Genomic DNA, 115301 nt, shown 5'->3' on the forward strand with positions numbered 1-115301 from the left:
TGACTCCAGACCCACAACAATGCGGTTGATGCTTAACTGCCCAATGGGCAATAAATGTTGGCTCAACCAGTGATGCCCTCATCCTGTGAACGAATGGGAAAAAAAAGACAGACTATATTGTCTTCTCTCAAGGCACTGGAAAAACCAATGTTCAGGTGCAGAATTAATATACAGTATATCAGCTGCTGATATTTCAGTCTTAAATTGCTGGTGCAGTATAAGCTTTTCAATGATCCTCCACACAATTGTGATGATTCATTTGCAATCACTATTACTTACTAAAATTGAAAAGTCTCCTGACAGAGATACAAGAGAGTTCAACAAAAGCTAAACTCACAATCTGGGTAATTTTTTAAAAAATCATTTCTTGAGAAATATCCAAGTAATCACTGAAAAAGGAAAGCAAAATAGACATGCTCTTTGCAGACCTAGAATATTTTTTGGTAATGCAGTTTGTCATGTTAACATTTTATTTTGCAAATTCAATTTTGACAAGCACTTCATTGAACTGAGATGAATACAATTGACTGTCAGGTTTCCTTTCTTGGTCTAAATCTGTAAAGATCATAATGACCTAATACTAAATCTGTCTTTATTTCTATCAACTGAAGTATTTGTTAGGATAAATGTGTTGTTTGATGCTGTTATCTTTTCCTAGGGTTTTCAGCAATTAGAGCAAGGTCCACAATTAGCAAAAATGATGTAGTTAGCAAGACAGTTAAATTTAGACAAGATCATGCTGGTTGCTGATAAAATTCATCCAAAGGGTTCTTTGGAAAAGCATTTGTGAAATAGGTTAGCACCCAAGACAAACCTTGTGTTCAAGGAGCAATCAAATATTTCTGGAAAGAGAAAATCTAGTAAACTAAATCAGTACATTCAACATTATCAAAATTCTTTCTGCTCCTTTAAATGAGTTTATTTTAAGTTTGAGTGCAATTTTCCCAACAGTTCTGCCTTTGGACTACTCAAACAATGAAAACAATAATTTAGGATTACTATTTAAAGTAATATTCTGGCCGAATACACCGATAGAGGTGACATTTTGTGTTTAATTATTCTGTGGTAATGTTGATACTAGAAAAGGTTCTATTGTCTGAAACAGCTTGTATTATGAACAGCTGATCACCTTCATACTACAATGGATAAAGTACTGCTACAAATCAACAACAAAGCCCATTTTAATAAAAATCTAATTTACTGCAATGTTATATTGTGGGATTACAGAAATATTTTACTAAAGTGCCTTGGTAATGTAGTTTTGGACTTTGAATTTAGGAATTAAATGTGTAAGAAATTCATGTTGCTGCAAACAAATAAGAGTAGGAAGGCACCTTTCCCCTAATTGTGCCGAGTAGCACTGACTGCAAGCGTGGGATTAGTACTAAATTCCAAATTGTGACCAGACAGGGGGAGTCGATACAGTGTAAAGGAAAGAGATAAAGCAAATGAGAGTATAAAATGAACAAAAATTGTGCTGAAGTGTCTTCATAAAAAATATCAGCCCTCATTCCTTTTGATTATGGCATTATCTCACCCTTGAGAATTAAAGCAATGAATAAAATGTAAATTGCAGAGCTTTAGCCAGCATATGTGTGTCTCTCGTAGCGAAGGTGGGAGAACTGGCCGCATGGGGGATTGCAGTACTAACAACAATGATAAAATGTCAGTAGCAGTCGCATTCACTTTTAACTTAAAGATTGCTGCAGATGAAAGAGGGCAGTGACTCCAAATACATGAACAGAAACTGAATTTAAAATGAAAATTCATTTTAAGTATTTGAAGAATTTTATAGATAATGTTACTAAAATGTCCCTAAGTTCATTACAATTTAGGGCTGCAAATTCTCACCAAATTTCTTGATTTTTGTTAGTTCATTAGAAGTCTTTGAGGAAAATATTAGACTGTGTCCAGTTTTTTTAAAATAAATCTTGTGGATTTTGCTGCTGACTCAGCATGCCATTTTGCCCAAATGCTTCACTGAACAGAATGCATCATATTTATCCTGCAGTTTGTGCAAAGCTAGCTGATCATAGTTAAATTACTCCAAAAATCCTGGTTCTGAAGGGGAAAAGTAGTGTGTTTCTGCTGATTCCTCTTCAATAACCTCCTGCTGGCATCACTTTAGATGGGAACAGCACGATCAAATGCTCCACTGACATTCACTGTCAAGGTCTTCGTGTGTATTATGAATGTGAGTGATTTGATGACACGCCACCATTTCATGCGTAGGAGCCTTGAAAAAGGGCCATTGGACTTGAAATGTGAACTGTTTTTCTCTCTCATCAATCTGGCTAAACCTGGTGAATTTCTCCCATAATTTCAGTCTTTGTTTCAGACTTCCAGCATCTGCGGTTCTGTTCTATTTCAGTGTGTAGGGGGTTTGTTAGCTTGGGTGGCTGGTGTGTGATGCAGAGACATACGAACAACATGGGTTCAGTTCCTGCACTGGCTGTGGTTGCCATGAAGATCCCATCTTGGCAAACTCCACCACCCCCCCCCCCCCCAAAAAAAAACCCCTCTTTGTGTCATCTGCGGTAACCTTCAGGTTAAACTAGTCATCGCTGTAATGAGACGGCAGACTTCTGGGATTTTGGCGACTTCACCTTTTGCTGATGGACCCAGACCCATGCAAAGTCAACTTGCTTACAGGAGGAGATGTGAAGAAATAAAGCTGCATTGTGAAGTAAAATCAAAGTTTTCCAGTTATTCCATCGACAAGATACATAGAGTCATACAGCATGGAAACAGACCCTTTGGTCCAACTAGTCCACACGTGACCATATTCCCAAACTAACTGAATCCCACGTGCCTGTGTTAAATGTTGTAACTGTAGCTGCGTCCACCACTTCCCCTGGCAGTTCATTCAACACTCAAACTATTCTCTGTGTAAAAAAAGTTGCCTCTCATATCCTTTTTAAAACTTTCTCCTCTTACCCTCTAGTTTTGAACTCCCCTACCCTGGCGAAAAGACCCCTGTTATTCACCTTATCTCTGCCCCTCATGTTTTATAAACCTCTATAAGGTCACCTCTCAACCTCCTACACTCCGATGAAAACTGTCCCAGCCTATCCAGCCTATTTTTATAACTCAAATCCTCCATTTCCACAAACAATATCATAAATCTTTTCTGAACCCTAATCAATTTAATAACATCCTTATACAAGAGTGACCAGAACTGTACACAGAGCTTTAGAAGAGGCCTCACCAATATCCTGTATGTCATGTCCTAACCCCTACTCTGAAGGTCTGAGCAACGAAGGCAAGAGTACTAAATGCCTTCTTAACCAGCTGTGATGCACATTTCGAAGAATTATGTACCTGAGCCCCCTAGGTCTCTGTTATTTTAGTTTTGATCCCAAATATGCTAAACAGGTGCCAACTTTATCAATGATGCTGTCTCCTAAACAGCACTGAAAGGATGCACACCCATAGTAGATTTTTAACTGAAGTGATTGTAAACTAAGGTTTGTAAATGTGTATTAAAGCTTGAATTGACAATGACTGACTAGTCCTGATACTATATCACCTGTTTCCAAACATGGCTGAAAGTCAGGTCAAAAATTCTCAAGATACCTGAGACCAGAAATCCACACCATGTTTATAATGAAAATGTCAAAACAAATTGCATTGGCTAAAAACATTGGGTGGAAAATAAAACAAAACTTATGCAGCTCCTTTAGCAAATATATCCTTATTACTGCATTAAGATACAGTGATTAGATATAAGAATGCACGTTACTTTCAACTGAAATTTTGGGTATAGTTCATTTTCAGCCACCGACACATTCCATCTAGTTCACCCAGTAATCTACTGGTGATGGGAAGAGGAGTAGGCCTTTCAGCCCCTTGAGCTGTTCCTCCATGCAATGAGATCATGGCTGATCTATGGCCTAACTTGTTATACTATCCCTGATCACAGCTACATTTCTCCATTCTCCCCCCATTCTTGAATGGCTTTCTGTACCAGAGTACTATGGACAATTTGGTCTCCCTGCCAAGAACCCCCATTCTCACCCACACAGGGAGCAAGAATCTCAAACCTGTTAGATAAGCTCAGAGCTGAGGCTCCTTCAGCACTACCTCCTGGATTCCTCTACCTGCCTCTCTCACTGTAACCCCCCACCCCTTGACCACTGACCAAATTTGAGGTAGTTAATCTAAAGGATGTTGCTGTGCTATGAAACACAGCCTCCAGGAAACTCTCCCACTTGCAGTGTTTGAAGCTCAGACTCCAGCTCTTCAACTCTGAGCCAAAGTTCCTCAAGCAGCTTGCTGCCAATGTGACCACTCTGAACCACAATGGGCATTTACCATCTCCCACATCATGCAGGTACAAAACATTTCCTGGCCTGGCATCTCTAATTACTTAGTTCTTAATTTGATTTGTAAAAGCTTCATACTGGTCTTTTAGTTTGTAGCCAGTAAAGATTTGCCATATTTACCTTTGATCTGTAAGCCGCCTGCAATGGATACTCGCACCGGTCGCTATCACCAGCTAATAAACTCACCTTTGATGTCACTCCTTTATGCTGGGCCCTCATTCTACTAGGCTTCAATTTATACTGTTTTTAAAAAAAAACTTGCAAAGAGTAAGCTAAAAATAGTAAGCAAAAATGATCTCTTCCCTTTTGCACCAAATTCCCACGTGGCCTCCCAATTCTCTGAATTTGGTGTGGAGCTGGATGAACACAGCAGGCCAGGCAGCATCAGAGGAGCAGGAAAGCTGATGTTTCTTCAGAAAATTTTATGGAGAAATGTCAGCTTTCCTGCTGCTATGATGCTGCCTGGCCTGCTGTGTTCATCTAGCTCCACACCTTGTTATCTCAGATTCTCCAGCATCCTACCATCTCCCTGAATTTGGGTTGTGTCTTACTTTTGATGTGATCTTCCTGACTGTGCAAAGCTTATTTCTTATTAATGTTTATCAATCCCTATCTCATACCAAGCAATGCTTCAAGTTATATATTGTCAAATATCTGGAATGTGCATTTGAAATAACCTGTACCATTTTAAAGAACAAACTTTTATAGTTCACAACAATAGCCACAGTGGCAGTAATTGTCATTGGTCCTGAATGAATGGTTAAGACTATGATCAGCTGCTTTATGCTTTTGTGGATGTCAAAGACTTACTTGGTGTGTCATCAGAAATTCTCAGGCTGTGAAGACCCAGCAAAAATAAGATTTTCTATTCCTCAATTTAGAAAGAGCAGAATGGGTGATGGATGAATGTGACATGGTGTGAGTTAGAAACGGGTATACGGTATCAGAGGAGCTTGAGCTCAGAATGTGTAGGGGCTGCCAGGAATCTTTTGGAATCGTTACACCAAGAGATAACAAAGGCACAGACATGGGTTTCAGCAACAGATCTACCGTGCGAGGCCTGGAATTATGTGATTACTGAGACAACAGTTGGTGGCGTTATAATGGTTTAGAAACGAGATCAATGATATCTGAGATAATGGAAACTACAGATGCTGGAGAATCCAAGATAACAAAGTGTGTAGCTGGATGAACACAGCAGGCCAAGCAGCATCTCAGGAGCACAAAAGCTGACGTTTTGGGCCTAGACCCTTCATCAGAGAGGGGGATGGGGAGAGAGTTCTGAAATAAATAGGGAGAGAGGGGAGGCGGACCGATGATGAATATAGGAGAAGATAGGTGGAGAGGACAGTATAGGTGGGGAGGGAATAGGTCAGTCCAGGGAGGACGGACAGGTCAAGGAGGCGGGATGAGCTTAGTGGGTGGGAAATGGAGGTGCGGCTTGAGGTGGGAGGAGGGCATAGGTGAGAGGAAGAACAGGTTAGGGAGGCAGAGACAGGCTGGGCTGGTTTTGTGATGCAGTGGGGGGAGGGGACGAACTGGGCTGGTTTTGGGATGCGGTGGGGGAAGGGGAGATTTTGAAGCTTGTGAAGTCCACATTGATACCATTGGGCTGCAGGGTTCCCAAACGGAATATGAGTTGCTCCTCCTGCAACCTTCGGGTGGCATCATTATGGCACTGCAGGAGGCCCATGATGGACATGTCATCTAATGAATGGGAGGGGGAGTTAAAATGGTTCGCGACTGGGAGATTTAATTGTTTATTGTGAACCGAGCAGAGGTGTTCTGCAAAGCGGCCCCCAAGCCTCCGCTTGGTTTCCCAATGTAGAGGAAGCCACAACGGATACAGTGGATACAGTATACTACATTGGCACAGTGGCTCAGTGGTTAGCACTGCAGCCTAACGGTGCCAGGGACCCGGGGTTGGAATCCAGCCTTGGGCGACTGTCTGTGTGGAGTTTGCACATTCTCCCCGTGTCTGTGTGGGTTTCCTCCGGGTTCTCCGGTTTCCTCCCACAGTCCAAAGATGTGCAGGCTAGGTGGATTGGCCATGCTAAATTTCCTCTAGTGTTCAGGGGTGTGTGGGTTATAGGGGGATGGGTCTGGGTGGGATGATCCAAAGGGCAGCGTGGACTTGTTGGGCCAAAGGGCCAGTTTCCACACTGTAGGGAATCTAATCTAATCCAGATGTGCAGGTGAACATCTGCTTAATATGGAAAGTCATCTTGGGTCTGGGATGGGGGTGAGGGAGCAGGTGTGGGGGCAAGTGTAGCACTTCCTGAAGTTGCAGGGGAAGGTGCTGGGAGTGGCGGGGTTGAAGGGGAGTGTGGAATGGACAAGGGAGTCACGGAGAGAGTGGTCTCTCCAGAAGGCAGACAAGGGTGGGGTTGGAAAAATGTCTTGGGTGGTGGGGACGGATTGTAGATGGCGGAAGTGTCGGAGGATGATGCATAGTATCCAGAGGTTGGTGGGGTGGCATGTGAGGATGAGGGGGATTCTCTTGGGGGGGTTATTGCGGGGGCGGGGTGTGAGGGATGTGTTGCAGGAAATGTGGGAGACACAGTCAAGTGAGTTCTCTACCATTGCGGGGGGGGGGGGGGGGGATGTTGCAGTCCTTGAAGAACGCAAATTCCATCCCCTATTCCCAATTCCGTTGCTTCCGCCGAATCTGCTCCCAGGATGAGGCATTACACTCCCGCACATCCCAGATGTCCGCGTTCTTCAAGGGCCGCAACTTTCCCCCCACAGTGGTCGAGAACGCCCTTGACTGTGTCTCTCGCATTTCCCGCAACACATCCCTCACACCCCGACCCCGCAATAACCGCCCTAAGAGAATCCCCCTCGTCCTCACGTACCACCCCACCAACCTCCGGATACAACACATCATCCTCCGACACTTCCACCATCTACAATCCGACCCCACTACTCCACTCCACATTCCCCTCCAATCTCACCACTCCCGGCACCTTCCCCTGCAACCGCAGGAAGTGCTACACTTGCCCCCACACCTCCTCCCTCACCCACATCCCAGGCCCCAAGATGACTTTCCATATTAAACAGATGTTCACCTGCACATCTGCCAATGTGGTATACTGTATCCTTTGTACCCGGTGTGGGTTCCCCTACATTGGGGAAACCAAGCGGAGGCTTGAGGACTGCTTTGCCGAACACCTCCGCTCGGTTCGCAATAAACAACTGCACCTCCCAGTTGCGAACCATTTTAACTCCCACTCCCATTCCTTAGACGACATGTCCATCATGGGCCTCCTTCAGTGCCACAATGATGCCACCCGAAGGTTGCAGGAACAGCAACTCATATTCCGCTTGAGAACCCTGCAGCCCAATGGCATCAACGTGGACTTCACAAGCTTCAAAATCTCCCCTTCCCCCACTGCATCCCAAAACCAGCCCAGCTCATCCCCTCCTCCCTAACCTGGTCTTCCTCTCATCTATCCCCTCCTCCCAACTCAAGCCGCACCCCCATTTCCCACCCACCAACCTCATCCCGCCTCCTTGACCTGTCCGTCCTCCCCGGACTGACCTAACCCCTCCACACCTATAATCTCCTCTCCACTTATCTTCTTTTCTCCATCTTCGGTCCGCCTCTCCCTCTCTCCCTATTTATTCCAGTTCCCTCTCCCCATCCCCTCTCTGATGAAGAACCCAGGCCCGAAACGTCAGCTTTTGTGCTCCTGAGATGCTGCTTGGCCTGCTGTGTTCATCCAGCTCCACACTTTGTTATCAACGATATCTGAGGCTGGTTCAGACAGTTATCAGGGAATGGACTGCATGGCAGGGAGAATTGTTAAACATGATTTTGCTCATTTATGTGACATGAATGTTGCGAGCTTGTCCATCCCTACTTACCCCTTGAGAAGGTGGGGGTGAGCTGCCTTCTTGAACCACAGCAGTCCATGTGCTATAGGCTCTCCCACAATGCCATTGGTGACAGGGTTCCATGATTTTGATCCAGTGACAATGAAGGAATTGAGTTTAAATCTAAAGTCAGTAGTCTTACCTCTTTAAGAGCTATAATCACCCTCACCTTGCCAGAATTCATCACAAGTAAATATTGTCAAACAGGGTTCTGTCCTAAATCCCTCCATTCATGGCTCAAAATTAGAGGTTTAATCCTCTCCCTCCTCAGGAACATCAGGCTCTATATGTCAGCAGTTTTATTTATTCACTGCCCAGCTCAGAGGAGGACTGACAATATTGTATTGGAATGTGAGGCCTGTGAAAAATATTCTAATGGTCACTGGATTTTTTTTTTCTACTTTTTGCTTTAATTCTTGTTGGGATCAGAAGCATTTATTTCAACTTTGTTGGAGGAAATTCTGCACATGCGGTGAGATTTATAATAAAATATAATCTGTTGGGGCAGGCTGGATTTGGGAGCATAATTACTTTCTCAGTCGATGCCCTTTTCTATCGTCAACATGCCTCACTTCACACTAAAGTTTTTGTGATGCCAAAGTGGTTGGAAGAACATAAAGCAACATAAGCACTTCCCGATAGGAAAGTAACCGAAAAGCGCAAAAGAAGCAAATATCTAAAAGTACTAGGATAAATCTGGGGACGTTACACCATTTGTACAAAATCATAAAGAAACAAGAACAGCACTGACAGCTGTCATCAATCTTGAGGTATGTGATGGATTTTAGCAGCTTCTGTGTGCCTTTGTTATCTTCTCTAGTGAACTGCTGAAGTGACCAGCTCAGAAACATCATGAAGCCTTGATCCAGCATCTGAAGTTCAGAATGAATAAGAAAGGTTTCGAGGGATATGGGCTAAACACTGCCAAATAGGGCAGATGTATATAGGATATGTGGTTGGTATGGATGATTTGGACCAAAGGTATGTTTCTGTGCTGTACAGCTCTATGACTCTATCACAGTCGGATCTGGCCAATAGCTTTTTGCAAACCTTCAAATTGTTGCAGGATTGCTAAAATCTTCCACCTAGAAAAAAGATTGAAAAAACCATTTTCTGTTCACTTGTCATCCAGTCCTTTTTGGGGATGTACAGCTGCTATAGAGAAATGGGCACTTTTAGAGTATAAATTAAAAGAGAAAAGAAATTATAAGGAATGCTACGGAAACTCATTATGCAACTCAATTTTGATTTATTATCACACAATGAGTTGGATTGATTGTAGTTAGGTTATCTGAACAGAAAATGACATCTGGGCAGAGAGTTCTTTTTTATGCCTTTCAAATGTGTGCCCTAGTTGACAATTCACTGGGGATGCGTGTTTGAAATTAAACTCTGCAACCACTGAAGTCATTTCAAAAGTTAATGACTTTATGAAAGTATGTGAAATTCCTCAATTTACTTTAAAGGAAATGTGATGGTGAGATTGAAGTGCATGGAGGGCCTGGGTTGGAAATAGTGCAGTGGTGCAAAAAATAAGGTTAAAGCCAGAAGTGCCAAGTGAATGATCCATCTCAGCCTGCTCCAGTGGTCCCCAGCATCACAGATAGCTGCCTTTAGCCAATTTGATTCACTCCAAGAGATATCAAGTAATGGTTGGAGACCCTGGATGCTGCAATTCCTATGAGGCCCGATAACATTCTGGCAATAGTGCTGAAGGCTTGTACTCTAGAACTTGCTGCTCCCCTAGCCAAGCTGTTCCAGTACAGTTACAACACTGACATCTATCCAACAATGCGGAAAATTTCCCAAGTGAGTCCTTTGGACAAAAAGCAGCACAAATCCAAACCAGCCAATTACTACTCCATAAATGGACTCTTGATCATCAGTGATGTGATGGAAGGTGTCAGTGACAGCGCTATCAAGCAGCACCTGCTCAGCAATAACCTGCTCAGTGATGCCCAGTTTGGGTTCTGCCAGGGCCACTCAGCTCCTGAGCTCATTACAACCTTGGTTCAAAACATGGACAAAAGCGATTAATTCCAGAGGTGAGCTGAGATAGTGGAATCAAGGGTTATGGGGATAAGGCAGGAATAGGATACTGATTGTGGATGATCAGCCATGATCATAATGAATGGTGGTGCTGGCTCGAAGGGCCAAATGGCCTACTCCTGCACTTATTCTCTATTGTCTATTGAGAGTGACAGCCCTTGGCATTAAGGCTGCATTTGACAGAGTGCAGCATCAAGGAATCCTAGCAAAACTAGAATCAATGGGAATCGGGGGCAACTACACATTTGCTGGAAGTCACACCTGGCACAAAGTCAGGAGATCAGTCAATTCAGCTCCAGGATATCTCAGCAGGAGTTACTCAGGGTTGTCTAGGCCCAACCATCTTCAGCTGCTTAATCAATGACCTTCCCCCCATCATAAGGTCAGGATTGGGGATGTTCGCTGATGATTGCACAATGTTCAGCACCATTTGCAAGTCCTCAGATACTGAAGCAGTCCATAACCAAATGCAGTGAGACATGGGCAACATCCAGACTTGACAGTAAAACTGGAAAATAACATTCACACCATGCCAATGTCAGGCAATGTTTATTTCCAGTACAACACAATCTAACCACCACCCCTTGACACTCAATGGTGTTACCATTACTGAATCCCCCACCAACAACTTCCCACAGGGTGATCTTTGGCCAGAACCTCATCCAGACTTTCCATTTAAACGCAATGGTTACAAGGTCAGGTCAGAGGCTAGGAACACTGCCGCCAGTAACTCACCTCTTGACCCCCCAAAGTCTGTCCATCATCTGCAAGGCACAAGTCAGAAGTGTGATGGCATACTCCCAACTCAGCTGGATGGGGACAGCTCCAACAACACTCAAGAAGCTTGACACCATCTAAGACAAAGCAGCCCACTTGATTGGCACCACATCTACAAATATTCAGTCCAACCAACACCAACACTCAGTAGCAGCAGTGTGTACTATCGACAAGATGCACTGCAGAAATTCAGCAATAAACCACAGATAGCACCTTCCAAACCCACAACCAATTCCATCCATAAGGACGCCATATCAACATATCTCTCTATGGATTATAATGAAAATCAATTTATTTTCTGCCAGAATCAAAACACAGGCCTAAAAGAAAGTTACCACATTCTCTGATCTGACCTTTGATATTATCAAAACCAACACCTGTTCTTAAGAGTAAGAATATCTAAAGCAGTCGGTATGTAAAGAAAAGCCCTTATGAAAGTCGCTGTGAAACAAAAAATAGACTCCTTTAATGTCATTGAAACATCAATCCTACCCTATTTAATTTGAAGCCTGATTTTATAAAATTGATTTGGATTTTGACATTTGGCTGGCTTGACTAATGAGTTAAGATTGATTCTACCTGAATATTGGGCAAGGCTGTTCAGCTCAAGATAATAAAGTGTGAAGCTGGATGAACACAGCAGGCTAAGCAGCATCTCAGGAGCACAAAAGCTGACGTTTCGGGCCGAGACCCTTCATCCAGCTTGTTTGGGAAATCTTCCAGTGCCTGTCAGCAGTTTATTGCAAACACAAGCTCAGATCGGGGCTCGCACATCTGACACTTACCATATAACCTGTCAGCTGTAAATCGGAAACAATTAAAAAGTTACCATGTAAGTATTCCAATAATTTTGATCCTGTTAATGTCAAACTATATGCAATGGAAATATACTTTTAACTGCTGTAAATAGTAAAGATTGGAGTCAGTGACCCCCCTGCCTGTCAAATACGTGCAGGTCATTTGAGGGTTCATATTTCCACAATTAATTGCAAAGCTGATTTTGGGATAATGAAAACTCAGTCATTAAAAAGAAAATTCATTAACACGTACTCAGACAGAGACACACACAGAGAGACACACACAGATGTACATACACTCACACACATGCAGACACACACACAGACACACACCTCATGCAGACACACGTACACAGACACACACACATTCATACACTAGCACACACATGCAGACACACACACACATGCAGACACACACAGACACACACACACTAACGCCTCATGCAGACACACAGACACTCACACACATGCAGACACACATACACAGACACACACATTCATACACACAGACAAGCATACACTCGCACACACATGCAGACACGCACACACACAAATGCAGACACACACACAGACACACACACACACTAACGCCTCATGCAGACACACACACACAGACACTCACACACATGCAGACACGCACACACATGCAGACACACATACACAGACACACACACATTCATACACACAGACATGCATACACACACACACACGTGCAGACACACACACATACACAGATTAATACAGAGAAACACATGGACACAGACACGAAGAGAGACATACACCTAAATACACAAAGAGGCACACACGTGTGTGCATCTAAGTGTGTTTTTGTGTCTGTGTGTATGGCTCTGTGTCTATGCATTTTTTATTCATTTGTGAGATGTGGGCGTTGCTGACTGGCCAGCATTTTTTGCCCATCCCCAGTGGCCCTTAAGAAGGCGAGATGAGCTGCCTTCTTGAATTGCTGCAGTGCTCCTGCTGTGGGTTGACCCACAATGCCATTAGGAAGGGAATTCCAGGGTCAAAAGCCTTCAAGCCCCAGAATGCACCAGGAGCTGATCCCTTTGATGCATTTCAGCTCTGTTCAAGCTCAGTTATTACACAGACTATCAACATTCACCATTGGTCTGAATCAGAAGTTCAGGCACCAGGGTGATATTCTGAGCAATGTGGAATACCTGGGATAACCACGAGGAGACTCCATGATTCTACATGCTACAACGTTCTCCAGGATGGTGCTAAGAAAACATAAAGCTCCTGGCAAAGGTAGTCTTTCTTAGCGCAGAATCACTGTCCAGCCCAATGTCAAGGGGCAGACCCCCATCACCTGGAGGAGGGAAAGTGAAACAGAAACTCCCCAGGCTTGACCTTCCCCAGCTACCCCTGGAGGCAGTGAAAGTGAAACAGAAACTCCCCAGGCTTGACCTTCCCCAGCTACCCCTGGAGGCAGTGAAAGTGAAACAGAAACTCCCCAGGCTTGACCTTCCCCAGCTACCCCTGGAGGCAGTGAAAGTGAAACAGAAACTCCCCAGGCTTGACCTTCCCCAGCTACCCGTGGAGGCAGTGAAAGTGAAACAGAAACTCCCCAGGCTTGACCTTCCCCAGCTACCCGTGGAGGCAGTGAAAGTGAAACAGAAACTCCCCAGGCTTGACCTTCACCAGCTACCCCTGTAGGCAGTGAAAATGAAACAGAAACTCCCCAGGTTTGACCTTCCCCAGCTACCCCTGGAGGCAGTGAAAGTGAAACAGAAACTCCCCAGGATTGACTTTCCCTAGCTACCCCTGGAGGCAGTGAAAGTGAAACAGAAACTCCCCAGGATTGACCTTCCCCAGCTACCCCTGTAGGCAGTGAAAATGAAACAGAAACTCCCCAAGTTTGACCTTCCCCAGGCTTTCTTGATTGATTGTGATGAGCAAAAGAAGACACAGATCCTGGGCGTGTCGGTAACTCCCATTCAGATCTGAGTAAAGGTTCTTGTACAAACTGTCACATCCATTCCAACAGAAAAGCAGCCGCAGCATTCCGACAAGGCAAGGAGGCTTTTATAATTTTGTGCTTTCAATTAACCCATTCAGGCTTTGAGGGCTGTTGTGGTGCAGTGGCAGTGTCCCTGCCACTGATCTAGGAAGCTAGGGTCAAGTTCCACCTGCTTCAGCGGTGTACATTACCGTCTCTAACCAGAGTGATCAGAAAGTGTCCACTCATTCAGCCGTGTAAACATTGTTAGGGGAATCCACTGTTTAATGATCTCTTCTGGTCACGTGTAAAAGTCATAGAAAGGACATAACTTCCTGATATTTTTATTCATTCAGAAGATCACTGGTAAGATCAGCATTTATTGCCCATCCCTAATTGCCCAGAGGGCAGTTAGGAGTCAAGCACATTGCTGTGGGTCTGGAGCCACATGTAGGTGAGACCTGGTAAGGTTGGCAGTTTCCTTCCCTCAAGGACGTTAGTGAACCAGATGGATTTTTCCAACAACTGGGGCACCTTCATGGTCAACATTAGACTCTTCCAGGCTTTTATTGAATTCAAATTCCACCGTCTGCCATGGGGGTGGTATTCCATCTCATACCACAAAGCATTAGCCAGGCTCTCTCTCCTCCTTGAAGTACCCTTGCTGATTGTCAACTTCCTTTATTCACCCAAGTAATCCACATACTGTGTCCAATTCCACGTGCCCCACTTTTAGAAAGACATGAAGGCTTTAGAAAATACAAAAAAAGAGTTCAGGAAATAAAAATTGGTCCCAGGAGTAAGGAACTTCAGCTACATGAATAAACTGGGCAAAATGAAGTCTGCTTCCTTACAAAGGTTGAGCATATTTGATTGAAGTATTAAAAACCATGAGGGGTCCAGACAGAATGGAGAGAAATAAATCATTTCTATTTTTATTAGGGTTGACATCCAGCAGACAGAGTTAAGTGATATGTGAAAGAATCAACTATGACAAAAATAGGGGGCGGCACGGTGGCTCAGCGGTTAGCACTGCAGCCTAACAGCACCAGGGACCCAGGTCCAATTCCAGCCTCAGGCACCTATCTGTGTGGAGTTTGCACATTCTCCCTATGCCTGTGTGGGTTTCCTCCAGGCTCTGGTTTCCTCCCACTGTCCAAAGATATGCAGGCGTAGTGTTCAGGGGTGAGTGGGTTGTACGGGGATGGGTCTGGGCAGGATGCTTCGAGGATTAGTGTGGCCTTGTTGGGCTGAAGGGCCTGTTTCCACACTGTAAGGATTCTATGAAAGTTTCACCCAGAGCACTTGATTATACAGCAGTGAGCAGTGGTTCTTCACTTTAGAAGTTTTGAATCAATGGGAAGAAATGAAAAGGATGTTGAAACTGATATTTTTAAAATTGGCATACAGCTTTACTCTGGTTGTCCACACCACTGTGCCTGGGGTTTTAGGGATTAACAATGATTGGAATGAGCATTCCCAGAAATTAATTGCAAGAGATGGGAAGGAGGTTTAAAGAAGATTGGTTTAATTGGATTTCACTGGAATTGCTGCCTGGAATAACTAGGGTTTGAGATGGATTTTGTTTTAATTGGGTCACACATTTTCACTTCATTCAGGTTAGAAATCTAATTGATCAGTCTCCCCACTGAGTGTAATATTCTGCAGAAATGAGATAGTGATTTAACAAAAATGCTGCTGGCTACACCGATGTTAATGTGCCAATGTGTCAAAGACTTAGAGCTGAGTGTCGTTCTCAGGGCAGCAACTCATCCAGAAACAGAATAAAGTCACTTCATGAGATTTTAGCATGACTGTAGCAGGACAGTGACTATAACTAGCAATTGCCAACCTTCAACCTGAAGTAAAACTTCCACTTGGAATACAAATTAATTTGTGTATATGACTAAAGTGGCCATCCCATCCGTGTAATTAAATAAGATTTTTCTGATCACTCCTGCTAACCTGTTGCCTCCGAGCAATCATTTCACATTCCTGTTATCTGGAATTGTGACTATGGGAATTGTGCTTAAAATGAGATGCCCCAAACTTCACAACCACAGCTACATCTCCAAATCACCAGGCTTTACAGCTACAGATAACCTGAAATTGCCAAATTTTAACTAGATCTGAACTAGGTCTTAACTGGATCTCAACTAGGTCTTAACTGGATCTCAACTAGGTCTTGCATACTGGCCTCACTGTTTTAACTCTTTTCATTCACACCCTTCTCAGCTTCTGCGACTCAAAGTGTCAGGGACTGGTGGTGTTGATGATCAGCCGTAACTGACGTTACCAGCTGCGTGAACTCTTGCACAGATTCAAAAGATTTTTTTTCAAAAATTGACTATCTTTGTGAGACAGGAAGTCCTGGGCTCCTGTCCTGCTCAGAAGTTCAAATATAAAATCCTAGCAATAAAAACAAGACTGCTAGTCTGTGGAATTCTCTTCCCTAGGAATAATGGAGGAATGCTATTGAATTTACTCAAGGCAGAATTGGAGAGAGTTTTGATAAACAAGGGTGTGGGGAGGCGATGGCCTAGTGCTATTATCACTGGACTGTTAATGCGGAGACCTAGATAACATTTTGGGGCCTGGATTCAAATCCTGCCACAGCAGATGGGGGAATTTGAATTCGATAAAATACCTGGAATTAAGAATATAATGATGACCCTGAATCCTTTGTCAATTGTTGGAAAAACCCACCTGGTTCACTAATGGCTTTTAGAGAAGGAAACTGCCATCCTTACTTGGTCTGGCCTACATGTGACTCCAGACCCACAGCAATGTAATTGACTCTCAACTGCCCTCTGGGCAAATAGGAATGGGCAATAAATACTGCCTGGCCAGTGATGTCCTCATCCTGTAAATGAATTTTAAAAAAGGGAATGGGGAGGATAAGACTAGGGTTGTGTTTATGATGGAGCCTTGAAGGAAGGGTCAGGCAGGAAAGGGAAGCTGAAACCCACTACAAGCCAGCCATGATTTTATTGCTTAACAGACCACACTCAAAGGGCCAAATGCTTACAGTTGCCCCTATGTCCAATATCCCTGTGGAACAGAAATAGGACAGGCCAAGGACTTTCAGCTACTGCCCCACACTCCCCATTAAGGCCCAATACAAATAGGATGCAGATAAAGAACTTGTGCTGGAGCTAAAGGGGTACCCTACTTAGATTTCCAGAAGGCATTTCTTGGGGTGCCACATCAAAGATTATGGTTGGGGCAATGCATTGACATGTTTAGAAGACTGGCTGGCCTACAGGAAACAGACAGTAGGAATAAATGGGTCTTTTTCAGGTTGGCAGGATGTCATGGGTAGTGTGCCACAGGAAGTGGTGTTGGGCCTGTGACTCTTACCAATTTCTACAAGTGATTTGGATAAAGATACCAAAATGTCCAGTAGCTAAATTTGTCGATGAAATAAAGATAGATAGGAAAATGAGTTGTGAAGAGAACACAAGGAGATATAAATATAACAAAGGGATAGAGATAGACTAAGTGCATGAGCAAGGATCTGGTGAATGCGTTACAATATGCAAAAGAGTGAAATAGTCCAAGCAGAAAGAATTTTTTAAAAAATCAATCATCTAAATAGTTGCAGAAGTTGCAGAGCTTTGATAAGCCGAAGGATTTGAGTGTCCAAGGACAAGAATCTCAGAAGGCTAGTCTGCAAGCACAGTGAGTAATCAGGCAAGCTCTTAGAATGTCATCGCTTATTGTGAACACAGGATTAGAGAGGTAATGCTTCAGTTATACAAGGCATTGGTGAGACCACATGTAGAGTACTATGTACAGTATTGGTCACTGTTGGTGAAGAATGTTAATGTGTTAGAAACAGCTCAGAGAAGGGTTACTGGACTAACTCTGGACGCTGTAATTTAAGAACAGAAACAGAGTTTCCTGGAAAAGCTCAGCAGGTCTGGCCGCATCTGTGGAGAAAAATCAGAGTTAATGTTATGGTTCCAATGATCAGAACTGATGGTAGCTAAGAAAATGTTGTTTTATATGCAGAAGATAGGGTGGGAGGGATGGTATAAGTAGTAAATGATATGTGGGGAGAGAGCCCAAAGAGAGAGAAGAAGAGTTGGACAGACAAAGAAGTTGATAATGATCAGGCTGGGAGGGTGAATATCTGTTAATGGAGACTGTTAGTGACCAACAACAGGGGGTGTGTAATGGCAGGCTATGTGGTAACAAGGCGTGGTGTGTGGGGTAGGGGACTAGGAGATGGGAGAGTTCAGGCCCTAATAGTATTGAACTCGATATTGAGCCCGAAGGGGCTACAGGGTCCACAAGTGGAAAATGAGGTGTTGTTCCTCCAGCTTTAACACATCACCCTGTTCCCTGGCCAACATCTCTACCTCTGGCTTGCTTAACACAAGCTGGAGGAACAACACCTCATTTTCCACTTGTGGACCCTGTAGCTCTCCGGGCTCAATATCGAGTTCAATACTATTAGGGCCTGAACTCTCCCATCTCCTAGCCCCCTACCCCACACACCACGCCTTGTGGCAACTGGAAGCTGAGGGTCTTTTTTGCGAGCAGAACGTAGATGTTCCGCAAAGTGGTCACCTAGTCTACATTTTGTTTCCCCAATGTAGAGGAGACCACATTGTGAGCAGTGAATGCAGTAGACTAGATTGTGGAAGTGCAGGTAAGGTAGTGCCTCACCTGGAAGCTATGTCTGGGTCCTGGGATACTGGAGAGGGAGGGAGGAGGTAAAAGGGCAGGTGTTGCACCTTCGCTGGTTGCAGGGGTAAGTGGTATGGAGCTGTGGGGGGTGGGGTGGTGCTTGGGGTGAAGGAAGAGTGGACCAGGGTGTCCTGGAAGGACTGTCCCTGCGGAAAGCGGACAAGGGAGGGGAATGACGATGTGACTGGTGGTGGCATCTTGCTGGAGGTGGTGGAAATGGTGTCTGATGATCTTCTGGATGTGGATGCTGGTGGGATTGTAGGTAAGGATAATGGGCATCATTGTTGCAGGAGAGAAGAGAAGGGTTAGGGCAGAAATGCAGGAGATTGGTTGGACCCAGTTGAGGTCCCTGTCACTAAAGGAGCTGGAGAATCTTTGGTTGAAGAAGAAGCTGGACATTTCAGATGCTCCCTTGTCAAGGTTGGCCTCATCTGTGCATATACGATGGAGACAGAGGAACTGAGAGAATGGGATGGAGTCTTTACAGGAAGCAGGGTGTGAGGATGTATAGACCAGGTAGCTGTGGGAGTCAGTGGGTTTGTAATGGATATTAGTGGCCAGTCTACCCTTGAAATGGAAAACTGGAAACAGAGATGCCAAGGAAGGGAAGGGAGGAGTCAGAGATAGATCAGGTGAAAGTGAGGGCAGGGTGGAAATTAGAAGCCAAATCGAAAATGTTTTCCAATTTTAGACAAGAGGGGGAAGCAGCATTGATGACATCATTGTGTGGAGGTGCCAGTGTTGGACTGGGATGGACAAGGTCAGAAGTCACTCCACGCCAGCTTATAGTCCAACAGGTTTATTTGAAAATAAAGCTCTCAGAACGTAGCCCTTTCGTCAGATGCTAATTTCAGAGAAAAAGTTGTAGGTGGGGGTTGGAATAGGACTGGACAAACGAATGTTCCACATACCACACAAAGAAACAGCTGTAATTGGGGCCCATTGGGGTAGGTATGGCATCCCTCTGACTTGATGAAAATGAGCCAAGTAAATAGAAACTATTGAGGGTTAGGATGAGCTCGGCCAATTGGATGAGGGTGATAGTGGGTGCAGATGCTTTGGGTCTTTGCTGCAGGAAGGAGCAGAGAGGCTTGACACCCTCCCAGTAGGGGAATGAACATGTAAAGAGATTGCACATCCATGGTAAACAGGAGGTAGCTGGAATCTGCAAGCTGGAAATTCTGAAACTGGTGTAACTCGTCCGAGGAATCACAGATGTATGTGGGCAGGAATTGGACCAGGTGAGAAAAGAATGAGTTGAGGTAGGAAGAGACGAGTTCTGAGGGGCAGAACCAGGCTGAAACAATGGGTCTACCCCGATAGTCCTGTTTATGGATTTTTGGAATGTTTTAGAAGCGAGCTGTGTGGGGTTGTGCTACTTCCAACTTAGAGGCATAGGTGGGGAGATCACAGGATGAAATAAGGTCATTTACTGTGGTTGATACAATGGCCTAGTGTGCCGCAGTAGGGTCATGGTCCGGGAGAAGATAGCAGGAGCTATCTGAGAGCTGGCAGTCAGTGTCCGCAATTCAGAGATGACCACAAGACTATTCAGGCTCCTAGGTATCAGGGTATCCTGCAAACCCAACAACCACCCTGCAACAGCTCTGATGCATGTAAAGGATCCCATACCCACAACTAAGAAAATCAACATAATACACAAAATTCCATGCAAGGACTGTAAGAAACATTACATAGGCAAAACTGGAAGAAAACTGACAATAAAGGCACATGATCACCAACTAGCGACAAGAGAAATGACCAATTCTCACTTGTCTCACCACACATGGACAACAAGGAATAAGAATTTGACTGGGACAACGCATCCATAATTGCACAAGTCAAATAGAGACATGCCAGGGAATTCCTGGGCACCTGCTATTCCAAGCAGAGCTCCATCAACAAACACATTGAATTAGACCCTATGACAAACCACTGAGGAATAGAACTGAAAGTGACACCAACCACCCCAACAAACTGAGGCATATAACTAACAAGTGGGTCAGAACACAGACGCTTCACCAGAGACGCACTGACGGTGTTACCGAGCAGGGTGACAAAATGTCTGCAACCAAGCCTACTGGCCCAGCAAGTATGCCCACAACCCCACCCACAAACTGAGCTACAAATCTTGCCGAAAACTTTAAAGAGTTCAACATCAAGTTGTGCCTGAAATTTGTTAAGGTGGGGATACAGTGGAATGAGTACAGAGTGTTCTGCAGCGCAGAGTGAAAGGTTAAAAGGGATGGTGAATACCTGCCAGGAGGTGGGTATGGGGAAGGGCTTGGAGTCAGAGACCATTCGCTGCTCACAATGTGGTCTCCTCTACATTGGTGAAACGAAGCATGGACTGGGTGACGGCTTCACGGAACATTTACGTTCTGCTCGCAAAAAAAGACCCTGAACTTCCAGAAGCCTGCCACTTTAACACACCACCCTATTCCCCGGCCAATATCTCTGTCTCTAGCTTGCTGCAGTGTTCCAGCAAAGCTCAGTGCAAGTTGGAAGAACAACACCTCTTTTTCCATTTGGGGACCGTACAGCCCTCTGGTCTCAATGTCGAGTTCAATAATGTTCAGGCCTGAACTCTCCCATATCCTAGTCCCCTACCCCATATACCAGGCCTTGTTACCACACAGCCTGCCATTACACACCCCCTGTTGTTAGTCACTAACAGTCCCCATTAATAGCCATTCACCCTCCCAGCCTGATCGTTATTGGCCCCCCTGTCTATTCAACTGCTCTTCTCTCTCTTTCAGCCCTATCCCCAACCATGGTTTACTCCTTACCCCAAGCTCCCATCAGTTCTGAGGAAGGGTCACCAGATCCGAAACGTTAACTATGATTTTTTTCACAGATGCTGCCAGACCTATTAAGCTTTTCCAGCAATGTCCATTTTTTAACTTGACTAATGCCTCAAATGAATGCATTGTCTCATCAGGAAAGGCTAGACAGGCTCGGCCTGTATCCTTGGGAGTTTAGAAGAGACAGAGATGACTTAATTGAAGAAGACAAAATCCCGAGGTGACTTGGCGGAGTGGATGTGGAAAAAGATGCCTCTCCTTGAGAGAGATTCTAGAGCTGAGGGACACTGTTTAAAATTAACAGTGGGGGGGGGGGTGCGAGGGATCTATTTAAAATGCAGATTAAAAAACATATTTTTTCTGATGAAGAGTCTAGGCCTGAAATGTCAGCCTTTCTTCTCTTCTGATGCTGCTTGGCCTGTTCTATTCATCCAGCTCTACATCTTGTTATCTCTTTTCTCTAGGAGGGTTGAGAGTCTTCGGACTTCCTCAAAGGCAGTGGATAAGCACCTTTCAATATTTTTAAGGCAGAGGTAGGGGGATGAAATATTTTGGGCTTGTAGAGGAATGTAGAGTAAAGATCAGTAGAGTCAGGTCAGCCATGACCTTATTGAACAGCAGGACAGAAGGGCTGAGTGGAACAAGCGAGGAATAGCCATGATTGTGTAATGTGAAATAAATCAGGAATTGCTGGAAAAGCTTGTGGGCCTGGCAGCATCTGTGGACAGTTAACGTTTCGGGCCCAGTTCAGATTTCCAGCATCAACAGTTCTTTTGTGTTCTTTCTTATTCCATATTCTGCCTTCGTGCATCATTTCGTTAAACGTGGCTGTACGTAAATACAAAAGATTGGGAGAAATGTCTTCTCTGAGAGGTTGCAAAACTGTAGAATTCTTTGCTGCAGAAGACTATAGTCTAGGTCATTGATGTGACACAGCGATAGTGTCCCTGCCCAGGATCAGAAGGCCCGGGTAGTAAGCTGTAAAACTGCCTGTGCAATTGTTGTCTGTCCTCTTTATTCTCCCTTATTAGCTTCTAAACCCATTTCTATAAGACCAAAACTCAGTTAAATTTTCTTTTTAAAATATCAGTAGAAATTCTTATGTTTTCTTTTCCAGCAACACAGCAGCAGAATGGGATGCTTCCACCAGAGCTCCTCTGTTCCATCTGTTTATTTCCCGTTTCTTTCTCTTTTTATCCCCAATTTTCCCGTGATGTAGAGTGGGGTTGGAAGCCCGAGCAATGCGGGACGATCAGTGGGGCTGCAGGACTGAGCAATGGGGGACGGTCAGTGGGGCTGCAGGACTGAGCAATGGGGGATGGTCAGTGGGGCTGCAGGCCCGAGCAATGGGGTACAGTCAGTGGGCTGGAGGCTCGGAGTGGGGACGGTCAGTGGGCTGGAGGCTTGGAGTGGGGATGGTCAGTGGGCTGGAGGCTCGGAGTGGGGACGGTCAGTGGGCTGGAGGCTCCAAGTGGGGACAGTCAGTGGGCTGGAGGCTTGGAGTGGGGACGGTCAGTGGGCTGGAGGCTTGGAGTGGGGTCGGTCAGTGGGCTGGAGGCTTGGAGTGGGGTCGGTCAGTGGGCTGGAGGCTCAGAGTGCGGTCGCTTGTGGGATTGGAGACCGATGGGAGAGGGCAGTGGCTTGCGAGGCCGGTCAGACCATATTGGAAAGCCCCTGTGCTGATCTACTGTAGAACCTTTATAGAAGGGTGTAATGCTTCTCTTTTTAACTTTGTTTCTCATCTTTCTGACTTATACTTTGAATAACTGTAAGTAATGTACATTTATTCCCTTTATTTCTCTATTTTGTATCCTCGAACTGTAAGTGAGTACTTTGTACCTACCATGGGCCCATGTGGGGTGACACTGTAAACTTTTCACTGTTCTCCTGTATTGCTGTGCATGGGTACATGTGACAATAAAGAATATTCTATTCTGTTCCATTTTTTTAGGACATAACGTACTGAGCTTCTTAACTGAATAACTACAGCCAAGCTTTAACATTGATTACTATCCCAGATACCCTTACTCAAAGTAATTAATCCTCTTCAAGTTTGATTATTTCAGTCTAGTGAAAGTACAGAGTCTCTCAGAAAGTTTGCTCATGGGATTCACTGAGGAAACTGTGGAGAGTGTGTGGAATTGGGATGTGGAAAGACGGTTGGGCCTTTCCCCATGTATTTCCTCACTCGCTTCTCCAAACTTCACTCTCTCTCGGCTACACATGCCCTACATGTGAACACAATGATGTGACATCTACTGTCGTCAAATTTGTCAAAACTGTTCCTCATTTCAGTTCCATTATATGTGACCAAATTGGAAATTAATAAAATGAAATGACATTGAAAAGAATTGAAGTGTATTTAAATGCTTGATACAGTTAGCTCAGTTTGATGGATGGCTGTTTCTCAATGTAGAGTGATTCCGACAGAATGTGTTTGCTGAAGTTACCATGAAGGACTCTCCTTCTCCACCTCTTTCCTTGCCTGGGATACAGTGGTCCTCAGGTTAAACTATCACTAGTCATCTCTCCCCCTCTCCCTCTCTCTCTCACAACGGAGTAGGATGAGAATGACTTTACCCTAACAGCCAAAGGACTGTATATTGACAAATGCAATATTACAAAGGAGGATTGTACTAATAAACTTTATTTAAATTTTGATTTTACACAAATATAAATGTTTTGAAACTTTTTAAATGTGTAGAATTAACAATTCTATACTGATCTCATTAAAGAAATAAAACTCTCTTCATCTCATGAACACAAAATTTCTCAGTCATTTTGCAAAACGCAGATCTCGCTTTTGGAGAAGTGGCATGCAGTAAGATATTATAGGCAACAAGGTGTGGAGCTGAATGATCACAGTAGGCCAAGCAGCATCAAAGGAGCTGGAAGGCTGACGTTTTGGGCCTAGACCCTTCTTCAGAAAATGGTCTAGGCCCGAAACATCAGCCTTCCTGCTCTGATGCAGCTTGGCCTGCTGTGTTCATCCAGCTCTACACCTTGTCATCTCAGATTCTCCAGCATCTGCAGTTCCTACTATCTCTGCAGTAATATATTGATTATTCTATGAATGAAGAAGAATGTATTCAGTGTAATGTTACTAAGTATGTTGTGAAACAAACTACACTTGTTACCATTCTACTTCCTGAAATATATTAACAACATATACAGCAAACTCTCTGCTTTCTTCAAATCAGTATCTGCTCGGCATAAGAGGTTGTGGTTTGAATTGGGTGGACGAAGTTTAGGCACATATCCATTGAACCAACCACACAAAATATTATTGCAGTACTTCATTACCAACACTGGATGGCATAACATTGACTCTTTAAATTCTGGAACTCTAAAGATTTTCAACTAAAATGCAACATTTGGTAAAATACAATGACATTATTACTTACTGAGACAGTAAACCAGGATTAAGGTTCATATCTTTTCTCTTGCTTTAAAACAAAAGCACTGAGAGCCAAAAATCCCAAACACCTACAATATACATTTCCACTCTTGATCATTGCTCGTTACAGAGGGAAATAAATGTTCGCATTATCTAGGTAGCTGTGTATTTGAAATATTATCCTGTAATCTGAATAGAGTCTCTTATTGAGCTTCTCTGCGTAAACTGAAGCAATTTTGTTGATAATGTGTAAATACAAGAGAAATTGTCAATTCAAACAAAAAAACTCTGACCATGAATAACTTCAGGACAAAAGTATTTCAAAACTATAACAAAATTGTTAAGTTATGTTACTAACAATGCTATCCCTATATTTGAAAAATAGTATTCAGGAGAATGGTGTGGACTGATTCAGCTCCATAACAGGAGAGACTCCCCAATCAATGATAGTGAAATGTGAGGCTGGATGAACACAGCAGGCCCAGCAGCATCTCAGGAGCACAAAAGCTGACGTTTCGGGCCTAGATCCTTCATCAGAGAGGGGGATGGGGTGAGGGTTCTGGAATAAATAGGAGAGAGGGGGAGGCGGACCGAAGATGGAGAGAAAAGAAGATAGTTGGAGAGGAGAGTATAGGTGGGGAGGTTGGGAGGGGATAGGTCAGTCCAGGGAAGACGGACAGGTCAAGGAGGTGGGATGAGGTTAGTAGGTAGGAGATGGAGGTGCGGCTTGGGGTGGGAGGAAGGGATGGGTGAGAGGAAGAACAGGTTAGGAAGGCAGAGACAGGTTGGACTGGTTTTGGGATGCAGTGGGTGGAGGGGAAGAGCTGGACTGGTTGTGTGGTGCAGTGGGGGGAGGGGACGAACTGGGTTGGTTTTGGGATGTGGTGGGGGAAGGGGAGATTTTGAAGCTGGTGAAGCCCACATTGATACCATTGGGCTGCAGGGTTCCCAAGCGGAATATGAGTTGCTGTTCCCAGCATCTGTTCCAGCATCTGCAGTTCCCATTATCACAGACTCTCCAATCAGCTTGGCTGCTCATAACTCTGCCCTAATCAAGTACCTACTTCAGAATGGAAACTAGTAAATGTGCAAACATGACTAAATAACAAGTAGCTAAGGGCAGAGTGATCTGTAATAAGGAAAATATCTTGTAAACTGCAAAGAGTTCCCAGCTGATTAATCATTTTCATATTGGCAGCACGAATAATAAAGTAACAAATAAAGTTCTGAAACTTTTATTCAGCTACCATTGTGTTAATCAGATTGAAATTACTTTCCCTCCTTCTCTCTTTTCCACTCAGTTCCCTTCGCTGATCTCTGCGGGCGAATGGTCTGAGTTAGAGTTGGGTCTTTTCTATATCCCTCCAGCTGGTTGTGATCTTGAAAGAATGAGGCTGTAAAGTTCTGAAAATCATTCAAATTGAGAGTGGCCTCCGAATACTAAGTGCTGAAAGCTCCTAGAGTCCAGCAGGGTCTTCCCATTGAGCAGATAGTTCTGTACTTGTTGGATGTGTTTTTCTCCTGCTGTATTCCATTATGTGATTAATCTGCTCCCAAGCCTCATTCTGATGCTCTGGTGATCGATTCCATCTCAGGAACAAACCTGAAACAAAAGAAGGTGTCACTAAGGTGAGTGTCGAACTGGACCAGCTCCATGTTCAAAGCAATTTGTTATCTTATTCCAAAACCTGCCTTCATTCTGCTTTCTCCCTTTCTCACATTTACTCATTCTCTATCCACCTATTACTGCTTCCATCAATTTCCTTTATATTCATGTTCCTCCCAACTACTCTCCCATCTTTCACTATTATTTTCCTCCATTCTATCTCCAATGTACACGACTTCATTACTCTTATTCATTCATCTTTCATGATCTTCCTTCTTTCTTCTTTCTCTTCATTTTCTCCTCTTCTTTGCAATGTGCTCCTGTAGCTCCTTCCTTTAGACTTTGGACTTCTGCTTTATCCTGTATGGGATAGCAGTTTACTTTGGATTTCTCATTAATCTTGGCAGCGTAAACACCAGCCAGAAGTGCCAACATGAATAAAGCAGCTTCATTGTTTGAGAGGAGCCCAATTGTCCAATGCCAACAAGGCTGAAAATGTACAAGCGAATTTAAATTATCTTCCAACCACTATGAGGTTGTTTTCTGCTGTTTTTCCATTGCATTGATAAAGTTATTGAAATATAAATGTATTTATTAATAGTATTTGTATTATTCCTATACATACTTGAAATAATCTTCACATACTAACTTACTGTTTTAAACCTATTATCGGTGAATAAAACAATTCAAACCTACCCCTCTGAATTTTATTTTATTAATTTGCCCACTAATGCATAAACTAATAAGATTACAAATGAAAAGAGGAAATGCTGGAGAAATCCGTTATCTCCAGAGAGAAAATAGAATTAACATTTTGGGTCTGATATGACTTCTCCAGAACACTCTTCTATTGGGTCATATTGGACTTGAAACATTAACTCTGTTTCTCTTTCCACAGATACTGCCAGATCTGCTGAGTTTCTCCAGCATTTTCTCTTTCTTTTATTTCATATTTCCAGCATCTGCAGTATTTAGATTTGAAATAATAAGATTACAAAACTCTTGAGTTACAAAAGGAAAGATATTTGAGTTTTTGAGAAATATTATCACCCAGTCAAGTTCCCCTTTTCAGGCTTGATAATGATCAGCTGTGGTTTTTGTACTGATGCAGTTACAATTTCTTCATCAGCTTTCTTTCTACAACTTTGCACAGTCAGCAGCACTAGACACTGTTTCAAAGGCTGCCAAGCATCTGGAACAAGAAATCTCATCTGAATTTGATTCGTATAACATTTTAGATCATTGTTTGTATCTAATCATTACAATGCTTCTTGCTCTCTGGTCTTTGAAAAGAAACATTTCGGAAGTTAAAAACTTCCATTTCTGTGCTATCTCATTCGTCTGCCTCATGTCAACATATCCTGCTGAACCAACTTTTGGCAAGTTCTTCAACATTTATTTAAGTATTTTTCACCCAAAGATGTCTAATGTCTGCAGAGACAGTGTTCAAAAATAATAAGCAACTAAAGGCATTTGATAAGGTTCCCCATGGAAGGCTCATTCAGAAGGTCAGGAGGAATGGGATACAGGGGAACTTAGCTGCTTGGATACAGAATTGGCTGGCCAACAGAAGACAGCGAGTGGTAGTAGAAGGAAAAGATTCTGCCTGGAAGTCAGTGGTGAGTGGGGTTCCACAGGGCTCTGTCCTTGGGCCTCTACTGTTTGTAATTTTTATTAATGACTTGGACGAGGGAATTGAAGGATGGGTCAGCAAGTTTGCAGACGACACAAAGGTCGGAGGTGTCGTTGACAGTGTAGAGGGCTGTTGTAGGCTGCAGCGGGACATTGACAGGATGCAGAGATGGGCTGAGAGGTGGCAGATGGAGTTCAACCTGGATAAATGCGAGGTGATGCATTTTGGAAGGTCGAATTTGAAAGCTGAGTACAGGATTAAGGATAGGATTCTTGGCAGCGTGGAGGAACAGAGGGATCTTGGTGTGCAGATACATAGATCCCTTAAAATGGCCACCCAAGTGGACAGGGTTGTTAAGAAAGCATATGGTGTTTTGGCTTTCATTAACAGGGGGATTGAGTTTAAGAGTCGTGAGATCTTGTTGCAGCTCTATAAAACTTTGGTTAGACCGCACTTGGAATACTGCGTCCAGTTCTGGGCGCCCTATTATAGGAAAGATGTGGATGCTTTGGAGAGGGTTCAGAGGAGGTTTACCAGGATGCTGCCTGGACTGGAGGGCTTATCTTATGAAGAGAGGTTGACTGAGCTCGGTCTCTTTTCATTGGAGAAAAGGAGGAGGAGAGGGGACCTAATTGAGGTATACAAGATAATGAGAGGCATAGATAGAGTCGATAGCCAGAGACTATTTCCCAGGGCAGAAATGGCTAGCACGAGGGGTCATAGTTTTAAGCTGGTTGGTGGAAAGTATAGAGGGGATGTCAGAGGCAGGTTCTTTACGCAGAGAGTTGTGAGAGCATGGAATGCGTTGCCAGCAGCAGTTGTGGAAGCAAGGTCATTGGGGTCATTTAAGAGACTGCTGGACATGCATATGGTCACAGAAATTTGAGGGTGCATCCATGAGGATCAATGGTCGGCACAACATTGTGGGCTGAAGGGCCTGTTCTGTGCTGTACTGTTCTATGTTCTATGTTCTATGTTCTATGTTCTAAATGCTTTTCCTTCAGTTTAGTTATTTTTTCACCAGTCTCTTAGTTTGTCATTTTTTCACACCAATAGATTTCACTGATTTCCTGTAGAGTTTATTCTTTAAAGTTCAATGAGCTCCATTGTATCTTCCTTACCCTCAGTTTTCCTCAGTTACCTGCTAACCAGGAGCACCTCCAGTTCCTTTTATTTCCTGTCTGATGTTTTGTGCTGTCATAGTTTCATCAAGCTGATATTGACGTTTTATCACGGTGTCTTTAACTTTCAAATTTTATTTTGCCCATTCATTCTATTCACTTTTGAGTAGCATCTTCTGTCGTTTTGGCCTTTTGTCAATAGTGTAGCAGGAGAAATCCTCCAGCATGGATGCTATGGTCTGAATAGCCAACTTTTGCACCATAATGACTCTAAAGCATAATGAACGAGATGCCTTGCTTCTAGTTGATGAGGCAATGTAAAAGTATGTATACTTTGCTGGAATAACCATCTAATAGGGTGGGATACGGAAGTCTACATGTGCAAATTTAGCTTGTCCCACTCCTTCACTGGTTCCCCTGTGACAATGCAAATATTTTCTCTTGGGTATTTCATCCAATTTCCTCTTGAAAGTCCAGATTGAATCTGTCTCTACTACTCTCTCAAGCAGTGCATTCCAGGTTCAAGCCATTTACTCTATCCAAAAGCATCACCGGTCAAATACTTTTCATTCCTGACATTTTGTCTGTACCTTAAATGCCATCAAGGGGTTCTCCATCAGTTTTCACAGTGCGTTTGGAATGGAGTGCAGTCTGAAAGGATCTCTGATTATCTTATCAATTGGCTGATGGTGAGGTTTTTTTTGTCTCATTCAGATATTTAAAAATATGCTTATCCTTTACTCTCAAACTTACACTTTCTTCTATCTTTAGTTTCTAGCACCTTTCCTGAGAAGTCACTGCCATATTTATAGTGACATGTTCTTGTGGAAGATATTTGTCTGCAGCAGTTTCTGGACGAAGAATTGGTGCTGAGCACAAGCCCCGACCAGGGCTCCTGACTGACCAGAGACTACATGAGTTGCCGGATCCCAAGAGTCAAGCCTTCGCTTTGAATGTTGGGCTGTTCGACTCTTCAGGTAGGACCCAAAGGTGAAGTTCTGGTGGGTGGGTGGAGGTTCTAAGGAGTTGGATAATAGTTTGGTGGGCAGAGGGGTATGGGGAGGGTGCTACCTGAACAGTTGTGGACAATGTGTGGTAGCTTGGATGTGCAAAGCATCAAAATCAAGGACTCCAAATCTAAGTGCAACACCACTTAACTTATAGTGTCACAGAATCATGATGTATGCCTCCTCACCCAGTATTAAGCATTATGCTCCATTAGAGGGAGAGAGAGGGAGAGAGAGGGGGGTTGCAGGGAGTTGCATGTACCTGGAGAGGCACCACTTAACAAACACTGTGGGGCAGGACCAGGAGGGTATCCTCTAAGAAGGCACCCTGTCATTGGCATCAATCTCTAGTCATCTGGTCAAGGGAGCTAACTGTCTCACACAAAGCCCAACATGAAATCACAGAAATCAGGGCAACATTGCGAGAGCAAAGAACAGATACAGAGCTGGTTGGCTGCTTGGCCTTGATTTGTAACTGAAACACGTACATTGCAGGGTCAATCAAGATTTTAAAAAGTAGATTGTATAGGAAGCTCAAAGATAAGAGTGAATGTAATATTAGACAATTTTATGCATGATATACTGTGATAAACAGCCATTCAATTGGACAATCCTCCCTCTGTAATCACTGGACAATGGTCATGCTTTTGTTCCAGTTTGTTGGTCAAAACAAAATACATTCTAAAAAAATGCAAAACTTGGCATGTAGATAGGGTATGGTCCAAGGTGGAACTAGTTGGCTTTTGATAAGATATGAATCCAACTCCTGGAATTTTTAAAATAGTTATGACAACATCTACATTTTAAAATGTTGTGGGTTATTTTACCCGGAATGTCTCAGCGGCTGGGTAGAATTTGTCGCAGCCATCCAAATGTGAATTCTGAAGAAGGGTCCTGAACTGAAACATCAGCTTTCCTGCTCCTCTGATGCTGCCTGGCCTGCTGCGTTCCTCCAGCTCCATACTGTGTTATCTCAGACGCCAGCATCCAAAGAGAATTTTCAGAGCAGGTTGTTGGACTAGATTAGGCTTGAAGCCCCTCCAGTGAGATGGAAGTTCTGAATAAAACAATTTCTTCTTTCATCTTTGCAGTTTCAGAGACACAATAAGGCTGGACAGAGCTGTACAACTGTATTATCACTGCATTAAGGCAGCCTGCCAGAGGTATGTGCTCTCAGTGAGTGTCCTCTACAATTGTATTAACACAGTTACAGCATCCTGATGTGTGGTCACTGCTCACACCTTCCTATGTGGATTATATTTGTCAACAGTCCTGATGTTTCTGGCCCTGGCCTAGTTGCTGTGCTGAGTTTCCAAGCTTGTTACAGAACTACAAATCTCTTCAATTCCCTGAGAATTTCAACTCCCGTTAATAAAACCCCGTGAGTTTACTTTGCAACATTTCAACTTTTGAATGGCAATGAATTGAGCATTAGCCATCTCTGCTCCGCATGGGGAAATGACAAGATCCAACTCCTCTCACAGTCTTCTAAACAGCAGCATCAAAGGAGAGAGTGAAAGATAGAAAGAAGCAAAGGGAAAGGGAGATGGTGAAATGAAGAGAGACAGAGAAGGAGAAATAGAAAAGGAGAGAAAGATGGAACGTGTATTTGTCCACAACATTTTATAACCTGCAGACAGCCCAAAGTCAATGAAACAATTTGAAGGTGAGTCTCGGTTATTATGTAGGAGATGCAGCAGCCAATATGCTCGCGACAAGCTAACACAAATAACCATGTGATAATGACCAGTTTCTGTGTATTGGTGGTAAGATACTCGCCACAATACTGGGGAGGAGTCCACAGTTCTCCAAAATAGCCTCCTATGCTGCTTTACCTGAACCTGAAAGGGAAAGCAGGTTCTGTTTAAAGCCTTGTCTAAAATCTGGGTCAGGTCACACACTGCCTGTTTGGGTTTGTTTTCGTGTCAGCTGATCGATGGGTCAGGAGGGCCTGACATAAAGGGGAGCTGCTTCTTGGTTAGCAGCTTTCGCTGAAGACCCGAGTCCCATGTACCTTGCCAAAGCTGCAAGCTCTGTGGAGCTACGGAAGGCCAGATGGCGAAGTTGTTTCTTTCGTACAGAGGATTAATGTATTGCTTTCGCTCACAAGGTCGGTTCATCCAACTCCAAATCGAAATAGTCTGTTCCTTCACATTCAGGGTAAACCTACAAACAAAAAGGAAAATATTCCAAAGATGAGTACTTCTGCCGCCACTATTTTATATCTTTTGCTCAGGGATAATGGGAACTGCAGATGCTGGAGAATCTGAGATAACAAAGTGTGGAGCTGGATGAACACAGCAGGCCAAGCAGCATCTCAGGAGCACAATGCTCCGTGGCCTGCTGTGCTCATCCAGCTCCACACTTTCTTATATCTTTTGCTGACTGGTTTAATCTAATACAGCAGAGAGTTATCTTCCAATTTACAAGTGAAGCAAGTTTGAAGAAGCAGGATCCAATAATTATAACAGCGCTGATGAATCCCACTCACTCACTTCACTGCAAAATCTGGTGTTGATTAGCTTGGAAACCAAATCACAATTTATAATGGAGGACCCAGGTGAATCTGCTAATTCACCTTTGCTTCTTATGTGATACTATGTTAAGTTTGATCATGGGTAATACCAATTATCACAAAGTAAATCTTCCTTTGTACACATCATCTCAAATTAAATTCCTTTCCAACCTTAAACCTATGCCTTGTAGCTTTGAACTCCTCAATCCTAGGTAAAATTCCTTTGCTATTCACCTTATTTACACCTCTATAAAGTCATGAGGGACAGCAAAGGTCTTTTCTCTAGGGTAGGGTAGTTCAAAACTAGAGAGCATAGGTTTAAGGTGAGAGGAGAAAGATTAAAAAGGGAAAGGAGAGGCAACTTTTTCACACAAAGGGTGTTCAATGTGTGGAATGAGCTTCCAGAGGAAACGGTAGATGCAGCTACAGATACAACAATTAAAAAAACATTTAGATAGAAACAAAGAAATAAAGAAACCTACAGCACAGGAACAGGCCCTTCGGCCCTCCAAGCCTGCGCCGATCAAGATCCTCTGTCTAACCTGTCATCTATTTTCTAACGGTCTGTGTCCATTTGCTCCCTGCCCATCCATGTACCGGTCCAAATATATCTTAAAAGACGCTAACATGTCTGCGTCTACCACCTCCGCTGGCAACGCGTTCCAGGCGCCCACCACCCTCTGTATAAAGAACTTTCCACGCATATCTCCCTTCAACTTTCCTCCTCTCACTTTGAACTCATGACCCCGAGTAATTGAGTCCCCCACTCTGGGAAAAAGCTTTTTGCTATCCACCCTGTCTATACCCCTCATGATTTTGTAGACCTCAGTCAGGTCCCCCCTCAATCTCCGTCTTTCTAATGAAAATAATCCTAATCTACTCAACCTGTCTTCATAGCTAGCACCCTCCATACCAGGCAACATCCTGGTGAACCTCCTCTGCATCCTCTCCAAAGCATCCACATCCTTTTGGTAATGTGGCAACCAGAACTGTACACAGTACTCCAAATGTGGCCGAACCAAAGTCCTATACAACTGCAACATGACCTGCCAACTCTTGTACTCAATACCCCGCTCATTGAAGGAAAGCATGCCGTATGCCTACTTGACCACCCTATTGACCTGCGTTGTCGCCTTCAGGGAACAATGGACCTGAACACCCAGATCTCTCTGTTCATCAATTTTCCCTAGGACTTTTCCATTTACTGTATAGTTCACCCTTGAATTTGATCTTCCAAAATGCATCGCCTCGCATTTGCCCAGATTGAACTCCATCTGCCATTTATCTGCCCAACTCTCCAGTCTATCTATATTCTGCTGTAATTTCTGACAGTCCCCTTCACTATCAGCTACTCCACCAATCTTACTGTCATCTGCAAACTTGCTGATCAGACCACCTACACCTTCCTCCAGATCATTTATATATATCACAAACAACAGTGGTCCCAGCACAGATCCCTGTGGAACACCACTGGTTACAGGTCTCCAATTTGAGAAACTCCCTTCTACTACCATCCTCTGTCTCCAGTTGCCCAGCCAGTTTTTTATCCATCTAGCTAGCACACCCTGGACCCCATGTGACTTCACTTTCTCCATCAGCCTGCCATGGGGAACCTTAACAAACGTCTTACTGAAGTCCATGTATATGACATCTACAGCCTTTCTCTCATCAATCAACTTTGTCACGTCCTCAAAGAATTCTATTAAGTTGGTAAGACATAGGTACATAAATAGGAAAAAATTACAGGGATGTGGGCCAAACGCAGATAATTGGAACGAGTTTTGTTTGGGAAAGCTGGTCAGCATGGATAATTGGAAGCAATGGTGTGTTTCCATGCTGTATGCCTCTATGACTCTGAGTGACAACCCCATCCTTGTGTTGACCACAGTGATCTTTCTGAAAGACAGGGAAGACTAAAGAGATTTTTACATCGACAGGGGTATTCCGACACTGGCCTCAAATCTTTAAGCATCTTTCTCACTTCTGACACAGAGCTAATGAAAGTATCAGTCTTCTAAACCTTTGATGGTTAATCTTGGGATTTAGGAAATGTCATCTCTGGAAGGTCAGTTGCAGCATAGGACCCGATATCATTGATTCATGTCACCACATACTCCACTAGTCCCACATGTTTATATACACCGAACCTTTAACATTTCCTTTTGCCCACTAGTTTGCTGTAAGTGGTGAATTACTGTGAAAAACTCATAGTCTAGGGGATTCCTTTTGGCCAAATCCAGCCTCTGGAATTCTCCTAACTTGTCCGGATGAATATCGTCAGCAGTCGGAATCAGAAGCACAATATTCAGATATAAGTGTGTTAGAATTTATGAAACAGACATAGTGAAGCCTCCTCTGTGTAACATCCTTGCCAAATAAAACAGAAGCACAGCTGCATTAAAGGCCTGACTGAAACTGCAATGATCTCTTGCTGCTACAAGCTCAGCTACAGCTGTCTACAAACCACGTTTGCAGAATGAGAACATTTTGAAATGTGCTGAATCTCCCGGGGGGGGGGGGGAGGGGGGGGGTGGGGAAGTAACTTGCTTTGAAGATGTGACCATTTCCTCTTTCATTCTTAAAATGGTTGAAGTCTAAATAATATGCTCAGTCAAAGCAAAAGAATCAAAATCCGCTGATTTGTTTCTGAACAACTGGAGGAGAGACTTCCTTCGTCAGAATGTGAAAGTGTTCATAATGACTTCTCCCACCAGAAAACCAGCTCATTTTAAAAGGAAAAGACTTGCATTATATGCAATTATCCACTGTAATGGATAGTGGAAGCTAACATATAATTGGGAGTTCCCAAGTCTTCTCCCATATGCTGTTTAAATAAACCCCATAAATCTTACTTTAGTTTGAAGTTAAAAGTTTTCTCTCCCTCTGGCAGAGTCACATTAATCACTGAATTTAAAACTCCCAATAAAATGTTTATTTGAGAATGCAGTTGGAGAAGCAACAGCCAATGCATTACACAAGAATCAGAAAAGCAAAAATTTTTTGGTGTTTTTGCCTCTTCCTTCCATCGAGATGGATCCTTTAAAGCTAGCCTTCAACCTGGCTAAATTATAGCTCTGGAACTTGCAATGCGATGTTGATTGCTTACACAACAAGTACAACAGTAAAAGAAAACCCAAGTATGGAAAACAAAAGTCTGCATTCACCCTGTCGTTGGGACAAGCGGTGTATAACTGCACGTGACTGCATATTGGCTAACTGGCTCACTTCTCTAGGAGGAAGTTCCTCAGCGTGCACACTGTACTTAAATCTGAAGCCCTAATGCTGTTAACTGTTAGATTATATTAAGAACCAAAGGCAAATTCTGATCCCTTTTGTTATTAAAAACTATACCCAGCCCCTCACTCGCTGGATTTTGCAAGCCTTCTGGTTACAATGTCTTAACTTCTGTGGAAATTGCTTCTTTTTGATGGTTGGCCAGTTTATACCAAAGTTAAGGAAGTAATTTGTTGCACGTAATCAGAACTTCACAAATCTGAGTTCCATGCTAGTGGGATTTACTTGAAATTAGAGCTTTTTCCTGAACCTAAAGAGGAAGTAGAATTGAAACGCACAACTTAATGTCACTGCTAATTCAATGATAGGATTGCACTAGTAGTTAGTTCTAGCTGGGACATGGCGGGGGGGGGGGGGGGGGGGGGGGCGTGGTTGGCAGTCAGGAATGATCTTTCTCAGACAGTTCAGTGAGTTCCAGGCTATTTAACTTGGGGTGTTATCTGAATAATTCAGCATCATTTCCCATCACAACTGACAGGGAGGAGGGACCTCAGAGTTGATGCTAAAGAGCCTCACGTAGCAGGAGAAACCTATTCACACCATGAGGCTCAGACTAGACAGAGAGTGTGAATGAAAAGCTGGTAACTGGCAGCAATGAGGGAAGGCTCTGGACAAGAAAGGCCAGGGATTCATTACAAAGATCAGGGGAGCAATCATATTCCTCCTGGCCCCACTGACTGTCCATTTGAAAATGAAATGTTGCTTGTTGCTGCAACGTGTTCGGTCTCCACCAAGAATTTTTTGTGGTTCGATGTCATATAGATCTCAAGATTGCCTAATTTAAAATGAAACAACTCCACAGTCTTGTCACTGAAGTATGATTTTTCTGGGTAGTGGAACAGTCTAACTCATCCTTGAGTAAATGCAATGATCCAGTCTCACTGCTGTATGGAGAGAAGAATTCCACAGATTAACGAGCTTCTGGGAGAAAAATCCAATTCTAATCATCTCAGTCTTGGGAGAGTCCTAACATTTAAATAGTGTCCCCTTGTTCTACACTCACCCACTTCTCAACATCCAATCTGTCAAGTCCTGTCAGGATCTTATTTGCTTCAACAAGATCATCTCTCATTCTTCTAAGCTGCAATGGACACGCTCAACTTTTCCTCATGTGCTAGCCCCTTCATCCAGGTATTAGTCAAGTGAACCTCCTCTGAACTACATCCTAATGGATTTAAATCCTCTCTTATAGCCAAGGAGACAAAACTGTATCTTGTCCTCTGAAGGTGGTCATGCCAAGGGCCTGTTGCAACATGTCCCTACTTTTACACTTAATAGCCTTTCAGTAAACACCAACACTCCACTTGCCTTTCAATCACTTGCTGCATCTGTACACTAACTTCTTTTCATTCACATACTAGGACAAAAAGATCCCTCTACACTTGAGTTCTGCAATCTTTCTCTATTTTCTATTCTTCCAGATAAATTGGGAAGTTCATATTTTTCCACATTATATGTCACCTGCCAAAATCTAACCAACTGCTGAATCTATCCAAATCCCTTTGTAGATTCTTCATGTCTCTTGACAACTTACTTTCTCACCTATCCTTGTCTTACCAGTCAATGTATATTTCATACACAATAAAAACAGAAAGTGCTAGAGAAACACAGCAGGTCCGGCTGCATCTGTGAAGAGAAAAACAGAGTTAATGTTTCAAGTCTGATAAGACTCTTCTTCAGAACACAGCTCGTACACATTTTGTCACTTTATCCATGTCATTTGTAATGATTCTGAGTAACCGTGACTCCAGCACTAATCCCTGTCACACTCCACTAGTTACATCTTGCCATCCTGAAGATGAATTATTTATCCCTACTCTCTGACTGCTGGTAGCTAACTAATCCTCTAGATGTTGTCACTGATGTTGGACTTGAACACTAAACCTTTTGATTAACAGGCCAGGGTGCTACCCACCATACAATGGGTAACACCTCTGCTTTTAATTCATCGACCTCAGAGTTATGGGTCCAGAATGCTCCCACTAACATTCAACTGCTACACTATGAGCTGTTATTTTGCAGGAATGTTTGATGGAGCACCTTATCAAATGCTTTTGAAAACCCAAACACACAATTTCTACAGGTTTTATCCTAACCGTTACCTCCTCAAAGAACGCTAATAAATTAGCTAAACACAATTTCCCTTTCACAAAAGCATGTCCACTCTGCCTTATGATTTTCTAAGTGTCCTTCCATGACCTCCTTAATCATGGATTGTGGCATTTTGTATATAATAGACATGAGGCAAATTGCCTGTAGTTTGCTGCTTTCTGGTTCTTTCCTTTCTGGAGTAGAGGGGTACATTTGCAATGCACCATTCTGCTGCGGCTTTCCCAACAAGTCTCGAGAATTTTGGAACATGACAACTGATGCATTTTATATCTCCCATCTTCACCATCATTTGAAATCTTGGAGACTTCAGGCATGAAGGGAACTGTCACCACTGCAAAGCAGGGGCAGGTTTCTGAGAATTTCCCCAACCATCTGGGATACAAGTGAGACATCAGGAGACTAAATGCAGAGGGTGTGACCGCTTCACAGGACACATGCGTTCTACCTGCTAAAAAGACCCTGAGCTTCCAACTGTCTGCCACTTTACCACATCATCATGTTCCTTGACCAATATCTCTGTCTCTGGCTTGCTCCAGCACACAAGAGCATTTAGCCCACCATCTCTATGCTTGCCCTTCCAAACAGCAATGTAGTTAATTCCATGAGCTGGCTCCAGGGAAGCTCAGCACAAGCTGGAAGAACAGCACCTCATTTTCCACTTGGGGATGCTGCAGCCCTCTGGACTCAATATTGAATTCAATAATTTTAGGGCCTGAGCACCTTTTCACATGGCCTTATCCCAAGCACCACACTCAAAGCATTGTCATCACATGCCTTCTACCACAAACAACCTGTTGTCAGCCACTGACGTCCCCATGAGCAGCTATTCATTCTCCAAGGCTGACCTTTACCCACTTCTTTTTCTGCCCAATTGTTTCTCTTTCCCTCTCAGCTCCATTTTCACCGATTGTTCATTCCTTCCCTCTCCCTGCACCTTCTCCAGCGTAAAAACCAAGCGTTTCCTAGCTACCATCACTTCTGAAGAAGGGTCACTGGACCTGAAATGCTAACTCTGCTTTCTCTCCACTAATACTGCCAGACTTGCTGAGTTTCTCGAGCAATTTCTGTTTTTCTTTTCAGACTTCCAGCATTCACAGTTTTCTGCTTATCTGAATGGATTATATTAGCTATCTACTGTTGTGTAATATTTATTTGATTCAATATTTTGATTCTCAAAATATTTCGAAGTTTGGAAACATTGAATGAAATTTGACCTAAAGAAACTAAGTCCTGATAGAATAATTTCACAGACTGCTACTGTAAAGAACTCAGCGATGATTCACTGACAATGACCTTCACATTAGGTGGAGTTTGGTAAAATAATTTCCTCGTACATTACCGTTCCTTTTCATTATTACACAGGAATGTCCCAAAGCAGGATGCGTAGGCATGTTCAAACAATGTGATCAGGAAGCGCTCATTAAACTGAAATGAGCAAGGGAATTGGATGGTCATCTGCCAGCAGCAATCCAGGAAGATGAGGAAGACGGGTGCTTCTTGTTTCAGCTTGGCATGTGAATAAGCTGAACTGGCACATCGCTGCTGGAAAGGATGCCCTGCCTGAAGAAAAAGAAAATAAAAATGTGACTTGAACACTTCAGGTTGAGCAATACCAACCATTCACCTTTGCCAAGGTATCAGTAATGGAATAGACGCATCCTCAGGATCAGCAGTATTAATATTGTTGTTTTATATTCTTCTCTGATATTCTTCCAGCAAGAATCACTGGATAGCATTCTGGAGCGGAGATCCAGAAATCATGTAAAATCATAAACTCCTCAAGCACACAACAAGAACATTCAGCCCACCATCTCTATGCTTGCTCTTCCAACCAGCAATGTAGTTAATTCCACAAGCTGGTTTTCTCCCACTGCTGGCACAGTGATGTTGTGTGAATTATTCACGGCGCTGACCGAGAGCAGCTCAATGGCAGAACCCCTCCTGAGCCTGTATCCTGATAGCAGAGCCATGGGGCTGTCTCTTTCTGCTGCTAAAGTTAGATGTGAACTACAAATTTCTAGATTCCAGAGACAGGTACGGACCAACGGTTAAATACTTTGTGGAGTAATAGTCTGCTGCTGAACTGGAGGGTGAGACAGTATTACTTGTAGATAGCAGACGGAATGGTGAAAACTACGTTCCTGTGAGTGAGTTTTGAGAAGATTTGTAGCTCAGGTTGAGGTTCTGGCTGTGAGTTTGCTCGCTGAGCTGGAAGGTTAGTTTTCAGACGTTTCGTCACCTTTATTTTTAATTTGAAAAAATATACTTTATTCATAGAACGTACAAAAAATAAAACATATTTATACACCTACCCAGTCATGCAAGGCGCTCCCGGTTACCCGGGGGTACGTACACCAACTAAAGGCAAAAACAAAACAAAGAAAAAAAACAAAGCAAAGAAAATACCCCGGCAGTCATCACCCCGCACAGTCCCCGTTGGCTGCCTGACCAGTTGGGGAAGGCGCCAGCTGGGCCCAGTTACCAGAAAGGGCCCTTTGTTTCTATTCTGGACGAGGGGTTTCATGCGGTGGTCTTTCCCCACCGGGCCTTGGCGGCGGCTGCCCCAAGCTTTAGCGCGTCCCTCAGCACGTAGTCCTGGACCTTGGAGTGCGCCAGTCTGCAACACTCGGTCAGGGTCAGTTCTTTCAGCTGGCAGACCAGCAAGTTGTGGGCAGACCAAAGAGCGTCTTTCACCGCATTGATGGTCCTCCAGGCGCAGTTGATGTTGGTCTCGGTGTGCATCCCCGGAAACAGCCCGTAGAGCACGGAGTCCCGTGTCACGGAGCTGCTCGGGACGAACCTCGACAAATACCACTGCATCCCCCTCCAGACCTCCTGCGCATAGGCACACTCCAGAAGGAGGTGATCGACAGTCTCGTTCCCCCCCGCAGCCACCTCAGGGGGCAGCATGCGGTGGTGCAGAGATTCCGGGCATGCATAAAGGATCTCACTGGCAGAGCCCCTCTCACTGCCAGCCAAGCAATGTCCTTGTGCTTGTTTGAAAGTTCTGGCGATGAGGCATTCTGCCAAACGAGTTTGGCAGTCTGCGTGGGGAACCACACGACGGGATCCACCTTCTCCTTTTCCCGAAGGGTCTCGAGGATCCTACATGCTGACCACTGCCTGACGGCCTTGTGGTCAAAGGTGTTTCCTTTCAAAAATTTATCCACGAAGGACAGGTGGTACGGGACGGTCCAACTACTCGGAGTGTTCCGCGGCAATGAGACCAGGCCCATCCTTCGCAACACCGGGGACAGGTAGAACCTCAGTAAGTAGTGACACTAGGTGTTTGCGTACTGAGGATCTACGCACAGCTTGATGCAGCCGCACACAAAGGTAGCCGTCAGGGCGAGGGTGGCGTTCGGTACGCCCTTTCCCCCATTTCCCAGGTCTTTGTATATGATGTCTGTGCAGACCCGGTCCATCCTCGACCCCCAAATGAAGTGGAAGATGGCCCGGGTGACCGCAGCAGCGCAGGTCCAGGGAATAGGCCAGGCCTGGGCCACATACAACAGTACCGAAAGCCCCTCGCACCTGACAACCCGCGATGGAGAGGGACCGGAGCGTCCATCTGCCCAGTTTCTGCTTCAGTTTGGTGATACGCTCCTCCCAAGTCTTAGTGCACGCCCCAGCTCCACCGAACCAAACACCCAGCACCTTCAGGTAGTCTGTCCTGACGGTGAAAGGGATGAAGGAGCGGTCGTCCCAGATCCCGAAGAACATGACCTCGCTCTTACCTATATTGACTTTGGCACCCGAGGCCACTTCAAACTGGCCGCAGACGCCCAACAGCCTACTCACCGACCGACGATCGGTGCAGACGACGGCGACATTGTCCATGTACAGGGAGGTCTTGACCTGAAGGCCTCCGCTGCCTGGGATAGTCACGCCCTTCAGGCTCACGTCCTTCCTGATGGATGTGGCAAAGGGCTCCACGCAGCACACGAACAAGGCAGGAGAGAGCGGGCAGCCCTGCCTGAACTCTAGATCTAACAGGAAAACTGTCCGATTCCCACCCGTTGATCGAGACTGCGCTAACGATGTTTGTGCAGAGCAGCCGGATCCAATTGCGGATGCCCTCCCCGAACCCCAATTTGGAGAAGACGTCCCTCATGTAAGCATGAGAGACCCTGTCGAAGGCCTTCTCCTGGTCCACGCTGACGAGGCAGGTGTCCACCCGCCTGTCCTGTACGTAGGCGATCGTATCCCTGATGAGCGCGAGGCTCTCAGCGATCTTCCTGCCCGGCACAGCACAGGTTTGGTCAGGGTGAATCACCGACTCCAGGACAGACCTGACCCGGTTGACTATGACCTTGGCCAGGATTTTGTAGTCCACGTTCAATAGTGAAATGGGACGCCAATTCTTAATTTCTTCCCTCTCCCCCTTCCTCTTGTAAATGAGGGTGATGATGCCCTTCCTCATGGACTTGCACATTTCCCCTGCCCGAAGCGCACTATCGTACACCTCCAGCAGGTCCTGGCCGACCAGGTCCCACAGAGTAGAAGACAGCTCGACCAGTAAGCCGTCGCTCCCGTGAGTCTTATTCCTCTCCAAGGATTTGAGGGCTCTGGTCAGCTCGTCCAGGGATATTGGCCAGTCCAGCCACTCCCTCGTGCCGTCGTCTAAGACCTCCGTGATAGACGACAGGAATGACTCGGAGGCCATGTTGTCTGTGGGCTTCGCGTCTTACAGCCCGGTAAAAAAGGATCTGCTGATCCTCAAAATGTCGGGCCAGGGCGACATCACCGAGCCATCGTCCTCCTTCAGCCGGCTAAGCACAGAGCTCTCTTTGTGCACTTTCTGAAAGCAGAAACGCGGGCACATCTCATCCTGCTTCACGGAGCGGACCCTGGACCGGAAGATTATCCTGGAGGCCTCTGCGGCGAAGAGCGAGGCTTGCTGGCCCCTCACCTCGCGGAGGCCCTCCTTGACATCGACCCCCATCAACTGCAGAAGGAGCAGGTTCTGCACCCTTTTCTGGAGTCATGACATCTTTCCCCGCCTCTCTCTTGCCTTCCGAACACCCCTGAGGACAAAGAACCTCTTGATGTTCTCCTTCACCGTCTCCCACCAGTCGCCCGGAGACTAAAGAGGGGTTTCATGGTTCTCCAACCAGCGTATTCCCTCTTGAGCTCCTCGATGTTTTCTGGGGTCAACAGAGTCGTGTTGAGCTTCCACGTACCCTTGCCGGCCAGCTGGTCGTCCTGTAAATGACAGTCGGCCAGCAGGAGGCAGTGGTCAGAGAAGAACACCAGCTCGACGCCGGTGGACCTGACCGAGAATGCCCGTGACACAAATAGGAAGTCTATCCTTGAGCGAATAGACCCGTCTGGCCGCGACCAGGTGTACTTCTGCTGCGCTCCGTCTGCAGGGGTGCTGAAGACGTCGAGCAGCTTGGCGTCCTTCACTGTGCCCATCAGGAATCTGGACGTGACGTCCAGTTGACTCCCCCCACCCGCTGTCCCCACGCCGGATCTTCCATCTGCATCAATGATGCAGTTGAAGTCTCCACCTAGGATGACCGGCCTGGACGTAGCCAGCAGGGGTGGAAGCCGCTGCAGGACGGCCAACCGCTCACTCCGTACCACTGGGGCGTACACGTTGATCAGCCTCAGGGGAGCGTTCCTGTAGGTGATGTCAGCCACTAGGAGGCGCCCCCCCACCACCTCCTGAACTTGAGAGATGGTGAAGTTGTGCCCCCGCAGCAGAATAGCCAGGTCCGAGGAGCGACAGTCGTTACCCCACAACGAGATCGAAGGCCCACAGGTCCAGGCGCCGGACCATTTCCCGTACCTGCTGAGGTGCGGTATCCCGCAGTCCTGCAGAAACAGGAGATCCGCCTTGATGGTGGTCAGGTAGGCCAACGTGGACACACATCTTGCGGTTGACTTGACGCTGCGCACATTAATGCTCGCAACTCGTACCCCCATTGTGGGCAGTGACCACAGTACCCTCCCCAAGTCCAAGGTCCAGCCACTCCATCTGTCCCTTCATGCCGATTGCCCAGGCTAACTTCTGGATGCTCTCTGGGCTCAGGGAACTGTCTGTGCTGCCTTCCGGGTGGCATCCCCCCGTCGGGTGTACGGAGGCAGGAGAATCTGGCTCTGGGTCAGGCTGGGGACACGCTGCTTCCTCCTTCTTGCCTGAAGGTTCCGGGGGTGGCCTCCTGGGCCCCAGCGGCACATGACTGGGTGTCGGTGGTAGCCTCAGGACGCCTCCCGTCACCTGGAATCGGGGTGCTGCTTTCCTTCTCCCTTGAGATCTTTAGCTTCTGCTTCGGGCGGGCCCCCTCCGAATCTCCCTCGTCAGAGGAGCTCTTATAGCTCCCCTGTAGCTGCCTCTTCCTGCCTGATGGTTGTGGTGCCAGGGCCTGCTGGCGCGCCTTCGTCCTCGCTTTCCGGACCGTCGTCCACTCCCCTGGGCCACCTGTCGCCATCGACTGCGGGTTGTTGGCGGGGAGTGGAGCCTGCAGGGGTGCTTTGCTGGCCTCGGGTCCGTCATGCGGGGCTGGGCCCTCCTGCACGACCTGGCCCTCCTGCACATTAGGGGGTTCCTTGTAGCGGCCTGGTGCCTTCCTCTCCTCTGGTGGGGCATGCCCTGCATTGCCCCTGCCGGCGACCTGGGCGTAGGTGGTCCCCCGCTGCAGGCATGCCCTGTAGATGTGGCCGGCTTCCCCACAAAGGTTGCAGCTTTTTGCTCGTGGACAATCCTTTGCAAGGTGTCCCTCCTCCCTGCAGTTCCTGCAGATGGTGGCTTTGTGGGCGGCCGCCACGTGACCTGACCTACCATAGGCATGGCAGACTTTAGGTTGCCCTGCATAGGTCAGGTAGCCCTTGTTCCCGCCGATCGCGAAGCTGGACGGTGGGTGCACGATGTTCCCGTCCGCGCCCGTCCTCAGCGTCTCCCTGACCTGCCTCTTACTCGTCCAGATGCCAAAGGGGTCCATGATGTCGGTTAGGTCCCCCTCCACCTTCACGTACCTTCCGAGGAACGTCAGGTCATCAACTGCTGGCACATGCGGGTTGTACATGTGTACAGTCACCATACGGCTCCTCTGTGCTGGCATCACAAACAGCGGGACAGCGGTCAATACAGAGAGGGGGCCCTCACCTCCTTTCTCCTTGAAAACCTCCAGGAAGCGCTCGCAAAGCTTGGCACTCCGGAAGGTCACGTCGTAAAAACCTCCTCCGGGGAAATCCTGCAGGCAGTAATTGTCCGCAGCAGCGAACCCACAACAGTCCAACAGGACCCTCTTCACGAAGAAGGTGCGGTCCACAGGTGCACCTTCATCCACCTTCTTTACGGAAACACAGAGGTGTTCCGGACCCCCTGACCTGGGGCACGAGCACTTGCCGCAGCCATCGTTGCAGGTTGGCTGCTCCCCTGAACCAGCGTTAGGCCGAAGCCAGCATTAAGATCCACTGGTTGCAAGGGTGCACAGCCAACCCGATGTCTTCCTTCCACTTCCAACACAGTCACACTGTCCTCCTCTCGGTCCACAAAACAGTGGGTCTTTATTTTGTTCTGGATGTAAGCTGGTTCACTGAGCTGGAAGGTTTGTTCCCAGATAATCAGTCACCATTCTAGGTAACATCAACAATGAGCCTCTGACAAAGCGCTGGTGTTATGTCCCGCTTCCTATTTATCTGTTTCGGTTTCCTTGGGTTGGTGATGTCATTTCCTGTGTTGGTGATGTCATTTCCTGTTCTTTTTCTCAGAGGATGGTAGATTGGCTCCAAATCAATGTGTTTGTTGATGGAGTTCCGGTTGGAATGCCATGCTCCTAGGAATTCTCGTGCATGTCTCTGTTTGGCTTGTCCTTGGATGGGTGTGTCGTCCCAAACAAAGTGGTGTCCTTCCTCATCTGTATGTAAGGATACTAGTGAGAGTGGGTCATGTTGTTTTGTGGCTAGTTGATGTTCATGTATCCTGGTGGCTAGCTTTCTGCCTGTTTGTCCAATGTAGTGTTTGTCACAGTTCTTGCAAGGTATTTTGTAGATGACGTCCGCTTTGCTTGTTGTCTGTATAGGGTCTTTTAAGTTCATTAGCTGCTGTTTTAGTGTGTTGGTGGGTTTGTGGGCTACCCTGATGCCAAGAGGTCCGAGTAGTCTGGCAGTCATTTCGGAAATGTCTTTGATGTAGGGGAGAGTGAAATCACTGTCAAACTACTCTGACCTCTTGGCATCAGGGTAGCCCACAAACCCGCCAACACATTAAAACAGCAGCTAATGAACTTAAAAGATCCTATGCAGACAACAAGCAAAAAGAAGGTCATTTACAAAATACCTTGCAAGAACTGTGACAAACACTACATTGGACAAACAGGCAGAAAGCTAGCCACCAGGATACATGAACATCAACTAGCCACAAAACGACATGATCCACTATCACTCGTATCCTTACATACAGATGAAGAAGGACACCACTTTGATTGGGACAACACACCCATCCTAGGACAAGCCAAACAGAGACACGCACGAGAATTCCTAGAAGCATGGCATTCCAACCGGAACTCCATCAACAAACACATTGATTTGGAGCCAATCTGCCATCCGCTGAGAAAGAGAACAGGAAATGACATCACCAACACAGGAAATGACATCACCAACCCAAGGAAACCTAAACAGATAAATAGAAAGCAGGACATAACACCAGCGCTTCATTGGAGGCTCACTGATGATGTTACCTAGAATGGTGACAAAACATCTGGGAGCACACCTACAAGCTCAGTGAACCAGCTTACATCCAGAACAAAATAAAGACCCACTCTCTTGTGGACCAAGAGGAGGAGAGTGCTGTGTTGGAGGTAAAAGGAAGACGTCGAGTTGGCTGTGCACCCTTGCAACCAGTGGATCTTAATGCTGGCTTCGGCCTAACGCTGGTTCAGGGGAGCAGCCAACCTGCAACGATGGCTGCGGCAAGTGCTCGTGCCCCAGGTCAGAGGGTCCGGAACACCATCCGTGTATCTGTGAAGAAGGTGGATGAAGGTGCACCTGTGGACCACACCTTCTTTGTGAAGAGAGTCCTGTTGGACTGTTGCGGGTTCGCTGATGCAGACATTTACTGCCTGCAGGATTTCCCCGGAAGAGGTTTTTATGACGTGACCTTCAGGAGTGCCAAGATTTGCGAGCGCTTCCTGGAGGTTTTCAAGGAGAAAGGAGGTGAGGGCCCCATCTCTGTATTGACCGCTGTCCCGCTGTTTGTGATGCCAGCGCAGAGGAGCTGTATGGTGACTGTACACATGTACAACCCGCATGTGCCAGCAGTTAATGTCCTGACCTTCCTTGGAAGGTACGTGACGGTGGAAGGGGACCTAACTGACATCATGGACCCCTTTGGCATCTGGATGAGTAAGAGGCAGGTCAAGGTGACGCTGAGGATGGGCGCAGACGGGAATGTCGCACACCCACCGTCCAGCTTCGCGATCGACGGGAGCAAGGGCTACCTGACCTATGCAGGGCAACCTACAGTCTGCCATGCCTGTGGTAGGTCAGGTCACATGGCGGCCGTCTGCAAAGCCACCATCTGCAGGAACTGCAGGGAGGAGGGACACCTTGCAGAGGATTTCCCCCAAGAGAAAAGCTGCAACCTTTGCGGGGAAGCCGGCCACCTCTACACGGCATGCCCGCAGCGGGGGACCACCTACGCCCAGGTCACCGGCAGGGACAATGCGGGGCCAGCCCCCCTGGAGGAGAGGAAGGCACCAGGGCCCAGCAAGGACCCCACTAATGTGCAGGAGGGCCTGGTCGTGCAGGAGGGCCCAGCCCTGCACGATGGGCCCGAGGCCAGCAAAGCGCCCCTCCAGGCTCCGCTCCCCCGCGACAACCCGGAGTCGATGGAGGCGGCAACAGGTGACCCAGGGGAGTGGACGACGGTCCGGAAAGCGGGGAGGAAGATGCATCGTCGGGCCCAGGAACCGCAACCATCAGGCGGGAAGAGGCAGCTACAGGGGGGCTATAAGAGCTCCTCTGATGAGGGGGATTCGGAGAGGGCCCGCCCGAAGCAGAAGCTAAAGATCTCAAGGGGGAAGGAAAGCAGCACCACGCTTCCAGGTGACGGGGGGGTGTCCTGAGGCTCCCTCCGACACCCAGTCATGTGCTGCTGGGTCACTGGAGGGCCCCCTGGAACTTCCAGGCAGGAAGGAGGAAACACCTCGTCCCCAGCCTGACCCAGAGCCGGACTCTCCTGCCTCCGTATCCCCGATGGGGGGGATGCCACCCGGAAGGCAGCATGGATGGTTTCCTGAGCCCGGAGAGCGTCCAGCAGTTAGGCCGAGCAATGGGCATGAAGGGACAGATAGAGGGGCTGGACCTTGGACTTGGGGAGGGTACTGCGGTCACTGCCCACAATGGGGGTACGAGTTGCGAGCATTAGTGTGCGCAGCGTCAAGTCCACCGCAAGATGTGTGTCCACGTTGGCCTACCTGACCACCATCAAGGCGGACCTCCTGTTTCTGCAGGACTGCGGGATACCGCATCTCAGTAGGTACGGGAAATGGTCCGGCGCCTGGACCTGTGGGCCTTCAATCTGGTCGGGGGGTAACGACTGTCGCTCCTCGGGGCTGGCTGTTCTGCTGTGGGGGCGCAACTTCACCATCTCTCAGGTTCAGGAGGTGGTGGGGGTGGGGGTGGGGGCGCCTCCTCGTGGCTGCCGTCACCTATAGGAACGCTCCCCTGATGCTGATTAACGTGTACGCCCCAGCGGTACTGAGTGTGCGGTTGGCCGTCCTGTAGCGGCTTCCACCTCTGCTGGCTACGTCCAGGCCGGTCATCCTAGGCAGAGACTTCAACTGCATCATCGATGCAGATGGAAGATCCGGCGTGGGGACAGCGGGTGGGGGCAGTCAACTGGACGCCAAGCTGCTTGACGTCTTCAGCGCCCCTGCAGACGGAGTGCAGCTGAGATACACCTGGTTGCGGCCAAACGGGTCTATTCGGTCAAGGATAGACTTCCTGTTTGTGTCACGGGCATTTTCGGTCAGGTCCATCGGCATCGAGCCGGTGTTCTTCTCTGACCACTGTCTCCTGCTGGCCTACTGTCACTTACAGGACGACCAGCCGGCCGGCAGGGGGACGTGGAAGCAAAAACACGACTCTGTTGATCCTAGAAAACGTCGAGGACTTTTAGGGGGAGTACGCCGGTTGGAGAACCGTAAAACCCCTCTTTGAGTCTCCGGGCGACTGGTGGGAGACGGTGAAGGAGAACATCAAGAGGTTCTTTGTCCTCAAGGGTGTTCGGAAGGCGAGAGAGAGGTGGGGAAAGCTGACGCGACACCAGAAAAGGGTGCAGAAACTGCTCCTTCTGCAGTTGATGGGGGTCGATGTCACGGAGGACCTCCGTGAGGTGAGGGGCCAGCAAGCCTCGCTCTTCACTGCGGAGGCCTCCAGGATAATCTTCCGGTCCAGGGTCCGCTCCGTGAAGCAGGACGAGACGTGCTCGCGTTTCTTCTTTCAGAAGATGCACAAAGAGAGCTCTGTGCTTAGCCGGCTGAAGGAGGACGACGGCTCGGTGATGTCGTCTCGGCCCGACATTTTGAGGATCAGCAGCTCCTTCTATGCCGGACTGTACGACACGAAGCCCACGGACAGCACGGCCTCTGAGTCGTTCCTGTCGTCTATCACGGAGGTCTTAGACGACGGCACGAGGGAGTGGCTGGACCGGCCGATATCCCTGGACCAGCTGACCAGAGCCCTCAAGTACTTGGAGAGGAATAGGACTCCCAGGAGCGACGGCTTACCGGTCGAGCTGAATTCCGCTCTGTAGGACCTTGTCGGCCAGGACCTGCTGGAGGTGTACGATAGTGCGCTTCGGGCAGGGGAAATGTGCAAGTCCATGAGGAAGGGCATCATCACCCTCATTTACAAGAGGAAGGTGGAGAGGGAAGAAATTAAGAATTGGCGTCCCATTTCACTATTGAACGTGGGCTACAAAATCTTGGCCAAGGTCATAGCCAACCGGGTCAGGTCTGTCCTGGAGTCGGTGATTCACCCTGACCAAACCTGTGCTGTGCCGGGCAGGAAGATCGCTGAGAGCCTCGTGCTCATCAGGGATACGATCGCCTACGTGCAGGACAGGCGGGTGGACATCTGCCTCGTCAGCGTGGACCAGGAGAAGGCCTTCGACTGGGTCTCTCATGCTTACATGAAGGACGTCCTCTCCAAATTGGGGTTCGGAGAGGGCATCCGCAATTGGATCCGGCTGCTCTACGCTAACATCGTTAGCACAGTCTCGATCAAGGGGTGGGAATCGGACATTTTTCCTGTTAGATCTGGAGTCAGGCAGGGCTGCCCGCTCTCTCCTGCCTTGTTCGTGTGCTGTGTGGAGCCCTTCGCCCCGACCATCAGGAAGGACGTGAGCCTGAAGGGCGTGACTATCCCAGGCAGCGGAGGCCTTCAGGTCAAGACCTCCCTGTACAGGAACGACGTCGCCGTCTTCTGCACCGATCGTCGGTCGGTGAGTAGGCTGTTGGACATCTGCGGCCAGTTTGAAATGGCCTCGGGTGCCAAAGTCAATCGGGGTAAGAGTGAGGTCATGTTCTTCGGGAACTGAGACAACCGCTCCTTCATCCCCTTCACCGTCAGGACAGACTACCTGAAGGTGCTGGGTGTTTGGTTCGGTGGAGTTGGGGCGTGCACTAAGACTTGGGAGGAGCGTATCACCAAACTGAAGCAGAAGCTGGGCAGGTGGACGCTCCGGTCCCTCTCCATCGCGGGTAAGAACCTGGTTGTCAGGTGCGAGGGGCTTTCGGTACTGTTGTATGTGGCCCAGGCCTGGCCTATTCCCTGGACCTGCGCCGCTGCGGTCACCCGGGCCATCTTCCACTTCATTTGGGGGTCGAGGATGGACCGGGTCCGCAGAGACACCATGTACAAAGACCTGGGAAATGGGGGAAAGGGCGTACCGAACGCCACCCTCGCGCTGACGGCTACCTTTGTGTGCGGCTGCATCAAGCTGTGCGTAGATCCTCAGTACGCAAACACCAAGTGTCACTACTTACTGAGGTTCTACCTGTCCCCGGTGTTGCGAAGGATGGGCCCGGCCTTGTTGCCGCGGAACGCTCCGAGTAGTTGGGCCATTCCGTACCACCTGTCCTTTGTGGAGAAATTTTTGAAAGGAAACACCTTTGACCACAAGGCCGTCAGGCAGTGGTCAGCACGTAGTATCCTCGAGACCCTTCGGGAAAAGGAGAGGATGGTTCCCGTCGTGTGGTTCCCCACGCAGACTGCCAAACTCGTTTGGCAGAATGCCTCATCGCCAGAACTTTCAAACAAGCACAAGGACATTGCTTGGCTGGCAGTGAGAGGGGGTCTGCCAGACTCCCTTGTTCGCTCCACACTGCCCTCCAACCCCACCACACCCGGCACCTTCCCCTGCAACCGCAGGAAATGCTACACTTGTCCCCACACCTCCTCCCTCACCCCCATCCCAGGCCCCAAGATGACATTCCACATTAAGCAGAGGTTCACCTGCACATCTGCCAATGTGGTATACTGCATCCACTGTACCCGGTGTGGCTTCCTCTACATTGGGGAAACCAAGCGGAGGCTTGGAGACCGCTTTGCAGAACGCCTCCGCTCAGTTCGCAACAAACAACTGCACCTCCCAGTCGCAAACCATTTCCACTCCCCCTCCCATTCTCTAGATGACATGTCCATCATGGGCCTCCTGCACTGCCACAATGATGCCACCCGAAGGTTGCAGGAACAGCAACTCATATTCCGCCTGGGAACCCTGAAGCCATATGGTATCAATGTGGACTTCACCAGTTTCAAAATCTCCCCTTCCCCAACTGCATCCCTAAACCAGCCCAATTCGTCCCCTCCCCCCACTGCACCACACAACCAGCCCAGCTCTTCCCCCCCACCCACTGCATCCCAATACCAGTCCAACCTGTCTCTGCCTCCCTAACCGGTTCTTCCTCTCACCCATCCCTTCCTCCCACCCCAAGCCGCACCTCCATCTACCTACTAACCTCATCCCACCTCCTTGACCTGTCTGTCTTCCCTGGGCTGACCTATCCCCTCCCTACCTCCCCACCTATACTGTCTCCACCTATCTTCTTTACTCTCCATCTTCGGTCCACCTCCCCCTCTCTCCCTATTTATTCCAGTTCCCTCTCCCCATCCCCCTCTCTGATGAAGGGTCCAGGCCCGAAACGTCAGCTTTTGTGCTCCTGAGATGCTGCTTGGCCTGCTGTGTTCATCCAGCCTCATATTTTATTATCTTGGCTCTGCCAGTGAGATCCCTTATGCATGCCCGGAATCTCTGCGCCGCCGCACGCTGCCCTCGAGGCAGCTGCGTGGTGACGAGACTGTCGATCACCTCCGTCTGGAGTTTGCCTTTGCACAGGAGGTCTGGAGGGGGATGCAGTGGCATTTGTCGAGATTCGTCCCGAGCAGCTCCGTGACGCCGGACTCCGTGCTCTACGGGCTGTTTCCCGGGACGCACACCAAGACCAACATCAACTGCACCTGGAGGACCATCAATGCGGTGAAAGACGCTCTTTGGTCTGCCCACAACTTGCTGGTCTGCCAGCTGAAAGAACTGACCCCGACCGAGTGTTGCAGACTGGCGCACTCCAAGGTCCTGGACTACGTGCTGAGGGACGCGCTAAAGCTTGGGGCAGCCGCCACCAAGGCGCGGTGGGGAAAGACCACCGTATGAAACCCCTCGTCCAGAATAGAAACAAAGGCCCTTTCTGGTAACTGGGCCCAGCCGGCACCTTCCCCAACTGGTCAGGGAGCCAATGGGGACTGTGCAGGGTGATGACTGCCGGGGTATTTTCTTTGCTTTGTTTTTTTTTTCTTTGTTTTTTTTCCTTTAGTTGGTGTACGTCCCCCCTGGGTAACCGGGAGCAGCTTGCATGACTGGGTAGGTGTATAAATATGTTTTATTTTTTGTACATCTTATGTATAAAGTATATTTTTTCAAATAAAAAAAAAGGTGATGAAACGTCTGAAAACTAACCTTCCAGTAAGTTCCTGTTGTTATAATAATGCTGTGGGGCTGAATATTCTGGAGTGTGATATTAGAACCTTAACAGACCGAATGTTCACATACACTTCGTCTTGAAGACAGTGGTCACGTTCCCAACAGGATGCACTGTACATGGTCCATGCAAACTGTGCACAGGAGGAAAACTGATCTTTTCTTAACCAACCAGAGATAGTAAGAACTGCCAGTGACAACATAGTGTGGAGCCCCGGCCCAAAACATCAGCTTTCGTGTTCCTCTGATACTGTGTTCCTCCAGCTTCACACTGTGTTATCTCTTTTCTTAATCATGCTTACTTCTGATTGTACACACCTGTAACCACCCCCTCTCGATAACTGCTTGGAAGCCAGTAATGGTTCGACTGTCTGGATCAAGGATGATTTGTGCCAGTGATGTGAGCTGGAGGGTTGAGTCTCTACCCTCAGAGTCATGGATCAGGACTGACGCTCCTTCCCTGTGACAGCAAAGTGACAGCATCACTCTCAAATCGACTCCAATAGCCAGTGACATGCTTTCCCAGGTTGTAATTCTTTATAATTAACTCTAAACTAACTTAATGTTCAGTTTGACAGAATCACAGTCTTTGTTAAAATCTATTCACTTTGTCCAAACCAGAAAATAAACAATATTATATAAAATTAATATTCTGAAGTTCTTTGTGGTCAATGTTGAATTGCTGCTAATCCTGAAGCATTGAGATTCTCCAGGTAATGTTCCGAATACGCCTTTTAAAGCTTGAGAAAACCATGGCGACAGTCTGCTGGCCAACACTACAGCAGACCTTCTGTGACATTCGTGATCTATTTGCCCACACACCCCTCCACCCCACTCTGATCTTCCAATGAAACATCTTCTCCATTTCTGACTTTGCCTATTTCCACCTTCATAATTTCACCCAACTCTACTGCGACCTCAGCTCCTCTGCTGCTGAAATCCTCAACCATAGCCATACAGTCACAGAGATCTTCAGCACAGAAAAAGACCCTTTGGCCCATCACATCAATGATGGTCAAAAAAACTACCTAATTATTCTCATCCCATTTTCCAAAGCCCATAGCCTAGTATTTCTTGGCATCACAGGTGCACATCTAAATACTTCTTAGATGTTATGAGAGCTTCAGCCTCTCCCGCCCTTACAAGTGAGTTCCGGATTCCCACCACCCTCTGGGTGAAAATGTTTCTCCTATCACCTTCTCTGAACCTGCTGCCCCTTACCTTAAATCTATTCCCACCCACCTCCCCTCCACCCCAAACACACCACTGCCACCACAGTCATCGACCCCTCTGCCAAGGAGAAAGGTTGCTTTTCAAATACCCTGTCTATGCCCCTCAGAATTCTGGACATCTCAATCATGTCCCCTCCTAATCTCCTCTGCTCCAAGACTGATTGTGCTAGGAATTACAAAGGCAACCAATTTAAGATTGTCAGTCAAGCTTCCAGAGTGTCTCACTTTTGCATTCTATAAGCTGTACAGGGCCCTGCCTTGTGCAACCAGACAGAACATGTCTATGCATTGCACATTTTTTCGACTAACTAAAATTTGGAAAAAATCATTTGTTGGTAAATTTACCATTACACCAATCAGGGTTGACTTACAAACCTAGGTATCACATAGTTATGCTGCAGAAAGAGGCCATTTGGTTCACTGTGTCTGCACCAGCTCACCAAATGAGATTCATCTTAATGCATTTCTCCTGCTAACCAATCCACACCCTGTTTCATATGCAATATAAATTGTTGTTCCCTTTGGGGTTTGATATTCTGATGATTCTATCCTGATGAGTACAAGCTGAAAAAGTTTGAGAACAGTCCTTTCTTTCCCAGAAATACTCAGGTTATGTGTTTGTGCAATCAGCCACATTCATTGACTTTCATGGTATGATATCTGAGCCTTAAAGAGGATCTTAATTTAGAAAATAATTTTGAAATCGTTAGAATGGTTTGGGGTAAAAAAGGGAAGTGTGCAGTTAAACATCAATCCCACAGGAATTCTAATAATCAGCTGTTTAATATAAACAAGCACAATTATAATGGCCCAGTATTACAAACAGGAATCCATAAAACTACCATAAGAGATCCCTAATTTCTTCTGAATTAGCCGGTCTATGTTTTGGTCGCGGTTAGATCACTATGGCTGGCCTCGGTGTTTTGCCAGAAGGCTTTTTCTGATTTCTAACGGGTGATCCCCCTGGGAAGTCTGTTCATGTGAACATCAGACAACAGCAAGATTGAGGTGCTTTGCTCTGTCCCACTGACTCTGATCATCTGTCCTCACACAGGAGAAAACGGCATGTACCAGAGATTTTGCTGGTTCCTGTGGCATAAGTTTGAGCAAGTCTAAATCGTAAAGTAACCATAGAGCCATCAGATAGTAAGAACTGCTGATTCTGGAGTCAGAGATAACACAGTGTGGAGCTGCAGGAATACAGCAGGCCAGGCAGCATCAGAGATACAGGAAAGCTGATGTTCTGGGTCAGGGCCCTTCTTCAGAAATTGGGGAAGGGGTAGGGAGTTAGGAAATGAATAGAGAGAAGAAAGGAGGTGGGGCTGGGGAAGGTAGGTGGGATGATGATAGGTGAGTGCAGGTAGTGAGTGGTGGGGATTGTTCAGTGAGGTGGGGGGGGGATGCGGATAGGTGGGAGAGAAGATGGACAGGTTGTGTCACAACGATGCCACATGGAAACTGCAGGAGCAGCACCTCATAATCTGCCTTGGGAGCTTATAACACAGTGGTCTCAATGTGGACTTTACTAGCTTCACAATCTCCCCACCCCCAGCGTCATCCCACATCCAACCCTCCCTCTCATCCCCGCCTCGTTGACCTGACACAACCTGTCCATCTTCTCTCCCACCTATCCACCCCACCCTTCCCACTGACCAATCTCCACTACTCCCTACCTGCACTCACCTATCACCATCCCTGCTACCTTCCCCAGCCTCACCCCTCCTCTCTATTTATTTCAGAGCTCCCTTCCCCCTCCCCCATTTCTGCTGAAGGGTCCCGGCCTGAAATGTCAGCTTTCCTGCTCCATTCCTTCAGCTCTACACGGTGTTATCTCATAGTCCTTTCAGGCTGCTCCCTCATTAGCAAGAGACAATGGGCGGTGAGTTTAAGCTGAGTGTCATTACGCCTCAGGCATGGGCGAGGTCGAGAAGGTGGGACTTGTATCATGGTCATCTCAGCTGGTCACAGGAATTGAACCCATGCTATTGGCATCACTTGGTACGACATTCCAGCTAACTGAGCTAACGGAACACCCCCACCCACCACCCCAGCAACAGGGAGCTCCAAGGGTAGCAAGAGGTTTGGCAAATATAATGTCCTAATGATAAAAGATTGCTATTGTTAGAAAATGATGCTTAAAGTTTAAGTCTGTTACCTGTCGACACACTGTGCAGCCATACAGGCATTGGTCAATACAGTTTTAACATGGCCTAGCCATTTGGAAGCCTCCAGTTTACTGAGCCACCTGTCAGTGCTGTTGGATTGGTCATTACAAGCTTCAACCAATTTAATCAGGCTTTCCTGGAGAATTCTTCCACTGTAATAAAAGAAATTGCAGTGAAATTGATTAGAAAAAGCTCAGCTTTGCAGACAGTACTCCAGCATTGGACAGCAGATATATGCTCCACTTTGTAAATATGATGACAGCTCTATAAAACAGAGCTACAGGAGTTGATATCCTAAAAACTCACCAATGTCTTTGCACATGCATTAACTCAGCATCAAAGGAAGTGAATTCTGAGGTGGAGGTGCATCAAAATGTGCAGACTTCAAGCCACCTGCTTTGACGTGGGATTTCTCCCAGAATCCAATGCAGGTCAGCCTTATACTGCAGGCTAACGTGTAGACCTGTGTTTATTTTTTTTCCTTTATGAGATGAGGGTGTTGCTGGCTGGGCAGCATTTATTGCCCATGCCTAATTGCCCAGTGGGCAGTTGAGAGTCAACCACATTGCTGTGGGCCTGGAGTCACATGTAGGCCAGACCAGCTAAAGATGGCAGTTTCCTTCCCTAAAGGAACCAGATGGATTTTCCCCCCTACAATTGGCAATGGTTTCATGGTCATCATCAGACTCTTAATTCCAGATATTTATTGAATTCAAATTTTAACTATCTGCCATGGTGGGATTCAAACCCGAGTCCCCAGAACGTTATCTGGGTCTCTGGATTAACATCCCAGTGATAATACCACTCGGCCAACGCCTCCCCTGCAATGTGGCACATTCCTTATTGCACATCTGATTCCTTGCAAAACCAGAATACAAAAAGAAATTAGCTTACTAATGGTTAAATAAAGTTCAAATTTATGCTAATTTCTAACTAAACATTCTGAAGCACTGACTTTTACATAAGTCAAGTTTACAATCAGTAATTTCACCCTAAAATCTTAAACTGCCGGACAGTGTGAAAGGGGGATTTAGATGTGAGTTCACTGGGACACAGTGGAAGAAAAATAACCAATTTCTAAAGCCATAGATTAAAACTGACTGGAAAACGATCCACAGTTTGAGGTTGAAGTATCGTTGGGTTCAAAACATTGGCTCTGTTTTCTCTCCACAGATGCTACCAGACATGCTGAGTCTCTCCAGCAATTTTTTTCAGATTTCCAGCATTAGCAGTTCTGTGTCTTATTGAAGTTGAATGCAACAGGGTTTATTAACTATTCAATATACAACTCCGCAATTTCAGCACTGAAATGTTTGATGTTTATTTGCCTTTTTTGTAGAACTTTGTAATGATTACATTCAGGAATATTCTCTGAGGTTTCTCTGCCCCCCTCTCCTCCCCCATCATTGCATGTGACAAAGTGGTCGTCCTGGAAAGATTTGAGTAATTATAAATGGGGTAGATATCTAGCTCTCAAAAGCCTTTTCTTCCATCTTTAGCTGAGCAGTAGTGGGAAAGACTATGTATCATACACAGACTCAACACAATTCATCACGTTACAAAACTTGGTGTTTCTATCTGCATTTTCAATGAGCACAAAATAATTGCACAGATGATTGTTTCCTCCCGCATTCTTCATGAATGGTTCCTATCACTTGTACCATTTTCAGGAAATTAGTTCTAACTGGCAGCCATTGCATTTATTCTCGGAACACTCTTCCTGACAGTGAGACATGAAAAGTTTGCTTCCCTGATGACACATCCAATTCAAGTTCTGGCACATGACAGCTTCTCATCACACAGGTCTGAATGATTCACTGATGGAGCAGTGTTCCAGCTGCCAAGAACTGAATGGACCCTATTACAAAATGCAAGACAGATGTTCTTTGTTCTGTAGAAACACTAAACTCTCATCACCTGTTAACAGTGTTTCAGTGGGTCACACCCTTGCGCCTGAGTCAGATGGTTAAAGGTTCAAATCCCACACTGAGCCTTGAGCATAAATCTTCAGGCAGACACTTCAGAGCAGCAGTGCCTGTGTCTTTGGGGTCTATCAGCACTCGCTCGATTCTCTTTCTGGGGAAGGGGAAACCCAGTTTCACCACGAGTTGGAAGGATTTCCTGGCTAATTAGCAGCCTGTTGAATAAACTCTCCCTCTGTGGCCAATAAGTCAAAGTGAGACAGGCCCGCTGCATCACGAGATCTCTTTGTGCAGTACTGCAGGAGTTTACCTCTCTTTTAGTCAGTCCCTCATAACAAAGGATAACCTTACCTCCCCCTTCACTGTCCTGAGGTGACTCTCCTGCTGGAAATGGAGTGGGTGATGTTTGCAGGGGGTACTGTGTGGGATGTTTCTCCCACTCTCTGTGTCTGGTCCCCATTTGGATGTCTCACAGAGATCCAAAATGATTGCTAGCTTTGTGGATGCTGCTTTGCTGGTTTGGGATGGTCTTGAACAAGAGATTCCCAGAAGACGATGGGGTTGTTGCATTTTTTTCAGACAGAATTTGGGGCCATCCTTGAAATGTTTCCTCTGCCCCCGCCCCCAGGTAACCAGTTGTAGCAATGGAGCTCGGAGTAAGGAGCTTGTATTGGAGTCCTGTGTCAGGTATCCAGAGGATGTGGCCTGTCTCATGCAGCTGATTGACATTAACTCAGTGCCTGAAGCCTGAGAGATGACACTGATGTAAGAGTGTCTATCCTGACAGTGGATTTGTAGGATTCTGTGGAGGCACTGCTGGTAATATTTCCCCCGAGATTTTAAGTATCTGCAGTTCATCGATCTATATTCATCCAGAAAACTTCACTGCTCTGTGGTCCATGGCTTGGTATCAGTTTTATCATCAGACACTTTGTTCCTCAGTGACATATAATTCAAATTTAAAGATTTTGAAACACACAGTAAAAATATAATCTCACTAATCCCATAAGCATCTCTTTACAGTACTGACACCAGAGAGGATTCCCTTCTCTATCCCCCCAAACAGCTTTGTTTATCTGTGGCTCCAATTTCTAATTTCCAGAATCTAAGAGCCATTTCCTCAAGCCTTCATGCAAGCTTAAATCTTTTCAGCTTCAAATCATTCCTTCAGTGCTTTAACTAAGCACTTCTGGTCTGAAACTTCAACTAAACACCTTACATTGAGGTAACTTATTTTTAACAACTATAAATTATCTTCTCCCCTGCTCAGGAGCAACTCCCAAAAGAGCCAGTTTCAGTTCAGGACCCTGCAGAACTGCCCAAACTGAAACCAGAGAGATCCAGCAGGCAGGCACAAACATGTTCCTGTGAGTCTGTCCAACCTGCCTCCCAGTTCAACTAACACTATTGAGCAGCTTCTCAATGGACATGTTCTCAGGTCACCCAACCTGCTCCCACCGCAGAAGCCAGCACTGGAACCAGAGCTGGAGCAGGGCTGAAGCAGGAACCTAACTCTATCACAACCAGAGCTGGAGCTGGTGCTCGGGGTAGATCAGAAGCTGGAACCAGAACTGGTGATGGAGCAGCAGCTAGAGCTATACACTTGCCCTGATATTTCTCCAACGCGTTGTACAGTGTACCTGCATGTTCGCCTCTCCTGCTGTAACGCTTACTATTTCAGCAAGTCAATGAACAAAGGAGTTTTTTTTCTTAAATTCAACCTGTTTTGTGCATCTTTTGCCCAGAGATGTTATTACACACCTCCAGAGCAGGTGGAATTTGAACTTGGCCTCCCAGTCCATAGGTGGTACACGACCACTGCACCACAGGAGGCCCTCCAAACGCAAGCGTCAGCCACTAAGGCAAGTACATATTAACCCTGTGCCCATTCTGTCACTATTTTCTAACCAATACATTCAGTAATATTATTACACAGGCTTTGGAGCAGCTGGGATTGAACCTGGACCTTCGGGCTAAAGGAGGTCATGTTAACCTGAGCCATTCAGTAGGAAAAGGAGGGCTCAGGTCAGATGGCTATTTCACATCAGTGCAAGACGGTAGCTGCCTGTACTCCTTTCAGAGAGTCTGAATCAGGCACCAGCCAGAAATAAAAAGATAACCACAGCTATAATGGAGAGGATCACATAAATCATACCATCAATAATCCACATGGCTGAAAGCATTGCAGCCAGATCAGTCACTTTTACATCTTTTGCAGGTTAACTGCAGGAATAAGATCAAGAATGCAATCTAATGTTAATGCTCTGTGTCTCTGTAAATCAGAATATCATTTTTACATGACTGGATGTAGACAGAGTCTGATTATGTGTGAATATCAACCCTTTACTCTCAGCAATCACAGCAGATTAAGAAGCACCCAATATCAATGAATATCACATCAGGGAGACCTTCGTCTTCAGTGCATGGTCAATAATCAGGAGTGGAATCTGCTCACTCTCCTTCCATTGACGGCTCCCTGTCTGGGATTGAGGTTTGAGAAAGAGGACAAGTATAAAAGGCAAGAAGCGGAAGAGTGAATATTGCTGCAAATAAAGGCCAAGGTAGTTGCGAGAACTGGGAATGTGTGGGGCGATTCGAACAAGCAGACAAGAACTTTCAGCTGAGTGAGATGGGTGACATGGAGTCCGTGGAGGTCAGTGAAGAAAGGGGGTGTGAATGTGTTGGGTTAATGGGACTTAAGCCCCATGCCTTTTTACTTTTGTGCTTTTTAAAACTATGGACTGAAATGAGAGAGAGCTGTTTCAAAACCCCAGTGATTTAGAAGGATGGCTGCATACTTTGAAAGTAAGTAATTTGATTTTTTTTATGAATGCTGTTTGTGTAACTGTGGTTTTCAGCAACAAACTAGAGATGAAAATTGTTTAAAAATGAAGCTGATTGGTTTATAGATGAGGGACCAATTATTAATGACACAGATCCTACGCCTGCCAATAATGATTTGATTGGTTGTTAGGTGGCTGAACAAACTAGGCTGCGAGTTCCAACAGACAGAAGCTTTGGGGAAACCAAGCGGAGGCTTGGGGGCCGCTTTGCAGAACACCTCCACTCGGTTCGCAATAAACAGCTGCACCTCCCAGTCACGAACCATTTTAACTCCCCCTCGCGTTCCTCAGACGACATGTCCATCCTGGGCCTCCTGCAGTGCCACAACGATGCCACCCGAAGGTTGCAGGAACAGCACCTTATGTTTCACTTGGGAACACCTGGTATCAATGTGGACTTCACAAGCTTCATAATTTCCCCTCCCCCTACGGCATCCCAAAACCAGCCCAGCTCGCCCCCACCTCCCTAACTTGTCCTTCCTTTCACCTATCCCCTCCTCCCACATCAAGCCCCACCCCCAACTCCAACTTGCTAGCCTCATCCTGCCCCCTTGACCTGTCCATCCACCCTGGGCTGACCTATCACCTCCCTAACTCCCCACCTACACTCACCTTTACTGGCTCCATCCCCGTCTCTTTGACCTGTCTGTCTCCTCTCCACCTGTCTTCTCCTCTATCCATCTTTGATCTACCTCCCCCTCTCTCCCTATTTACTTCAGAAACCACTTCCCCTCCTCCATTTCTGAAGAAGGGTCTAGGCCCAAAATGTCAGTTTTCCTGCTCCTCTGATGCTGCTTGGCCTGCTGTGTTCATCCAGCTCTACACCTTGTTATCTTAGACAGAAGCTTTGTTAAATCAGAAGAGAAGCCAGTAGGTCTGTGGCAACCACAATTTCTCTCTCTCTCTCACTCACTCTCTCTCTCTCTATTCTCTGTAGTAAGCCACTTTAAACGTGATAAGCCACCTTATCTTTCCTTCAGCAGATACTGCCAGTTCTGGCTTTGAAAGAGGTAGGCCAGAGATGTTTCTGAAGTGATCCAGCCACCCTGTGCCTCTTGCAAACCAGTGGAAGCATTTAGGAAATCAAATTAGCAAGAATCAACATGACAACTCTGGTGAACAAAGACTACAAGACGATGTTTTCCAGTCTTAGTTCCATTATCTGATTTTTATTCCCCTGTTTATGTTCATCTGTCTGTCAGTGTGAAAGGGGGGAGTTTAAGGGATTTAGAGTTTCAATTTGTAGAGTTTACTTACTTTTCTTTAATTGTTTACGAGCAGCTAGAATCTAATGGCCTGTAATAATTTCTGTAAGTAATTACAGAAGTACAAAAGCCAGGTCTGTGCTTTCCATCAGCTTCAGCCTAAAAATCAGGTAAACTGGGGACTTTGCATATTTCCTTTAAAAACTTGAACTTTTATGATGACTCTGGGGATAGTGGGGTAGGATTTCCACTGCGCTATCCCAGTGAGTCACGACAGGACAGAAGATTTGGTGGCTGAAGTTTGGATTGGAGTTCTTGAAACTTGAGGATGTAAGAACTATGGGGAGAATATATTTGAGAGAATCCTTATGGAAATGCAAAAAGAAAATGTCAGGGTTCAGAGAGGACAAGATACAAAAGGAGGTAGCTATGTGTCAGGGGTAGGTATAAACTGAAGAAGAAATATTGTGCCAGGATCTCAGCTTAAGTTCAAAGAGGATTCCAAAGTATTGCATGATGAAGGTTCACCATTTGTTTTTATTATTTGTGATCTTCGTTCTTAAGTGAAGGAGTTGATGTATACTTTTAAATTTGATTTGTATTTCAATGGCAGGTGTTAAGAAATGGGAGGATTTATTTTTTAGTTTCATTTTAGATTTGTACTGTCAGTTAAGATGGAATATTGGGAGCTTTGCTTTGTTAACTTGCATTTAAATGAGATCTTTAAAATCGCTGAGGTGAATATTTCAGTGTGTTAGAAATAAAGGTTACAAATGAAGAGAAAAGGGCTGTTGCTCAGCAGCAGTACCCAGTGATAGAAACATGATTATTAAGAAAGGCAGTGGGTAGGATACAGTTAGAAAGAATTAGTTCTTAACAGCAGGAATGCAGTTAATAGTTGTCTCCAAAGCAGTCCCAGGTAGGGATACAAATCCTGACTGCCAGAATAAAAAATGCGGAAGCAAAAGGAATCCATGCTAAGAAACAGGTGAGCTGGGATAGAAGTTTCGGAATCTAAAGAAGAGGCATTGAAGAAAATATACAGAATGCAAACATTTGCAAAATAGAAATCAATTACAGTCTTGTGAGCTGAGCAAGGTGTCTAGAAATGGGATGTTTGAGGGTCTGTATGGTTGTTGGTAAAAGTCAAAGTATTGAATCTTTCTTGTGATATTTCTAACAGGTTTATTTGAATCCTTTCTTATATACTATCTTAATTATTGTTTTTCTTTATGTTACACACTTATGTTCTTTGTTAAAAGTACATTGACAGCCTCTTGTGGCTATGTCCTGTGAACAATCACCATGGAAAATAAAATGAAAATTAAAACTTATAGTCTATCAACTAGCCTCACTCTGGGGTCTGACTTCTCTAGTGTTTCCATCAGCTGAGATCATTATGACTGCACAATCTGGTTCACAGTGAATGAATGTTTGGGGAGGAGGTTGGAGTCAACAAGTTGATCAGCTGAGACCACCCAGAAGTTCAGCTAGAGCAAATTCTGATGCATCTGCATCAACCAGGCATTCTGATAGTATCAAGGTGGTTCAGGGGGTGAGTCAGGGAGGGAGGTGTGGGTAAAGAAAAAGACCTGGGTCCCTTAACATCACCTCCCAATGATCTGCTTGTGTGAAGCATGTAGTGTGGGAGGGATCACCAATAGATATCCAGGACAGAATTAGGGGATGTATTAGGTTTTGGTGGTTAACGTTAAATTAAAAAAAAGACTTTCACCATCCTAAGCTTGCTCCTAATAGAAATAGAATTCAGTTAAAAATGCGACTACAATTCGGATTGTTTTCTGATTCATATTGCTTCTGCAGAAATGGTGAAAAGCTACTTTAAGCTCTCATTACTTTGTTGCACTCTTCCTTACCTCTCTATGGATCTGTGGAGTCTTTTCCAGTTGTGGTAGTTAGTTTTAGATTCAAAGCCACCACCTTTCACTTTTGCCTGATGGGCAGCTTGTGTGGATCTGGTATCGATGATATAACCTTTCCTATCAGGGTGGAGAACAGCAGCAAGGTAATGTTCATCCTCTTTACATCTCTTCCCATTGGCCCCAGTCAGTGGCTGGCTGCTTCGCATTATCACCTACAAGTAACAACATCTCCACATCAATCTTTAGCATCATTCAAGCCAGAGTCCCATTCACTATATCCCAAACATAACAAACACATGAAATAGTTATTGCTTGTTCCACACACAGACCTATTTCATGCTGATGGATTCAAAGGTCATTATAATTGACTGAAGTGTCCACCAACGTTTAGTTTATCAGTTGATAAGCAAGCAAATGCTGAGCTTCTCAATATGCAGTCAATGGTAGGGCCCTGGTGAGTGTTACAGGACAAAGAGACCTGGGGTACAGGTTCATAGCTCCTTGAAAGTGGAGTGACAGGTAGACAGGGTGGTGAAGAAGGGTTTCAGAGTGCTTGCTTTCTTCAGTCAGAGCGTAGGGTACAGGAGTTGGGGCATCTTGTTGCAGTTGCATAAGATGTTGGCGAAACCACATTTGGAGTGCAGCATGCAGTTCTGGTCGCCCTGCTGTAGTAAGGATATTTTTAAACTAGAAAGAGTGCAGAAAAGATTGACTAGGATGCTACCTGGACTGGAAGGTTTCAATTTATAAGCAAAGGCTGGATAGGCTGGGACTTTTTTCTCTGGAGCATAGGAACCTGAGGGGTACTTTATAGAGCTCTATAAAATCATCAGTGAAGTAGATAGGGTAGATAGCCAACAGCTTTTCCCCATGATAGGGGAGTCTAACAATAGAGGGCATAGGTTTAATGTGAAAGCGGAGAGGTACAAAAAGGTCCAGAGGGGCAATTTTTTCACACGGAGGGTGATGGTGTATGGAACGGAGATAGTGCCAGAGATAGTGATGGAGGCGAGTACAACTTTGTCATTTAAGAAACATCTGGACAGATAAGAGGATGGGATAGATATGGAGGGATATGACCAAATGCAGGAAAATGGGACGAGGTTAATTTTGAAAACTGAGCAGCATGGGCAAGTTGGGCCAAAGGGCCTACTTCCATGCTATAGACCTCTACAGCTGTATGTGACTCTAAACAGCTGAGATGTGCTGTGTCCAGACAATACCATCTAGCTGAGTGTATCTGAAAGAGGTTTGAGCAAGTGGTTTGAATTACAGACTTTTACAGACATCTCCTTATTTGTGCTTTGCACAGGTTACTTTATTTCCAGAAGGTAATGCTGGCTATAGGCCATAGGTAATGCAGCTTATAAGGTATTTCATTCACTGAATGGCACTTGAACTGCGGTAACACATTCTTAAACTGTGACATTGTAATTAGCAACAGAATAAGGTTCCTTACCATTCCAGTCCTTTTGTGGTAGTAACTCAAGACTGGAAAGCGTCCACTTTGTCGAAAGCTGGCTACGGTCAGTAATGCTGCATCATTGACAGACTTGTGAACAATCACTGCATCAGGGTAACTCAAACATACTGCAAACTCTTTGTTCACGTAACTGAGTCTCCAATTATCCGTCTATGTGAGAAGAACAGTTTTATAGACAGCTTTTAATTCATGATTCAACAGTGAAGGCATTTATTATTTTGAAAATGAATGAATATTCTGGCAGTGGGACATGGGAAGGAGGCAGAATATTGGGAGATGTGGGAGCTGCAGGTTTCTGCTGTCAGCTGGACAATCTCCTAGATTACACAGATATCTTGGGAGAAGTGTCCCTAATGTCCTCGGATAAGCATATGGATGATGATGGGATAATGTAGGGGGAGGGGCTTAGATTAGTTCACAGGTCAGCACAACACTGAGGGCCGAAGGGCCTGTTCTGCGCTGTATTGTTCAATGTTCTATGTGCCAAACAACAATATGCATATCACAGCTTCTACCAACAAACTTGAGGACAACATTTTAAGGTAGGTTCAAGTATGTTTGAATCAGTAGATGGCTATGGAGCAGGGAGTGCAACACTTTTCTTTCTAGGAAAGCAGGTTAGGTAGACATTAATGCTCCAGTTCAAATCATTTGTCATCACAACAAGAAACCTGCAATCACAGGCATTGTTGCAGTCTGCTAGAAGTGACTTGATGAAATGGATTCTGACTTAGATTTTTGCTCTAATGAATTTTTTTTTCAAAATCAGGATTTTGATAAGGCAAAAGAAAAATTATTGGGAGGACATCAGAAACAAATTGCTGCCTAAAAACAATGTATATGAAAGAATGAAAGCAAAATACTGTTGATCCTGGAGATGTGAAATAAAAATAACGGAATACACTGGAGACACTCAGCAGGTCTATCAGCATCTGTGAAGAGAGAAACACAGAGTTAATGTTTCAAGTCTGGTAAGACTCAACTTCAGAATAAAGTTGAAAGATTTATCTTCAGCAATCAAAAGCAGGTGATTGCAGATTTGATTACCGAGCAACGTTTAACATTGTAGGACACCAAGAGTGTTTAGCTGTATGGCAGAAAGAAGCAATCACTTTTATCATACATTCTTAATGTTCATCTATCCCCTTCCACAGCAAGGAGGAAAGAAGGCAAAAGATTAAAAATAAGGAAATATCAACATGTACATTTAAATATGAAAGGACATTATTTTTTCTGTTTAAACTTTTTGAAAGATTGTATATACAATAAAAACTAACATGTAAAGACAATTTGGTAAACTGCTCTTCAGGGGTAAATAAGTCCCAGCCTTCCTGAAGATTCAGATCCTTTGGTCGATAGAAGAATGGGTACATGTGCCTGACAGATTCCAGGGATGACAAAGACTGTAAAACAAGAACAGAGAAAATGGAAATTCCATCAAATAAAAATATCAGAAACATCAGTGTAACAGTGTTGAGAGTTTAATTATTGTTCAGAATGCTGCAGTGTATTGGCCCTTCGAGATTGGGAATCAAACTGAATATGAAAAGATTTGGAATTGTGAAGTTCAGATGTAACTATTTTTTGAAGTAAAGTCAAAAATAAATTAAGTTTCTTTGCTCCTCTCTTAGCACCAGAGAAAATCAATGGGAACAAAAGACCAGCCATTCCCTTGGCTATGGCCATTTTCAGGACAACTGAACACATCTCCTCCCCACCACTTTATACCATCCTGGGAGAAACAAATATCATGGGAAAAAGTGACAGAGCCAATAAAGAGAGCTGGTGGTTAATAGCAGTGTTACTGGACAAGTCATCCAGCAGCTGGGGTCATGGTTCAAGTCCCACCATGGCAGCTGGTAGAGTTGATAACCAGTCTTAGTGATTAGCTTGGAGCAGGAGCCTGTCAGGAAGCCAGTGAGTCACGGTTTTTGAATCTTTAAAAAGCTTACCTCGTGAATAGGTGGAGGTACGCCAAGCAGGAGCCGACACGGGACTGGTGAGTGAGTGAGGTAATATATTTGTGTGGTTGTGTTCCCGAAACACGACCCGGGTAATGTCTCCCACCCATCCTCCTCCTCCAACCAAAAAAAAGGTTCTGTGTGCCTGATTGGTCAGGTAACAAGTTTATTTTTTATTCTTTATTTTTTAAGTCTTGGGAATTTAGAATAATGGGTACGGAGGTCAGGGCAGTTGAATGCTCCTCCTGCAGAATGTGGGAGGTAAGGGTCACCACTAGTGTCCCTGCTGACTACATCTGCAGGAAGTGCACCCAACTCCACCTTCTCAAAAATCGCATTAGGGAACTGGAGCTGGAGCTGGATGAACTTCGGATCATTCGGGAGGCGGAGGGGGTTATTGAGAGGAGTTACAGGGAGGTAGTCACTCCTGAAGTACAGGAAAAAGGCAGATGGGTTACGGTCAGGGGACGGAAAGGGAACCGGCTGGCAGTGCAGGGATCCCCTGTGGCCATTCCCCTCAACAATAAGTATACAGTTTTGGATACTGTCGGGGGGGACGACTTACCAGGGGAAAGCAGTGGGGCACAGGTCTCTGGCACAGAGTCTGTCCCTGCTGCTCAGAAGGGAACGGGGAAGAGGAGCAGAGCAGTAGTCATTGGGGACTCCATTGTTAGGGGGACAGATAGGAGTTTCTGTGGGGACGAGAGAGACTCACGGTTGGTGTGTTGCCTCCCAGGTGCCAGGGTGCATGATGTCTCTGATCGTGTTTTTGGGATCCTTAAGGGGGAGGGGGAGCAGCCCCGTGTCGTGGTCCACATTGGCACCAACGGCATAGGTAGGAAGAGAGATGGGGATTTAAGGCAGAAATCCAGGGAACTAGGATGGAAGCTGAGAGCTAGGACGGAAGCTGAGAGCTAGGACGAACAGAGTTGTTGTCTCTGGTTTGTTGCCCGTGCCACGTGCTAGTGAGGCGAGGAATAGGGAGAGAGAGGAGTTGAACACGTGGCTACAGGGATGGTGCAGGAGGGATGGTTTTGGATTCTTGGATAATTGGGGCTCTTTCTGGGGTAGGTGGGATGCCTACAAGCAAGATGGTCTTCACCTGAACCAGAGGGGTACCGATGTCCTGGGGGGGAAATTTGCTAAGGCTATTCGGGTGGGTTTAAACTAATTCAGCAGGGGGATGGGCACCAAAATTGTAGTTCGACTATAGAAAAGGTTGAGAGTAGGGTGGTCTGATAATAAAGTTTCAGGGAAGCAAGATGGCACCGGCAAGCAAGAAGTTGGTTTGAAGTGTGTCTACTTCAATGCCAGGAGCGTCCGGAATAAGGTGGGTGAACTTGCAGCATGGGTTAGTATCTGGGACTTTGATGTTGTGGCCATTTCGGAGATATGGATAGAGCAGGGACAGGAATGGTTTTTGCAGGTTCCGGGATTTAGATGTTTCAGTAAGAACAGAGAAGATGGTAAAAGGGGCAGAGGTGTGGCATTGTTGGTCAAGGACAGTATTACAGTTGCAGAAAGAATGTTTGGGGACTCGTCAACTGAGGCAGTATGGGCTGAGGTTAGAAACAGGAATGGAGAGGTCACCCTGTTGGGAGTTTTCTATAGGCCTCCGAATAGTTCCAGAGATGTAGAGGAAAGGACAGCAAAGATGATTCTTGATAGGAGTGAGAGAGACAGGGTAGTTGTCATGGGGGACTTCAACTTTCCAAATATTGACTGGGAACGCTATAGTTCGAGTACCATAGATGGGTCAGTTTTTGTCCAGTGTATGCAGGAGAGCTTCCTGACGGAGTATGTAGATAGGCCAACAAGGGGCGAAGCCACATTAGATTTGGTACTGGGTAATGAGCCTGGCCAGGTGTTAGATTTGGAAGTAGGTGAGCACTTTGGTGATAGCAATCACAATTCTGTTATGTTTACTTTAGTGATGGAAAGGGATAGGTGTATACCGCTGGGCAAGAGTTATAGCTGGGGGAAAGGCAATTACGATGAGATTAGGCAAGAATTAGGGAGCATAGGATGGGGAAGAAAACTGCAGGGGATGGGCACATTAGAAATGTGGAGCTTATTCAAGGAAAAGCTTCTGTGTGTCCTAGATAAGTATGTACCTGTCAGGCAGGGAGGAAGCTGTAGAGTGCGGGAGCTGTGGTTTACGAAGGAGGTGGAATCTCTGGTCAAGAGGAAGAAGGCTTATGTTAGGATGAGATGTGAAGGCTCAGTTAGGGCACTTGAGGGCTACGAGGTAGCCAGGAAAGACCTAAAGAGAGAGCTCAGAAGAGCCAGGAGGAGACATGAGAAGTTGTTGGCGGATAGGATCAGGGTAAACCCTAAGGCTTTCTATAGGTATTTAAGGAATAAAAGAATGCAAGTAAGATTACGCCCAATCAAGGATAGTAGTGTTAAGTTGTGTGTGGAGTCAGATGAGATAGGGGAAGCGCTGAATGAATATTTTTCAACAGTATTCACTCTAGAAAACGACAATGTTGTCGAGGAGAATACTGAGATATAGGCTACTAGACTAGGTGGGATTGAGGTTCACAAGGAAGAGGTATTAGAAATCCTTCATGGGCTGAAGATAGATAAGTCCCCTGGGCCGGATGGGATTTATCCTAGGATCGTCTGGGAAGGCAGGGAGGAGATTTCCGAGCCTTTGACATTGATCTTTAACTCGTCATTGTCTACAGGAATAGTGCCAGACGACTGGAGGATAGCGCATGTGGTTTCCCTGTTCAAGAAGGGGAGTAGAGACAACCCTGGTAATTATAGACCAGTGAGCCTTACCTCAGTTGTTGGTAAAGTGTTGGAAAAGGTTATAACGGATAGGATTTATAATCAGCTAAAAAAGAATAAATTGATTAGAGATAGTCAGCACAGTTTTGTGAAGGGAAGGTCGTGCCTCACAAACCTTATTGAGTTCTTTGAGAAGGTGACCAAACAGGTAGATGAGAGTAAACCAGTTGATGTGGTGTATATGGATTTCAACAAGGCATTCGATAAGGTTCCCCACAATAGGCTATTGTACAAAATGCGGAGGAATGGAATTGTGGGAGATATAGCAGTTTGGATTGGAAATTGGCTTGCTGAAAGAAGACAGAGGGTGGTAGTTGATGGGAAATGTTCATCCTGGAGACCAGTTACTAGTGGTGTACCGCAAGGGTCGGTGTTGGGTCCACTGCTGTTTGTCATTTTTATAAATGACCTGGATGAGGGCATAGAAGGATGGGTTAGTAAATTTGCAGACGACACTAAGATCGGTGGAGTTGTGGATAGTGACGAAGGATGCTGTAGGTTGCAGAGAGACATAGATAAGCTGCAGAGCTGGGCTGAGAGGTGGCAAATGGAGTTTAATGCAGACAAGTGTGAGGTGATGCACTTTGGTAGGAGTAACCGGAAGGCAAAGTACAGGGCTAATGGTAAGATTCTTAGTAGTGTAGATGAGCAGAGAGATCTCGGTGTCCATGTACACAGATCCTTGAAAGTTACCACCCAGGTTGACAGGGCTGTTAAGAAGGCATACAGTGTTTTAGTTTTATTAATAGACGGATCGAGTTCCGGAACCAAGAGGTTATGCTGCAGCTGTACAAAACTCTGGTGTGGCTGCACTTGGAGTATTGTGAACAGTTCTGGTCACCGCATCATAAGAAGGATGTGGAAGCTTTGGAAAGGGTGCAGAGGAGATTTACTAGGATGTTGCCTGGTATGGAGGGAAGGTCTTACGAGGAAAGGCTGAGGGACTTGAGGCTGTTTTCATTAGAGAAGAAGGTTGAGAGGTGACTTAATTGAAACATATAAAATAATCAGAGGGTTAGATAGGGTGGATAGGGAGAGCCTTTTTCCTAGGATGGTGACGGCGAGCACAAGGGGGCATAGCTTTAAATTGAGGGGTGAAAGATATAGGACAGATGTTCGAGGTAGTTTCTTTATTCAGAGAGTAGTAAGGGAATGGAACATTTTGCCTGAAACGGTAGTAGATTTGCCAACTTTAGGTACATTTAAGTCGTCATTGGACAAGCATATGGACGTACATGGAATAGTTTAGGTTAGATAGGCTTGAGATCGGTATGACAGGTCGGCACAACATCGAGGGCCGAAGGGCCTGTACTGTCCTGTAATGTTCTATGTTCTATGTTCTATGAACCTATCACGGATGTTTTTAAAAAAATGTTTAAGATTTTAACGGCACTGAGGAATATGGGGAGAAGGCAGAAATATGTCATTGACATGGAGGGTCAGCTGTGATCACAGTGAAGGATGGAGGATGCCCCAAGGGCTGAATGAACTAGTTTCTACTTTGTACTAATGTCCTTCGGGAAAGGATATAGAAACATAGAAACAGAGAAACCTACAGCACAGGAACAGGCCCTTCGACCCTCCAAGCCTGCGCCGATCAAGATCCTCTGTCTAACCTGTCATCTATTTTCTAACGGTCTGTGTCCACTTGCTCCCTGCCCATCCATGTACCTGTCCAAATATATCTTAAAAGACACTAACGTGTCTGCGTCTACCACCTCCGCTGGCAACGTGTTCCAGGCACCCACCACCCTCTGTGCAAAGAACTTACCATGCATATCTCCCTTAAGCTTTCCTCCTCTCACTTTGAACTCATGACCCCTAGTAATTGAGTCCCCCACTCTGGGAAAAAGCTTCTCGCTATCCTCCCTGTCTATACCCCTCATGATTTTGTAGACCTCAATCAGGTCCCCCCTCAATCTCCGTCTTTCTAATGAAAATAATCCTAATCTACTCAACCTGTCTTCATAGCTAGCACCCTCCATACCAGGCAACATCCTGGTGAACCTCCTCTGCACCCTCTCCAAAGCATCCGCATCCTTTTGGTAATGTGGCAACCGGAACTGCACACAGTACTCCAAATGTGGCCGAACCAAAGTCCTATACAACTGCAACATGACCTGCCAACTCTTGTACTCTATACCCCATCCAATGAAGGAAAGCATGCCATATGCCTTCTTGACCACCCTATTGACCTGCGTTGTCACCTTCAGGGAATAATGGACCTGAACACCCAGATCTCTCTGTTCATCAATTTTCCCTAGGACTTTTCCATTTACTGTATAGTTCGCCCTTGAATTTGATCTTCCAAAATGCATCACCTCGCATTTGCCCGGATTGAACTCCATCTGTTATTTATCTTGCCAACTCTCCAGTCTTATCTATATTCTGCTGTAATTTCTGACCATCCCCTTCACTATCAGCTACTCCACCAATCTTAGTGTCATCAGCAAACTTGCTGATCAGATATCTGCTGTCTTTACCCAGTCTGGCTGATGTGTGACTCCAGGTCCACAGCACTGTGGTTGGCTGTTACCTGTTGTCACAAATAGCCAAGCAAACCACTCAGTTCGAGGATAACGAGTGTTGGCCTTGGCAGTGCCCCCAAAGCTGGTCAATCCAGCTGTTAACCCACTAAGCTCTTATGTGACGGTATTTTTGCCCTGGTCCCTAGATGGCACTCATGATCCTTTCCCAAAAGGAACATATAATGTATGCACTAGAGGCCATACTGACTAATAGGTCATCATATTTCACTCTCGAGCAAAACTTTGTTTGGAGTGATTTGAGTTACTATTTTGGCTGCAAGGTTCAGAATTAACATAAAAATGAAATATGATTACTATGACTGGGAATGTTTCTCGTGAAGTCTGTCAGCATGCAGTAGGAATATTTTTCACTGTGGACCCTTCTGTAATCTGTGTTATTCACGTGCAGAAGATACTCCATCAGGCTCTCTGCATACCAACTGCCCTCAAAATGTAACACTCCCTTCCCTGAAAATTGCATGTTTTCCTGGCAATTTCCTGTGCAGGAGGGGATTCACCAAGATGCTGCCTGGGCTGGAGTGATTCAGCTCTGAGAGATGAGGCAGGCCTGGGACTGTTTGTCTGAGAGCAAAGGGGGGAACCTGAATGAAGCGTACAGAGTTCTGTGGGGCATAAACAGAGTAGTTAGGTTGAAACTTTTCCCTTTAGTAGAGGGGTTCAATAACCAGGAACACAATTTTAGGACAAGGGGCAGGAAGTTCACAAGGGATGTGAGGAAAAAGACATTTTCACTGAGAGGCAGAGATAATGGGAACTGCAGATGCTGGAGAATTCCAAGATAATAAAATGTGAGGCTGGATGAACACAGCAGGCCAAGCAGCATCTCAGGAGCACAAAAGCTGACGTTTCGGGCCTAGACCCTTCATCAGAGAGGGGGATGGGGGGAGGTCCCCACACCTCCTCCCTCACCCCCATCCCAGGCCCCAAGATGACATTCCACATCAAGCAGAGGTTCACCTGCACATCTGCCAATGTGGTATACTGCATCCACTGTACCCGGTGCGGCTTCCTCTACATTGGGGAAACCAAGCGGAGGCTTGGGGACCGCTTTGCAGAACACCTCCGCTCAGTTCGCAAAAAACAACTGCACCTCCCAGTCGCAAACCATTTCCACTCCCCCTCCCATTCTCTTGATGACATGTCCATCATGGGCCTCCTGCACTGCCACAATGATGCCACCCGAAGGTTGCAGGAACAGCAACTCATATTCCGCCTGGGAACCCTGCAGCCATATGGTATCAATGTGGACTTCACCAGTTTCAAAATCTCCCCTTCCCCTACTGCATCCCTCAACCAGCCCAGTCCGACCCCTCCCCCCACTGCACCACACAACCAGCCCAGCTCTTCCCCCCCACCCACTGCATCCCAAAACCAGTCCAACCTGTCTCTGCCTCCCTAACCGGTTCTTCCTCTCACCCATCCCTTCCTCCCACCCCAAGCCGCACCCCCCGCTACCTAGTAACCTCATCCCACCTCCTTGACCTGTCCGTCTTCCCCGGACTGACCTATCCCCTCCCTACCTCCCCACCTACACTCTCTCCACCTATCTTCTTTACTCTCCATCTTCGGTCCGCCTCCCCCTCTCTCCCTATTTATTCCAGCTCCCTCCCCCCATCCCCCTCTCTGATGAAGGGTCTAGGCCCAAAACGTCAGCTTTTGTGCTCCTGAGATGCTGCTTGGCCTGCTGTGTTCATCCAGCCTCACATTTTATTATCTTGGAATTCACTGAGAGGCAGGTAGTTATTTGGAGCTCACTGTCTGAAAGGGTGGTAAAGGCAGGAAGTCTCAAGATATTTCAGAAACATTTAGATGAGCACTGAATTGTTATAGGATACAAAGCCCTGGGCCAAAAGGTGAATAATGGGATTAGAATTAATGGGTATTTAATGAGCAGTGCAGATAACATGGGCCAAAGGCCTTCCTTCCATGCAATAAACTCTGTGACTCTGCTCTGTGGCTAAATTTTAAAAATACTGTTGTCACACAGTTTTTAAAAAGTTAATTCAGTGAAGGATTTTCCACCTGCCCTTATGATTCCAGACCAGTGGTTTTGTGATCTTCAACTTTAATTGCATTTCAATCAGCAGTAAAAGGCCATTTGTATTCAGTAGTTAGTCTGAAATCACATTTACATCCCAGCGGCCAAAAAATTGTCAGGGTCATCTCATGACTTCAGCTGACTGAAGCACTTGAAATGAGTGTTACTCAGGACTAAAACTAACAGAAGAGAAATGATGGCCTGCATGTCAATTATCTCATTTGATTCACTACTTGGGACATGTCAATCCTGGCTGGAAGCTCAGCATCAGGAAGCCACCAAGAATAGTCTGATCTATTCTCCCATTATTTCCACATGGATAGGGTAGCTTCTATCTTAAATCTTACTGGTAGAAATTCTGTTTCAACCTGCAAATTTCTGTCTGGTCAGTCTGATAATGTTTCCATCTGATATTTCATTTCTTAATTCCCTGGTTAAGTGGAACAACAATTTCTACAGTTGTTGTCACACTCAGTACATTACCTCAATTGACTTGGCAACATTCAAGCATTCTTCCATTCCTGGTATCTCCAGGTACATAACACACAAGTCTTTACATTTAATAGTTATTATCCCTGAAGACCCTGTATATCTGGAAAAGAAAGAAAATGTTTTGGGCTGTTGAAACACATTATAGAATGCAAATATGGGATTCACACAGAAACACATTCAGATATTTTTCCTGAGCCTGTAATAATCATCTCTAGAATTGTCTAATTGCAAAAGAACAAGTCGCAAGAACTGCTGTTGGTGTCTGCTGACTTTTTGCGAGGAAGCTCTCTCAGTCTCATCTCCTTCCACAAAGAAGCAGAGAAATGTTCGCAATCTGCGACGCAAGAACATGCAGAGCCTTCTCACAGGTTCTCAGCATCATTTATAGATGACTTTGAGTTTGCGTGATTCAGACAAAAGGTGATTACTTTCTCCAGCATCTACAGTAATGTGGCTAGTATCATCAAAATGCAATGTATGTCAGGTACTGCTACTTCAGGGTCTACAACTATCAAAGAATTGCATTAGAGCCTGTGTAACATAAGACTCACTGTGGTATTAAAGTTGCAGATAAAGAGAAAAAATATGATTTCGAAGTAAACTCTAAAAACAGAGTTGCGTGTGTGTGTGTGAGGCAGGGTCCAGTAAGAGTGCATGTGTTCTGTGTTGTCAAAAGATTTGTATCGGTTTCTGTTTCGGCAGCAACATGAGTCAATCACCATCGTGGACGGAGGTTGCGGGACTCTGATCACACTGGTTACATGATTCGCATTCAGGTGTCATTTAACTCAAATTTAGATTTTCATTGTTTTTGCGGGTCAGTGTTGGAAAATTATTTTCTTACTTCATAGCTCATAAAACATTAAACGAAGCCAAAGCCATAATTCAGACAGGCTTGACTCGAGGTGATGCAGAGAAATGATCTTGCACGGAGGTGGAGGAGTGGGAGGTGAAGGGAGGAGAGGAGATGGTGGGGAGGGAGTGTTGGAGGAGTGAGATCAGATCAAGCTACCAAATAGCAGCTAGGGAGACTGTTCAAGGGTGATGTCAGGATGCACTTCTTCAGACAAAATCTGACAAATATCTTGAACCTGCTTCCTCCAAGAAATGGCAATGGGCTGAGGGATTCATTGGAACTTTCAAACATGGATTGTTTAATGTTTGTTGGGTAAGGGTTACAGAAGCAAAGCACACAGATTGAGCTCTGATCCAAATTAGCCGGGATCTGACTGCTGACAGCATGATGTAATAGGCTTAGGGCCAATGATTTATCTCCTCCATTTCCTATATTCTTTACAGTCACTTCAAATCAGAAAATATCCATTTAAATACCAGATACAGAACAGGCACAAACAACAGCTTTGCAACATAGCGTTAGCAATAACAGAAGCATTTCTTTCAAGAAAAGTCCCACTTCCTTAAGAAAACAAGATCCATATAGACCCAGTAAACTTATGTTGAGGAAGGAAATCAAAAAAATTCTTTTGAACTCACTTCGGAGAAACTTTATGTTCCCAGTGTAAGCTGCAAAAGCACAATGCCTAACGTGAAAGAAGCAGCTATTGGTAATTAAATACCAGACCTGTCCCCATTCTGCTGATTTACAACTTTGATGCTTTGGTATCCACTTATGTTCAGCACACTGATTAAGAAAACAGGAGACAGAAAAAGACAAACACATGCAATATTAGTGTCAGAAAGAAGCATTTGTCAAATGTCGACTTCTGATTTAACAAATAATGCTTCCTCTAATTATATCACAACAGAAACTTAGAACAGCTCCTGTGGGTTACATTATTGTTTAAGATTATTGTTAAAGTTAAAAATGAATGGAAATGTAGAAATTGTACTGAAGATATATTAAAAATCACAAAGCACATAAGTAAGCTTTTGAGGAAGGTTCATTGATCAGAAATAAAACCAAACACTGTTAATGTTGTTACATAATTTTTAAGAATAGTTTAAAATGTCCCTGGGTCCAATCCCCAGGATTAATGGTCAGAGAGTCAAACAGTGCGGGCTAGGATTAATAGAGTCAGACAGTCACACAGCACAGAACAGGCCCATTGTCCAAGCTGTCCATGCCAACCAGGTCTCCCAAACTAAACTGATCTCATTTGCCTGCGTTTGGCCTATATTCCTCTGATCCTTTCCTATTTGGGTACCTGTCCAAATGTCTTATAAGTGTTGTAATGGTACCTGTATCTACCACTTCGTCTGGCAGTTCCACCCTCTTTGTGAAAATGTTGCCCCTCAGATCTCTTCGAAGTTTGTCCTTTCCACCTTAAACCTGTGCCCTCTAGTGTTGAAGTGCCCTATTTGAGAGAAAAGACCTTTTCAATTCACCTTATCTATGTGCCTCATAATTTTGTAAACCTCTATAAGGTCACCCCTCAACCTCCTACACTCCAGTGGAAAAATTACCCATCTATCCAGAGTCTTCCACAACTCAAACCCTTCCCTGCCTGCAACATCCTGGTAAATCTTGTAAGTGACCTTCTATAGGGGCAGCCCTCAGTATGTGTACAGCAGCATGACGGGTCCCTTGTGTCTGTTTGTCAGAGAGGAGGGAGATGCTGCACCCACATTCCCTGACACCTCTCGGACTGGGATCAGAACAGTCTCTGAGGTGACTGCAAAACTCATTCCTCAAACCGCGTAGCACAGCAGAGGTCAGAGCCTAGTTCTGGATTACTAAGAATCTGATGCTTTATATTCAAGGGACAATTAGCTTTGAAGACACCCAGTGAAGCAGCTGTCATTAGGAGGTCACAGAATGCTGCTGGAGCACACCTGCAGGAATCCGCACACCCCCCCTCCCCCCGAGGCAGGGGAGGGACCCAAGCACAGTCCCCCAGGCAGGGGACAGAAACCAGCATAGTCCCCCAGGCAGGGGACAGAGCACAGCACTGCACCCCACTCCCACTCCAGGCTGGGGAGAGAACCCACACTGCCCCCCAGCACTGCACAGTCCCCCAGGCAGGAGAGAGGGCCCAGCACTGACCCCAAGGCAGGGGAAAGGGCCCAGCACCACGACCGAGGCAGGGGAGAGGGCCCAGCACCACCCACCAGGCAGGAGAGAGAGCCCAGCACTGTCCCCAAGGCAGGAGAGAGGGCCCAGCACTGTCTCCCAGACAGGGGAGAGGGCCCAGCACTGTACCCAAGGCAGGGGAGAGGGCCCAGCACCACGCCCCAGGCAGGGGAGAGGGCCCAGCACCACGCCCCAGGCAGGGGAGAGAGCCCAGCACCACCCACCAGGCAGGAGAGAGAGCCCAGCACTGTCTCCCAGACAGGGGAGAGGGCCCAGCACTGTCCCCAAGGCAGGAGAGAGGGCCTAGCACTGTCTCCCAGACAGGGGAGAGGGCCCAGCCGAAGGCAGGAGAGAGGGCCCAGCACTGTCTCCCAGACAGGAGAGAGGGCCCAGCACTGTCTCCCAGACAGGAGAGAGGGCCCAGCACTGTCCCCAAGGAAGCAGAGAGAGCCCAGCACTGTCTCCCAGACAGGGGAGAGGGCCCAGCACTGTCCCCAAGGAAGCAGAGAGGGCCCAGCACTGTCTCCCAGACAAGGGAGAGGGCCCAGCACTGTCTCCCACACAGGGGAGAGGGCCCAGCACTGTCCCCAAGGCAGGAGAGAGGGCCCAGCATTGTCTCCCAGGCAGGAGAGAGGGCCCAGCATTGTCTCCCAGGCAGGAGAGAGGGCCCAGCACTGTCTCCCAGACAGGGGAGAGGGCCCAGCACTGTCTCCCAAACAGGGGAGAGGGCCCAGCACTGTCTCCCAGACAGGGGAGAGGGCCCAGCACTGTCTCCCAGACAGGGGAGAGGGCCCAGCACTGTTTCCCAGACAGGGGAGAGGGCCCAGCATAGCCCCCCAGAGAGGGGAGAGAGCCCAGCACTGCACCCCCAGGCAGGGGAGAGAGCCCAGCACTGCCCCCCCAGGCAGGGGAGAGGGCCCAGCACTGCCCCCCCAGGCAGGGGAGAGAGCCCAGCACCTCCTCCACAAAGTTATCGTGTTTAGGTTGAGAAGAAATAAAACGTGCCCTTCACTTTAAGGGCAGCAGAAAACTCCAGCTCACGAGAACAGATCAGGTTCTAGTTAATCTGTGATCCTTCCACCTCCCTCAGTACAGCAGTAATGGCTAAAGAGAGCTGCAGGGATCTGCCCTTTTAACCAGGCCCTCTGAGCTGGGCATTCTAACCTTGTTATTCTACCAGCTTCGTGTCCTAATTACTTGTTAGAATGCTGTCAATAGTTCAAGAAGATTTCCTGCATCTGAAGAATGAAAGAAGTTAGATTCTGACCCAGCCAGCAGTGGTCTGAAAATGATTCCTGACTAACAGCAATTAGTACCTGAACTAACTACACAATGGCTGGTATCCCATCAGCAAGTTACCCTTTATTTACATATGCACTGTACACAGGCTGTGACCAGCCTACTCAGAGTCAGTCCCTGAAGTCAGATATACCTAGGAAATTCAGAGAGTCTCCTGTCAGCCAGGGCTCCCTGATTGGTGCTGTTAATCTGGGCCAATCAATCAAGGATCTCATAGTCAATAAGATCTACCTGGTTCCAATCACTAGTGTCAATGAAGAATTTGACCACTCCCGGTGCTCATCCTTAGTTATTGTGTATTTGCTGATTGGTGACAAATTCATGAAATAAAAAGAGCCCTACATTATAATAATATTTGACAGTGATTCATTTGTGTAATGTAAATTTTGAAAAGCGAACAATGCTATCCTCGTTTTTCATAAGGTCTAACCATCAGTTAATCATTGAAAGTCTGAAAACTTTGTTTAAACAATGTTGTACCTCAAACTATTACATGTAAACAACATCTCAGTTTCCATATGACAGGTCTGTGTTTATATGTGTTGTATGTGATCTTTAATTTAAAAGGCTATGTGTACAGGGTTTACCATATCAATCACTGAGAGCTCCACTACACACTCAAGGTTGGGTCTGGGGGTCAGAGAGTAAGCTCACGTTGCATATTTTGTCAGGTTGTTTGACATGATTTCCTGGAAATGAATATGAATTAAACACCCCTGAAGACCATTTCCGCATGTCCCATGTGTTTCTATTTTGTGCAGTTTTCATCCTGTACTCATGCTCAATTTGTGGAGAGTTTGAAGTTTCAGACATCAGATCCTTGAACGTCCATGAAAGAAAATAATTAACCACTTTTAACCTCTAAAGATGGTGCTTCATCATCAGGCACATTATTGACTCCACCACAATGAGCTGACTTCATATGGAATTCCAAAACCCACCACCGCTGCCTCTACTTTCTTTGCTCTATGGAAGTTCATTTTTGACAAAGCAGAACAGAAACTACAGGCAGCAACAAGCGATTTTCCTTCTAAAATCAAACAGTTACAAAGAACCCCATCCACATACAACTCCTTTTTGTTTCCCGTAAATTTCTGTTCAATTTTTGACATAAAGGAGCAGAAGGCAATGAATTTTATAGGAACAAGAATGTAGGAGTAGAAGTGGGCCATTCAGCCCAGCATTCCCGCTCCAATATTCTAGGTCACAGCTTTTCATTCACCTATTTCTTTGCTATCCATCATATTTTGAACCTGCTGAATTAGGCTCAAGCTGCTGGAGATGACTCGGTCACAAAGGTCTCATCAAATACTTCTTCACATTCCCCATGATGATGCTCAAGAAGGGAAGGTAACTCCGGTGAAAAATCTCATCCATCCAGGCTGGAATGTTTTTGTTCTTTTGTTTCCTTTCATTTGCAGCTTCTTCCATTGAACATGCAAAAATATTCCCTTTATCTTTATGTGATGGGGGCCAGAAATTCCCTTCAGCTATTTACCTCGTGCAGGCTTTGGTTTTGCATTTTTATAAGCAATGATATGGGGTGCGCGTGTGCGTGTGTATACCTGTGCATGTGTGTCCGTGCATGTACGTATGTGCGTGCGTGTACGCGGTCACTGCCCATGGAGTGGGCCCTGAGGCATTGATGATTGATGGAGGTCCGAAGGGGCAAGATGTGAACTGGAGTCACCAGGAACCTGCTCGGACTTTCATGTCGGGAACTGTCCCCCTCTGGTTTCTATGAGGGGGAGTGGGGGGAATTGACTCTGTCTAGTTTCTAAAGGTGGGCGTTGGTGGGAGGGGTGGAAATGGGAAACTGCATATTAATGAGGACAGATCACACTATATGCAATGCTAATGTATGTAAAAAGAGTTCTCTCTAGCTGCTTTTCCCATGAGAAAATCCCGTCTTGCCACGCTACACTCAGCTGGATAATGGGTATTTTTGCTCTCAATATCAGGATATCCTCAATCGCTATCTACCATGATCCTTGCAACTTTCACATTGTTACCCACATCTTTCAGGTGCTGGGAGATTCCTCCCAATGTTTACTAAGTCAACCGCTCTGTCCTTCACATGAGAAATGAGCTTGGAGATGTGAATACGATAACGTTATGACACTGAAATATCACTGAGATCACGTGAACACAGTCAAATTACTCTGAAGCAATTTCTCAGTTCAGAGACAGCGCAGTGTGGAGCTGAAGGAACACACCAGGCCAGACAGCATCAGAGGGCAGGAAAGCTGATATTTCACGTCGGAACTCTTCTTCAGAAAAGGGTCCTGACTCGAAACATCAACTTTCCTGCTCCTGCAGTTCTACACTGTCTTGTCTCTGACTCCAGCATTGGCAGTTCCTACTATTTCTCAGTTCAGGGTGTAATGATCAGTGTCAGGATGTGGGTCTGAATCGACATTTCTCTCCTGGGTAATTTACTGGCCCTAGCCATATTCCCATGGTCTGGTTTAAAAAGAAGGGAATATGCACTCTGGCATAATGTAGCATTGATAAAGATCTGACAAAACCTGAACGTCCTCAGACTGCGTGCAACCAAAAAGAAGCCAAACTGGAAACAGAAAAACAAACTAAATTCTTTTGGAAACTATAATGGATGTCTCCACTATGTTTTTGTCAACAACACATATTGCAACGACCACCTTGTTTTTATATTAACAGTTACCTAAAGGAGACAGAAATTTAAAAATACTGCCATATCTATAATTAAATTTCTGTCTACATAGCAGATTGGCTGTCCCGACAATACGCAGTTTTCTTGTAAATGACATTAACTCATTTGTACACACTGAGTGACCGCTGAGAATTGATACCAGTTCCCTGATTTAATGTAAAGCGAACTACATCAGAGAGAGAGATAGATAGATGGATAGATAGAGAGACAGCGTTTTCATAGCTTAGAAAATGCCTGACCACTCATGTGGAGTGAGATGAATCGCACACAATGTACAGCACAGAAACAGGCCCTAAGGCAGCAAGTGCATTGGTGCACATTTCCTGCAGACAGACTACAGACAGGGAGAGCTCAGCACAGGGAACAATTGGCCAGAGAGAAGTACAAACAGTAAATAATGCAGATGAATTTAAGTTACACCGAGACTGATATTTAATGGAGTAGCGAACAGAGGAATAGTAATATTGGGGACATACATGGATGGAATACAGAATCTACTCTTGTCATGGATTTTCTTTGCAATGCTGCAATGAAGGAGAAGAAGCCATTTTGTAGAAATAGTACTAATGCCAGGATTAATAGTAAAATCATAAAATCTGGTGTCCTACTCTCAGGGTATTGGCTCTCGGGGTTCCAGTTCTCCGGGTTCCGGCTCTCCGGATTCTGGATGCACCCAACTGCAGCCACAGCCTTTATGTCGATGCTCCAGAGTTGCAAACTGCTGGTCTCTGATTGGGTAACAGCTCTCCCCCGCAAAGGGGTAGACAGTGGCTAGCGGTTTTATCACTAGACTATTTAATCCAGAGACCCAGATAATATTCTGAGGAACTGGGTTCAAAGCCCACAACAGCAGGTTGTAGAATTTGAAGACCATAAAAATTGGGATGTAATAGTGTAATGATGATCATAAACCCATTGCTGATTATCCGAAAATCTCTTTAGCTTCACTAATGCCCCTCAGTGAAGAAAACGGCAACACTTATCCAGTTTGGCCTACATGTGACTTTACAGCCTCAGCAATGTAGTTGAGTCTTAACTGAACTCTGGGCAATAAACGCAGGCCTAGCTAGTGATGCTCACATTCCGCGAAGGAGTAAAAAATAGTTTAGGTCAGGAAAATTGCTACATCTTTCAGAAAATGAGTAAATCAGCCAAAGGAAACAGAGTCCCTGTCATTGGGTATCTTTGTTTAGAGGATTGTTGATTATTGAAATTCTTCACCTCTGGGAGATGTAGATATCTAGTCATTGAGTAAATTCAAAACTGAGGTCAATGGATTTCTGGGTTAAGTGAATTAAGGACAATGGGAATATTGTGGGATGGTGTAGCTTAGGGGAATACCAGCTGTGGCCTTGTTGAATAGTGCAGCAGGTTTGAGGAACAGAATAGGTTCCTCCTGTTCTGATTTCTGAGCTTGTTATGTTCCTTTGTGGCACCATTTCCTTCAAAGATCAGGTATTGATATCTAAGTATTGTAAATAATTCTGACTGCTTTTCTCAAACATGTGTTGCTGTTTTAGCTTCCTCCTTCTGTAAATTTATAGCTGTTAACATCTTTTTATTATAATTTGTTCCTGGGGTCGCATTTTCAGCTGCAAAACAGAAAGTGCAGATATGAAGAACATCATAGTCTCAGGGAACAACAACCTAGCAAGTGATTTCAGAATAATAGAGCTTACACAACAGATACTAGGATAATAAAATGTGAGGCTGGATGAACACAGCAGGCCAAGCAGCATGTCAGGAGCACAAAAGCTGACGTTTCGGGCCTAGACCCTTCATCAGAGAGCTCTCTGCAGCATCTGCAGTTCCCATTATCTCTGATACAACAGATACTATATGACTTTTCAAAGGAACCACAAAATTGTGTTGAGATGACCATTTTCTTTCATTACTGCTTACATTTTCCATATACCCTGAACATCTCCCAGTCAATGCCTGACCTGGCCTTGATAATAAGAACACTTTCTCTCGTCTCCTTCCAGTTCATTGCTGTGGGACCACCAACTCTTTCTGACCAGTTGGCAGTAAATCCATATTTAACTGAACATATTATTGTGGGGTTCCTGTTTGAGGACATTTGCTGGGACTGGAAAGGGACGAGAAATTTGATCTTGTTCTTTTTTCAGATATTGTTTAAATCTCACCCTGCATCAGAGTGGACAGGCTTCAGGAACACAGTCAACTAATCTTTATTACAGTGGCTGCAATGATGAGTTTGTGAAATGTAAACAGTAACAACTGAGATAAATAATTGCATAAAAACTGAGTTTAAGATACATTTTCAAATACTGTACAACTGTACCATGTAAATGCTTCATTTCCTATCATCAATGCCAATTATTTTAGTATTCTTGCTCTTTGTCTTAGATTTTTGAAAATGTTGTTGTTCAGAATGGCCATCAATTTACTTCAGGTCTATTTGAATCCATAGAACCCCTACAGTGTGCAAACAGGCCCTTCAACCCCCAACAAGTCCATACTGAACCTCAGTGCATCCCATCGGGACCCATTCCCCCATAACACATCCTGAACACTATGGGCAATTTAGCACGGCCAATCTACCTAACCTGCATATCTTTGGACTGTGGAAGGAAACTGGAGCACCTGGAGGAAACCCACGCAGACACGGGGAGAATGTGCAAACTCCACACAGACAGACACCCAAGGCCAGGATCAAACCTGGGTCCCTGGTGCTGTGAGGCTGCAGTGCTAACCACTGTGCTACTGAGCCGCCCTTGGAGCTACTTGTTTGGACTCACGAGGCAGGATAATAGTATCACCTTGGGTAAGAGTTAAGCATTAACATTCGCTGTGAATCTCAAATGTACAGAGATATTCTTCAGGTGCAGAGTGTATAAGTACTGACTGTTGATAAAGGCTGTTGCTGGAACATGTTACTCTTACATTCCAGTTAAAAGCTTATGGGAACACGTTTGCATCAATTGATGGGAGATCACTCATTCTGGGTCACTACAATAATGCGGCATTCCTTCCAGTATCATGTAACCAGCCTCATGGCCAAACTACTGAAGCTATCCAGCAGCAGACAGCAGTCAGTTTGGCGTAAAGCCACACTGTTGAGTACAAAACTGGACATCTGGCTTCTTTATCACTAGAGGCAAGAGATGGTGGATGCAGAATTGTGAGGAGTTGTAAATATTGAGAAAGTTACAAAGGTAGGCAGTGGTGAGGTTCTGATCCACAAGGATGAAAGTTTTCATTTGACAATGTTGGTAAGCACTGGGGTACCTAAAAGGTTGGGAAATGACAGTCAGGGTTTCAGATGAAGTGATGGTCATTGAAGGTGAAGGACACAAGTTCAGTCACTTTGAAAAAAGAAGAATTATTTATTTGTCCAACATCTGCTGTCACAGATGGGAGTTCAATTGCTCATTGCTGACCATGTGTCTGTGATACGTATATTTCCTGGGAAACTGACAGCTGAGCAGAGTACGGAGAGAAGCAGCAAATAAAGTACAATCTTATCAGGTCACACTTGAATTTAATCCTTTGTCAGAACTTTGGACTGATTCCATAAATACAGAAATTAAAGTCATACATTCTGTATTGACACTATCACATGAAATAATGTGTGGATAGTGCACAAACCGGACATTAAACAAAGCCATAACAAGCCAAGAATTACATTAAAGTAAAAGAATATTAAAGCAATAAAAAAATTCAGATCAGTCTGTTTAAAATGCTTTTGAATTTCCTTGTAAAGGGTTGCCTCTGATGTCCCTGTGATTCTGTTTGAGTTCCATACAAATCTGATTCCAGTCAATACAATTCCTGATCAACTGATTTCACTGAGTCTTTGAATATGGATGATGTTTACCTTCAGTGATTTTTCCTGTTAAACATGTTGCTGCAAGATGTGAAATGCTGACAAAAATCAACACTCAGCAGATATGTGCTTGTGATAAAAACATAAAACATATGGGAGATTAAATCCAATCGATTTGAGCATGCCCATCTCTGACAAATGGGAAACCCAGCTTTGCAACCTGACATTCAATCACATCATCCTCATTGCATTGCTCACTATCAGCAGTCTGGGTGTACCATTGACCAGAAGCTCAACTGTACGAGCTATATAAATACTGTGGCGACAAGAACAGGACAGAAGTCAGGAATCCTGCTTTGAGTAATACATTTCACCATCCCATCATCTACAAGGCATATACATTATGATGAAACACTTTCCATTTGCCTGGATGGGTGCAGCCCCAACAACACTCAAGAAGCTTGACACCATTCAGGACAAAACAGCTGCTTGATTAGCGCCTTTTTCATTACTTCACTATTCCTTTCACCATGGGCACTTAGTACCATGTACAAGATCTGTTTACAGCTATTCAACAAGCCTCCTTTGACAACATCTTCCAAACCTGCAATCCCTACCATCTAGAAGGACAAAGGCAACAAATGCATGGGAACACCACTAGCTGCAAGATGCCTGCGAGACACTCCCCAACCTGACCTGGAAATATGTCATCATTCCTTCACTGTCACTGGATCAAAATCCTGGAATTCTCTCCCCAAGGGCATTGTGGGTCTACCTACAGCACATGGGCTGCGGCAGCTCGGTACCACTTTCAAGCCTGTAACTCATGAAGAAATAAATCAGAAATACTCTCAACCTTGAGCCAGTCCCCACCAGAGCTAAAAGTGCTTTGCTGGCCCTGGGTTGTTTATCGAGACAATCACCACAAGCAGGAGACAGAGAGCTAAGAAGCAGGTCATATGGAGTACAACATTGCAGTGAGCGTTGGTGCAAGGGTACAGGCAAAGTGGTGAATTATTGAATAATTAAGTAGGGGGCCTTCAGCCCATTGAGTCTGTACCGCCAAAACTACATTAAATCTACACTAGTCACACTGTACAGTGCTAGGCCCATAGCCTTGAATAACATGACATTTCAGATGCTCATGCAAGTGCCTTCTAAACGTTGTGAGGTTCCTGTCGCAACTTCCCTCCCAGGCAGCACATTCCAGAACCCCACCACCATCTGAATGAAAACATTTTTCCTCAAATCCCCTCTAAACCTCCTGCCTTCACCTTGAAAGCATGTCCCTTGTTAAAATTTACCCTATTACCCCATACTCCTCCTCTGTAAATTTCCCCCTCAACTTTCACTGCCCCAAAGAATGCAAAGTGAGCTTTTCCATCCTCTCTTCATTGCTGGAGTGCTACAATCCAAACAACATCCTGGTGAATCTCCTCTGCAAACCCTTCCAATGGAATCACATCCTTCCTATAGCGTGGGGACTACAGATGACACACTCTTGTTGTGGTCTAGCTGTACAGCTCCAACATGACCTCCTTGCTCTTATAATCTATGCCATGATTGATAAACACAACTGTCACATAACCTCTTTAACTACCCTATTAGCCTATCCTATCACCTTCAGGGATCTGTGGGAAAGCACTACAACATCCCCTTGAGCTTCCTAGTATCCTGCCATTCATTGAATGTTCTCTTGTCTTGTTATTCCTTCCAAAGTTCATCACCTCACACTTTTCAGGGTTAACTTCCATCCACCACTGAACTACACATCTGAAAAATCTGTTTATATCCACCTGTAAGCTAAGACCATCTTCCCCACTTTCAACTACCCAGTCATACATCAGGTCACCCACGGCCTTAGTTATCATTCCTCTCACATGCTCATCTACATCATTTTAATTCATAACGAACAACAAAAGGATCCAGTATTGATCCCTAAGGTATGCCACTGTACTCCAGGTTCCAGCCACACAAACAGCTTTATAGTCCCACCCGCTGTCTCCCACCATGAAGCCAATTTTGGATTCAACTTGCCAAGATACGCAGGATCATATGAGCTTTTACCTTCCTTATCCATTTCCCCTATAGAGCATTTTCCAAGTCCTTGTTGAAATCCGTATCAACCACATCAACTATACTACCCTCATCCAAACACTTGGTCACCTCCTCAAAAACTTCAACCAGATTCATTTGTCAAACCACCGCCCCCTCTGTCAAACCCATGCCGATTATCCCTGATCAAACCTTGCCTCCTTTAGGGATAGGCCAACCTGCAACACCCACTTTCCACAAGTGAATAACAAAAAAGGACTTTAATTTGCTCGTTCAGGATTTACTCCGGTTGTTTCCATACCATTCCTGTAAGATTCATTTGGTCAGTAATTTGCTGATTTATCTTCACTACCCTTTTTGAAATGTAGAACTATGTTAACTGTTCACCAGGACTCTAGTAACTCCCCTGTGGCCAAAAAGGAATAAAAAGTTTGGGTCTGGGCCCCTGTAATTTCCTCCCTTGACTCCCAATACAGCTTGGGATATAACTCAACTGGGCTGGTGGAGTTTCTTTCCATTTTTAAGCCTATCAAAACTTTCACCACTGAGGATATAAAAAGTGATTTCAGGGAGGTAGGATGGAAGCTGCAAAGCAGGATGAACAGAGTAGTGTTCTCTAGTTTACTACCGGTGCCACGAGATAGCGAGGGGAAGAACAGGGAGCGGGCGCAGCTTAACACGTGGCTGCTCAGCTGGTGTAGGAGGGAGGGTTTCAGATGTGTAGACAATTGGGATGCCTTCTGGGGAAGGTGGGACCTGTACAAGATGGACGGGTTGCATCTGAACTGGAAGGGGACTAATGTCCTGGGTGGAAGGTTTGCTTGAGTAGTTCGAGAGGGTTTAAACTAGTATGGCAGGGGGGTGGGAACCTGAGCTGTATACCGGAGGTGAGAGTTGATGCAGGTGAGGCAGTAGCAAGAGGTAGACCAGCTAGTGGGAAGGATTTTCCTGGGAAGGAACCAGGGGATCAGTTAAAGTGTGTTTGCTTTAACGCAAGGAGTATCAGGAATAAAAGTGATGAACTTAGAGCATGAATCAGTACCTGGTGCTATGATGTTGTGGCCATAACAGAGACATGGGTTTCTCAGGGGCAGGAATGGTTGCTGGATGTTCCAGGGTTTAGAGCATTTAAAAAGAATAGGGAGGGGGGAAAAGAGGAGGGGGTGTAGCACTACTAATCAGAGAGGGTATCACAGCTACAGAAGCTTCCATTGTCGAGGAAGATCTGCCTACCGAGTCAGTATGGGTGGAAATTAGGAACAGCAAGGGAGCAGTCACCTCATTAGGGGTTTACTACAGGCCCCCCAATAGCAGCAGGGAGATTGAAGAAAGCATAGGTCGGCAGATTTTGGAAAAGTGCGGACGTAGTAGGGTTGTTGTAATGGGTGACTTTAACTTTCCTAATATTGATTGGAACCTCCTTCGAGCAGAAGATTTGAATGGAGCTGTTTTTGTAAGGTGTGTTCAGGAGGGTTTCCTAACTCAGTACGTTGACAGACCGACGAGGGGAGAGGCCATTCTAGACTTGGTGCTCGGAAACGAGCCAGGGCAGGTATCAGATCTCGTGGTGGGAGAGCATTTTGGTGATAGTGACCAGAACTGCCTCACATTCTACATAGCTATGGAGAAGGAGAGGATTAGGCAAAATGGGAGGATATTTAATTGGGGAAGAGGAAACTATGATGCAATTAGACATGAGTTAGGAAGCATGGACTGGGAGCAATTGTTCCATGGTAAAGGCACTATAGACATGTGGAGACTGTTTAAGGAACAGTTGTTGCGAGTGATGAATAAATATGTCCCTCTGAGACAGGCAAGAAGGGGTAAGATAAAGGAACCTTGGATGACGAGAGCGGTGGAGCTTCTTGTCAAAAGGAAGAAGGTAGCTTACATAAGGTGGAGGAAGCTAGGGTCACGCTCAGCTCTAGAGGATTACAGGCAGGCAAGGAAAGAGCTCAAAAATGGTCTGAGGAGAGCCAGGAGGGGGCACAAGAAAGGCTTGGCAGAACGGATTAGGGAGAACACAAAGGCATTTTACACTTATGTGAGAAATAAGAGAATGGTCAAAGAAAGAGTAGGGCCGATCAGGGAAAGCATAGGGAACTTGTGTGTGGAGTCTGAGGAGGTAGGGGAAGCTTTAAATGAGTTTTTTGCTTCTGTCTTTACGAAAGAAATGAACTTTGTAGTGAATGAAACCTTTGAAGTGCAGGTGTGCATGCTGAAATGGATAAAGATAGAGGAAGCTGATGTGCTGAAAATTTTGTCAAACATTAAGATTGACAAGTCGCCAGGGCCGGACCAGATTTGCCCTCGGCTGCTTTGGGAAACAAGAAATGCAATTGCTTCGCCACTCGCGGAGATCTTTGCATCCTCGCTCTCCACTGGAGTCGCACCTGGGGACTGGAGAGAGGCAAATGTAATTCCTCTCTTCAAGAAAGGAAATACGGAAATCCCTGGCAATTACAGGCCAGTAGGTCTCACGTCTTTCGTCTGCAAGGTGTTAGAAAGGATTCTGAGGGATAGGATTTATGACCATCTGGAAGAGCATGGCTTGATTAAATGCAGTCAACACAGCTTTGTGAGGGGCATGTCATGCCTCACAAACCTTATCGAGTTCTTTGAGGATGTGACTAGAAAAATTGATGAGGGTTGAGCTGTGGATGTGGTGTATATGGACTGCAGCAAGGCGTTTGATAAGGTTCCCCATGGTAGGCTCATTCAGAAGGTCAGGAGGAATGGGATACAGGGGAACTTAGCTGTCTGGATACGGAATTGGCTGGCCAACAGAAGACAGCGAGTGGTAGTAGAAGGAAAATATTCTGCCTGGAAGTCAGTGGTGAGTGGTGTTCCACAGGGCTCTGTCCTTGGGCCTCTACTGTTTGTAATTTTTATTAATGACTTGGATGAGGGGATTGAAGGATGGGTCAGCAAGTTTGCAGATGACACAAAGGTTGGAGGTGTCATTGACAGTATAGAGGGCTGTTGAAGGCTGCAGCGGGACATTGACAGGATGCAGAGATGGGCTGAGAGGTGGCAGATGGAGTTCAACCTGGATAAATGCGAGGTGATGCATTCTGGAAGGTCGAATTTGAAAGCTGAGTACAGGATTAAGGATAGGATTCTTGGCAGCGTGGAGGAACAGAGGGATCTTGGTGTGCAGATACATAGATCCCTTAAAATGGCCACCCAAGTGGACAGGGTTGTTAAGAAAGCATATGGTGTTTTGGCTTTCATTAACAGGGGGACTGAGTTTAAGTGTCGTGAGATCTTGTTGCAGCTGTATAAAACTTTGGTTAGACCGCACTTGGAATACTGCGTCCAGTTCTGGTCGCCCCATTATAGGAAAGATATGGATGCTTTGGAGAGGGTTCAGAGGAGGTTTACCAGGTTGCTGCCTGGACTGGAGGGCTTATCTTATGAAGAGAGGTTGACTGAGCTCGGACTTTTTTCATTGGAGAAAAGGAGGAGGAGAGGGGACCTAATTGAGGTATACAAGATAATGAGAGGCATAGATAGAGTTGATAGCCAGAGACTATTTCCCAGGGCAGAAAAGGCTAACACGAGAGGTCATAGTTTTAAGCTGGCTGGAGGAAAGTATAGAGGGGATGTCAGAGGTGGGTTCTTTACACAGAGAGCATGGGATGCGTTGCCAGCAGCAGTTGTGGAAGCAAGGTCATTGGGGACATTTAAGAGACTGCTGGACATGTATATGGTCACAGAAATTTGAGGGTGCATACATGAGGATCAATGGTCGGCACAACATTGTGGGCTGAAGGGCCTGTTCTGTGCTGTACTGTTCTAGTTCTAACAAAGTGTGAAGCTGGATGAACACAGCAGGCCAAGCAGCATCTCAGGAGCACAAAAGCTGACGTTTCAGGCCTAGACCCTTCATCATCACTCTCTATCAGTCTGCTCAAGAATATCACAATCCACTTTCCTGAGTGAAGGCAGATGCAAAGTACCTGTTTAACACTGTACTAATGTCCTCCAGCTCTGCAGACAGACTTCCCCTTCATCCCTAATGGGTCCAACTCTTTCCCTGGTTATTCTCTTCCCCTTTATATGTTTATAGACTATCATGAGATTCTCTCTGATTATACCCCACGGCCCTTTCTCGTTGCTTCCTTAATGTTCCCCTATCCTTTCTATATACCCTTACGGCCTTCGTTGATTTGCTCCCTTTGCAACTGTTACTTTTGTCTCTTTTTTTTAATCCAGTCCTGAATGTTTCTTGGCATCCAGGGTTCTCTGGGCTTGTGCTCCCACACTTCATGTTGGACCTGTACTCTAATTCCTTTTTGAACCTTGAGCCTCCCCTTATTCTATAGCAGATTTACTCACAAGTGGCTACTGCAGTCCACTTTGACCAGATCCTTCTGTATTTTAATAAAATCACTGTGTATGCACTGACAAGTTTCACATTAAGTAAGTCAAAAATAATTAATGTATTTGTATAACACTTTTCAATAGCAAAAATATATTTGTATTGTCTTACAAAGAATCATTTGACTTTATACAATTCAGGATGGGAAGGTTTTGAAAGCAAAATGTTGAGAACTCTCAAAAGGGAAAAGCATCAATTGTCACATGTCCAATGGGAAGTGTGCACTGGTAATCAAATTCTAGCATTCCACAAGTCATGACAAATAGATAAATAACCAAGAGAAATACAGAGATTATTAATTTGCCTGAATGACCTTAGCTAAAATAAAGGACGCTCACACCAGATTTCATTCATAAAACAAGAAAACATAATTTTTTTTTATACACAAGCCCATCCTTTAACATGTGGCAAAATGGATTATTAATTACTGCTATGTGAACTTAAACTACACTTCCTTCAAACCCAAAACACACACATTCATTCACAAATAGGACAAACAAGACAGACTGTTCTGCAGAAACATCACAGATGGAAACACATGGCCAAACAGGAGGAAATTCAGCAGACCAAGATCCCAAACCATAAAGGTAAAATGAAGTGGCATTTTCACAGTTCTTTCAGTTTTCTGTCAATGCTGTCACCTTATTATCGGCTGCAGGAGGTTCTCACTTTGATAGTTGATCAGCTAGACCCGAGCTGTTGTTTGGGTTAGAAGTTCTTTTCAGAGTTGTTGAATGCTGGTTTTCTTCCGCTCACATAGGGAGCAAGTGTGAAAGTGAGATCTGTTTTTACTTGCATGCTTTTGGGAGGTCTGTGTGTCACAGCCCAAACACAGTTCTTGCCAAATTCAAGTTATTCACAATGACACGATGCTAGGCTTTTTTTTATAATGCAAAGGCACCTTGTACCTTCTTGTCACCATGAAAGTATCAAATTCAGCTTTCCGAACACTCAATGACTTAGTGTTATCAGTAAGTGAACACCACACTGTTCCACTTTTGACCAAGGTGGTTTAAAAAAGGTTCCTTCACTGCAACATGTCAGTGTCCAAACTTCAGTTTTCCCAGTTTATATTTCCAATAACGACACATACAATTCTTGCACAATTAATTCCAACCAACCCTAAACTGCCATCTGAATCATTGTTAAACATTATTAAGTAGCAAGAGAGAGCTGATGCAATTAAAAATATAGAACCTAGCTTGGCATAAATAGCTTATTTCCGGATAAAAGGTATCACTTTGGTCAAACATGCAATGAGCAACAGACAGGGCTTGTTCTGGTGTTGTTTCTTCTTCCTGAGGTTGTTATGTTTCACACCATCTTTAAATGGTGCTCTGTTTGAAAGCAGCAATTTACACAGAGCTGAAAATGTGCTTGTCCAAGGTGTATTAATTGTATGCTGCTCAGTACTGCCAATTTAATTTGCTTTTAAATTGAAACATAATCTTCTCCAAACATACATGCTATTGTTGAGTGAGATAATGCGAGATACTGAGACTTCACATCAGTTTCTGAATGGCAAGGTAGAAAATAATTTCGTGTATAACAGAACAAATAGCCAGCAAACACTAAATTGTACATTAAACATCAGAAACTTCACTAAATAAAAACTGAAAGAACTGCAGATGTTGTAAATCTCAAAAAAGAGAGAAATTGCTGGAAAGGTTCAGCAGGTCTGGCAGCATCTATGAAGAAAAATCAGAGTTAACATTTGGGTCTGGGTTCTGAGGAAGGGTCATTGAACTCAAAACGTTAATTGATTTCTCTTCTCCGATGTCGCCAGACCTGCTGAGCTTTTCCGACAACTTCTGTTTTTGTATCAGAAACTTTACACTGGTTTCTGTAACTCAAACAAATTTTAAAGATGATGTACTTTGCAAGGTTTGCCGAATGGGTTTTACTGTTATCAGCCTTGAACGTTTTCAGTTATTCCCTTCATTTGTACTTTATACAACTTACTGCCCACCCAGCCCCCCCAAAAAAACATACATAATACAATCATATGCAGCCCTCGACCAAGTTAAATAAAGCATATGACTTTACTGTACAGCACATTATCGTTCTGGGAGAAGGTAGTGCAGTCGGTTCATTTGTGGTTAAAAATTAGCTTTGATAACAACTCAACATTTGTTAAGAACTTTTTTCTTTTACATGGAATGAAGCGGGAATGATAAAACTCGGGAGCCCGAATGAACTGCTCCTGCAGGGCCTGATTGTACCCATGAAGCAGATACGTGGAAAACAGAGCAATATTCTAACACAGAAAGTCTCATTCTGCAGTAAACTGACCCACTGGGGACAAGGAGGGAGTGCGCACATTGCATTAAACTTGACAGCATGTTCAAGGCTATAACATTGCTGTGGCCCAGAACACATTTGTACACGATTGCTCATATCACCATCTGGTCCTTTGAAGATAGGTTTTAGCTTCGGGCTATGTTCCAGTTCTTTTAAATTCTTACATGCACCGTTCCTAAGATGCAAAAAACGCTGGGGACATTTGCAAATCATATAAAAACAAGCAACTGAAATATCTTCTGAATAACACACTGTGAACTTCAGAATGTTGCACTTCCTATCTGGTTAAAATAGCACAAGGGGGTATGTTCTCTGATAGCTTCTACATGAAATAGACATGTTTTAATGTGGCGTTGATTCCCCTGCCATTAGAGCATAGATGACGCTTTGTGCGGAAGGAGTGTTCTTTTAAAATAAATAAGACAGTTCGATAGTTTCTCGGATATTTGGGGCGTGACATTTCAGTGACCGAATACACCTCGGCTGAAATACAACTCACAGCAGTTCTCATTAACTGACCTCTTTTCGATGGCATCTATGTTCCTGAGCAATAACCAAAGCTCCTCTTTGTCTCCAGCCCTGGAAGAGAGCAGCAGATGGTGGCTGGTAATGCACAGGGTCCCTTTCACAGGCTGCAGGAAGGGCCGAGACAGCAGCACATGGTCAACTTTCGACGTTTTAATGAGCTCTGATAACTCCATAGCCCGGAGACAGACACAGAGAGAGAATGAGTAAAATCTCCTGCAGGAACAAAAACACACACACACAGCAGTAACCTCAGGGTCGGAAAAGGAATGTGCTTTACACTACAGCTCATTTGAATATAACGTAACAAAGAGCTTTTGAAATTAACCTAATTTGGCAGCTTTGATTTGCTGCGGTTTTTTTTTAAAATAACATGGACTGAAATATGAAAGTATACTTTCGGGGAAGGCAAGTGGTTTGCTGTGCTCGTGATTTTGAACACTTTAGCTGATAGAACGGTTTATAGGACTATGTCCCTCTTGCCTGACAATGGCTGGGTCCGAGGAGGAGGCAGCTGTTTCCTGGGGGGTGGGGAAGGTAAGAATCCGAAGCACATGCCCTCACCAAAACCCCCTGAGTATGTTCACACATCCCCGGGCACTTTCCACACACAGTTACTGCCAGAAACCGGAAAGGAAACATGCAATTTTTTGAAAAATGCCTCGCAGATTATTTTCTGCTCAAAGGGGGGGGGGACGTTAAATATTTTAATACACAACCCCGACCGGGACTAAAGGGTTAACTCAACATTCTTTTTCTGCGCAACACGACTGAAGAACTGAAAGCCGTTTTGACCAGTTTTTTTAAAGAAAGCCAAGTTTCCAAATGTTGAGAACCAATCAGCACTTTACGGGGGACGGTCTATATTTCGTCAGACGGAGCGAACGCGTTATTCTTGACATTTACACAGTGTTCTGTTTCAGTATAGTGGGTTTAATAAGGGGGGAGTTCTCTGTTGTTTATAGGAAAAGCTCGGTTTTTCCAAATTGAAATTGTCACCTTTCAATTGTAGACCACTAGCGGACAAACATAACTGATTCTGAAACAGAAACACAGCAGGGGGGAAGTTTGGCGATAGCAAGCAGGGCGAACACTGCCCCTTTATCTGTTTCAACAAAACGCAAACTTCATTCCGGCGAAAGTTAAAATAGCCAGCGTCCGCAGTTCCTATTATCTCCGACACAAAGATGGTTCTTTTTAAAGACTTGCGACTGCCTCTCGGGTTATATTGTTCGATTTGCAGGCGACCCAGCTCGCTGCTTACAACCTCCGAACCATAGCTCGGTCCCTGCTGCCAAGCGCCCAGACTGGAACCGATCCGCTCACACTCACTGCTCATGGATAAGTCAGCTCTGCACTTTCACACTAATTGTACAAATCAGCCACATTGTCGCTGAAACATTATCACCAACATCTACAGGTTTGTGAACATGGAAGTGTTCAGGTGTCACCCACAGAGTTTCTTCTGGTTGAAAGCTCCATTCTCGTCCTTCAGCATCTTCACGTGTGCGAACGAAGCGGCCGCTACCTGAATGCAGCAGTAGGAGTAGCAATATTTCAGCAGTTAGAGGCGCTCCAGTTCCATTTGGCTCCACTGACACACCACAACAATAGCTGCTCCTGTGAAAGACAATTTAAAAAACCCGCGGATTCTGGAAATCTGAAAAGAAAACAGAAATTGCTGGAGACATTGTTCAGGATTGGCAGGATCTTTGGAGAATTCAGAAAGTCTGCAGTTCGGAAGAAGGGTCAGTGGATCCGAAACATTAACTCGGCTTTCTCTGCACAGATGCTGCAAGACCTACTGAGTTTCTCAGCAATTTCTCCACTAGTTTCAGATTCTCAGGTATCCCTTAGAATGGAATAGATAAGACGAACAACATCCCAAAATTACTAAATGATCGAAGGGCCACAGGGGAAAGAGGAGATAGCTACAACAACCATAATGAGAGAAGAAGTACTAGGGAAACCAATGGGGGCTAAAGACCAGTAACATAGAACATAGACCATTACAGCACAGTACAGGCCCTTCGGCCCTCGATGTTGTGCCAACCTGTCATACCGATCTCAAGCCCATCTAACCTACACTATTCCATGTACGTCCATATGCTTATCCAATGATGACTTAAATGTACCTAAAGTTGGCGAATCTACTACCGTTGCAGGCAAAGTGTTCCATTCCCTTACTACTCTCTGAGTAAAGAAACTACCTCTGACATCTGTCCTATATCTTTCACCCCTCAATTTAAAGCTATGCCCCCTCGTGCTCGCCGTCATCATCCTAGGAAAAAGGCTCTCCCTATACACCCTATCTAACCCTCTGATTATTTTATATGTTTCAATTAAGTCACCTCTCAACCTTCTCTCTAATGAAAACAGCCTCAAGTCCCTCAGCCTTTCCTCGTAAGACCTTCCCTCCATACCAGGCAACATCCTAGCAAATCTCCTCTGCACCCTTTCCAAAGCTTCCACATCCTTCTTATAATGCGGTGACCAGAACTGTACACAATACTCCAAGTGCGGCTGCACCAGAGTTTTGTACAGCTTCACCATAACCTCTTGGTTCCGGAACGCGATCCCTCTATTAATAAAAGCTAAAACACTGTATGCCTTCTTAACAGCCCTGTCAACCTGGGTGGCAACTTTCAAGGATCTGTGTACATGGACACCGAGATCTCTCTGCTCATCTACACTACTAAGAATCTTACCATTAGCCCTGTACTTTGCCTTCTGGTTATTCCTACCAAAGTGCATCACCTCACACTTGTCTGCATTAAACTCCATTTGCTACCTCTCAGCCCAGCTCTGCAGCTTATCTATGTCTCTCTGCAACCTACAGCATCCTTCGTCACTATCCACAACTCCACCAATCTTAGTGTCGTCTGCAAATTTACTAACCCATCCTTCTACACCCCCATCCAGGTCATTTATAAAAATGACAAACAGCAGTGGACCCAACACCGACCCTTGCAGTACACCACTAGTAACTGGTCTCCAGGATGAACATTTCCCATCAACTACCACCCTCTGTCTTCATTCAGCAAGCCAATTTCCAAACCAAACTGCTATATCTCCCACAATTCCATTCCTCCGCATTTTGTGCAATAGCCTATTGTGGGGAACCTTATTGAGCGCCTTGCTGAAATCCATATTGTCTCTACTCTCCTTCTTGAACAGGGGAACCACATTTGCTATCCTCCAGGCATCTGACACTATTCCTGTAGACAATGACGAGTTAAAGATCAATGTCAAAGGCTCGGCAATCTCCTCCCTGCCTTCCCAGAGGATCCTAGGATAAATCCCATCCAGCCCAGGGGACTTATCTATCTTCACCATCTGTAAGATTTCTAATACCTCTTCCTTGTGAACCTCAATCCCACCTAGTCTAGTAGCTTGTATCTCAGTATTCTCCTCGACAACATTGTCGTTTTCTAGAGTGAATACTGTTGAAAAATATTCATTTAGTGCTTCCCCTATCTCATCTGACTCCACACACAACTTACCACTACTATCCTTGATTGGGCGTAATCTTACTTTCATCATTCTTTTATTCCTTAAATACCTATAGAAAGCCTTAGAGTTTACCCTGATCCTATCGGCTAACAACTTCTCATGTCTCCTCCTGGCTCTTCTGAGCTCTCTCTTTAGGTCTTTCCTGGCTACCTTGTAGCCCTCAATTGCCCTAACTGAGCCTTCACATCTCATCCTAACATAAGCCTTCTTCTTCCTCTTGACCAGAGATTCCACCTCCTTCGTAAACCACAGCTCCCGCACTCTACAGCTTCCTCCCTGCCTGACAGGTACATACTTATCTAGGACACACAGAAGCTTTTCCTTGAACAGGCTCCACATTTCTAATGTGCCCATCCCCTGCAGTTTCCTTCTCCATCCTATGCTCCCTAAATCTTGCCTAATCTCATCGTAATTGCCTTTCCCCCAGCTATAACTCTTGCCCAGCGGTATACACCTATCCCTTTCCATCACTAAAGTAAACATAACAGAATTGTGATCACTATCACCAAAGTGCTCACCTACTTCCAAATCTAACACCTGGCCAGGCTCATCACCCAGTACCAAATCTAATGTGGCTTCGCCCCTTGTTGGCCTATCTACATACTGTGTCAGGAAGCCCTCCTGCACACACTGCACAAAAACTGAGCCATCTATAGTACTCGAACTATAGCGTTCCCAGTCAATATTTGGAAAGTTGAAGTCCCCCATGACAATTACCCTGTCTCTCTCACTCCTATCGAGAATCATCTTTGCTCCTATAGAGAATCATCCTTTCCTCTACATCTCTGGAACTGTTTGGAGGCCTATAGAAACACGGTGAACTCTCCTTTCCTGTTTCTAACCTCAGCCCATACTACCTCAGTTGACGAGTCCCCAAACATCCTTTTTGCAACTGTAATACTGTCCTTGATCAACAACGCCACACCTTCAAAAACAGTGACTCACCGGCTTCCCGACAGGCTCCTGCTCCAAGCTCCCACTCGCGCTGCTGCTCAACCAGAAATGGAACTCCCCTGGATGTGATGCACTGTATCCTAAGATATTAAAATAGCTACAGAACTAATGGATCATAAGAATCCTTAAGTTTCAGAAAATTATTGAAGGATGAAAAAACTGCCAATACATCATCCTTAAAAGTGAAGGAGACAAAAATCACTTAACTGCAGAGCATTAGTGTCTATTCATAGTAAAAATGTCAAACTCTGTTCTAAACAATGTAACAGCAGAGCATTTAGAAATACATGGAGTCATAGGCTGCAGAAACAGACCCTTCGGTCCAACCCGTCCATGCCAACCAAGTTTCCCAAGCTAATCTAGTTCCATCTGCCTGCGTCTGGCTCATATCCCTCTAAACCTTTCCTATTCATGTCCCCGGCTAAACTTTTTTTAAAAAATGTTGTATCTGTACTAGCCTTCACCATCTCCTCTGGCAGTGCATTCTGCATAATAGCCACTCACTGCATGAAAAAGTTGTCTCAGTCCTTTTTAAATCTTTCTCCTCTCACCATTTAAATAAGCCGCCTAATTTTGAACTTCCCGCCCTATATAAGAGACCTTTGCTCTTCACCCTATCTATGCCCTAATGATTTCATAGACCTCTATAAGGTCACCCTCAAGCTCCGATGCTCGAGTAAAAAAGTCCCAGCCTCTCTAGACTCTCCTTAAAACTCAAACTTTCTAATCCTGGTAGCATCCTGGTAATTTTTTTCTGAATCCTCTCCAGTTTAATAATATTCTTCCTATAGCGGGTGACTAGAACTATATGCATTATTCCATAAGTGGTCTCAATAACATCCTGTACTACCTCGGCATGACATCCCAACTCCTATACTCAATGGTCTAAGCAATGAACTCATGATCATGCCTGATAGTTTTACTAGAATTCTTTGAGGAGACAGTAAGCAGAATAGTTAAGGGGGAAGTAGTGGTATTTGAAAATAAGGAGCTATTGGTAAAACTGTACAAAGCACTAGACAGCTGGAATGATATGAATAGTTTGGGAACCTTGTCAATGGAAAGATACACTGATCAAGAGGGTTCACTAGGATGCTACTGGGTATGGAGGGACTGTTTTGAGGAGAGTTTGAAAAGGTTGGGTGTGCTCATTGAAATTCAGAAGAATAAGATGTGATCTTATTGAAACAAACAAGATTCGTAGTGGACATGAACAGGGTAGGTCCTGAGAAATTTCTGTCACAGTGAGAGAGTCTAGACCGAATGGCATTGTATTAGATTGAGGGGTTATCTATTTAAGACATAGATGATGAGGAATTTCTTCTCCGAGGATAGTGAATCTCTGGGTTTCTTTACTGCACAGAGCTGTTGAGGCTGGGTTTTTGAAATAACAGCAGAGAGGCTGGTATCCTGTCACGTGCACTGTGCGATAGCCACCTGAACTGAAGAGATTCTAAATGTCCTGGTTATATTGGGCAGCCAGGGCTTTCCTGATTGAGGTTGTTAATCTGGGCCAATGATCTCATAGTTAACAAGATCCCTCCCTCTCTAAATCTAGGCGTGTAGTTTAAAATTTTGGCCAAGATCTGTAGCTCGGGTTGGAGTTGTTGACTTGCTCGCCGAGCTGGCTTGTTTTTGTTCACATGTTTCGTTACCATGCTAGGTGACATCATCAATGAGGCTTCTGATGAAGCGATGTTCTACTCTGCTTGGAATTTATGCTGTTTGGCCTGTTGCAGTGATTAGTGTCATTTCTGGGTTTGTTCTGTATGGACTTGTATATGGGGATGAATTCCATGTTCGTTGATTGCATTACAGGTTGAGAACCATGCCTCTAGGAATTCCCATGCTTGGGCTACTATGGTTACCTTGTCCCAGTTAAACTGATGGCCTTCATTGTCTGAATATACCTATATTAAGGAGAGTTCATTGTGTCATTTTGCTGCTAGCTGATGTTTATGTATTCTGATGACTAGTTTCCTTTCTGGGTGTCCGATGAAATGTTATGGTAGTTGTTGCATGGTATTTTGTAAACCACGCTGGTTCTGCATGTTGTGGGCATGGGATCTTTAATCTTTGAGAGTGTTTGTCATAGAGTGGTTATGGGCTTGTGATGCTACCATTATTTCTAGTGGTCTTAGGAGTTTTGTTGTCAGTTCTGATCTATTCTTGAATTGGGCATTGTGGCTGATGTGTTAGGGCTTACTGAGTCCTCCTGTTATCTGTTTCATAGGCACCTGCGGATGAAGTTGCAGGAACGTCTATTCGTAGTGAAGATTTTGTACAGGTGCTCTTCCTCTTTCCTGCATAGTTCTGGAGTGCTGCAGTGAGTAGTGGTCAATAGTGTACTAATGCAGCTTTGTTTGTGGGCATTGGGGTGGTTGCTGTGGAAGTTGAGGATTTGGTCAGTGTGGGTTGCTTTTCTGCGCACTGAGGTTTGGAACTCCCCGTTGGTCAGACGCTCAACCCTGACATGCAGAATCAGAAGCTGATTGTTGTTTTCTTCTTCCCTTGTAAATTTAATTCCTGTCAATACACTGTTAATGAGGTGGTGCGTCTCTTCTAGTTTGTTGCATTTAATAACAACAAATGTGTCATCTACATACTGGATCCACAGTTTAGGTTGAATGCAGGGGAGGGGAATGTGTTCTCATCTTTGCATGGACTAGAGCATTCCAGGACTCCATGTGTTGCAAATGATGTTCACAGCTTCTCAATTGTCATACCTGAATTTGCTGAATGAACATTATGCATGTCCAACCACTATGAATGGGTGTCCACAATAGTAAGGAATATTAAGCCCACGAAAGGACTGGTGTAGTCGACATACAACAAGAGTCCAGGGTTTTCCCAGCCTTCCCCCTGAATGTGGGGGGGGTGGGGGGGGGGGTGCTGCTGGGGCAATTTTTACCCTTGTTGGCACTCTAGCCACTGCCCTACCAATGCAGGTATGTCTTGCTGGCTCCGAGAAGTTTCAAAATTAGGTTGCGATGGCTCTTCTGCTTCCCCCACTACTACCAGCTATTTCAGTTTTGCTAGGACAGGGTGTTTTTGTGTCCACAATTGACTATTGTCAGCAGCGACTGGAAGGGTGTCCAGAAAATTTAAAACCAAAATGGGGCCTTCCAGGGGAGGCACCACCAGTGGAGTATCTGCCAGTGGGGAGGTGGCTCAAGGCATCAGCAATAGCCAATTAGCTTTCTGGATGGTGTTCTAACTTGTACTTGTACTTGCTGCGAATAACTGAATTCCACCCAAAGCTATGGGTAGCACTGCCTTGTCTTCCTTCAGTAGCCCTAGCAAGGGATTGTAATCTGTTCCTAAGACAAATTCCCATCTATGAAGGTACTGGTGGAACTTCCTCACACAAAAGATGACCCGCCAAACCTTCCTTCTCTATCTGGGCATATGTGTGTTTGGCATAAGCTAAAGCCCGGGAAGCATACACTATCAGGTGCTTCTCTCCATGTGGCCACTGGTGAGCCAACTCTTCCCCGATACCATACAGCGAGGCATTGCATGTCAGCACTACCTCTTGTTTCAGTTTGTCGTGGGCCAACACCTTAGATGATGATAGCTTTGTTTTCACTTCCCTAAAGGTAGCTTCTTGGCTATGCAACCAATTCCAAAGTTGACACTTTCCAACAGCAGGTGTAGGGATGCTAGGTTATGTATGGCTTTTCCATAATGAGTCACTAACCCAAGGAACAGACTTGAGAGTTGGGGCTCCTTTGATTGCTTTCACTTTCTCTTCCAACAGGAGTTTTGTTGACTCTGTGACCCTGTAAGTCACTTGGTGTGCCTGGGACACACACATTTTCCTTTCTAAGGCATATGTTCACCTGGGAGAAACGTTTAAGCACTATGTCCAAGTTCTCCAAGTGTTCTTTATTAGCCTTCCCCGTTACTCGTGCACCACCCAGACAAATGGCTACTTGGGGTAGCCCTTATAGAATATTTTCTGTGGTCTACTGAAAAAGGGCGCAGGCTGATGATATCCCTAATGGCAGCCCTGTATATTGATAGAAGCCCTTATGGGTATTAATTGTAGCATACTTCTGGGACTCCTCATCCAGTCACAATTGCAGGTAGCCATGGCTCATGTCCAGCTTCATAAAGGACAGCCCTCCCACTACGTTTGCAGACACACCCTCTGAGGGATCGGGTACGTATCCAGCTGCAAGAAACAGTTTTCCGTTTGCTTTAAATCCCCACAAAATAAAATTGGGGCATCAGGCTTCACAGTCAGTACATCTGTTGCTGCCCATTCTGCAAATTGCACTGGCTTCATGATTCCTTCACTCCGCAGTCTCCTGATTTCTGCCTCTGCCTTTTCCCACAAGGCAAATGGCACTGGGCAGGCCTTGCAAAATCTCAGAATATTTTCTGAGTCAACATATAAAGTGGCTTTGGCCCCTTTGACAGTCCCAAGCCGACCCGAAGATTCTCCTGGGCATTTGGCTGGGACTCCACTGAGGCAGCCGTTTTCTAATTGAAAAATGTTTAGCCAATTTGGGTGATTCTGCCCCAATTGGCTTGTGCCTGCACATTTCACTACCATTGTGGTAACTGCACGAACTGTTTCTCATCGGAGACTGGAACCAAAGCCATACCCTTATTCTGCAGTGGTTCCCCAGTATAGGCCCTCAGTCTGGCTGAGGTCTTGTGCAAACGTAAGGGCTGGAGACCCAAGCAAAGCTTGTTAAGGACAGATTCTGGGGCCATACATACAGCTGCGCCAGTATCGACCTCCATAGGAACTGGGTGACCATTTAACCAAACGTTAATTTTAATCAGTTCCAATTTGGATGTTGCTAAGCAATTTAATTATTTAAAGCCACATGTAGGGGGCCTTCCCAGGGTGCACACTCTCCTGGGTAGCAGCCTCCAAGTTTTTTCTCACTAAAGTCAGGCCCTGTAGGACCCCCTTGCTGTTGTGAGGCCACGTACCAGCAGTACCTACAATGGCTTGCTGGCTCATATCCTGAAGAACATTTTAGCCACTTGGCCAAGGCTCAGCTTGTTGTGTGGCTCTGGGTTGGCCTAGGGCCCCTCTGCTCAGGATATGCCCTGTGTGAGAATCTGCAATTGCCTACACTCCAGTGGTGTTTCCCCAAGCTCAGTCAGACAGGGTGAGAGTGTGCACTTCCACTCAGACACCCTGTAGTCCCCATGCTCCACCTGCTGCATTTCCTAATGACAACACCAGTTGTAGCGCCTATTTGAAATCCAGTTGGGTTTCAGCACTTTGGCATGGTTACATCATTAACCCCATATACCAAACTGTCTCTCAGCATCTCATTCAGCATTTACCCAACATCACGTGCCTCTGCCAGTCATATCAACCTCATCAAAAGTCCCAATTTGTGCTCCCCCAGTTCTCCAACAGCTGAATAAAACCGATAGCTTCTCAGAATGAGACAAGGTCTGGAATCCTTAACCAACTCTGTCAACATTAGGAAGGTTTTAGTGTCTGGTGCCTTTGGGAAAGTTAAGCCCCTTATAATCGAAAATGCTGTGGGCCCACAAGCAGTCAGATGAATTATTGGTAATTTGTTTAGAAAAAAATTTTGCATTCTTTCCACCCACTGGGCCCAGTCTTTGACAGCTGGACTGAAGAAGTCAAGCTTCCCAAATAAAGGCATGATGCCAGAAATACTTACCACAACTCCAAGACGACTGTTGCGAGCAAATGTTCTTCAGGGACATCCTGTTTTCTCTCATCACCATTGAAATAACTGCACTGTGGCTGGCATCCCATCACCAAGTAGCACTGTACACTAGCTGTGGCCACCCAGCCAGCTCGGAGCCAATCTCCTGAACTGAGGAGATGTTAATCTCCTGGTTATATTGGTTATATTGATTATTCAGGGCTTTCCTGATTGACCTAGGTTAACAACCACAATCAATGACCCCATAGTCTACAAGGTCAACCTGGTCCCAATCGCTACAGTCATTAAGTATTTCAAGGCTGAGATTGATAGATTTTATTTTAATCTGTCAGAGAATCAAAGGTTATGTAGAAATGGCAGGAAATGTGAAATTGAGGATTATTAGTTTAACTACAATGTCATTGAATGGTGGAGCAAACTTGGGCTACTTCTGCTCCTATGTTTTATATCTTAACTATTTTACTTGATTGTAACAATAGGAGGTTGCATTAACACAGAAAATAACTTGCATTTTTATAGCAACTTTGATGCAGTCAAGTACTCAAAGTGCTTCACAGTCAGGTCAGGTGATAATAGGTCACATGACCAAGAGATTGGTCAAAAAGCACATTTTAATAAGTATTTAAAGGAAAATAGGGAGAGATGGAGAAGTTTAAAGAAGGGTGGCACGGTGGCTCAGTGGTTAGCACTGCTGCCTCACAGCATCAGGGACCGGGGTCTGATTCCAGCCTCAGGCGACAGTGTGGAGTTTGCACAATTTTCCCCGTGTACTCACGGGTTTCCTCCCACAGCCCAAAGATGTGCAGGTTAAGTGGATTAGCCACGCTAAATTGCATAGTGTTCAGTGACGTGTAGATTAAGTGGGCTATAGGGGGATGGGTCTGGGTGGTATGGTCCAAGGGTCGGTGTGAACTTGTTGGGCTGAAGAGCCTATTTCCACACTGTAAGGATTCGATGAAACCTATGAAATTAATCTAGCGTTTAGGGCCCAGGCAGTGAAAAGGGCTGATGTGATAGTTAAGTGAGTAAAGTTAAAGAGCTTAAGAGGCCAGAATTGGAAGTTTTGGAAACGAAGAACAAAGAAAATTACAGCACAGGAACAGGCCCTTCAACCGTCCAAGCCTGCACAGACATTGGTGCCCATCACAACTAAAACCCCCTACCCTTCTGGGGACTGCATCCCTCTATTCCCATCCTGTTCATGTTTTTGTCAAGACACCCTTTAAAAGTCACTATAGTATCTGCTTCCACTACCTCCCCCAGCAGCGAGTCCCAGGTACCCACCACCCTCTGTGTAAAAAACTTGCAGCTTCTGTGAGGTTTGTAGAGCTGACTGACGTGATAATTGTTCATGGAAGCACGTTGCCACCAATCCTCTTTCCTTTGACCTCTTCTAATGGCCTAGTTATTTACAGAGGGACAGGAACAACCATTAGTGAGCCTTAACAAGAAGAGGGGCTTGTCTTTACAAGGTACAGTTTTTTGCATTGGTAACAGTCAGGTACAAATTACTTCCACAAGATAAACATTGTTTCTAAGACTATGTGGCTGTAAGATAATGATCCATTTCTGTAAGTCACAACACCAGTCTTAATTTATAGTAACTAATTCACAAAGCGGCATGCATAGAAACGTAGAAGATAGTAGCATGAGTAGGCCATTCGACCCTTGAGCCTGCTCCGCAATTCAATAGGAACATAGCTGATCATCGAGCTCAATATCCTGATTCCGGCCTCCCCTCATATCCTTTGATCCCTTCAGCCACAAAACTTATATCTACCTTCTTCTGAAAACACATAATATTTTGACCTCATCTGCTTTCTGTGACAATACTACTCAAAATACCACAGGCACACTACTCCCTGGGTGAAGAAGTTTCTCCTCATCTCAGTCCTAAAAATTTTACCCCTTAAACTTTGATCCCTGGTTCTGGACTCCCCACCATTGGGAACATCCTTCCTGCATCTAACCTGTCTATTCCTGTTAGAATTTCATTGGCTTATACAAGATACCCTCCCCTACCCTTGTTCTTCTGAACTCCAGTGTATAAAATCCTGAATCTATCCTCATATGTCAATTTTACCATCCCAAGAATCAACTTGATAAACTTGTAGACTGGCAGCAACATTGAAACCTAGTGAAAAGTCAGGCCAGTCACAGCATGGAAGCAAATTTGACTGAGGTACAGGAAACAGAGAGCAGTGGGATTGGTTATATAGTGGGGGTTCTCCAAGCATTGGTTTTGGGACCACAGCTTTTCCTGATCTACTCTAATGGCCTATACTTGAGTGCACAGGGCCACAGTTTCAGAATTTGCAGATGACACAAAACTTGGAAGTGTTGTGAACTGTGTAGAGGGTAGTCGACATTTTAAATTTGCTATTGAGATATAAGCATCACTGTCTCGCCAACATTTATTGCCCATTCCTAGCTGCCTTTGAGCAGGTGGCAGTGAACTGCGCTCTTGAACCTCTGCAGGTATGTGTTCCAGGAATGTGTGCACACGCCCATTGAACTGGTGGGCAATCGACGGATGAAATTTAATGTGGAGCTGTGAAATGATTCACTCTGGTCAGAAGTTCAAGGGGAGGCAATATAGAATAAAGGGGACAATTTGAAAAGAGGTGCAGGAGCAGGGGCTATTACAAATATGTGTACACAAATCATGGAAAGATCATCAGAAAATCATATAGAATCTTGGGTTTTATAAAATGAGGAATAGAGTGCAAAAACAAGAAGGTTACAATGAACCTTTGTAGAAAAGTAATTCAGCCTGACTAGGAATACGGAGTCCAGTTCCAGGGACTCTACTCCAGCAAGGGTGCAAAAACTTTAAAGATGTTGAAGAAAGATTTTTGAGAATCGCTTGAAGGATGAAGGACTTCAGTTATGTAGATGAATTGGAGAGATGAATGTTAATCTTCTTGGAAAAGAGGAGGTTGAAAGAAGATTTGGTGGAGATGGGACTGAACAAATTAAATGTAGAAAAATAGTTTCCTTTAGCGCAAGGATCAATAACCACCAGACACTAATTTAAAGCCGACAGCAAAAGAACTAGAGGTGACATGAGGGAAATCTTTATTTGGCAGTAAATGGTTTGGATCTGGAATCCACTGCCTGAAAGGCTGGTGGAGCCAGGTTCAACCAGGACTTTCAAAGGAATCTAGTGAAGTTGATGGATTTTTGTGATGATCTAACTCACTGATTAGGTCACTGATTCTTTTATTTTCTTCTGGATTTATTGAATTAACAGAATCTCCTGCAGTGGGAATTTCAAATCATGTCTCATTTGTTCAACTCTGGGTAGCTAACCTTGGAACATAATTAATGTTCCCCATTTTTGGAGGCATATATTACCAAATATTTTGAGATAACAAGTGGTTTGCAGGTCAATGTATTTCAATAACTGTCCCTCATACAGGATTAAACATTAGAATTTGCGGTGACATAATGCATTCCTCAAATAACATTTTTCTTGTCAGATTGATGTCTATGATTCCAAACGCAATGAGGCTATGCCATCAGGCCAGGTGTAGAGGAACAGGAACTTAATCAGGTCCATCATTTCCATTTGCCTGGCTCAAAAGCAGCAGTTATAGCAGAAACACTGCCAAAGGAAATTCAATTAGATGGGCTCAAGGACTCTGCAATGAAAGACCTGTTCAGTCAGTGACTCACAATGAACTTGGTGATGCCGAACTAACTGGAACTGCAGAATGCCCATAGAACTTGAACTGACCTTAGACCCAGCAAAACCAGAGCTAAGGTGGGATGCCTCTCCCAATGGAATGAAGCTTCTCTATAGAGTAAGTGGTAAACTGTTCAAATTGCCTCACCTCTGGTCCAGAAATAAGACCACCCCAAACTTTCTCATTGACCTACAGACCACAGACAGCTTTTGCTTGTGCTCACACTCAGAGGCTGGGTTCCTATATGAACACACTCTCAGAGGCGTAGCAGAGAATGGGCGCTAGGCTCAACATTTGGTTAGTCAAGGTCCTCTGCCAGCCTGCTTGCACCACACAACACTGCCCCCCCCCCCCCCCCCCCCACCATTTCTCACAGGGAGCCACTGGACAATGTGGATCAATCTCCACAATGTGGGAAAATGCTCAAAGCCCCCACCGTCCCCCACACACCATGCCCTCGTCCCAGTGAGGGTAGACATTGCCAACAAAACTCAAACTGATGCCAAGCTGAAGGTCTGCTGAGCAGCAGTGCTACCTACCTTCCAGTGTGCTTTGGTGAGATCATTGTATAGGAGACCCTTCAAATCTGATGGGAAATATCACCAACACTGTCTCCACAAATCCACTGGCAGGACAGGCATTCCAATGTCAATGTCGTCTCTTTGACAGCGCTTCGATACTGGAAATGGTGGTCTATCAGTTACATTGGGCAAGCTTCATTACCCACATGCCTGACTCAAAACTGGTAAAATAAACCTCTCTAACCTCTGTAATAAATCCAGTTTCTGTACATAATGCAACTGATGAAACAAAAGTCTAAATTTCAGTTTTATTCTTTCTCAGGACATGAGTGTTGTTGGCTAGGCCAGCATTTAGTGCCAGTCCCTAATTGCCCAGGATAAGGTGAAACAGGCCAATCCTCTAAGCTCCACCCACTGCTATGATGGAACCCGTCTGAGGCCTATGACAACAACAATCCCAAACTCTCATCCACGAGGTATAGACGGCTGGGATCTAGTGAATCCCTTGAGGAGTACGGGGAAGTAGGGGCATACTTATGCAAATTAGGAGCGCCGAAACAGGATAGGAGATAGTCTTGGCACATAAGGCTAAGGAGAATCCAAAGAGATTCCACAAACACTTTAAAGGCAAAAGAGCGACTAGGGAGAGAATAGAGCCCTTTAAAGATACGTGAGGCCATCTATATGTGAAACCGTAGCTGAATGGGTGAGATACTAAATGGATATTTTGTGTCAGTGTTTACTGTGGAAAAAAGACATGGAAGCTGGGGATCTTGGGGATATAAATAGTGATGTCTTGAAAACCATCCACATTATAGAAGAGGAGGTGCTGGAGGTTTTAAAATGCATAAATGTAGATAAGTCCCCAGGACCTTATCAGTTGTATCCCAGGACATTGTGGGAAGCTAAGGAAGGAATTGCGCAGCCACTAGCAGAGATACTTGTATCATCTACAGCCATGGGTGAGGTGCTGAAAGACTGGGGAGTGGCTAATGTTGTGCCTTTGTTTAAGAAAGGCTATAAGGAAAAGCGTGGGAACTACAGTCTGTTGCATGTGATGTTGAGTGGTGGGTAAGTTGTTGGAGGGAATTCTGAGAGACCGGATTTACTTGCATTTGGAGAAACAAGGACTGATTAGGGATAGTCAACATGGCTTTGTGCATGGGAAGTTATGTTTCACAAACTTGATTAAGTTTTTTGAGGATGCGACCAAGAAGATAGATGGGAGCAGAGTGGTAGACGATGTCGACATGGACTTCAGCAAGGCATTCAACAAGGCTCTGCATGGTGGGCTGGTTAGTGCATGTAGATCACATGGGATCCAGGGAGAGCTAGCCATTAGATACAAAATTGGCTTGAAGGCAGGAGACAGAGAGTGGTGGTGGTCGGTTGTTTTAGGGACAGGAGATCCACGACCAGCAGTGTTCCACTAGGGATCGGTGCACTGTTGATTGTCATTTGTATAAACAATTTAGTTGAGAATATAAGAAACATGGTTAGTAAGTTTGTGGATGACACCAAAATCAGTGGTAAAATGGACAGTGAAGAAGGTTATCTAAGATTATAAAGCAATCTTGATCAACAGGACCAATGGGCCAAGAAGTGGTAGATGGAATTTAATCTAGATGAGTGCAAGCCGTTCCATTTTGGTAAGACAAACCAGGGCAGGACTTACACAGTTAATGATAGGACCTGAGGGACTGTTGTCAAACAAAGAGACCTAGGGGTTCAGGTTCATACTTCCTTGAAAGTGGAGTTGCAGGCAGAGGTTTATAAAATCATGAGGGGCATAGTTAAGGTGAATACAAAGGCCTTTTCCCTGGGATAGGGGAGTTCAGAACTAGAGGGCACAGGTTTAAAGTGAGAGGACAGAGATTTCAAAGGGACCTGAGGGGGAATTTTTTCACTCACAGGGTGGTTTGTGTATGGAATGAACTCCCAGAGGAAATGGTAGGTATAGGTGCAGTTGCAACATTTAAAAGACATTTGGACAAGGACATGAATAGGAAAGGTTGAGAGGAATATGGGCCAAACACAGGCAATGGGACTGATTTAGTTTGTGAAACCTGATTGGCATGCTCAAGTTGGACTGAAGGGTCGATTTCCATGCAGTATGATGCTATGATACTGTGATGATGTGGTAACCTCTTGAAACATTGCAGTCCGTGTGCTGCAGGTGAACTCATAATGCTTTTAGACAAGGAGTTCCAGGATTTTGATCCAGTGACACTGAAGGAGCAGCGATATATTTCCAAGTCAGAATGATGAGGAGAATTTTCAGGTGTGGTGTTCCCATGCATCTGCTGCCCTGTCCTTCGAGGCGGTGGAAATTGTGAATTTGGAAGCTTCTGTCATAAGGAACCTTAGTTAATTTCTGCAGTGCATCTTGTAGATAGTACACATTGTGGCTACTGAGCATTAGAGGTGGAGGGATTGAATAGCTAATGGAAGGGTTTTTTTTCAGGATGGTTTCAAATTCCTTGATTGCTTTGGGAGCTACACTCATCCCATCAAATGGGAAGTAGTCCATCATGCTTCCTGACTTGGGCCTTTTTGATGGTGAGCAGGCTGTGGGCAGTCAGGAGGTGAAGTGAATTACTTGCAGCAGCAATCTTGGCTTCTAACCTGCTGTTATAACCACTGTACTAATTTCTGGTCAATGGTGACTCCCAGCCTGTCGAAGGATTCAGTGATGGCATTGCTATTGACTGTCATGGGATGATGGCTACCTTCTGAGGTGATCATTGTGTGACACTGGAAAGGTGTAAATGCTACTTGTTACTTGTCAGGCCAAGGCTTAACATTATCCAGGCATTGCTGCATGAGAACATGGACTGCTTCAGTATCTGATGAGTCACGAATAGTGCCGAACATTTTGAAATCATCAGCAAAAATCCTCACTTTGGACCTGGCGATGGAGATCATTGTTGAAGCAGCCGAAGATTGTTGGACCTCAGACACTACCCTGAGGACTCCTGCAGAGATAGCCTGTGGCCGAGATGATTGACCTCTAACAAACCCAACCATTTTCCTTTGTGCTGGGTATCACTCCAATCAACAGAGAGCTTTCCCCCGATTGTACTTCAATTTTACTAGGAATTCATGATGTCACACTCAGTTACGTCAAGGGCTGTCACTCTCACCTCCCCTCTGGAATTCAGCTCTTCTGTCCATGTTTGAACCGAGGCTGTAATGAGCTCAGGAGCTGAGTTCCTCTGGCAGAGCCCAAACTGGGCGTCAGTGAGCGCCAATTGTTTTGTTAATGCCAATGATAGGGCTGTTGACAACTTTTTCAATCACTTTGTTGATTATGAAAGTAGACCAATAGGGTGGTTGGTCTAATCCTGCTTTTTGTACACAAGGCATACCTGGCCAGCTTTCCACATTGTCAGGTAGATGCCAATGTTTGTACTGAAACAGCTTGGCTAGAACTGCAGCAAGTTCTGAGGCACAAATCTGTAGTGTTGTCGCTGCCCATAGCATCTGCATAATCCAGTGCCTCCAGCATTTCTTAATATCATGTGGAGTATTTTGAATCTATAATGCTAAAACCTAAAGAGGAGGCCACGTTGGATCGTCCAGTTGACATTTCTGGCTGCGAATAATTCAGCATCATCATATGCAGTGATGTGCTGGACTGTCCCATCATTGAGGATGGGGATATTTGTAGAGCCTCCTCCTCCAGCGAGTTGTTTAATTGTCCACCACCATTCACACCTGGATGTGGCAGAATTGTGGAGCTTAGCTCTGTTTATCACTTGTTGCTTATGCTGTTTGGCATGCAAGTAGTCCTGTCTGGTAACTTCACCAGAGTGATATCTCATTTTTGGATATGCCTGATGCTGCTCCTGACGTGCCCTTCCGTACTGTTCATTAAACCAGGGTTGATATCTTGGTTTGAAAGTACTTTGAAGTACTACATAATGTGAACAACAACAATTCAGGGGGTTGGTTTTATTCTGTTTTGTCAAGATGTTTGTTTTCTCTTTGGCAGTTGTGGATGACCTTCTAGATTATGAGCAATTGCTTGCTGCATGAAACAGATCTTGTGATTTGAATACAAGTTGTGTTTGGTTTATTTAATTGCATGTAACAGGGGAATAGCACATCCTGCTTCAACTATTTACAGAGAATAGAAAACATTACCAGGAGAAACACTTTCCATAAATGTAATTTAAGTGTCCTGTAATATTCACAAAAATATCAGATCTCTTTAGAAGTGGAAGTATCTGTCTGGAAAGCAGAAATAAATTACAAAAATAATATGTCTGGTCACTGTTCCGATATGGATAATTACAAGACAAGCAAGAAAACAGAAGAGAAACTCAAAGCAACAGAGGTACAAATTCTGAGGCACATGGTGAAGATTAGCTGGAGAACGCACAATTGACGGGGAAGTTTTGAGAAAGGCAGGCACGCATGGAAAATTTTTGTTGATGATTGCTGAAAGCCAACTGCAATGTTTTGGACAAGTTCTTAGGGGCAAGAAGTTGTATTACATGGATCCAGCCATTTGATAAAGCACAAGGCAATACACAGACCTACTTCCATGTTACTGGAGTTATGTACATTCTGGTATGTTGGTAAGTTGGCCTTTATTGCGAGAGGCTTTGAGTACAGGATCGGGGATGTGTTGTTGCAGTTATACAGGGCCTTGGTGAGGCTGCACCAAGAATATTGTGTGCAGTTTTGGGCTCCTTTTCTGAGGAAGGATGCTGTTGCTCTTGAAGGAGTGCAGTGAAGGTTTACCAGGCTGATTCTGGGGATGGCGGGTCTGATGTATGAGGAGAGATTGACTAGGCTGCAATAGGGTTAAGGTTTAGGGTTAGAGCTGGGATTGTTTTTTCCTGGAATTCTAATGAATAAGTGGGGTATCTCACAGAGATTTATAAAATTCTAATGGGACTGGACAGGGTGGATACAGGGAGGATGTTCCCGATGGTGGGTGTGTCCTGAACCAGAGGTCACTGTCTGAGGATTCGGGGTAGACAATTTAGGACAGAGATGAGGAGATATTTCTTCACCCACAGAGTAGTGAGCCTGTGGAATTCATTACCACAGGAGGTAGTTGATGCCAAAACATTGAATGTTTTCAAGAAATGACTAGATTTCACACTTGGGGTGAAGGGGATCAATGGTTATGGGGAGAAAGCAGGATTAGGCTATTGAGTTGGACCTTTAGCCATGATGGTGAAGAATGGTGGAGCAGGCTCGAGGGGCTGAATGGCTTCCTCCTGCTCCTATCTTCTATGTTTCTATGCATCACAGACTTCCCCCAGCTGACCACCAACCCAGGATTCCAGCTGGTATCCACAAAAACAGCGAAAGGCAACCTGCTGAAGTATGTTACTG

General features: G+C 45.3%; 1 protein-coding gene across 5 annotated transcripts; it reads right to left on the minus strand.

Annotated features, from left to right (window-relative positions):
- Positions 1 to 24260: 24260 nt before the first annotated feature.
- Positions 24261 to 96378, minus strand: LOC125465166 (myotubularin-related protein 9-like). 5 transcript variants are annotated; one of them, XM_048558373.2, is made up of 12 exons: positions 96165 to 96378; positions 95595 to 95816; positions 77106 to 77165; positions 75515 to 75623; positions 66965 to 67090; positions 65664 to 65837; positions 64199 to 64416; positions 56342 to 56503; positions 53273 to 53414; positions 39305 to 39525; positions 32059 to 32210; positions 24261 to 26280 (listed from the first exon to the last, which is right to left on the minus strand). In XM_048558373.2, exons 2-12 carry the CDS (start codon positions 95774 to 95776, stop codon positions 26135 to 26137), a joined length of 1692 nt encoding a protein of 563 aa, XP_048414330.1. In that variant the 5' UTR covers positions 95777 to 95816; positions 96165 to 96378; the 3' UTR covers positions 24261 to 26134. The 5 variants fall into 5 exon arrangements, with proteins under 5 accessions (XP_048414330.1, XP_059510402.1, XP_048414332.1 ...); XM_059654419.1 differs by lacking the exon at positions 96165 to 96378 and adding an exon at positions 77723 to 77838 and having other exon boundaries at positions 95595 to 95737; XM_048558375.2 differs by lacking the exon at positions 96165 to 96378 and having other exon boundaries at positions 77018 to 77165; positions 95595 to 95636.
- Positions 96379 to 115301: the final 18923 nt, after the last annotated feature.

The sequence above is a fragment of the Stegostoma tigrinum genome, chromosome 24 (assembly GCF_030684315.1).
Source record: "Stegostoma tigrinum isolate sSteTig4 chromosome 24, sSteTig4.hap1, whole genome shotgun sequence".
Taxonomy (NCBI): domain Eukaryota; kingdom Metazoa; phylum Chordata; class Chondrichthyes; order Orectolobiformes; family Stegostomatidae; genus Stegostoma; species Stegostoma tigrinum.

Excerpts from the sequence above, each read along its gene's own strand:
- LOC125465166 (XM_048558373.2), bottom strand. The coding sequence starts at position 95,776 with ATGGAGTTATCAGAGCTCATTAAAACGTCGAAAGTTGACCATGTGCTG. Across the intron at positions 77,166-95,594 it reads ATAGATGCCATCGAAAAGAG|TGTGCTGAACATAAGTGGAT; the intron begins GTCAGTTAATGA and ends TTTCTTAATCAG. Across the intron at positions 32,211-39,304 it reads TGTAATAATGAAAAGGAACG|GTTTACCCTGAATGTGAAGG; the intron begins GTAATGTACGAG and ends TTTTGTTTGTAG.